General features: G+C 48.6%; 37 protein-coding genes and 1 non-coding gene across 58 annotated transcripts; 17 read left to right on the top strand and 21 right to left on the bottom strand.

The window, feature by feature from the left end:
• The first annotated feature begins 1,974 nt into the window (after positions 1–1,974).
• On the top strand, positions 1,975–3,283 carry LOC9643646 (phenylpropanoylacetyl-CoA synthase). The gene is made up of 3 exons (XM_024668520.1): positions 1,975–2,089; positions 2,489–2,733; positions 2,819–3,283. Exons 1-3 carry the CDS (start codon positions 1,975–1,977, stop codon positions 3,272–3,274), a joined length of 816 nt encoding a protein of 271 aa, XP_024524288.1. The 3' UTR covers positions 3,275–3,283.
• LOC9643645 (ubiquinol oxidase 2, mitochondrial) lies at positions 3,220–4,816 on the bottom strand. Of its 2 annotated transcripts, XM_024668252.1 has the most exons (5): positions 4,491–4,816; positions 4,250–4,378; positions 3,625–4,113; positions 3,471–3,566; positions 3,220–3,356 (listed from the first exon to the last, which is right to left on the bottom strand). In XM_024668252.1, the coding sequence occupies exons 1-4, from the start codon at positions 4,779–4,781 to the stop codon at positions 3,507–3,509; spliced, it is 969 nt and encodes a 322-aa protein (XP_024524020.1). In that variant the 5' UTR covers positions 4,782–4,816; the 3' UTR covers positions 3,220–3,356; positions 3,471–3,506. The 2 variants fall into 2 exon arrangements, with proteins under 2 accessions (XP_024524020.1, XP_024524019.1); XM_024668251.1 differs by having other exon boundaries at positions 3,274–3,566.
• Positions 4,817–4,838: 22 nt separating this feature from the next.
• LOC9655428 (pentatricopeptide repeat-containing protein At2g13600) lies at positions 4,839–7,010 on the bottom strand. Its single transcript, XM_024668248.1, has one exon. It carries the CDS (start codon positions 6,965–6,967, stop codon positions 5,162–5,164), a length of 1,806 nt encoding a protein of 601 aa, XP_024524016.1. The 5' UTR covers positions 6,968–7,010; the 3' UTR covers positions 4,839–5,161.
• Positions 7,011–9,512: 2,502 nt separating this feature from the next.
• Positions 9,513–12,389, bottom strand: LOC9655427 (squamosa promoter-binding-like protein 15). Of its 3 annotated transcripts, none has more exons than XM_024668249.1 (5): positions 11,445–12,389; positions 11,104–11,240; positions 10,831–10,971; positions 10,447–10,650; positions 9,513–10,391 (listed from the first exon to the last, which is right to left on the bottom strand). In XM_024668249.1, the coding sequence occupies exons 1-5, from the start codon at positions 12,110–12,112 to the stop codon at positions 9,919–9,921; spliced, it is 1,623 nt and encodes a 540-aa protein (XP_024524017.1). In that variant the 5' UTR covers positions 12,113–12,389; the 3' UTR covers positions 9,513–9,918. The 3 variants fall into 3 exon arrangements, with proteins under 3 accessions (XP_024524017.1, XP_024524018.1, XP_002963433.2); XM_024668250.1 differs by having other exon boundaries at positions 10,447–10,647; XM_002963387.2 differs by having other exon boundaries at positions 10,447–10,971.
• A 587-nt stretch (positions 12,390–12,976) lies between these two features.
• On the top strand, positions 12,977–15,249 carry LOC112344206 (pentatricopeptide repeat-containing protein At4g02750-like). Its single transcript, XM_024668519.1, has 2 exons — positions 12,977–15,069; positions 15,115–15,249. Exon 1 carries the CDS (start codon positions 12,977–12,979, stop codon positions 14,954–14,956), a length of 1,980 nt encoding a protein of 659 aa, XP_024524287.1. The 3' UTR covers positions 14,957–15,069; positions 15,115–15,249.
• Positions 15,250–15,260: 11 nt separating this feature from the next.
• Positions 15,261–16,457, top strand: LOC9655426 (lipid phosphate phosphatase 2). The gene is made up of 6 exons (XM_024667594.1): positions 15,261–15,511; positions 15,565–15,652; positions 15,706–15,815; positions 15,876–15,969; positions 16,036–16,224; positions 16,284–16,457. Exons 1-6 carry the CDS (start codon positions 15,311–15,313, stop codon positions 16,433–16,435), a joined length of 834 nt encoding a protein of 277 aa, XP_024523362.1. The 5' UTR covers positions 15,261–15,310; the 3' UTR covers positions 16,436–16,457.
• LOC9655425 (snRNA-activating protein complex subunit) lies at positions 16,444–18,482 on the top strand. Of its 2 annotated transcripts, none has more exons than XM_024667578.1 (11): positions 16,444–16,589; positions 16,641–16,693; positions 16,743–16,809; positions 16,858–16,971; positions 17,032–17,120; positions 17,181–17,277; positions 17,328–17,423; positions 17,476–17,601; positions 17,657–17,869; positions 17,923–18,299; positions 18,366–18,482. In XM_024667578.1, the coding sequence occupies exons 1-10, from the start codon at positions 16,494–16,496 to the stop codon at positions 18,205–18,207; spliced, it is 1,236 nt and encodes a 411-aa protein (XP_024523346.1). In that variant the 5' UTR covers positions 16,444–16,493; the 3' UTR covers positions 18,208–18,299; positions 18,366–18,482. The 2 variants fall into 2 exon arrangements, with proteins under 2 accessions (XP_024523346.1, XP_024523354.1); XM_024667586.1 differs by having other exon boundaries at positions 16,536–16,589; positions 16,654–16,693.
• A 79-nt stretch (positions 18,483–18,561) lies between these two features.
• LOC9643643 (zinc transporter 10) lies at positions 18,562–20,451 on the top strand. Of its 2 annotated transcripts, XM_024667566.1 has the most exons (7): positions 18,562–18,638; positions 18,706–18,779; positions 18,866–18,905; positions 18,964–19,076; positions 19,216–19,862; positions 19,919–20,068; positions 20,122–20,451. In XM_024667566.1, the coding sequence occupies exons 2-7, from the start codon at positions 18,770–18,772 to the stop codon at positions 20,425–20,427; spliced, it is 1,266 nt and encodes a 421-aa protein (XP_024523334.1). In that variant the 5' UTR covers positions 18,562–18,638; positions 18,706–18,769; the 3' UTR covers positions 20,428–20,451. The 2 variants fall into 2 exon arrangements, with proteins under 2 accessions (XP_024523334.1, XP_002963834.2); XM_002963788.2 differs by lacking the exons at positions 18,562–18,638; positions 18,964–19,076 and having other exon boundaries at positions 18,652–18,779.
• A 53-nt stretch (positions 20,452–20,504) lies between these two features.
• Positions 20,505–22,505, top strand: LOC112344205 (pentatricopeptide repeat-containing protein At4g02750-like). Its single transcript, XM_024668517.1, has one exon. It carries the CDS (start codon positions 20,505–20,507, stop codon positions 22,503–22,505), a length of 2,001 nt encoding a protein of 666 aa, XP_024524285.1.
• A 716-nt stretch (positions 22,506–23,221) lies between these two features.
• On the bottom strand, positions 23,222–24,893 carry LOC112344204. Its single transcript, XM_024668516.1, has 3 exons — positions 24,762–24,893; positions 24,371–24,619; positions 23,222–24,318 (listed from the first exon to the last, which is right to left on the bottom strand). Exons 1-3 carry the CDS (start codon positions 24,891–24,893, stop codon positions 23,926–23,928), a joined length of 774 nt encoding a protein of 257 aa, XP_024524284.1. The 3' UTR covers positions 23,222–23,925.
• An 80-nt stretch (positions 24,894–24,973) lies between these two features.
• LOC9655424 (protein FORGETTER 1) lies at positions 24,974–30,757 on the bottom strand. Of its 2 annotated transcripts, XM_024668361.1 has the most exons (32): positions 30,227–30,757; positions 30,100–30,165; positions 29,872–30,045; positions 29,696–29,826; positions 29,563–29,639; positions 29,332–29,513; positions 29,204–29,281; positions 29,017–29,149; positions 28,911–28,971; positions 28,774–28,855; positions 28,596–28,721; positions 28,400–28,543; positions 28,257–28,347; positions 28,085–28,183; positions 27,964–28,034; positions 27,735–27,907; positions 27,597–27,690; positions 27,446–27,543; positions 27,264–27,399; positions 27,109–27,215; positions 26,965–27,060; positions 26,821–26,908; positions 26,654–26,774; positions 26,494–26,602; positions 26,325–26,448; positions 26,193–26,270; positions 26,034–26,148; positions 25,926–25,980; positions 25,775–25,877; positions 25,596–25,724; positions 25,432–25,546; positions 24,974–25,376 (listed from the first exon to the last, which is right to left on the bottom strand). In XM_024668361.1, exons 1-32 carry the CDS (start codon positions 30,737–30,739, stop codon positions 25,354–25,356), a joined length of 3,792 nt encoding a protein of 1,263 aa, XP_024524129.1. In that variant the 5' UTR covers positions 30,740–30,757; the 3' UTR covers positions 24,974–25,353. The 2 variants fall into 2 exon arrangements, 1 of the variants encoding a protein (XP_024524129.1); XR_002991610.1 differs by lacking the exons at positions 24,974–25,376; positions 25,432–25,546 and having other exon boundaries at positions 25,711–25,724; positions 25,926–25,984; positions 26,033–26,148.
• A 175-nt stretch (positions 30,758–30,932) lies between these two features.
• Positions 30,933–31,860, top strand: LOC9643642 (outer envelope pore protein 16, chloroplastic). The gene is made up of 6 exons (XM_002963787.2): positions 30,933–31,140; positions 31,199–31,250; positions 31,310–31,341; positions 31,408–31,441; positions 31,509–31,576; positions 31,642–31,860. The coding sequence occupies exons 1-6, from the start codon at positions 31,027–31,029 to the stop codon at positions 31,783–31,785; spliced, it is 444 nt and encodes a 147-aa protein (XP_002963833.1). The 5' UTR covers positions 30,933–31,026; the 3' UTR covers positions 31,786–31,860.
• Positions 31,829–33,800, bottom strand: LOC9643641 (transcription factor bHLH95). The gene is made up of 4 exons (XM_002963385.2): positions 33,243–33,800; positions 32,421–32,595; positions 32,054–32,365; positions 31,829–32,002 (listed from the first exon to the last, which is right to left on the bottom strand). The coding sequence occupies exons 1-4, from the start codon at positions 33,386–33,388 to the stop codon at positions 31,937–31,939; spliced, it is 699 nt and encodes a 232-aa protein (XP_002963431.2). The 5' UTR covers positions 33,389–33,800; the 3' UTR covers positions 31,829–31,936.
• A 98-nt stretch (positions 33,801–33,898) lies between these two features.
• Positions 33,899–34,755, bottom strand: LOC112342981 (RPM1-interacting protein 4-like). Its single transcript, XM_024665710.1, has 3 exons — positions 34,490–34,755; positions 34,079–34,282; positions 33,899–34,017 (listed from the first exon to the last, which is right to left on the bottom strand). Exons 1-3 carry the CDS (start codon positions 34,703–34,705, stop codon positions 33,979–33,981), a joined length of 459 nt encoding a protein of 152 aa, XP_024521478.1. The 5' UTR covers positions 34,706–34,755; the 3' UTR covers positions 33,899–33,978.
• A 209-nt stretch (positions 34,756–34,964) lies between these two features.
• LOC9643640 (F-box/kelch-repeat protein At5g60570) lies at positions 34,965–37,182 on the bottom strand. The gene has a single exon (XM_002963384.2). The coding sequence runs from the start codon at positions 36,691–36,693 to the stop codon at positions 35,218–35,220; it is 1,476 nt and encodes a 491-aa protein (XP_002963430.2). The 5' UTR covers positions 36,694–37,182; the 3' UTR covers positions 34,965–35,217.
• A 535-nt stretch (positions 37,183–37,717) lies between these two features.
• On the bottom strand, positions 37,718–40,814 carry LOC9655423 (protein LOW PSII ACCUMULATION 3, chloroplastic). The gene is made up of 18 exons (XM_002963383.2): positions 40,553–40,814; positions 40,437–40,500; positions 40,352–40,382; positions 40,162–40,254; positions 40,045–40,107; positions 39,797–39,988; positions 39,678–39,736; positions 39,523–39,625; positions 39,408–39,468; positions 39,265–39,347; positions 39,131–39,211; positions 38,978–39,071; positions 38,854–38,908; positions 38,695–38,805; positions 38,536–38,639; positions 38,396–38,481; positions 38,121–38,302; positions 37,718–38,039 (listed from the first exon to the last, which is right to left on the bottom strand). Exons 1-12 carry the CDS (start codon positions 40,812–40,814, stop codon positions 39,012–39,014), a joined length of 1,152 nt encoding a protein of 383 aa, XP_002963429.1. The 3' UTR covers positions 37,718–38,039; positions 38,121–38,302; positions 38,396–38,481; positions 38,536–38,639; positions 38,695–38,805; positions 38,854–38,908; positions 38,978–39,011.
• Positions 40,815–40,948: 134 nt separating this feature from the next.
• LOC9655422 (ribulose bisphosphate carboxylase/oxygenase activase 1, chloroplastic) lies at positions 40,949–45,639 on the top strand. 5 transcript variants are annotated; one of them, XM_024665622.1, is made up of 15 exons: positions 40,949–41,035; positions 41,098–41,408; positions 41,473–41,578; positions 41,637–41,722; positions 41,784–42,259; positions 42,314–42,595; positions 42,654–42,815; positions 42,874–43,023; positions 43,072–43,239; positions 43,295–43,415; positions 43,565–43,621; positions 43,673–43,735; positions 44,008–44,742; positions 44,799–44,896; positions 44,967–45,639. In XM_024665622.1, exons 1-15 carry the CDS (start codon positions 41,006–41,008, stop codon positions 44,972–44,974), a joined length of 2,853 nt encoding a protein of 950 aa, XP_024521390.1. In that variant the 5' UTR covers positions 40,949–41,005; the 3' UTR covers positions 44,975–45,639. The 5 variants fall into 5 exon arrangements, 4 of the variants coding, with proteins under 4 accessions (XP_024521390.1, XP_024521386.1, XP_024521393.1 ...); XR_002991125.1 differs by lacking the exons at positions 44,799–44,896; positions 44,967–45,639 and adding an exon at positions 43,824–43,919 and having other exon boundaries at positions 44,008–44,065; XM_024665618.1 differs by having other exon boundaries at positions 44,799–45,639.
• Positions 44,915–46,391, bottom strand: LOC9643638 (GDSL esterase/lipase At4g01130). 2 transcript variants are annotated; one of them, XM_024665679.1, is made up of 5 exons: positions 46,109–46,391; positions 45,849–46,064; positions 45,633–45,799; positions 45,269–45,545; positions 44,915–45,225 (listed from the first exon to the last, which is right to left on the bottom strand). In XM_024665679.1, exons 1-5 carry the CDS (start codon positions 46,368–46,370, stop codon positions 45,026–45,028), a joined length of 1,122 nt encoding a protein of 373 aa, XP_024521447.1. In that variant the 5' UTR covers positions 46,371–46,391; the 3' UTR covers positions 44,915–45,025. The 2 variants fall into 2 exon arrangements, with proteins under 2 accessions (XP_024521447.1, XP_002963428.2); XM_002963382.2 differs by having other exon boundaries at positions 45,849–46,037.
• A 1,605-nt stretch (positions 46,392–47,996) lies between these two features.
• Positions 47,997–50,379, top strand: LOC112342952 (pentatricopeptide repeat-containing protein At4g02750-like). Its single transcript, XM_024665644.1, has one exon. It carries the CDS (start codon positions 48,064–48,066, stop codon positions 50,374–50,376), a length of 2,313 nt encoding a protein of 770 aa, XP_024521412.1. The 5' UTR covers positions 47,997–48,063; the 3' UTR covers positions 50,377–50,379.
• On the bottom strand, positions 50,294–51,738 carry LOC9643637 (peptidyl-prolyl cis-trans isomerase CYP23). The gene is made up of 8 exons (XM_024665703.1): positions 51,625–51,738; positions 51,447–51,560; positions 51,215–51,363; positions 51,064–51,136; positions 50,731–50,820; positions 50,635–50,674; positions 50,491–50,579; positions 50,294–50,435 (listed from the first exon to the last, which is right to left on the bottom strand). The coding sequence occupies exons 1-8, from the start codon at positions 51,721–51,723 to the stop codon at positions 50,415–50,417; spliced, it is 675 nt and encodes a 224-aa protein (XP_024521471.1). The 5' UTR covers positions 51,724–51,738; the 3' UTR covers positions 50,294–50,414.
• A 67-nt stretch (positions 51,739–51,805) lies between these two features.
• On the bottom strand, positions 51,806–51,877 carry TRNAH-GUG. Its single transcript has one exon. It is a non-coding gene; the product is annotated as a tRNA-His (tRNA).
• A 118-nt stretch (positions 51,878–51,995) lies between these two features.
• LOC9643636 (ubiquitin-conjugating enzyme E2 28) lies at positions 51,996–52,938 on the bottom strand. The gene is made up of 4 exons (XM_002963380.2): positions 52,787–52,938; positions 52,542–52,669; positions 52,345–52,449; positions 51,996–52,245 (listed from the first exon to the last, which is right to left on the bottom strand). The coding sequence occupies exons 1-4, from the start codon at positions 52,854–52,856 to the stop codon at positions 52,102–52,104; spliced, it is 447 nt and encodes a 148-aa protein (XP_002963426.1). The 5' UTR covers positions 52,857–52,938; the 3' UTR covers positions 51,996–52,101.
• A 104-nt stretch (positions 52,939–53,042) lies between these two features.
• Positions 53,043–54,332, bottom strand: LOC9655421 (RING-H2 finger protein ATL58). The gene is made up of 3 exons (XM_002963379.2): positions 53,909–54,332; positions 53,749–53,843; positions 53,043–53,620 (listed from the first exon to the last, which is right to left on the bottom strand). The coding sequence occupies exons 1-3, from the start codon at positions 54,116–54,118 to the stop codon at positions 53,215–53,217; spliced, it is 711 nt and encodes a 236-aa protein (XP_002963425.2). The 5' UTR covers positions 54,119–54,332; the 3' UTR covers positions 53,043–53,214.
• Positions 54,333–54,434: 102 nt separating this feature from the next.
• Positions 54,435–55,538, top strand: LOC9643635. 2 transcript variants are annotated; one of them, XM_024665743.1, is made up of 3 exons: positions 54,435–54,546; positions 54,919–55,139; positions 55,272–55,538. In XM_024665743.1, exons 2-3 carry the CDS (start codon positions 54,960–54,962, stop codon positions 55,443–55,445), a joined length of 354 nt encoding a protein of 117 aa, XP_024521511.1. In that variant the 5' UTR covers positions 54,435–54,546; positions 54,919–54,959; the 3' UTR covers positions 55,446–55,538. The 2 variants fall into 2 exon arrangements, with proteins under 2 accessions (XP_024521511.1, XP_002963830.1); XM_002963784.2 differs by having other exon boundaries at positions 54,461–54,572.
• Positions 55,501–58,465, bottom strand: LOC112342955 (uncharacterized protein DDB_G0271670-like). 2 transcript variants are annotated; one of them, XR_002991127.1, is made up of 3 exons: positions 57,883–58,465; positions 55,729–57,787; positions 55,501–55,673 (listed from the first exon to the last, which is right to left on the bottom strand). XR_002991127.1 is itself a non-coding variant. In XM_024665656.1 (2 exons), the coding sequence occupies exon 2, from the start codon at positions 57,704–57,706 to the stop codon at positions 55,859–55,861; it is 1,848 nt and encodes a 615-aa protein (XP_024521424.1). In that variant the 5' UTR covers positions 57,707–57,787; positions 57,883–58,465; the 3' UTR covers positions 55,501–55,858. The 2 variants fall into 2 exon arrangements, 1 of the variants encoding a protein (XP_024521424.1); XM_024665656.1 differs by having other exon boundaries at positions 55,501–57,787.
• Positions 58,466–60,288: 1,823 nt separating this feature from the next.
• Positions 60,289–61,267, top strand: LOC9655419 (chorion class B protein M3A5). The gene is made up of 3 exons (XM_024665732.1): positions 60,289–60,444; positions 60,830–61,001; positions 61,070–61,267. The coding sequence occupies exons 1-3, from the start codon at positions 60,306–60,308 to the stop codon at positions 61,161–61,163; spliced, it is 405 nt and encodes a 134-aa protein (XP_024521500.1). The 5' UTR covers positions 60,289–60,305; the 3' UTR covers positions 61,164–61,267.
• A 6,211-nt stretch (positions 61,268–67,478) lies between these two features.
• Positions 67,479–68,576, top strand: LOC9643634. 4 transcript variants are annotated; one of them, XM_024665605.1, is made up of 4 exons: positions 67,479–67,549; positions 67,610–67,968; positions 68,022–68,088; positions 68,154–68,576. In XM_024665605.1, the coding sequence occupies exons 2-4, from the start codon at positions 67,882–67,884 to the stop codon at positions 68,336–68,338; spliced, it is 339 nt and encodes a 112-aa protein (XP_024521373.1). In that variant the 5' UTR covers positions 67,479–67,549; positions 67,610–67,881; the 3' UTR covers positions 68,339–68,576. The 4 variants fall into 4 exon arrangements, 2 of the variants coding, with proteins under 2 accessions (XP_024521373.1, XP_024521368.1); XR_002991121.1 differs by having other exon boundaries at positions 67,499–67,858; positions 67,901–67,968; positions 68,191–68,576; XR_002991120.1 differs by having other exon boundaries at positions 67,499–67,968; positions 68,191–68,576.
• A 586-nt stretch (positions 68,577–69,162) lies between these two features.
• Positions 69,163–72,499, bottom strand: LOC9643633. Its single transcript, XM_024665563.1, has 4 exons — positions 72,342–72,499; positions 71,947–72,042; positions 71,474–71,846; positions 69,163–71,372 (listed from the first exon to the last, which is right to left on the bottom strand). The coding sequence occupies exons 3-4, from the start codon at positions 71,687–71,689 to the stop codon at positions 69,291–69,293; spliced, it is 2,298 nt and encodes a 765-aa protein (XP_024521331.1). The 5' UTR covers positions 71,690–71,846; positions 71,947–72,042; positions 72,342–72,499; the 3' UTR covers positions 69,163–69,290.
• A 126-nt stretch (positions 72,500–72,625) lies between these two features.
• On the bottom strand, positions 72,626–74,236 carry LOC9655418 (uncharacterized protein YacP). The gene is made up of 10 exons (XM_002963376.2): positions 74,098–74,236; positions 73,967–74,029; positions 73,754–73,878; positions 73,514–73,674; positions 73,388–73,457; positions 73,252–73,306; positions 73,103–73,186; positions 72,980–73,018; positions 72,862–72,908; positions 72,626–72,800 (listed from the first exon to the last, which is right to left on the bottom strand). The coding sequence occupies exons 1-10, from the start codon at positions 74,161–74,163 to the stop codon at positions 72,686–72,688; spliced, it is 825 nt and encodes a 274-aa protein (XP_002963422.1). The 5' UTR covers positions 74,164–74,236; the 3' UTR covers positions 72,626–72,685.
• Positions 74,237–74,330: 94 nt separating this feature from the next.
• On the top strand, positions 74,331–76,811 carry LOC9655417 (pentatricopeptide repeat-containing protein At1g09900). The gene has a single exon (XM_002963781.2). It carries the CDS (start codon positions 74,369–74,371, stop codon positions 76,565–76,567), a length of 2,199 nt encoding a protein of 732 aa, XP_002963827.2. The 5' UTR covers positions 74,331–74,368; the 3' UTR covers positions 76,568–76,811.
• A 6-nt stretch (positions 76,812–76,817) lies between these two features.
• On the bottom strand, positions 76,818–77,450 carry LOC112342935 (18.1 kDa class I heat shock protein-like). The gene has a single exon (XM_024665590.1). The coding sequence runs from the start codon at positions 77,279–77,281 to the stop codon at positions 76,835–76,837; it is 447 nt and encodes a 148-aa protein (XP_024521358.1). The 5' UTR covers positions 77,282–77,450; the 3' UTR covers positions 76,818–76,834.
• A 254-nt stretch (positions 77,451–77,704) lies between these two features.
• LOC112344203 (pentatricopeptide repeat-containing protein At2g35030, mitochondrial-like) lies at positions 77,705–78,810 on the top strand. Its single transcript, XM_024668515.1, has 2 exons — positions 77,705–78,170; positions 78,308–78,810. Exons 1-2 carry the CDS (start codon positions 77,705–77,707, stop codon positions 78,808–78,810), a joined length of 969 nt encoding a protein of 322 aa, XP_024524283.1.
• Positions 78,811–84,733: 5,923 nt separating this feature from the next.
• On the bottom strand, positions 84,734–87,596 carry LOC112344142 (pentatricopeptide repeat-containing protein At3g09040, mitochondrial-like). 4 transcript variants are annotated; one of them, XM_024668320.1, is made up of 4 exons: positions 87,483–87,596; positions 85,050–87,430; positions 84,911–84,991; positions 84,734–84,821 (listed from the first exon to the last, which is right to left on the bottom strand). In XM_024668320.1, the coding sequence occupies exons 1-2, from the start codon at positions 87,504–87,506 to the stop codon at positions 85,106–85,108; spliced, it is 2,349 nt and encodes a 782-aa protein (XP_024524088.1). In that variant the 5' UTR covers positions 87,507–87,596; the 3' UTR covers positions 84,734–84,821; positions 84,911–84,991; positions 85,050–85,105. The 4 variants fall into 4 exon arrangements, with proteins under 4 accessions (XP_024524088.1, XP_024524087.1, XP_024524089.1 ...); XM_024668319.1 differs by having other exon boundaries at positions 84,798–84,991; XM_024668321.1 differs by lacking the exons at positions 84,734–84,821; positions 84,911–84,991 and having other exon boundaries at positions 85,396–85,545; positions 85,622–87,430.
• Positions 87,597–88,270: 674 nt separating this feature from the next.
• On the top strand, positions 88,271–90,463 carry LOC112344202 (pentatricopeptide repeat-containing protein At2g35030, mitochondrial-like). The gene has a single exon (XM_024668514.1). It carries the CDS (start codon positions 88,271–88,273, stop codon positions 90,461–90,463), a length of 2,193 nt encoding a protein of 730 aa, XP_024524282.1.
• On the bottom strand, positions 90,440–91,212 carry LOC112344143 (30S ribosomal protein S13-like). 2 transcript variants are annotated; one of them, XM_024668324.1, is made up of 3 exons: positions 91,017–91,212; positions 90,711–90,941; positions 90,440–90,650 (listed from the first exon to the last, which is right to left on the bottom strand). In XM_024668324.1, the coding sequence occupies exons 1-3, from the start codon at positions 91,116–91,118 to the stop codon at positions 90,483–90,485; spliced, it is 501 nt and encodes a 166-aa protein (XP_024524092.1). In that variant the 5' UTR covers positions 91,119–91,212; the 3' UTR covers positions 90,440–90,482. The 2 variants fall into 2 exon arrangements, with proteins under 2 accessions (XP_024524092.1, XP_024524091.1); XM_024668323.1 differs by having other exon boundaries at positions 90,440–90,941.
• A 287-nt stretch (positions 91,213–91,499) lies between these two features.
• On the top strand, positions 91,500–93,314 carry LOC9655416 (pentatricopeptide repeat-containing protein At4g02750). The gene has a single exon (XM_024668513.1). It carries the CDS (start codon positions 91,500–91,502, stop codon positions 93,312–93,314), a length of 1,815 nt encoding a protein of 604 aa, XP_024524281.1.
• An 865-nt stretch (positions 93,315–94,179) lies between these two features.
• LOC112344201 lies at positions 94,180–98,701 on the top strand. The gene is made up of 3 exons (XM_024668512.1): positions 94,180–97,137; positions 97,818–97,869; positions 98,172–98,701. The coding sequence occupies exons 1-3, from the start codon at positions 95,276–95,278 to the stop codon at positions 98,637–98,639; spliced, it is 2,382 nt and encodes a 793-aa protein (XP_024524280.1). The 5' UTR covers positions 94,180–95,275; the 3' UTR covers positions 98,640–98,701.
• Positions 98,321–99,401, bottom strand: LOC9655415 (protein MOTHER of FT and TFL1). The gene is made up of 3 exons (XM_024668238.1): positions 99,159–99,401; positions 98,845–99,054; positions 98,321–98,704 (listed from the first exon to the last, which is right to left on the bottom strand). The coding sequence occupies exons 1-2, from the start codon at positions 99,387–99,389 to the stop codon at positions 98,989–98,991; spliced, it is 297 nt and encodes a 98-aa protein (XP_024524006.1). The 5' UTR covers positions 99,390–99,401; the 3' UTR covers positions 98,321–98,704; positions 98,845–98,988.
• Between the last annotated feature and the right edge of the window lie 23,400 nt (positions 99,402–122,801).

Raw genomic sequence — 122,801 nt, 5'->3', positions numbered from 1 at the left:
CGTGGAGGAGATGGAGAGGGTGGCGATGGGAACCAGCGGGATTCTAAAGGAGATGCAAGTCAAGCTCGAGGACATGGAGATGGAGACGTCGCGGCAGCGGCACCGTGCCAACGAGAACGAGCAGGAGCTCTCCAAAGTCCGGCGTGACTTTGGGATTCTAAGATCGAGCGTGGATAGCCTGGTAAAAGCTCGCGAGACCATAAGATCGATGGAGAGACGCATCGAAGAAGTGGAGAGAATCTCCGAGCGGTAAAGCTCATCTCCTTTTGTTCCTCTTTTCATATCGATTTTCACAGGAAGCTTTGCGTGAAGGATATCTAGAAAAAAATCCTCTCTTTTTGTAATAGTGTTTTCTATCTTTCTTTTCAGGCTAACAGCTCGTGTTGGCGGCCTGGAAGCTGGAAAACGAAACAAAGAGGCCGAGGTCCAAAAGCTCATGCTCGAGAATGACAAGCTCCAAGCTCGACTTGACAACAAAGAAGCGGAACTAGCAGCTGTGAGCGAGCAAGTTAAGATGCTCGCCAGGCTCTCGTGAAACCAAAGTTTTCCCTTGTTCTTCTTCTTCACGGTAAGAAAACTTTCGCTTCCTTGCTTATTCTACTCATTGATCTTTGCCCAGTGCATTCAAACTTTTACAGCGATGGATAGAAAGCGCGCAAAAAACTCCTTTTTAACGCTGTGAGTGATGAGATGCGTTTCGTTGATGAGAAGCTAAAGCTTGTCTCGTGTTTTTCTTTTCTTTTTTTCTTCCAAAAGGTGGCACTATTGTAATAATTCCGGGCCTTGAATCTAGCGTCTGTGTGGCTGCTGCTGCTGCCACCATTGACTCGCAGGTTTTTTCGATCCACTCTCGCTTGAAACGCTGCCTTCTTCCTTCCCACGATGGATTGTGGAGGCCTCCCCATTGGCCCCGTGCTCGAAAGTCTTCGCAAAACAGTGGTAAACCAACTGTTGTCCTCGCATTTTCTCACGGAGTCAGCATTGCCGCGGTAACTTACTCTTTCTCGCATTTCTTTTTCCTTTCTTCTTGACGTGTTGTTGGAGCCTTGCTTCGGTTTGTTTCCATGCTGGACTGGAGGGAAACACGGAGGAGTTAATGCTCTCTCACTATCTCTTGGAAGAACAGCGTGCTCCTCAATCCATGCGCGATGCTGGGCAGCCACTATCTAGTCTCACGATTCGCGCACTTCGTCATCGAATCTATTCCTGTGGTCCGGCTCCAGAGATGACGACAAGGCTCTCGAGACAAGCAGCAGCGGCAACTCCCTCCACTTCCATGCTCGCTTGTCAGCTCAAATCATCGTCGGCGTCGGCGAGCATGGCTTTTGGATTTAGCAGCAGGAGGACAAGAGGAAGCTTTCGGCCGGTGTTGGTGGTCTTGAGCTTGTGGATACTGATGGGATTCCAGTGGAAGACTTCACAGTGTGCTGCGAGGAGATTTGGCTTGCAGTGGAGGCACTTAGGCAGCAGTGACACAGATTCGAGAAGTCTAGCGAGTTCTTTCACTCCTGGTGCTCCAAAATCAAGCGACACAGCAACAGTTCCTTCTGCAAGCTACTCTCATCGATCGCGCCGAGAAGAAGCTGCTGCTGCTGCTTCTCCAAGCTCGGAGCTGGATTTTCACAGCGGTGGCGAACGCTTCTCTTTCGACTCTCCCAGGGACGATCGCGGTGGCTCATTCTTCTCGCAGATGCTGCCCAAGAACACTCCAGTCCCGCCGTCGGGCCCGAGCCATACAGGGAACGCGTACGTCTTTGCAACAGAAGACGAGCTTGTCCCATGAACTGATCAGTTGGTCCTCGAGCTTCTCTCGAGCTCCGAGTGGCAGTGAAAAAGGAGTTCGATTGGAGAGTGTAAAGTCCGTCCATCCGCGTCACAGGGAAATTGGAAGCTCCCTTGCTGCCACTTTTGACTTCCATGCTCAAGTTTGGTGTTTAAAGTAGGAGAAAGATGGTGGCCGGTGCCTGAGAATCCATGCGACAAGATATAGCTCCAGAAGAATGGATTCGTCTCGACCGTGATCAAAGATTCTCACAATGTGATGATCAAGTGAAGAGTGACGAGCAGACATGGCGATCTGGTATCAAAAGTGAGTGGAGAGTTTTCAATTGGGTTTTAGCAAAGCTTTCCTAGCTTATCTCGTGATAACCTTGAAACGTTGTACTCGCATTTGATCATCACAATCGCAACTTGGGCGAGGATCAAGTTTCCGTTATAACTACGTTGGAAGTGTTTGTATCAGTGACATCACAGTGAGATCAACACGGCTATAGCAAGTCAGCCCAAGCACACTGGACAAAGTTCTCTCACAGAATATAATGCGAAGTTCTCGTAAAGAATGTTGACACCCTTCCGAGCATGGCAACCATCCTCGCCATCGGCACCGCTCTCCCACCAGATGCTTGCTCGCAGAGAGACTTCGTCGACTCCTACTTCAGCGAGGCGGAGGAGCACTCTCATCAAGCCGAAAATGCGAAAACTTTGTAAGTTGCCACTCACTCTTCTGCTCGTTTCGCTCATCCCAGCTCACTGTCTCTTCCCGAAGGTGAGAAGTCGGGCATCAAAAGGCGGCACTTCTCCGTGCTCCCGCGCTTCGACCCAGACGAAACATCTTCCCGGTCCCTGGAGAAGAGCTTTGCGGTGGCGAACGAGCGAGTCCCAGAGCTAGCGGCCAGAGCTGCACGAAACGCTCTGGATGAGTGGGGACGACCAGCCTCGAGCATCACTCACCTCGTCTAGGAACGGCACTCCGGATCGCCAAAACCATCGCGGACAGCTCTCCCGGAGCGCGTGTCCTCGTCGCATGCTGTGATATCACATCGCCGCAGACCTCCGCGACGTGTCGATGATGATCAGCACGGTTCTTTTCGGCGATGGAGCCAGCTCCGTCATCGTCGGCTCCAGCTCCTCTCTCGAGCTCCAGGAAAAACCACTCTTTGAAATCTCCTCCGCGGCTCAAGTTCTAGTCCCTGACACCAGCGAGCACATCACGATCAAACTCCGGCCCAGCGGCTTGCACGTAGATCTCTCGCGGGAGGTGCCTCGAGCCATATCCACCAACATCGCCCAAGTTATGTCTCGAGTTCTTCCGGGCTTCCCGAGCTACCACGATTTGTTTTGGGCTGTTCATCCGGGCGGACCAGCGATCCTGGATGCTGTTGAGCAAGCTTTGGAGCTCTATCGCCACAAGCTTGCTGCGAGCAGACACGTTCTTGCCGATTGTGGAAACATGTCCTGCGCGGCGTGCCTCTTTGTGATTGACGACGAGCAGTGAAAGGTGGCGAAGATCCATGCCGGTGGGGAGCTCTTGTGGCATTTGGACCGGGCATGACAGTGGAAGCCTTTCTGCTCAAACGCTGTCAAGAAGAAAACGTTTGAGCAAATGGTTTCCAGAGAAAGCAACACTCTTGAAAGCAAATCGAAACTTCTAGTAAATGAAACGAGCTTGCAGAAGATAGCAAAGTCCTGACCTTGTTTTACTTGGCTATGGCGATCTCCAGTGATCCTCAGTGGTATCCTAGTGGAGCGGGGGCCTCTCGCAGCTGCTTGCCTTTGAGATGAATATCCTGCGCGTGAGCAAACTCGTTAGAACTCCCATCCCTTCTTTTTGCATCCGAGGCTTACCGCTGCGAAGTGGTTCACGTCCCGGTGGTGAGCCTCGTCGGCGCGGACAACTTGGACAACGTCGCGGATCTTGGCGTCCTTTGGCAGCCTCCAGTAGTCGATGGCGATGGCGGGCGCCGGCGTGTTTGGGATGTTTCCCTTGTCGATCTCTTTGATGTACTCGGTGTACGAGTGGATTGCCTCCTCCTCGAGGTAGCCGACGATGCGGTGCGCGAGGCGGGGGAAGGCGATGTAGCACACCATGTAGGCGTTGAAGAAGACGCCCTGGACCGCAAACACCAGCGCTCGCTCGTACCACTTTGGTTGCACCACCTCCATGAAAGTCATGAGGTGCATGCGCTCGTTCTCGGCCTCCTCCAGCAGCGCTTTGATCCATCCCCCGCTGTGCTCGAACCGGCGAAGCGAGCGGCAGTGCAGCAGCATCCCCCCGACCATCCCCGGGACCGCAGCGACAGTCTCGAGCATCATCGCTCGGCAGCCGTATCGTCGCTGCAAAAATAAAACCAGTCCAAGTTTATAAGACTAGCAAACTAAAAACTCGTTTGATCCCCAGGAGCTTCGCAAGGATTCAACATAAACATGCTCATTCATATTCAAAGGATAGAAAGAGAGAAAGATATCTTGCCTGGAAGAAAATGTCTGTGGGCAAACGCATCGCTTTCACGGTCCAGTAGGCGAACTTGTCCACGAACGACAGTGGAGTGTGGTGCTTTTTGAGATCAATGCTCACATCTGGAGTGTAAGCATCGGTAGGCTGCAAGAAAAAAAAAAACAAAACAAAAAATCCATCCATTCATCAATGAAGATGGTGACGAGCTAGCACAAAGCAAAGAAAACCAAAACCCAAAAAGAAGAGCTTAGTTTACCCTGAACGAATTCCAAGGCCAAGCCTTGCCATCCTCGCGAACCGGCCTCTTGGTGACGATCCCCCAGTAATGTGAGAGCACAGGCTTGGCAGTGCCATCGCCGCCAGCGCTGCCGCTGTTACTGGGTTTCACCGATGGCGGCGGCGTGTGCGTCTCGCCGGTGGAGGAGGCCGATCCCTTAGAGCTGAAGTAGCGAAGGAGCGCAGGCGCGACGGAGTAGTGGCGGAGGAGGATCGATCGCTCCTGCTGCTCGCTGATCGCGTAGAAGATCCCTGTCACGCCTTTTTTCATTCGCTTGCTGGGAGAAAGAAAAAGGACCCAAATATTTAGGCTTAAAGGGGTATGCTCAGCAAATTTAATTGTGTCCACTTTCAAACTCTTAAGCTCGTTCTATCCATGCTAGCGATCTTAGCTAAGTGCTGGAATCAAGCGAAACAAGAGGGAAATTTTCCAGACAACGATCCTGGTTAGAAATCTAGTCTCCTTCTTTCTTGAATCATTGTCTGGGAAATTCTTCCGGCACCCTTTCTCTTGGATCGCGAAAAATTGACTCGACAGCAAAGTTGGCAACGCGCTAAGAACTGGTCTTGCTTGGTTTTATTCCCTCGAGCATTGCTGTTAATACAGTCAGAAGAAATCTAGTGATCGATCGCTTGTCTCACCGAGGATGATCACCTTTCGGACAAGATCACCTCTTCGTCCTCGTCTTCGCTCTCGCCGGCTTGCTGGCGCCGCATGTGATAGACGCTGGACAGCATCACGTAAGGCGCCGATACATTAGGATTGAGCTTGCGAGCTTTCTCTCCAGCACGGGCAGCTCGCGGCATATCGTTCTGGACCTTGGCAGCGGCGAGCAAAGTCATCCACGGGATGGCGTCGGTCACAAACGGCATGGTATCGGCAAGCTCCTCGGCCTCCTCCAGCATCCCGGCCTGGCACAGGATGTTCACAGCGCACACGAAGTGGTCGTAGACTCGGGTCACTCCATAGTCGGACGTGATGGAAACGAAGATCCGGAGCCCGTCCTTGAAGATCCCGGCGTAGGCACAGCCGGAGAGAACACTGATGAAGCTAATCTCGTCCGGTAGCAGGCCTTCCAGCGCCAGATGCTCGAAGACTTCGATGGCTTCTTTGCCGTGGCCGGTTTGAGCGAAGGCCCCGATCATGGTGTTCCAGGCCGCAAGGATCTTCATCGGCATCGTTGCGAACAGCGCCACCGCGTCCCGGAGGTGGCCACACTTGGCATAGAGATTGAGCAGCGCGTTGCCAACTTTGGGATCGCCGGAGCTGCGACTCTCGCGGATCTCGGCGTGGATGAGTCTCCCGTAGGCCAGGTCTGGGATCGTGGAGCAGGCATCCAGCGATCCCAAGTAAGTGAATCCATCAGCCTGGGTGCCTTCCAGGTCCATGAGCCGGAAGATCTCGAGCGCCTTCTTCCCGCGGCCATTCTCGGCGTAGGCCGTCACCATGGCGTTCCAGGACACAAGGTTGCGGCGAGGCATCTCATTGAAGATGGCTCGGGCCTCGTCCGGGTAGCCGTTCTGGGCATAGGCGGCGACCATGGTGGTCCACGAGACAACGTTGCGCTCGTCCAGCTTGTCGAAGAGGGATCGAGCTTCACGAAGAGCGCCGCAGCGTCCATAAAGGTGGATGAGCATGTTGACAACTCGGGCATCCAGGCTCACTGCGGCATCCGCCACTGTCCTGTGGACCAATCTCCCGGCGTCGAGTGCGAAGACGGTCGCACAGGCATCCAAGACGCTGATGAAAGCGATGGAGTCGGGCTGGGAGCCGTCCAGGTCCATGAGTTGGAAGGTCCGGAACGCCTTTGAAGCTTGCCCGTTCTGGGCATACGCTGTGACGAGGGCGGTCCAGGCGACGAAGTGGCGGCGGGGGAGTTTCCGGAAGATCGCCTCGGCCTCCTCCAGGAAGCCGTTCTTGGCGTAGCCGGAGATGAGTGCGGTCCACGAGATATCGGCCTGGAGCGGCATCTTGTCAAAGACTTCCCGCGCCAGCCGCATTTGCCCGCAGTCGGCAAATGCCTGGAGCATGATGCTGTACGAGTAGTCGTTCCGCCTGGGCATCCGCTCGAACACCTGGGTGGCGAGGTCGACGCTCTTGCACTTGCCGTACATGAGGATGAGGAAGTTGGCGACGAGCTTGTCGGCCTCGAGGCCGAGGTGGAGGATCCGGGCGTGGACGCGCTTGCCTTCTGCCAGAGCGCCCGCGTTGCCGCACTGCTGGAGCAGCGACGCGTACGTGTTGATGTCCGCCCGGCAGCCATCGGTGCAGAGCTCCTCCACCGCCTGCCTGATCCGGCTCCTACACTGCTCCTCGTCGATGGTGAACTTGTTGGTCTTTCCCTTCCGCCATGGCTCGACTTTCACGAGTCCCCGGCGGCTGAGGCTACTGTAAGATCGTCGGTGGTGGCGGTGGAAGCAGCGAACTCTAGTGGACGCAAGTAATCTATAGCGCATTCTACATCCTCCTCTGCAACGTTTGCCTATATCCCAGGCTTTGTTTTTGGAGGATCAATCACTTCAACTATAGATCCCAAGCTGTAGAAGAAGGAGAAATTTTTTTACCAGTTAGCTGTCGACTTTGATCGTTCCACCATCTTTTGTAAGTATAACAATCGTTGTCCGTCGTGTGTACAAAGTGTTATAAAGAGCGAAGCAGGCGAGTCCTTTCTCGTCCGGATTGCTGCTAACGCTGTAAGCTCCTGCTTCTCTGCTCATACTGTTCTTGGAGTGAGCGTCCCTGTCAATTGTCGTCGGGACCCTGTCAAACCATGCTGTACTCGGGCCGTCAAACTGGTTCACCAGCCACTTGGAGTCGAACTTGCCGTGCAGTCTTCCATCTTGCTGGTCTCCTTCTTCTTGTAAACTTTCAGCCAGTTCTGCATCTCGTACATCATCAGGTCCGCCCACGCCGCCCGGATCACCTTGTTTGAAGTCCATTGGATCCCGGACAAGGTCTTTCCCCGCCAACCATATCTGCCCGAGGGCGCAAGAGCTTCCACACCGAAACATTCTCCTGAGAGGCCCAGCTATCCAGCTTCCCACCGAAGACCGCCTGCCGGAGCTCTAGCTGACAAGGGAAATACTCCAAACACTCCATCGCCTTTGAGCATCTCGTCCTGCTACCGGACGAGGTCAGCGTTCGGCATCTTCTTTCCATCACCTCCGAGTCACCCGAGCCGGGATGCTAGGCCGAGGACCTTGCAGATACCATGCCGCGCCATCTTGAATGCCCTGGCTCGCCGCTGCCAAGGTCCAGAAGGATATGCCGCGAGCTGCCTGTGCTGGAGTGAAAGCTCGCAAGCTCAATCCCAATGTAGCGTCTATCACTTGCGATGGACGAGGACGAAGTGATTTTCCTGTGATGAGAGGGACCAAATCAGTTCTTTGATAAATTCACGAGAGTAGACTAGACTTATAACAGCAATGATTGTACATTCTAGGGCTGGGGATGGGGTTCGTGAGTCTCAAGGATCTGGTAACTCCGGATAATGTGCTGGGCGATAAGAGCTGGAAGATCAAGGAACTGGGTCTTCCTGATTACTGGAAAGATCCCGTGGGCTTCCTGACTGGCTATGTATCAAGAGTGATTGTCTACAGGTAAGAAGAACTTCCATAGTCCTCCTGATCACTGCGCAGTGGCGAGCTCGAGGGCAAGCGGGATGGCGATGTCATCTTTCTCTGTGGCCGCACCCCTTATGACATGTACGAGTGCCTGGACAGGGAGATGGACAAGAACGACGGGCCTTACCTCCTCTTTGGCGTGCTCCTGTCCAGGGGGTTCCGCGTCACCTTTTACAGGTGGGAGCGGCCTGACTACGGCGAGGAGGTGCGCAAGGACGTGTGCGATACCGCCTTCAATTTCAACATTTCGTACGAGGTTCGCGACGTGATCGGGCCGACCATCCGCGGAATGCTGATGGAAGTTCGCACCGACGCTGAGAACAATCTCAAGGTGCTCAAGGCTGGAGTCGACACCAGGATGATCCCGCCGGACGAGTACGATTTGTTCGTGAACTATCCAGATCGTGATGTTATTCAGGTGTGATGACCAAGGGTTTGTAGTGCTTGAGAAGTGTTTAGTTCCAATAGCCAAGAGTTATTCTAGAGTGGAAAACAAAAGAAGGTTCAGTACAGTAAACCATTACCAAGCTACTCGAGCCATGATGCTCGAGACTGTCGCAGCATGCTGCTTCACTGCCGCTCGCTTCGCCGGTTCGAGCAGAGCGGGGGAGCGGAGGAGGCCGAGAGCGAGCGCGTGTACGTCATGACTGTGGTGCAGCCTAGCGTAGGACACGAAGATGGGCCGTTCTCGACCATGGTGGTCCAGGAGACAACGTTGCGCTCGTCGAAGAGCGAGCGAGCTTCGCGAAGAGGCCGTAGAATGGGCAAGCTTCCGGACCTTCCAACTCGGACCTCATCAGCCTGACCGTCTTCGGGTGACTGGTGCGCAAGAGCATTTTCCTGCATTGGAGCATGATGCTGTACGAGTAGTCGTTCCATCCGCTCGAACACCTGGGTGGTCGATGCTCTCGCACTTGCCGTACATGAGGATGAGGAAGTTGGCGACGAGCTTGTTGGCCTCGAGGCCGAGGTAGAAGATCCGGGCGTCGGCCAGAGCGCCCGCTTTGCCGCACTGCTGGAGCGTGGTGTCCTGGAACGTGATGTTCTCGGCCTACAGCAGCTACAAGAGCTGCCAAGAGGCGCTGGCGCTCTTCGGTTTATCGGAGACTCAGTGTGTGAAGGTTTAAGAGCTCGCTTTCAAACTTAACAGCAGCTGGAGAGTGGAGCAGCAGGCCCGGGGGAGAGTCGACTACGACGCGTACGTGTTGATATCCGCCCGGCACCCATCCTTGCAGAGCTTCGCTTGATCCGGCTCCGTCGATGGTGTTGGTTGTTCCCTTCCGCCATGGCTCGACTTTCAAGAGTCCCCGGCGACTGTAAAAGCAGCGAACTCCAGTGGACGAAGCTAAAGTTTCCTATCGTTCTTGGGAGGGTCAATCATGTTTGCTATATCCCAAGCCGTATTTTTAGGATCAATCACTTCAACTATGGTTACAGCCCTCGTACAAGGGATTAAACGTTCTTTCCAGACCAGACCAGACCAGACCAAATGAAAAGAAGAAAGGAAGAAGAAGAAAAGGAGATTATTTTCTACCAGCTAGCTGTCGACTTTGATCGTTCCATCACCACCACCACCATCTTAAAAGCCTTTTGTAAGTATAACAATCGTTGTCCGTCGTGTGTACAAAGTGTTATAAAGAGCGAAGCAGACGAGGAGCTGCTTCAGTCCTTTCTCGTCCAGATTAATAGGCCAAAGCTGCTGACGCTGTAAGTTCCTGGTGAGATTTTAATCGGTTCTTGCTTCTCTATTACTGTTCTTGCAGTGACACCAGCGAGCGTCCCTGTCAATCAAGCAAAACGTCGTCGGGATCCTTCCAAACCATGCTCCACTCGGCCCGTTTCCCAGCAAACTGGTTCACCAGCCACTTGGAATCGAACTTCCCGCGCAGCTCGTGAGCGTCTTCCATCTTGCCGGTCTCCTTCTTCTTGTAAACTTCCAGCCAATCCTGCATGGCGTACATCATCAGGTCCACCCACGCCGCCCGGATCACCTTGTTCGAAGTCCACTGGATCCCGGACAAGGCCTTCCCCTTCCTTGCCAACCATATCTGCCAGAGGATGATCCCCCGCAACAGCTTCCACACCGAAACGTTCTCCTGCGAGGCCCAGCTATCCAGCTTCCCGCCGAACACCGCCTGCCGGAGCTCCAGCTTCACCTTACTGCCCCGGAGCTTGCTCAGCTGCCTCGCGGCCCATCTCCACACCGGCTGGACTTTGGAGCACTCCCAGAAGCAGTGGAGCAGCGTCTCTTTGTCATCTGTGCAACGAACGAGTTGGCGGTTTAGAACAACATCGAAGGAAAAAGAGCGTACCTCTCTGCCATGCTCGCTTGTTCTCAAGCTCGTCTTTTGGTGTCAGGCTCGTCTCGATTTGCATCTCGTCCGGGTTGAGCACTGCGCCTTCCTGGGGTGGCCAGCCTTTGAGCACCGACAGCTTCCCGTCCCTTTTGAGCGGCAGCGGAGGTATGACGACGCCTTCACCCAGGTCGAGCCCCTCCTTGACTTGCTCCATGTCTGCTATATCAATATCAAGCTCGTCAATCTCCTTATACTCTCCGGCAACTCTCTTCTCCATCATGTCTGCTACTCGAAGGCTCATTTTACCCTTGACACTGTCACGCTCTGGGAATGCATCATTGAAAATGATGGAGAATGACTCTTCACCTGACTTCACCGCTCTTCGCTTAGAGGACATACTCTGGATTTCGTCTCGCAAGACGAGGGGGCTGCTCGGGTCGTCTCCGGGTCCCCGTGCGGAGAAGGATAGCCCACTTCGTCCTCTCCTCCCTCCCCTTCCACGCCCTTTCCACTCTCGCGGCTTTTTATTGCTCTCCCGGCCTGAAAACCAAAAATAGATGAGGAAAAGGGACCAAAGACGATCACAAAAAAAAAAGGAACTTCCGTACACGCAGAAAAAAAGAGAGAAGAGACTTGAACTCATGAATATGCAAGAGAGCGGAGAAAGCCTACCCTGAGTTAATGGAGGACTTTCACTGGAAGTTGTGGCGAGCGAATCCGGTTGGTGCCTCCGCCTCCGCTCGTTGTGCCCCGCCAGGCGCTTCCGGCAGCTCCGCTTGCCTTCGTCAAACTCCGACAAGGAATGAAATCTGAAAGTAGCCACCAGAAAAAAAATCAGCCAACTCAACCGAGAGAAAAATCTTTCTGTCAGTGATCACTGGATCAAGCAAGCACAAGCATGCAAAGAAACACACGCCAAAAAAAATCATTCCACTCTCGCTATCAAAGATTGGAAAGAAGAACAAAGAAGAAATGAAACGCAAGAGAGAAAAAATATGGAGGAGAGATCCAACCTGCTGCATTGTTGGCAGAATCTTTGCTCCTGGCCGTGATTCATGACCTTGGGCAACGTAGCATGCAGCTTGCAAACCTTGTGCCGCCGGTGGTAATCCCCGGCAGTGGACAGATCCTCGCCACAACCATCCACTCGGCAGCAAGGAACTGGAAGAACAGGCATCTGGAGCCCCGCCGCGGCGGCGGCGGCGGCCACCACCACCGCTGTAGCAGCTCCGCCAGACCCCGACGAAGAACTCGAGATTCCTCCTCCTCCACCACCACCACCACCACCGCTACCTCCTCCTCCTCTTGGTCGCTGGTGCTGCCTCCGCGAGGAATCCACTCCCAGAACCGGGACAAGATTGGCGGCGTCAGCATTGCCGGGAGCCATCCCCTCGCCGATGGCGCCCGAGGATGGCACTGCCGCGGCGAGCTCGGCGGGATCGTCGTCCTCGGGATCCTCCTCCACGTCTTCCTCGTCTTCCGGGAGGCCCTCTCCTCCTCCTCCTGCCTGGCCGGATTCCTCCTCCATGAGCTGCTGGTGGTGGTGGTGGTGTTGGTGGTGATGGTGGTGCTGCTGCTTGTGCTGCTGGTCCACGACAATCGGCTGCTGCTCGGATTCGTGGTGGTGGAGGTGGTGATGGTGGTGAATCCCCACCATTTGCTGCGGCTGCTGACCCATCATCCTGCTGTGGAGCGCGCGCGCGCCGCGGGATCAATCAATCTGCCAATCAATCAAGCCATGAGGAAGCCGAGGCGCTCGCGACCTAAAAAGAGAAAAGGAGAGGGAGAAGAAATTGGCGTGGTTTTCTTGGCGAGACGGACAAAGAGGAAGAAGCGAAGAACCCTAATCTCAGCGATCGAAGGAATTGGCGAGAGGAAGAGGAAGAAGAATGGATTCTCCTGGTAGCCCTAGCCTGGGAAGAACAGAGAGAGAGAGGAAGGGCACAACCAGCGCGAGAGAGAGAGAGGGAGAATAAAATACCAATATACCAAAACAAACAAACAGGCTCTATGTGGTGAGCGCTCGTCCGTACGCTCCCGCTCAACCCTAACGTGGCCACTTCCGTATTCTGTACGGCCACACCCTTTTAAATGCTGTACGAACACCGCAGGGAGGGGCGGTGGGTCTTGTACGGCCGGTGCAAGCCCTCATGTCCGCGTGCGCCGTACAATTGGGGGGCCGGTACGGACTGGTTCCCGTGGGGCTGGGTTTTGGGCCAGGCCCGAGAGGTGCCGTTTCGTACGGCTGTCACATGCGACACGGCCATGGCATAAATGCGACACTTGGCCATTTCCACTTTGCTTTTGCGTTGTTCCGAGATTAGGGTTCCATCCATCCAGCGCCCTGTGTACGGATAGCACTGGGAAACTATAAATTCTTGTTAAGAAATCTCGCAATGGGGCACATGGCCGGACTACGTACGTCACTGAGAGGGCAAAGCGAGCAATTTGCGATGCGCATGGCACTACAAGGCTTCCATAGTTTTTTGCTTCTTCTTTTCCGTATCGTCCGTATGCACACCAACATAGAGTCGAAGGGATTGACATGGAATTTGGGGCGATCACAAATTGCGTGGTGCGCTCTTTCTCTTTTCCGGACACTCACGACAATGTGTTGGCCAATCCATTGCATTCAATCCCAGCACTGACGTACGCGCACTTAGCTCATTGGAATCCCTTTTTATACCCGCGAAATTTCCACTGTAAGTTGCTGTACGGACTGCGAGAACTTTGCCCCCAAATGCTTTCAAATAAATTCGAAGATTCGTGGAATATGCGGCTCTGCCCTAGGGCTCCTCCTCGCGAGGAGAGCAGCGTCGATGCGCTCGCGCGGATCGTCCGCGAGTGCGGCGGCGCCAGGGATCTGCTGCGCGGGCGATCGATCCACGCCCGGATCCTGGGCAGCGCCTGGCACGGCAATCGCTTCCTGGCGAATCTCCTGGTGGAGATGTATGGCAAATGCGGCAGCGTGGAGGAGGCACGGATGGTCTACGACGACATCGATCGCCCCAACATCTTCTCCGCGACGATCATGATCGCGGCGTATGGGCACAGCGGGCGCGTCGCGGAGGCGCGAATGATCTTCGATGGGATCAGCGCTCCCGAGCGGGACGTGGCGTGCTGGAACGCCATGGCCAAGGCCTACACGCGCAGTGGCTGCTCCGCCGAGGCCAGCCGGTTCTTCTTCCAGGGGATGCTCCAGAGGAATGTGGTGTCGTGGACGGCGATGCTGGGCGCTTGCGCGGAGAATGGGCATACGATCGAGGCTGCCCGGATCTTCCAGAAAATGCCCCAGTGGGATCTTGTGTCCTGGAACGCCATGATTCACGCATATGCCGAGAACGGGCATTACTCCCAGTCGAAGCTCTTGTTTGATTTGATGCCGCAAAGAGATGTTATCTCGTGGACGGATGTACTCGCGAGCTATACACAAGCTGGACTTGTGAGAGAAGCGAAGGAAGTGTTCGATCGAACGCCGGAGTGGAGTGTGATCTGCTGGAACTGCTTGATATCAGCATATGCCGAGAGTGGGCACTTGGAGGAGGCAAGGGATTTGTTTGCCAGGATTCCTGAGCGGAACACCATATCGTGGAACGCGATCTCGCAGGCATTCGCAGGAGCTGGAGACCTGGATTCCACAAAGCAAATCTTTGATGATACGCCTCACAAGGATGTTGTGTCGTGGAACTCGATGATCCAGGCGTATGCATCACAAGGCAACGATCTGGAGCAAGCTGGAACAACCTCCCAGAGAATGCCGCAGTGGAGCATGGTGTCATGGAACACCATCGTCTCGGCCTACGCTCAAAAGGATCTTTTGGTGGAAGCCCGGGGATTGTTCGATGGTATGCCTCACAGGGACGTGGTCTCGTGGGCGGTGATGATCGCCGGCCACGCTCAGAATGGTAGCATCCAGGGAGCGAAAGAGTTCTTCGACAGGATGCCGCAGTGGAGCCTTCTCTCGTGCAGCTGCGTGCTGATGCTCTACGCTCAAAACGCGAGGCTGGAGGTGGCGAGGGAGATGTTTGAGTCCATCCCGCACCGCGACGTTGTCTTCTGGAACTCGATGATCCAGCGCTACGCCGAGAACGGCCACGCTCGCGAGGCTCTCGGACTTGTGGAGCTCATGTTCTTGGAGGGGGTGACGCCGACTGGTAGCAGCTTTGTCGGTGCTCTGACGGCGTGCATCCATATCGGCCTCGTCGATCGCGGGACCCAATACTTCGTGTCCATGTCCGGCGACTTTGGATTGGATCCTTCGCTGGATCACTACTGCTGCGTCATCGATGCTCTTGGGAGAGCTGGCATGCTCGAGGAGGCCGCGGAACTGATCGAGACAATGCCGTTCAAAGCTGACGCCGTGGTGTGGACGACGCTCTTAAACTCGTGCCGGGTTCATGGAAATCTGGAGATCGGCTCGCGAGCCGGGAAGAAAATGTCCGAGTTGCAACCAGAGAGCGGTGTTCCATACGTCCTCGTCTCAAACATATACGCTGGGGAGTCCAAGGAGCCAGAAGAACTATGAGGTACATATAGCAAAAGCTCCATTTTTTTTTAACTTGGCGTGTGGAACTTTCGACAGTGATTCGCAGACTGTCGAATATACCTTGATTGCCATTCGGACAAAGGAATCTCGAGGTATTTTTCTATTTCTACAGGTGTCATGCTTAGTTTGATGGACAGATGGCGTTACTCTCTTGCAAGCGGTGATCACGGAGCTTCAACGGGAAAGATCTACACACGGTGGTGAGCTTGGGCCTCGATCGTGGCAACAAGAGTTTCGTGAGAGAGGAAGGGATTGCATAGCAAAAACGCGATAACAGGTGAGGAGCCCTTGCTCAAAAGTGGTGCTTTTTGCTAACTGTGACCAGGAAGCGCAATGAGCGATCGCACCCTGAGATGGAGACATTGCTTGTTGAGACACCATGCTCACGACTGGGCGATTCTCATTGCTCTGGCCATCTTCGAGTTGCTTTTGCTCAAAGTGATCCATCCCTTCAGGAGGTACATGAACGAGTACATGATCAATGATCTCAGGTTCCCGGTGAAGAGCTTCACGGTCCCAATCGCGGCGCTTGTGGTAAGAAAAGAGGGATCTTTACTTGCTTTCTCGCTAAGTTCCATTCTGATCAGGTGATATCGTTCGCGATTCCTCTTCTATTCATTCTTGGCTACTATGTCTTCAAGAGGAACACCCGTGATTTGCATCATGCGATTCTTGGTAAGAGCTTTTTCTAGCTTTTAAGTTCTCATATCTCTCTCCTATCGATCCAGGCTTGTTCTTCACGGTTATCATCACCTCCGTGATCACCGATTCCTTGAAGAACTTGACGGGCCGACCCCGGCCAGACTTCTTTTGGAGATGCTTTCCAGACGGCGTTCCGGTATTGTTTCCTGGAATTTCTAGAGTCTCGAGGTAAATCCTTGTTGGTTCTTGCTTCTAGCATTTCAAGCCAATCTCTGGAGACGTCGCTTGCACTGGCTCGGCAGGCGAAGTTCGTCAAGGCTACAAGAGCTTCCCAAGTGGTCACGCTTCCTGTAAGTTTTCCTTTTTCTTTTCCCTACGTCGCAAGGGAGCTCAAAACGATCATTTGTTCTTCACAGGGTCTTTCGCGGGGTTGGGATACTTGTCATGGTACCTCGCAGGTAGAATCAAGTTTGCTGGTCACAGGGGTCGCATTATCAAGTTTGTGATCGCCGCGCTTCCTCTCGTTGGAGCCACCTTGGTTGCCATTTCGATTATGAATGACTACTGGCACCACTGGAGTGATGTCGTCGCTGGAGCAGTCATTGGTACCAATCTATGTTCTTCCATTTTGCCAAAGTTTCTCACGGCCGTGGCTCTTTCACAGGTTTGGTCGTTGGGGCGTTGTGCTACAGGCAGCAATTCCCGATAGATCAGGAACGCGGCTTGATCACTGAGGAAGAGCTTGGCGTCCCGAATCAGGCCCAAACCGACATAGAAAATGGAAACCAAAACCAAAGGCAGCCAATAAATAAATGAAAAAGAGAATTCTCTGTTTTTAGGGTTCTTGAGTCAGTCATTAGGGTTTTGGCGAGCAATGGGTGCCCGCGGAGGCCCTCTCGACGTCTTAGGCTACGAATCGCCGCTGGTCTCAGTGGCCGAGTACCATAGCTCGTGCAAAGCGCTGCTCGAGGTGCGATCGCTTTGTGTTAATTTTTTTTTTCTTATGACTGGCGCTTACCAGGCTTTGGAAGCAGAGATTGGCGACGAATGTATGGAAATGGATGAACAAATAAGGTAGGATGAAAGAAATCTCGTGTGCTCAGAGTGTTTTGTTTTCCTGAAGGGTGGACGATCTCAAGTTTCTTAGCCCCGACGATCTCATCAACATAGCTGTTGAGAACACGTCTACGGTAAGTCACTTGTTTTGATTTCTTCCCCCTTTACACCTCTTTTCGTAGCGAGAAATCTGTCTCACGAACCACGCCAGTATACTTGCACAATCGGAGAGGAGACGAAGAGGTGCAAGAACTGGGAGACCTTGCGATGGACTCTCTAGAGCGACCTTGCAAACGGTAACCGTTTTCGTTTTCTTCTCTTTTGTATTCTCATGCTTTGGTATGAATTGTATTCAGGATCCTCAAGTCGAAAGCATGCTTCACAGGCTGATCGAAGAGCGAAACACAGCGAAGGCAAATGCGGCTGCCACCCTGCATTCGCTCCGGTAATATTTCTCTGGGTGTTCCAGCGCAAGTACTGATTGCTCTTTCTTCTTTCTCTCCAGTGTGACTGAAACTCAAGCGCAAGGTGATACCAGACGCTTCGGCAGAAGGCTTCGAACTGCTGGTCCATTGAGGTTTGTGACTTCACTGATAGAAGAGGTAAATCAGAGTTCTAAAACGTAAACGAAGTACTTAAGCTTTTCCTGCAGCCAACCTCGCCGTTATCTTTGACTGAGGGCAACGAAATAGCCCCTGGTGGTGAAGTTTTAATCTCGATAGATTTCCACAATGGGACAAATTTGAAGGTATGTCGCCATCTCTCTTTTCTGGTCCTTCTAACATCGGAGAAAAATACAGATTCAAGAGCTGGTTGTTCTTGGTAGACAGTCGCTTTGTGAATTCAGGGATCAACTCCACTGTCTGACGGACGAGCTGGCGAGAAAAAAGAGGGTGGCATCTCCGTCGGGATACTTACTTATAGAGGTTCGATGGTTTAAAACTCTTTTTTGGTGTCTGTCGAGCTGACATTGCTGCACAGGATGTATTCTACAATGACATGCGACACCCAGACGCCGTCGATTACAGTGAAAACATAATCAGCTGGATAGCGAAACAAGACGATGCTCGACAGACGAGGCGCTCGAGGAGCAAGCTTTCAAAGCTTCCCTCATTTAAAAAGGCGAACATGGCAGAAACGCACTTTCGCGATCTCAACTTTAAGCTGGGGTCCAAGTACCTCTACTGCCATCAGGCAAGTACTTTCTTTCTTCTTTCACCTGACTTAATGGATGTCTGTCTTCACAGGGCGATTGCAAGCATGTGTTCGTGATTCGAGACATGAGATTGATCCATGAAGACGATGCTCGGAGTCCGTCAACTTATCCGGTGCTCAGATTCCTCCCTCGCCTCCGCTACCGCAAGTGCAGCATTTGCTCCGTGTACCGGGCCAGGAAGATCGTCCGCGACGACAAGCTCGCCCCGTCAAATCCCTGCTTCTTCTGCGACAGCTGCTACTATTCCCTCCACTACTCGTCAGAGGGAGTGCTCCTGTACGAGGACTTCAGCGTCGAGGACTGCCATCACGAGTGAGTGATCTCCTTTCTCCTGCGATCACGGGCCGGCACTGAAAGAACAGGCTTGTAGTACCATCCATCCTCCAAAAACTTTGGCCTTCTTTCGAGGTACGATCGATTCCAAACGCATGGCTGAGCTAAGTTGTTTGTTTTGCTCCTCCTTTTTCCATACAGGATGATGCGAACAATCCAATCCAAGCGATAGGCTGCTACTGTGTATAGTGAGGGTTCGATTAGTGGATAAGTGTGATTCCGTACAAGCCAAAAATAAAAGAGAGAGTGTCGACATTCTGCCGGCGCGTGGACGTGCGGCCTTCCGAGCTCTAAAAGTTTAAAGCCGCGCTACAATGAGGGCACGCAACCAAGTGTGCTACAATGCGCTCGTCGCCAGAGAGAGCGGAGCGATTCGCTGCGCAGCTGGAGCGCGCCAGCGCTTGATCAAACGAGGTAAATCTTTGGAGAATCGGCGCCTTCCTTCTTGAAATTTTCACGCCGCCGGGGGCTGCGAGTCCAGGAATGCTGTGCAGCGCGCGGATTATTGAAGTGGGAAAGAAGGAAGGGATCGTGGCGACGATGGGATGATCGCTGGTAGGAAGAATGACTCCATTGCGGAAGCTCTTTCTCACACCTCCCTTATCCCTTATCCTTTTTCCTTTGTCTCTCCCCTTCCTCAGGTAGGAATTGGCCGATCGCTTTGGTGCGTGATGACATCAGGTGAGACTTTCACGTCTTTTTGGTAGCGACTGCTTAGAGGTGTGCGTCGCTCTCCAAGGAACAAATTTAACTTAGGGGAGGAGAAAATGATAAGTCTTCCGTCAAATATCTTGCTGCGAGTGCTCGGGCCTTGCCTGCTAAACCTCCCGGAGAGAATTCTCGACGCTGCAGGTACTGAAATTGCTTAACGCTATGCTATGCCGCTCTCGCGAAGCTTTAGGATTCCCGCTGAGCGTTCCTTAGACTAGCCTTTGAAAACCCGTGCGTGGACTCACTTCTTTTTCTTTCTTTTTTCTTCGATTCCAACCAGGTACAGTGAGAACAGCAGCCGCGGCTATGTGCGAGAGTGACGGCGATGGTGGTTGTCGGAACGAAGGGGAGGCACTGTTCCTTAAGATCTTGGCGATGGTGACGATCCTGGTAACCGGCGTTATGGGCGTAGCTCTGCCACTTCTCGGCAAGAGGTTGACGTGCTTGAGGACGGACCGTGGGTTCTTCCTCATTGCCAAGGCTCTGGCGGCGGGAGTGATTCTAGCGACGGCCTTCGTGCACATCCTCCCCGACGCGATGCTGGTCCTCCAGAGCGAGTGCCTGCCCGAGATACCGTGGAAGAGGTTCCCGTTTGGAGGCTTCATAGCGATGTTCTCAGCCATGGCAACTTTGGTGGTGGATCTTCTCAGCACGGGGTTTTTCGAGAGAAGGCACCATAAGCACGCAAGTTCAAGCTCGCTGGAGGACCAAGACTTGGACGTGGAAGCAGGGGCCGAGAGTAATGGCTCCCAACCCAAGCTTCACATTGTTGGGATGCACGCTCACGCTGCCTCTCACAGTCACAGCCATCCTCAGGGACTACACGGCAAGGAACTCGGTTTCGAGCACCTCGGGCACGCGCATTCTGCCAGTTTCAGTGACGAGGACGACGAGTTTGCTCGCATCCGGCATATCATCATCTCGCAAGTAAGTTTGCGTTCGCTTCCTTCCGTTTCCTTGAGATTGATTCGAAGAGTTTCTAGGTGCTGGAGCTCGGTATCATAACACACTCGATCATCATCGGCTTGTCCCTGGGTGTTTCGCAAAGCCCATGCACGATCAGGCCACTCCTAGGGGCACTCTCGTTTCACCAGTTCTTCGAGGGATTTGCGCTTGGAGGATGTATCTCTCAGGTAAAATCTCCCTTTCTTCCCTCAATTCTTTCTCAAATTCCAGAACTCCACAGGCCGGTTTCAAGCCGCTGTCCGTGGTAATCATGGCAGTGTTCTTCGCGATCACGACTCCGGGTGGAATAGCCATTGGAATTGGGATCTCGGAAGTGTACAATCCAAAAAGCGTAAAAGCTTTGGTGGTGGAGGGGGTGTTCTACTCGGTGTCAGCGGGGATTCTAGTGTACATGGCGCTTGTAAATCTCATCGCAGCGGATTTTCTCAGCAAAAGAATGAGGTGTGACCACAGGCTGCAAACGCTGTCGTTGCTCTCGCTCTTCACTGGAGCTACCTTAATGTCATTACTCGCCTTCTGGGTGTAGATCCACGGCTGAGATTCAAAGGGATCGGATATTCTTTTCCAATGGCTGAGATTTAGGATCATCCTTGTTCTCGATGGATGGATCGCGAGCAATGCCTTGCGCTCATCCGGTCTTGCCGGACAGCCCCCGCCGCCAGGAGCATCGAAGATCGCATCCCCTTCTCGCTCCGGCTCGATCCCTTCGTCTCCAACAAGCTGATCGAGATGCACGGCAAGTGTGGGAGCGCCAAGAACGCGAGGGCGGTGTTCGAGAGGATCGTCGCCAAGAACTCGATGAGCTGGGACCTGATGCTGTGCGCTTACGCGAGGAACGGGAGCCTAGCCGAGGCGGAGGCGATCTTCCATGCCATGCCGAGGAAGAGCTTGATCTCCTGGACGACGATGCTGGCGGCAAACTCCAGGCACGGGCGATGGATCCATGCCAGGGAGCTCTTTGACGGAATGCCACAGAGGGATCTCGTCGCCTGGAACGCGATGCTGTCGGCGTATGCCGCCATGGGGCATCTGGAAGAGGCCAAGAGAGTCTTCGAATCAATGCCGCAGAAAACGCTAGTGTCCTGGAGCGCGATGCTCACAGCGTACTCATGCAAGGATTTGCTGCTAGAATCTGGAATTTTCTTCGATTCAATGCCCCAGAGAGATCTGGTTGCGTGGAACGAGATGCTCGCAGTGTATGTTCGTCATGGGCATCTGGATCAAGCCGAGCTTATCTTTGACCAGATGCCGGAACACGAGAGGGTCTCCTCCACGGCGATCTTGGACGTTTTCACGCAGCGTGGAGATCTCGAATCGGCCAAGAGAATGTTTGACGAAATGTCGGAGAGAGACATTGTAACCTGGACTTCGATGCTATCAGCATATGCCACTACTGGGCATTTGGAGGCAGCAAAGAGAACCTTCGATTCGATGCCACAGCATAATCTCGTTGCCATGACGGCAATGCTTCACGCTTACGGACAATGCGGCGCTGTCGTACAGGCCAGGCGGATATTCGAATCCATGCCAAACGGGAATCTCTTCTCTTGGAACTCTATGCTGTCGGCATATGCCTCGAGCGGGCATGTACTGCAGGCCAAGAGGCTTTTCGACGTCATGCCCGAGCACAACCTCGTCTCGTGGAGTACAATGCTGACTGCCTACGCCCATGAAGAGAATGTGAAATTTGCTAAACGCATCTTTTCCGAAATGCCCGAGAAAGACGTAGTTTCGTGGAACGCTATGCTCGCAGTGTATGCCAAAAACGGGCATCTGCGGGAAGCCGAGGATCTCTTCGACCGCATGCCGCGTGTCGATCTCGTCTCGCTGACTGCGTTGACCGTCGCGTATGCCCGCAGAGGAAGGCTCGAGGAATCCAAGCACGCTTTTGACCAGATGCCACAACACAGCTTGGTATCCTGGACGGCAATGCTCGCGGCATATGCCGAGAATGGGCATCTTGAGGAGGCCGTGAGAACGTTCAACGAGATGCCACTGAGGAGCTCAGTGTCGTGGAACGTGATGCTCTCGGCATATGCCCATGCCGGATTAGTGGAATCCACGAAGAAAGTGTTTGATGAGATGCCGGAACGGAGCCTTGTCTCGTGGACGATTCTGCTAGTGGTCTACGTCCAAAAGGGGCACTACGCCGCAGCTCTGGAGCTCTTCGACTCGATCGACTTCTCGGACGACGTTTGCTTCCTGGCGGCGTTCGTGGCTTGCAGCCACGGGGGGAAAGTTTATCTTGGTCGCTGCTGGTTCATCTCCATGAGGCTCGACTATGGATTGGCGGCGTCCAAGCAGCACTACTGTTGCATGGTCGATCTCCTGAGCAGGGCAGGATATCTTTCGGAAGCTAGAGATCTTCTCCACAGCATGCCCTTCGTTCCCGACGCCTTGGAGTGGACGTGCTTGCTGGGAGCTTGCAGAAGCTACAATGATCTCCGGCTTGGACAAGGCGCCGCGAGAAGCCTGCTAGATTTGGATCCCAAGAATGCAGCTGCCTACGTCTTGCTCGCAAATGCCTATTCTGTGCTCGGCAAACGAAGAATTCGGCATTCCAAACAGGATCAATCGAACTTGCAGCTAGCAAACTTACCATAATCTACAAGGGAAGCCAAAGTATGGCCTCAAGCTTGAGTATTACGTTAAGATTCAAGTCCTTGTTGAAGTCATCCTTCCACTACCTGGATGCTTTGTCAATCTCCAAAGTAGCAAAGGACAATGCAGGCGCTCTCCATTCTTTTTTCTGTGCAAAAGAAACGAATTAACTGTACGACATATATTCTATTTTCTGCCACGTGTTAGCTAAGTGTCAACAGGTAAAAGCTGCCACGTGTTAATTCCTGAATTGCTCCATGGAAGCAGAAGCTAGCCAAGGTGTTTGTGGGAAGGTTTTGATGAGAAGTAAAAAGCAAGTGGATGATGTGAGTAACATTAGCACTATTAACAAGGCCAATCTTGAGAACAAAAATTATAATCAAGAGTTCTTTCAATTATATAAAACAAGTTAGTATCTAATGAAATTGTATAATTTATCTTTATTATACTTTTGGTGGAGCTTTCACCTTATGATCTCTATTAATATTTAGACTTTGGGAACATTAGGAAGGCATAAAAGAGGAGCTACCTTGTCTTCGGCTGCCAGGCAAGTGGCAACGAGCAGCTTATGGCCGCCATAGCCAACAAGCTCAGCTACAATGTTTACACTGGCTTGGTGGCGAGCTCATGGCAATCTAGGAGGGCAGTGATCTGTGTTCATGGGATCAATTGCCAGCAAATCCAAGCCGGACACCGTCTTCCCGGGCTGCCAGGCCGGATCGATTTCTACGCGGCCATGGACGCGAGCGGCTTCCAGATGCTCAAGAGGACTCTGAAGCTCCACTTGGGCGTGGAGGATCACAGGCTCTTGGGCGAGATTAAGGGGCTGATGATGGATCGGGAGAAGGAGAGCAACGTCGGCGAGCTCCTGACACTGGTGCTGGGGACGAACAGTGGCTCCAATCCGGTGCTCGAAAAGGTGGCGGCGCATCTCAAGAGCAAGAAAACGTCGTCAGCCTTCCCGCCCTTGCTCTTCACACCGAATACTTCCGGAGCTCCAGCGGTGCAAGCAAGCACCCCATGCGGACAATTTTTGGCAGAGGAGGAGCGCCGTCGTCCATTTTTGGCGGAGGAGCCACGGCGGCGCCGATTTTGGGCGGAGGAGCAAGCACTTCCTTTACGGCGCCGCCGATTAGCACACCCTTTGGGACGGCGACGTCGGGAGGTGGAGCTCCAGCAAGCACGCCCACGATTGCGACAAATTCCCCGAAATCCACTGAAGAAAAGAAGAAAACTCTCGCAGTCTGAAGCGATGTTTCCTTTATTGTTAAGTTTTGGATGATCATATTCGGGCGTGCTTATATAGGAATCTTACATAACTGAGTTCCTTGCGCAATGTCTTGCAGGCCCTTCGTTGTCAATTGAACTTTGATGATCAACCTTGTACCAGAAACTACAGCAAAGCGACCAAGCTTTATGTGCTTTAGGACATAACCAGAAGACATGTTGTACAACATTCAGGATCCTCCTCGTTCTGTAGTTCATCGGCTCGATCCAGAACTTGATTGAAAACGTGTGGGACCTCCTCTTGAAGAACATCCAGAATGTAGCGTATTCTCCAGTATCCGTGCACACGTTGGCTCAACACGTACAGCCAGGCACTGTCCTCTTCCTGGCAATTCAGTACGATTTCTTCTCTTCCATACGAGTAATCTTCCTGGGTCTTGCACAGGCCCTGGCGTGCAAGCGAATCTGCGTGTCGATTACTTTCACGAGGAACATGTTCAATTTCCCATCTTGTTCCTTCCAAAAGCTGGTGAACGTAGTTTAAGCACGTCTGGAGTAATGGGTTTCTGGTCCTCCAACGTTGCAACACCTACAACGAAAACCAACGGGTCCAAAGAACAGGGAAAACGAAAACAAAGAACCTGATTCACAACGAGCTCTGAATCCCCTCGAATGTGGATGTTGCGAATACCCAGGTCCTGTGCCTTTTGCAAACCCGCAATCAGGCCTCTGTACTCGGCTTGGTTGCTTGTGGTGCCGAATGCAAAGAAGTCGGAGCCCTCGAAGATCACGTTACCTTTTTTACTCACCAGCACGAAACCATAGCCAGCCACCGTGTTTCCGGTACCGTTGCCCGAGCATGCGCCATCAAAGTACAAGATCGCCATGGCCTGCTAAACCCTAGTTACGCTTTCACTTATCCAAAGAACATTCTTATTCGGTTATTTGGAAAAAAGATTAGGGTTTAGGCATGGTTCAGCGATCATAACCAATCACAGAGCTCCTCGCAGCCATCTCACCAAAAGAACATACACCTTGATCTGTTAACGAAAAGGCTAAACTGCGGTCTTGGCGAGTTTCTCCACAACCAGTGATGTCTGGAAGCATTATGCTCATGTCCACACACTTCTCAAGCATGTCAACCCTGTAATGCCCAATCCCCATGAGTGTCACGCATCCCGCAAGAACTGAATGTGAAAGGTGGAAGCCAATTACATCACAGTTTGTGGAGGCAAGCAAAGGGAGGAAAAGGATCTGCAACTATTATTCGTTTAGTGACCACAGTACCAAAAGTTGAACTGATGCTGTGATTGAGTGCTCCTGGATGATGAACCAAGGCACTGATGAGAAGCTGAAGATGTCCTGAGTTTTAAAGGAGAAAAAGATGAGGATTATCTGTAAGTTAATTTCACCAGGTTATGTTACTGTTCACTTGGCGCTCAAAGGGAATGGTGGTGTGGAGAAAGACGTTGTTAGGTTTGCAGGGCATATGGGATATGAGACGAGGAATTTGACTCTAGCACTTCACTGTACGATGTCTCCACCAAATAAGGCGCTCTATGGCAAATGAGTCCAAAAACTATGTTCCTGTCAGAGTAAAAACTTTGACCTGTATACCTTAAGATTAGTTTTGCAGCCATCCCAGGCCTGCAAAATACAAGCACAAAATCAATACGTTAAACATTGAAACAATGTTAGACACCTTCTAAGACGGCGTTAATTGCAATAGTTGGAATATGGAGGCCCACGACCCTCGTCCTGTCAGAGGATGTTGTTTCTAACCGGGCGACTCTCAATCTCCGGTGAGCAGCCCGGTCCTGCAGCTCAAGTGAGTCTCAAGGTCTTCTGAATATTGTGTCAACATACCTGCTTTGCAAGGGAGTTTTCCACGCTGCCCCAAACGGGAAGTATCAAACCCCCGAGAATATGGACTTCCTGTACGCGTTTCCCGACAGTGCATGCAGCTCCAAGCTTGCATTGTGGTCCGTGGGTACACTAACCAAATAACAGCATTGAGAATTATGAGTATCGTTCTTAATAGTTACCTGTTGAGCAGACAATGTGTAATCCTGTATCCATCCTTCTTTTACTTGATCGTTGAGGTTCACTTTCTCATACTTAGCAAAGAGTTCTGTAGATGGCATTTCTCTGCATTACAATAAACTCTTCAGCAGCTTTAACAAAACCAGCAATTACCTTAAGGCTTCCCCGGTAGAAGGACGAAGAATTTTAAAAGCACGGGGCAGTAGACCGTCCTAGACATGTGTTTCAGAAACAATGCAAGCTCCCCAAAGTCAAATTACCTTTCAATTGCTAGCAGAAAGTGTATCCGACCAAGCCATTCTCGCTTGGATTTGTAAAATCCATTATCTACAAATTTATCTTTGCCGCTCGCACGTTCCAACTCTAGACATGCGGCCTATCAGAAAGGGTTAAGTATATGCAGCAATTAAAGAAGCTTACCTCAAATGTTAAACCCCGATCAATCAAAAGCACAGAATGTGTAGTAGGAGCTCCTGACATCCGGTCAACATGAACTGTCTGCATAAATACCACCAAAGATACTAAGTGCGATGACCACGGCGAACAGTTTACCTTTGGTAGGCCCTGTAGTTCGATAACTCTTGCTTTGATATCGACAATTCCGGAATCAAATTGTCCCTCCTTGCGAGCATCGTGAATGAGCTCGTCAAAAATAGTAACGAAGTACTCAAATAGCCTGCATATCCAACCTCAAAACTGTGATTATACGAAACAGTCGTACCAATTTTGCACATCCGGTGGAACACCTAGAAGTCGGTTCAGAAAGCGCGCTACATCGTGCATATCACCCTCGGCGATTCTTCCAGATGGCCGCCTATCCTCGGAGTCCACTGCCATAGATGCAATTATAGAAAACAAGATCTAAAATAACAAAGTCTCACTTGGAAATGCGTCACGAATTATCCCCACAGCTAGCAACACAGCCCTTGCTTCCATGAGAAAATTTCTCACCACCTCCTTGTTACCAGAAGTGCAACCAGGTGGAAGCACGGGTAAATCAACCTGAAAGAAAGTAGTAAAATACTGAATAGTTGAAAGAAACTCATACCTGTTCCATGACAGATTTGTACATCATAGATAACGCTTTCTTCCCATAAGCACTGTCATAATTAAACGCACTCAGTGACGGACCAGCTCTGATGTGAAAAGCACTGTTAATAGAGAACTGTTTCAATTTCAAAAATGTACACACCGACGATCCCCCTGAGTGAGTGCGCCAAGTGTTTCCAAGCGCTTGGCCACTACGGACGCAAATCGACGTTCTCCACCAAGGTTTGTAAAGAGCAGCCTGTGAAAAACGCAATGTGAGAATCGTGTTAGCTATTATTTCAAACACCTGTATTGTGGAGCAGAAGCTTGATTCGACCGATGTGTCCTGCCAAACTGCTGAATCGCCCGATCGGCACTCCATGGCAGTTCTAGCGTAACGTGTACTCTTCGACGCTACAGGAACAGATGATTATACGAAATGACACGGTCCAAAAATCCAACCTGATTGATTGCTCGACGGTCAGCTTGCAGAGATATACCAGCAGAAGCAGCTTCAGAAATAACGGCAATATGTTTCTTCCCATCCATAAACTGCTGCTTCTCGTGCATGTTTATCATCTCAATCGGAACATCCTTCCTAAAACAAACTATGTTCAAAATACAAAAGTGCTAAGCAGACTTACGTATTTCGAGCTTGATAGACGACACCTTTGCCATTTGAGGCACGGACTAACATTCCCCTACGTCCAGTCATCTCGGCTACGCAATCGGGACCTCCGAGCTGAGACAATAAACAAAGAGTGACTTCCGTTAAGACGCTTCGGACGGGAGCACCTGATCAATAATATCATCTAAAGGATTGTTTGGAAAATCCAGGGAACGGATGACCTCCAAAGCTGCCATTTTTCTTGACTTCGCTTCTGCGTGTCTGTAATGTAGTTAGTTCGTTTCGAGATCATCACCGAGATGTACCTGCGCCGAAGTTCAGAGAAGTAGAGTTTCCGCGCCTGCCGTATTTCACGCAACTCGTCAGCGCAAGGAGGGCATAACCATTTTGGTTCAGCAGTTTCCGCAATTGAAGTTGGAAGACACTGATAATGAACCGTCATACCACAGAGTGCACAATCCAGGAGTTTGAGCGTTCTCTAAAACGCATGCGCACAAAATTAGATATACATCGTAAGTTCATAAAGATTCTTACGTTCTCCACGGCGCAAACATTGCAAGTTTTGGTCTCTTCTTCACTTCCGCTAGAATCGGTCTCACATTCCGCTGACATAGGAACTTACAAATCAATAAAAGAAGAAGAAGAAAAGGTTTACTTTCAAATTCTTCTTCCTCATCGCCACTTAAACCATCTTTGGGCTTAGCTTTTCTCGCTTCCATATCGTTTTCGTCCAAAGCGTCATTGTCGCTGCCATCTTCCAAGCGAAAAAAGAGAGAGAGAGAAAAAAAAAATACAACCTCGGGAGGCTTACGAATATAAAATATTACCTTTACATTGCTGTGGAAGTGGATAATAGTCTTCAACCAGCTTCAGAAGAAGCTCTTTGGGACCCGAAACAAAATCGTCGAGTTCAGCACCCTGAGATTTGTTCACAGTCAGTGTTTTATATGGCAAGAGGACTAATGCCTACGTATTTGCTTATTGCTTCTTCTGTGCGGGCTTCTCCCGTGCTCTGCAATCCAATGACAACACAGTTTCCTTCAGACAAGGCTTGCTTTGCCAATCGTACAACAGCTGGGACCTTCGCGGACATACACATATGTCGAAAAAACCGCTGGAAACAATGAACAATGATTCAGTTAAGGTAGAGAGTATTGATGGAGTACCTGATGGTTTGCCCAGAACACTCTCCATAATTGATTTAAAGGCTTCTTATCTTGAAGGAGCTCAGAAGCTTGCATAAATTCAACACGTAAATCACCCCAAATGCGCGTGGCTTTTGCGTACATGTCCTGTTAAATCAAAACGTTTCACCAGTTATGATGAAACACAATGTTGTTTTACCTTCATTGCAGCTTCTAGCGGAACCTCAACAACTTCAAATTCTGCGCCTTGAAAGCTCAAGGTCCGACACACATACATTCCCCTGCGGAACGCAGAAAAACCATTTTCTCATTGTAGCTAAGTAGCTTAACACTGACCTGGCTTTCATGTCCATTGCTACCAACTCCAGTGCGCCGACTCCTCTTTTTTCTAAAGCCGCTGCAAAACCCGGGTTCTAAGGAGAAAAACATAGCGAAAGCATACCAAGAAAAGCGTGAAAATGAGGGAAGTCTGTTCCTTTTCCCCATAACCCCAGGCGACACATGTAGCCCAGGTTTCGAGGTTCTGATGCTCCCGTCGCCGAGCAATATACTATTCGTGCTTCAGGAAGCCTTTTCTGCGAGATACATAGATTAATCAATTATAAACCACAAAGAAGATCAATTCCCACTTGAATCTCGACAACTGCTTCACCCGTTCGAGTAGCGTGAGTTCCACTGTCGGGGATCAAGTTCTTGGCTTTATGACACTAGAATATAAAAATATGAAAACAGAATGCAACTAACACAAGGGACGAACCTCGTCAAAAGTAATCAGTCCATCGAAGTCTGGTCCACACCACTGTATAAGCTGCTGTAGCCTGGAACGGCCTTTCTCAGACGAAGCGATTAAGCTGTTGTATGTCAGGAATATGACGCCTTCTTTCACCCCTATCGCCTTGGAATCAAGTTTTCCGTATGGAAGCTTATTCAAAGCGTGCACTGCATACACGAGACACATCAGCTGTAATGATATTCGTATACAAGAAACCTTCTACGCTAGTAGCGCCGATATCGTCCAGATCCCTCCGAGCATCAAATTTAAGATCTGATCCGACAGAGATCCACCTGCGAACAACATGAAGACCAGGTTTCCAAGTGAGGCATGTCGAAGCAAACCTTACAAGGCTTTGTGCCTGTCATGCTTCCAGTTCTCCCAGATAAGTCCAGCTACTGTTCTACCCTTCCCAACCCCAGCACCATCTCCTACAAAAAATCCTGCTCGAGTTCCATCGGCCAGATGTTGAAGATGCCTCTATAAAACATTTTGATAAGATAGTTCGAAGGCAACAAAGCCTACCTGGCATGCATATACTAATGTCTCCAACTGCAGGCATGATAGTGCTCCCAAATCCTCCATTTCTTTGGCAATTCTGAGGCCATATGTAGGCTCTGGAGGCTGGATTGACGAAAGTGATGAAGTTTCCACGATCGGATCGGGATGTGGTGGACCGATCGACAACTTCGATGGCCTCTACACAAAGTAGTACTAGTCAGAACCACTAGAGAAGAAACAGGCATTACTCACGTAGTCCATGAAAGTATTTCCAACCGTTCCATTCTCATCCTCTTCTTTCTCCACTTCTAGAGCTACCTGGAAAGCTCATCAAAAGAACAAAGATATAAGCATTTCCTTCCCATGCAAACGATCTTACCTCGTTAATTTCTTCCAAAGAAGCATCGCCAAACTTGTTCCACAAAAGAGGCTCATCCACGTCCTTGTTGCCCGCGCTCAAGTAGGAAAGGTGAGCCAGCGAGTTCATGTACCCCGCGAGCTTCGCGGGATCCACTGCGAGCTCCACCCTACACTGCGGGCACACAAACCTGGACAGATCGGGCGGGACGCTCAGCACGGCCCGGCAATTCGCACAGGGAAGCTGTATCTTGGAAGAATCCGCGGGAGCACGCGGAGGAGCCGACGATGGCCGCGGCGGCGGCGGAAGATGAGGCAGCGGCGGCGGCGGAGGCAGCATCACCTGGGGATGGAGCTGCGGGGGCAGCATTTGCGCGAGCTTGCATTTGGGGCAGCGGAACTCGATCACTCCGGGAGGCACATTGAGCACGCATCGGCATCCGGCACATTGTACCTGGCACGCCGCGGGCGCTGGGGCCGATGCCGGAGGAGGAGGAGGAGGCGGAGGAGGCGATCGCTTCGAAGCTCCCGCCATAGCTAGGGCTTTAGAGAATGACACTTTTGCCCTTGCGCTTAAACCCTAAAGGTAAATCCCTAAAGTATACGAATATCCTACGCCACGCTGGCTAGCAATGTCATAGGGCACGCGTCACACTTGCATGCTCCAGCACCGCTAAGGAGCGAACACGTGTTGCACCGAAGAAGATATCTCGTAGATCAAAACCCAGCGTTGCCCTTCTAGCCCCTGTCCTTCACTGTTCTAGAGAAATTTTTAAGATTGCGCAGTAACTGCTAGAATCGATCAATCCAGGAGAGGGAAAAATGCCGCAAGCACGCGTCAACACTAGCTTCGATGGACCCAATGTGGATGTTTTGATCGACATGGGGCATCCTCTTCTCAACCGGATTGTGGATGGATTCATCAAAGTCGGAGGGGTGAGCCATGGAATAGCTTGATAGTTCCAATCTTCTCTCTCTAATCTTCCATCCACAGACCGGCGCCCTCCATGCGGCAGCCCAAGAGTCCATGCGCTACGTTTCTCAAGGTATGTGGATTGGATATACTCCTCAGCATTGTGCTAACAGGGCTTTGTGCTTGCGGCAGAGAGTGCTGACAAGAGGTCTCTCGAGAAATCGGTAAGGATTCTTTATTCACTATTGAAAACTTTACCAAAATCTCAATTTTCTTTTGCTGGTCTCCAGGTGAATCAAATGGGGAAGGAGTGCTTGCAGTGGGGTAAACAACTCGTCTCCTCTAAAGCGTTTCTTACACGCTTTTGATCAAATGCTTGCTCGCTCTCCAGGAATGGTGGCTGGGATTTACTCGGGAATGACCTACACGATGCAGGAAGCTCGCGGAGTCCATGACTGGGTTCTCGATTTTTCTAGTTTTTTTATGACGATTTTTTCTAAAAACAATTGTTCTTGGGTGCGCAGAAGAACGCATTGCTGGGTGGAGCATTGACGGGAGCGGCACTGTCGCTGACCGATTCAAACGTGACCCACGAGCGCGTCATTTCAAGCGCGATTACTGGCGGAGCGATTGCGACCGCGGCCGAGTTCCTCCGAAATCTCACTTGAAAATCACACATTACTCTGTTCAAGCTTTGTTTCATGGTGGTACTAATATATATACCTTGTGAGATTGCAAACTTATTCTATGTGATGACAAACTGCCTGTAATTTAATTGTGTGATTCTTCCGGAAGGGACACTCAATAGGTAGTGATGTATCATCTACTAACCAGCTGCCGGAGAGCCTCTTCAAGAGCCTCGGAAGAGAAATCCTGCTTACAAGCCTGCCAGACGCAATGTGAGGAGAAAACCGAGGAACAAAGGGGGATGTTTACCTTGATATGAATGTGATGAAACATGGATGAACTAGCAGTAGAGACGCTCGCGCCGACCAGTTCCACTTGAAACCTGGTTACCAAATGAAGAATCTTGCTGAAGAGGTCTTGCTGCCGTTTGCTGATCACAGTCACGAGTGCACTGCTTCCGCACATAGTCACAGCCACATTTGGCGCTGGTGTTGGATGGAGAGCACGTCGCATCTGCGCTGCCTTCTGTGCGGCCTTTCGTTTCTCGGAAAGATCTTCGAGCTCGACTTGTAGTTCTTGAATGTACTTTAGAACCTCGTCCACCAAAGCTGGCTTGGTCATCTGTGAGAGACAAGAAGTTTGGCCCTCATTAGTGGCACTGAGTGGATGCGTTTACCTTTGGAGGTGGCTCAGGCAACACAGCTTCCATCCGTGCAAACAGCTGATTCATTTCCTTCCTCCTCTCTCGCTCGCCCAAGACGTGGCTTTCTCGTTTGGACCCCACGACGCGGAGCTTCTTACGATAATCCGGAGTTTGTGGAGCCTGAGCAGCAGCTGCATCCTTACAAAAACTGGGGGCATCGAAATAATGATCAATCAGAGCACTAGAGGACTCAAAATCCCACAGTCGTTCAGCCCAAGCAGCCATGGCAAAATGAGAAACAAGAAGCCTAGTAGCTGTATTGACTACGGAATTCACCCACGTGACGCTCGAGAGCGATTTTGCCACAGTTCACTGTGGCCGCGTTATCGTAAAGGACAGAAATCCTGCAAACAAGTTGATGTCAGTAGTCCATGCTTCTTGATGGGCACCTCAAAACTCAAAACAGCATACGATAGATAAAAAATGGTACGTACCGATTGCCTATGCCATAGTTCTCCAGGAATCACGCCTGCCTGTAACTTGCAGAAAACTATGACTCAATTCCATCCAGAGGACCAACTTGGAGAACTAGAAATTAGTTAAAAGATGCCAAAACAGTCAGTGACGTTCCACACCGTTGCAAATAAATTAAGAGCACAACTTGCATTGCATCTTAGAAAGAACACTGGAATGCCTCACTCAACTGTGGACGCTGGCTCCAACTGAGCGAGACAAACAATTCTAGCTAGCTATGAATGAGTCATGACCTTTGCAAGCAGCAAAGCATGAGAGAAAACAGAGGAAAGGAAGCTAAAAAACTAGATAAACAATCCAAGAAGAAATGCAATACAGCACCTTGAGCTAGTAGTGCGCATATCTCCTCTTCTTGGCTCCTCCTCCCTTGCCGCCAACACCAGCCTCGTCGTAGAGCTCATCGTCCTCCTCGTCGTCCACGAAAGACCCATTGTCAGACACCGCCGACTGGAGATCCTGGACGCCATCGAAGAGCTTGGACTCGTTCACCTTCTCAAACGGCACCAGCGGGCACTCCTTGATCTGGAAGCTCACGGCGTCGGCGACCCTGTACCAATCGCAGTCGCGAACCCACTCGAGCATCTTCTTGTAGCGCTCCTTGAACGACAGCCCCTTGACCGACACCACTTTGCGCAGATCCGTGAGCATGCTCCCGGCGATCTGCTCCATCCCGGCGACCTGGCGCTGGATCACGGCGGCGTAGGCCTGTTCTTCCGAGACATAGACCCCGACGAGGCCGCTCTGGTGCCCAGGGATCCCGATTTGCTCGCCATAGCTGCCCTCCAGCACCGGTGAGCTCCCTAGACTCCTCTGCAGCACGAATACCTTGTTGTGGCGGCCGCTGGAGGACGAGGAGGACGCCTTGTTCGGCATGGATGCGGTCGAGCTCCCCCGCGATTAGGGTTCTAGCGGCTGGATGGAGCAATTACACAGGAGGAGCATTCAAAATGGGAATGGGGGGAATCCCACGTGGCAGATGACGTGTCACTTGACCGTTGCTACATTTTTTTTTGTAATTATCCTAAAAACCGAGAAAACTCCACAAACTTTCTCCAACCTAGCCAATTCTCGGCGTGAAGCAGCAGCACAATCGTTCCTGCGAGGATCAATCCAATCGATTTTGAGGGCAAAAGAGAGATTTTTAGCAGCATCGTTACCGTGATCGATTTGGGCTTCTTCCTGTCAAACGAAGACGACGAGCGATCGCGGTCGGAGTAGCCATACGCAATCCCTCCCCCTCTGGAATCGCCCCTCTTCTCCACCACAGCGTCCTCGAAGATCGCCGAGAACTCGTCGGCCGAGGAGGGATTGTTCACGTCCCATTGCCCGAACTTGGGCAGCGGCGCCGCCACGCGCTCCGGCTGGAAGTCGCCAAAAACAAAGAACAAGTTTGCGGATTAGATCGCGGAAGAAACTAGCCCAAGAAGACAAAGAGAGAAAAAGTCAAAAAAAGTCACGCTCGGTCTTTAAGAATTGACCAGTCCACCAATGCACGCACGCACCAAGAGAAACAAAAATCGAAGATCACACTCTACCTAGCTAGGCCTAACTCTACAGAAAAACTCAACTGGATCCACGAATCGACTGTGGGATTTCCTGGTGGGAGTGGCCTCGCCCGGAGGCTTTCTAGCTCCACTGCCCGCTGCTCCTGCTCTGGGATGCAAGGGAGATCTCGCTCCGTGGGCACTGTTACTAGATTCCATGGATCTTCGAGCAGGATTAGGGCTCCCGGATCCGCCATGGCCGCTGCTACTACTCCTCGATTCCTCGAGCTCGTCCTTCATCGTCTCCTGCGTGTGAGCGAGACCCTCCTAAAAACTTACCCATTTTGCCCGAGAGTGGAGGCGATGTTAAAAGGTCTTTGGGTCTTTAAAAGTGGATTTTACCGCGCTAAGTTTTTTCTTTTGGTTTTGGTGTTTTGGTCAGCCAGCCGTACGGTTGGTGGCCAGCATACGGACGGGAACCCTCGCAGTGGTGGCTGGCTCGATTCGCGAATTTAGTCTACAGTCGCGCGATCGATCGAGCTCAAGCAGGAAAGAAGAGAAAACTAAAAAAAAGTGGATTCCACTTTGATGGAGGTTTTATATAGATGAGCAGCGCAGCCAATGGTGCTGTCATTGATCCTATAAGCTATCCCCTGGAAAACTTTGAGCGAAGAATAAAAAAGAGAAAAAGAGAAAAAAGAAAAGCGGAAGAACTTAACTCTGCTCCACCACCGCCACTCCGCCACCAAAAAAGATGGAACCTCGCGATCGATCGACCGAAGAACTCCTTTTTCTAATGGTCGGAGCCTAGCTCACGCGGACATGACCGCGCAGTTGAAGACGAACGTCCCCGGTGGTACCAATCCGGCAATGAACTTCCAATTTACAGCGGCGCCGCCCTCCTCCTCGCACGGCTTCCACGCATAGATCGCGTCTCCGTCCCTCCGATCGCCGCCTATCAAGAGCAGCTGCCCATCCACGGCCTTGAACGCCATCCCCCACCCACTGCTCGAGTCCGCCTTGACAGGAACATCGCCGATCACCCTCCACGAGTTCGATCGCTTGCAGTACCGCTTGAGCTTCCTGGACGACGCATCCAAGCTGAAGAGCTGGTTGTCCACCACCGCCACCAGCGGCGGCGAGTTGCTCGTCGTATCGCTCCTGGCAGGACACATCCCGGGGATCTCCCTCCACGTCCCGGCGTCGGGATCAAACTCCTCGCCGCAAGTGAGCTCCGCGCTGGCGGCGTTGGCGCCACCGATCACGTAGAACTTGCCATCCATGTAAAACCCCGAGCACATCTTCCGCGGCTTGATCATGTCCGGCAGCGCCTCCCACCGCCCGGACGACGAGTCGTAGCGCTCGGCGGCGCGGAGCTCGAGCTGGGTGGCGGAGTCGATCCCCCCCGCGACAAACGCGTGGGTGCCGCAGCTGGCCGAGGCGTAGAGGCAGCGCCGGGTGTTCATCTGTGGAGCTCGGAACCAGCGATCGGTGAGGAGATCGTAGCCCCAGATGCAGTGGCCATTGATCTCGCGCCCGACCACGAGCAGCTGCGTCCCTGCGGTGAGCGACTCCTTGTCGCACATATTGAAGCATGGATCCGAGGGCGTGGGCGGGAGCGGCCGCCATCGCCCGCCATCGACCAGGCAGAAGGCCCGCCACACGGATTGGCCGCTGTTGAGAAGATAGACCCATTGCTCTGAGATGCCCAGGCCGCGGCGCGTGCTATACAGCTCCCCGCTCCTAAGTAGCGAGCAAAATCTCTTGCTTACCGTGTAGAACTGGCCGTAGCAGGATCTGGGCAGCCGGGCGAGGCAGAGGCGCGCCACGTCGTCCCCGAGCCCCGGGATGAGCGAGCTGTCCGCCAATTCTCCTCCGCCACCAGCGCCGTCGTCGCTCTCGAGCCAATTCCCGCCGCTGTCAACTTCCATGGCAACAACCGTTGACGTAAGCTCCGAATTGGTGCCGCCGCCGCCGTGCTGGATCTTCGCGTCGCTGGGCACGAATCGGCCATTGGCGCCGCGCCGGATCTTCTTGGATCTGCTGAAGGGGTCGAGGGCGATGAGCTCCGCGTCATACGTGAGCGTGTGCGTTGGGGTGTGCCGGCCTAGCTTGCAGCAGCAATGCTTGTTGTGGCTATTGCACAGAGGAGGAGGCACGGCGTCGCCGCCGCCACCAGAGCCACCAAGGATCATGCTCCTGGCCTGCAGCTCCAGCTCCTCCGAGACGTGGCATCTCCCGCACAGCGCCGCGCCAGGCGGCCCCGATTTGGATTTCTCCTCGTCCATGGCCAGGGGAGGGGGCGGAATTCGCGAGGACTGCGCGATCGATGCCTAGGAGCTCCTCATCAAGGATCTAGCGGAAGGGAGAGCAAAGAGCAAAAATCTCTTTCTCTTTCCCTCTCGCTCTCTCTTTCGCTCTCTCTTTCGACCTCTCTCTCTCTCTCGCTTTCACTCTCGCTCGCGCGCCTCACATATCAAAACTCTCGCCAAGGGGCTGGAACAGGAGAATGCGACATCTCCACAAATCGCTGCCACAAATGTAGTAAAGGACTGATTGCCCATGGAGGAATCGGTGGCGCAAAAAGGACCAGATTCTACAAATCTAGGCTCGGCTCGCGAATGTATCCACCAAATCATCAGTACGCCGGGACGACGCTGCGCTGATCGATCGCTTACTCGCTAACCCTAACCCTAACTCCCCCAATTCCCTCTCGCTCCCGGGGGGAGCCAAGGCAAGCCAAGCTCTGTGGCTATGGCGGACCGTGTAAGAGCCACACTGCGCGCGGTAGTGGTGGCAGTTCACATGCGGTCGTGGTGCTATCGGGGCCCGTGCGCTCCCAACGGCGGGGATGGTGCCAGGTGGACGGCGCCGGGCGCGCCACGGCGGCGCCGACGGACAGGATCTCGCAAAGGACTAACCAATGTAGCTACTTGTTTGGAAGCATGATGATTGTTGTTGGCTTTGTCCAAATGGTGGCTGTGGGAACGATGATCGACAGCGACTGGATGCGCTTTTATAAATCCCTTTATACCAAAATGCGATCGATTTTTACCATGGATGATTTTTCCATGGTTTGATTAATTTAGTCTCTCGCCCTTACGTTACATCCTTTTGTTGGCATTAGTTGACTTTAACCAGTTAAGAAACTTGAATGAGTGCACACTTGGGTTTTGGATTTGGAATATGCCGCCCCCAAACGAAACGCTACCGCTTACCACCACCACAATTACTAGCAGTGACCTCAGTTGCTTGTGGGCTATGAGATTCATTCAAAGGAAACCAAGAAGTCAACATCCAGGTAACACAGGATTAGCAACAAAGGTGGTACCAGCACCGCAAATTTTTTTTCTAGTGCGTCCCTGTCATACTCTCCCCTTGATCGATTAAAACAAGTAAACAATCCGCCCAGCATTGACGAATAGAATATGGGAGCAATCCTCGCCACCACATGCCAAGCCCGCTTTGAAAATTGCAAGAAAATGTATGTTTGTGGTGCCTGCCTCTCGCGAGGATTTAGATCCAAGGTACATTAGCACGAGAGAGACACCGATCGATCGAGTCACTCGCGCACTGGCATTGTCATCGAGATCCAAGGCTCCCCGAGTTTGTGACGTCCCGCAAGAGCAAGTACCTGCATTTATAGCGCCAAAAGCAAAGAGTTTTAGTCTCCCGACGAGAAAAGCATAGAAAAGAAGAGCTTGTTTACACTTACCCATGGTAAGTACATCCATCCATTGGAGCAAGCTTTTTCTGGGCCTCTCGATCGAGCTTCATTGATCCAGACTTGATTGCCGGAGAGCGCAACAGGGTACGAACGATCAATCAATCAAAGATCTTGGGCAGGCAACAGCACACAGCTCCCATCCATTCATCCAGATCCCACCACGTTCGTGCCTACAAAACCAAGCACAGAAAATTAGTCTCTTTCGCGTTTTCTATATTTCCCGGGACCGATGACAAGACAAGTTACTAGCGATCGTGGCCTACCTTGTAAGCCATTACCATCTGCGGAGATTTTCAAAATGCTTCCTTCCTTGTCTCGCAGCAGTCCACGCGCGCAGTGCCTCTTTTGTCTGCTCGTTTAGCACGGATTAGACAGGATGTGGGTAATTTTTATAGCGAGATACCTGTTCTAGTGTAAAACGCTGTCTGTCCTCACCATTCGTTTCCTTTGATCATGACTTGCCACTCAACGGCGGCAAATAGAATCGCAGCGAGAGCTCTGTCCATCCTTTTGCAAAACAAACACTGGAGATTAGCCAGCGTGCGAGAGGAAGAAAAGCTACGTTTTTGAAGCGTAAATGGTGGTCCAGTCGCCTAGAATCTAATCTAGCGGCGAAAGAAACATTGGAATTCCTTGGTAGGCCGCTACAGTTACAAATAATCCCAAGGCTGACCTGTCATAGTCTTTCTCTGGTGATTGACTATTGGAAGAAAGTACATACCTCAACTTCTTAAAAGCTGGAACGTCCTAATTCCAACGCACCAAGTCTGACGAAGCTATGTAGCACCGAAGAAACTCAGGATAAAAGAGGCAAGAGATGAGATCAAAATGAGTCAACATGTTACCTTAATTTACATGCTTCCGTCCACAAGAAGGAAACTAGCTTCTCCATGCCGATGATTTCTCGAGAGCTGCATCATCCTCCCACCATGTCGACGTCTAATTGACACGAAAGGAAAGCTTTTCAAGTGTTTCGTTAAAGCAACTACTAGGCTTACCTTGTAACCTCTACGCAAGAACTCTAGGTTGCTGCCTTCTTTTTCTTGCAGTCCAAGAGATCGCAAAAGTTCTTCTTTGGCCTGCACGATTTATCCAGATCAGACGAATGCTATGTACGTTATAGAGACAATACTTGTCCTAGCGTAAACCGCTGTCTGTTCTCAGCTACGCAAGCATATACACCATTCGCTTGTTTAATCATGACTTGCCATGGTCCTGAGTCAAACAAAACCAAGCCTTAATGTGGCAAACACAAGATTAAGAGCGATGGCATACCAGGATAACGTCTCAGTAGTGCTCCACTGTAATTAACGATGAAAGGTGCAAAAGGCACGTTCTGTGAGCGTTATCTTCTTACCATCATTAGATTTTCGAGAGAACATTACTTTACCTTGGAGTAATCCCTGGTGCGAATGTAGAAGGCAGGGAGGAACTGCGACAGAAACTCGTACTGCAAGTCCTTGCCTGGAAATCCAAACAGGCCAAGATCTGACCTGTCGCGGTCCTTAGCACGGAAGTTCTCAACGTTTTAAACATTTCTCGTACCTTAACTTATCTAGCTGTAAGTTGAACAAAACTATAGAAGCACTTCCCACGACGGCATCCTGCATTGCATAGAAAACCGTGAAGGAAGTTGCGCATAAAACCAGAAGCACAGCCCTCACCATATACTTCTGAAGATCCGGGAGCTCATTGCCGCTACAATTCACCACGACATACATAGACGGAGGAGAAGAAGTTTGCCATTTTCCCGACACATCTTCTTGAAAGTCCAGCTCGAACGCGCCTCTTAATGCTTTTAGAAAGCCATTGCCTCCTGGAACATCATCCAGGCAGCCGAGGCTTATCCCTTTACTCTGAGTAGCACACAAAACTATGAGCTCTAATCTGGCAACATATAAAAGTTGCTTACGAGGTCAAAAGCTGATCGAAAAACCCTGGAAGCTCTTCTCTTCTCCACGTTATCTGGAAACACCTAGATAAATAGACTCCACTTTAGAAAACGCACGAGCACAGAACGCGACCTTACTATCTTGGTAACGATGCCTCTCGCTGCGTTTAGCTTGTTCGCAAAAGCCAAAGCTAGCTGTATATTTGCGTCGATAAAGTCATCTGATGATCCCTGCGAAACATTGTTGTTAGCCAGAAATCTTTTTCTTCTTCTCTTTGTCTGCCTCTTTTTTTCTTCTTTGGAAACCCCTTTAAATGATCCAACATACCTTGTAGCTGGAAATTTCGTTTGGCAGCGGCCTGGATGGAAAAATCTATCTCTCAATCGTATGATTGGAAGAACAAAACACTTACGGAAATTCAATCTCCAGTCTATTGTTTCCCTCATCGAGAGCGAAAAATGTCGCATCCACGACATCTGTAAATTCAGAGCTTGGTAAAACAATTTCTTCTTCATCGAAACAACTCACCATTCACAAGAACGTCATAGGACGCCGGCTTGTACACCGCGACCCCGTCCCGTGGATCATATCCGCTCGCTGCGTCCACAGCTGCGCGATTCCTCCACCGCTCACAGTTCCTGTTCAAGCGCAAAATTCTGGAAATGGAATCGCTGCCAATGGAAGGATGCAGCGAAAGCGAAAAAGAGGAGAATCCAGATCGATTCCATGGCGAGCAAGAGCGCGGAGCTACGAGCCAAGAAGGAAAGCGGCAGGCCAAAGCCATCGCCATTAAAACATTAGAACCCTAAGCCTTGAAATTTTGGAGGGAAAATATGGGATAAAAATCCGTCCACGTGGCGCATTCTAGTGCTTTCCCTTGGGATAAGCCCCTCAAACGTGGCACGACTGTAGCCGTTGAGAACGAATAATCCCTAGGGCAACACTCTGTTTGTAAGCCGAGCTGGGCTCCTCGATCAAGCAATGGCAGCGTCAATGCAGCTCCTAGTGCAGGTAACTCGCGCTATCATTCTCTAGAGATATCTACGCACTGATGAAATTTCCATGGAATTCAGGCATCCGCGCATCCAATTGGCGCAAGATCGCCACTCTCATCGGCATTTCACGGCAGCGTCGTGCATCAGCATGATTTCAGTGCTCGCGCGGGGAATTTCCGGGCCAAAGGTCGTGTAGTCTGCCAAGTGGATGAATCCTCCCAGAGCAAAACCGATCGATGGCAAGGCCTGGGGACCGATACGTCGGATGATCAGCAGGATATTACGAGAGGAAAGGGGATGGTGGATTCGCTGTATCAAGGCCCTCAAGGAGGAGGAACGCAGACTGCCGTTATGTCGAGTCTCGAGTACCTCAACACCGCTCAGCGCGTGTAAGTTTCTTTCTTTGTTCTTCTCTTTCGCTCGGATTTTTCCATCTTAGACTGGAATTTTCAGCTACTCTATGGATAACACCATCGATGGGTTATACATCGCTCCAGCGTTCATGGACAAGCTCGTCATTCACATTTCCAAGAATTTCATGGCTCTTCCGAATATTAAGGTGGGAGTGGCTTCCAATGGTCTGCTGGCTTGCTTGCTAATTGGAAAACCATTTCCAGGTTCCTCTTATTCTCGGTGTTTGGGGAGGCAAAGGACAAGGAAAATCATTTCAGTGCGAATTGGTGTTTTCCAAACTAGGAATCAAGTAAGGTGGTAAAAGCGAGATGACTCTGTAACTGATTGGGTTTTCTGTGACTATACCCCAGTCCCATTGCAATGAGCGCTGGAGAGCTCGAGAGCGGCAATGCTGGAGAACCTGCAAAGCTAATCCGACAGAGATATCGGGAAGCAGCTGATATTATCAAGAAGAAAGGCCAAATGTGCGTCTTGTTTATCAACGACCTGGATGCCGGTGCTGGAAGAATGGGAGGGACTACGCAGTACACCGTCAACAACCAGATGGTAAATGCAACACTGATGAACATCGCGGACAATCCAACCAACGTCCAACTGCCTGGAATTTACACCAAGGAGGAGTTACCCCGAGTTCCGATCATTGTGACTGGAAACGATTTCTCGACTTTGTATGCACCTTTGATCCGTGACGGTCGCATGGAGAAGTTCTACTGGGCGCCTACAAGGGAGGACAGGATTGGCGTTTGTAAAGGCATTTTCAGAAGTGACGAGGTACCTGATGAGGACATCGTTAAACTTGTGGACACCTTTCCAGGACAATCTATAGGTAAGAAGAGTATTGTTATAGGCATTCTTTTGTGACTAACGTGAAGTGAAACAGACTTCTTTGGTGCTCTGAGGGCCCGAGTCTACGATGACGAGGTTAGAAAGTGGATTACCCAGGTTGGGGTGGAAAATATAGGCCCGAAGCTGGTCAACTCTAAGGATGGTCCCCCGACTTTTCCAAAGCCTCCCATGACGATTGACAAGCTACTCGAATATGGAAATATGCTTGTTAAAGAGCAGGAGAATGTGAAGCGATATCATCTGGCTGATAAGTATATGAAGGGGAGTTCCTTGGGTGATGCAAATGAGGATGAAAGGGAGAAGGATACCTTCTACGGTAAAAAAGAAAAACTCGCCGTTCTTTCTCTTTTCTTAGAGGAACATTTTAACTGCAGGCAAAGCTGCCCAAGCGGTCAAGCTTCCAGTTCCAGAAGGCTGCGCTGATCCCTTCGCAAGAAACTTCGATCCTACGGCCAGAAGTGATGACGGAACTTGTGAATATGATTTTGCTGAGAAAACTCCCGCAACGAGTTCTTTGAAACAAGACAATTTGTATGGTAAGCATTTAAGCTCGTGCGTTTTTCTTTTATTTGCTTGCTTGAACATTTCTACCAGGCAAGGCTGCACAACAGATTAATCTTCCAGTGCCGGAGGGATGTACCGATTCCAATGCTATAAACTTCGATCCAACGGCAAGAAGCGATGATGGAACTTGTGTTTATGATTTTTCCAAAGGTCAAAAAGCTGAAAAAAATAATTTATATGGTACGTTCTCTAAAACACCTGAGAGATTGTTAACCATTGTTTTTTCAGGAAAAGCTGCACAGCAAATCAATCTTCCAGTTCCTGAGGGTTGTACCGATCCCAATGCTGCTAATTTCGATCCGACTGCAAGAAGCGATGATGGAACTTGCGAATATGACTTTTCTGCTGAAGCTTCTAAACCCAAAATTTCCGTCGCCGATAAATCCAACATTTACGGTAACTACTTGTTTTTTCTTATCCTCTGCTGGACCTCTGTATATTATTGATTCAGGAAAGGCCGCACAACAGGTTAACATTCCAGTGCCTGAAGGGTGCGCAGACCCCAATGCAGCGAACTATGACCCAACCGCAAGGAGTGACAATGGATCTTGCATTTATGATTTTGACGAGAAGTAATGCGCGAAACTTAAACTCCATGTTGTGGTTGCTTGTTCGTATATTTGTAGCAAAAGCAAAGTCCGGTAAGTTTGTTTTGCGCGTATGGGCAGTGGTCAAAATGTAAACGCATATTTCAACAGCTACTAAATAGCCTCTTCCTCAGGGTTGAATCGGACGCCACGAAGAAATCCGAAGTGAAAGCGCTAGATGAGAAAAAAAGGTATTGAGCTAAATTGCTTGTTGCTTCCCTTATTGACATGTTTAATTTCAGTGGAATTCCTGAAAAGGTTATCAAGGTTGTTCTAGCGATTCTCTCGCTTCCATTTTCTCGAGGGTAAGAATTATTCCATCTCTAGGTGCTGAAGTTACCATGCATATGCATACATTTCAACAGGTACTAAGTACCTTTTCGGTTTTGGCAGATGAATTCTGCTTTCGATAGAGCATGATTCAGCAACCCGTTCATAGTTATGTGGTCGGTATAAACACATTAGAAAGGGTTATTAGTGTCGCAGAAGGTATGCTATTTACATTGCATGCTAGAGAAAAACGAAAGAACGCGGGTGTGTAGTTTCTTGATATATATAATACTGACATTGTATATAGGAAATCCGCTGGAGCAAAAGAGAATGAAAACCCTTTCTTAAGTTTCTCAACTGGAAAACGCAGCTTTGTTGCTCAAGCAGTGTATACACTAGGGGCATTGCACGGTACTTATGACAATTTTGCTTTCGCTGACGAAGAGCCGTGTCCAACTGTGACACGCAAAGTTTTTCTGGACATCAGCATCGATGGAGAACCGGCAGGCCGCGTCGTCGTTGGACTCTACGAAGACGACGTACCAGTGGGCGCCAGACGCTTTGGAGAGATTGCGGCTGGTCAGAAGGGAGTGAGTTATAGGAAGCGAGATTTTTACAAGATAACAGGGAACTACATACAGAATGGAGGCCTCAGGACCTTCAGCCTGAGCGGTAGAGCCAAGGATACAGCTCAATTCGCAGGTGGTCTAGACGCTAAAGCTCTAGCCAGCGAGATGAAAACGCTAGACGAGACGGGGAAACGGCCGAAGAACGTGAAAGGTGCGGTTTCGATCATGGCCATAGATGCCACAAAGCCTCCAGCAAAGCCGAAACTTATAGCTCGCGACGGGAAGTTTGAAGTCGTATACGAAGAGTCACGGCCGGATCCAAACGGGACTGAGTTTTGCATTGCCTTTGAGGATGCTCCGGAGCTTGATCCAACGAATTCGGTGGTAGGCCGGGTGGTAGAAGGCCTGGACGTTGTCCGGAAGATCGCGAGTACCAGGGTGGTCAAAGATAACACGAGCAATCTTTACTTCCGGTACGTATTTTCTTCTCTTCGTTCCTTGGGAAAAATCTCATCGCGGATCCCCACAGTACTGCCAAGCTTATAGGCGATACCCGAGCAGTGGTCGCTGAGAGGGGATTCAATCGACCATATGCAAAGATTGTCATTTCGCAGTGTGGCATTCTTGGTACTTACTCTTGCAAAGTTCTTTCTTTCCTTTCAACCTAGCTCTGATCCATGCGTGTTTCTGTCGCCAGACAACTGATACAAACAGCTTTACGCAAACGCTCATGTTCTTCCAACAAGAATGCTCTATCTAAATTGATGGAATCGATCCAAGGATACTGGCAGCGGCAACGCGATTGAACGCGTCAGTGAAATGGATCCCGTCCCAGCTGATGTAGGAGGACGGGGACTCGCAAACCGGCGTGGCAATCACCCCGCACTGCTTCACGGCTTCATGGAGTTTGCCGCCGCCACCGCAGCAAGCACTCAACTTCGAGCTTGGCGCAAATCCTGCCGCGAGAAAGATCAACAAAGCTCGATCAGCACAACGTACCGTGAAGCTCGGGATTGGCAATCACATCCTTGTGAACCGCGAAGATATCTCCAAAGAAGACTCGAGCTTGAGCAAACTTCCCCGCGAAACCGAGAGCCAGAGCGCGCAGCCGTGCGTTGTACGACCCCACGACATCGTCGAAAGCTCGCAAGCAGCCACTGGCATCGTAATCTTCCGAACTGGAGGATCCAAACTCACTCAAGACGACTGGAAGGCATCCCACGGCAGGAACAGTGACAATAAGAAACTTTCTCGCGCCAACGTCGTGGTAGAGCCTCTGCTTGTGCCTTAAGAGAAAGACGTGAGAAAGATCATCTCATTGTTACATGTAAAGAAGAAGAAGAAGAAGAAGAAGAATTGCTACCTCCAAAGCTTTGGGTACTGTTTGTATCAACTGAGGAACCACGGTCGAGTTTATCTGCTGGATGGTCATGCGATTGTTGTTTAGATTTTGCCAGAAATCGTTGATCCCAATGTAGATCACGTAGAGCGCCGTGGAGAACACAGTCGAGTTTGGGAGGAGTGGAGTGGCTGCGAGCAAAAGCTTAGCAAGAGCCAAACAAAAGCTTACCACTGGAACCTTGTGGAGCAGCAAGAACAGCTTCGCGAAAGTGGATCATCTGGCTGACTTGAACACTAAGAAAAAACGGTGTCACGATCGAGGTGCTGCGAGCAGTGGCTCCTCTAGCCGCGAAGTTGACTCCATGCCGATAGTCCGCATTGAAACCTTGCAAGTAGGGGCTAAGGAATGGAAGACCAAATGCTTGCGCTAAAAGTTTCGGAGAAAGAACAAGAACTTGAAAAGAAATTCACTCGGAAAGGAAGATCGAAAGAACTGACCCAAGAAATCAATGAGAAGCCTCCCATCCGAGGCCCGGCCAGCAAACTTGCGGAAGAAAGTCTGGCCGTAATGGAGCGAGGGCTTTGATCCAGGGAACGCCGAGGCATCGTTTCCGGTGTCGCTCAAAGAATCCCCAAATGCAAACATGGAATCGGGGCTGACAATGCTGCCGCTGCTGGACTGGCCCGATCGAACCGCAAGAATCCTATACACCGCCATCACAAGAGCTATTACCAATTTCCTGATCACCATGGCTTCCATAGCTCGCCCATCTACCTACCTTTATTAATTTAAGTTTCTTTTGTTCTTTCTTTTGGACTTGTGAAGAGTATCTTCTAGTCAATTAACGGTCAAAATAGCTCGAACCAGTGGTTTGGGAAAAATTTCATGTTAAGTTCTACTATTCGTTTTGGGACACCATTTATAGTAAAATTTGAAGTCTTGATATGGATTGATTACTTTTGATGATTTTAGTATATATTGGGGATCATGTAAATACCCTAATGGATAAACTTCCCAATAGAGATGAATTAGGCAGACAAATTTTCCCCATAAGAAAATCTCTCAAAGGTAAAAATGTCTTCCGAATGGGATAATGAATTTAGGGTTTTTTGCAATTTTAGAATCCATTTTATTCCAATGTATACACTGAGTTATCTACTTTTCATTGTCACAGCATTTAGCATTAGGTTTTTGACAGGGCAAAGTGAGCTATTTATGATTATTGTTAGAATTTTTTTTTGGCAATATAGATGGCCCCATTTACTTTCATAATTGTTGTTAATGCTTTCCTGTATGCTTGGGTTTCACTTGGGTGAATCTTAAATAAAGAAGATGAGAAATGTTATTTTCTTTGTTTCTAGAGAAGAGAGCTTTCATTTCTTTTTTTTTCTTCCAAAGAAGGTAAGGTGTCTTAGAATGATCATTATCACACATTAATCCATAAAAAGATCAATTGAAAGGGAAGAAAGGGAGTTCTTGAATTTTCGAGGATTGATTTTTATTTTTAATTTTCTTTTATGGCAGAAAACCGAGTAAAGGTTTTAGTTAATTGGAAAAATAATAATATTAATTTTAGAGATTATGTTTTCATAATTTAGGAGAATTTTTATATCTTTCAAACTATATTGCTATATAACACCTAAATCTTCTTTTTAAAAATATATAATCTGTGTTTTGCCCTATATTAATATGTTTGCGACTTTGCGCACACAATAAACGAAAATTAGATTTAGGGAAGTTAAATAAGTGAATTCTACATATCTTAAATTAGCTTATATAGTAACATAAATATATCAACACCTAAAATGCCATCCCTTTTGCCCACATTATCATCCTCTAGAGATTTAGGCTGTAGGCTATTTCGAGCTCAACATAAATCTCCTCCATGATCACAAGTGGTGATCATGAATTCACTACTCTTCACCATGATCAGCTTTTTCCAAGTTCTTTCTTCAATTTCTTATTTATTGGATGCTTAGCACCTTATCTTAGTTCTTTGCAACATGGGCAGCCAATGGATCGTAATGGGACCATGGCTCTATCTTCTCCAAGTCCATTGTGTTCCTAGCCTTTGAAGAAGCTGAGGCAAGTGCCCAGCAGCATTATACACACAAGAGGATGTTGCCCGAGTTCTTAGGGAAGATATCCTATTTCCATTTCCAGTGATACCAGTGAATCAATTATGCAAGAGTAGTTTAGATTAAACTTGCATAGATACTTAGAGAGAGTGAGGCGTGAGGTGCAGTGTAACTCTAAGCATTCCTCATAACTTCACCACGTAAGTCAGGCGTGAAAAATGGACTCATATATGTACGTCTGTACTTATATATTGTTTCTCTATACATGAGAGAGCTACAAAACCAAGTGAGGGAAACCAAGACAATAGCAATCTTACATATCACTGTAACACGAAGATGACGAGGAGCCATCTCCCAGCCTTCTCCGAGGATGCATGCTGGCTCATGTTAAGTATGGTTTATGTAATGCAAAAGTAGGAGCACTTTATAGTTTATACGGCAATAACTATTTTCTTAACACAAATGGAAGGATGGGCATTTTGCCTTGCCTCACCTTGGTGGCCCAGCCCAAAGCCATGCTCCACGGGGAAGAGGAGAGGATTGAGAAGCTTGCGCTACTTTTGAGGGAGTGTGGGAATTCTGGGGACTTGAAGAAAGGGAGACAGATCCACGCCCTGATCAGCAGCACAAGCAGCAACAAGTTCCTCTCTAATTTGCTTATACAGATGTATGGAAGATGCGGGAGCCTGGTCGAGGCACGGGCGGTGTTTGATTCGATTCCCCGGCCCAACCTTTTCTCGTGGAACATCATCTTTACAGCATATGCCCAAAACGGGCATCTGCAAGAGGCCCAAGCCATGTTTGATCGAATGCCAGATCGCAACGTCGTTGCCTGGACGACAATGATCTGTGCGTTGTCACAATTTGGGAGCCTTGCATATGCAGAGCGTCTGTTTAATTGCATGCCAGAAAAGAACCTAGTAACTTGGAACGCTATGATTAATGCGTATGCCCAACATGGGCATATGTTCAAAGCGGAAAGGACTTTCTACTCCATGCCTATCAAGGACACGGTCTCTTATAATCTAATGATCCAAGGCTACGCGCATGAAGGAAACCTCAACAATGCGGCCAGGATTTTCCAAACCATGCCTCTTCCAGACGAAATCTCATGGAACACGATGATCACAGGTTTTGCGCAGAACGGGGAACTGGATCTCGCCAGGGAGTTCTTTGATAGAATGCCGAATCCAACCGTGGTTTCGTGGACTGCGCTTTTGGCGGCATATGCACAGAGCGGCCATCCTGGCATAGCAAAGCAAATACTTGACCAGATGCCGCTGAGAAACATCGTGTCTTGGAACGCAATGATCCAGGGCTACGCTCAAAACGATCGTTTAGAGGATGCGAAGAAGATGTTTGATTCCATGCCAGTACACAACATTGTGACTTGGAACGCACTGATCGCAGGATACGCGGAGGATGGTCATCACAATCAAGCCAGCAAGATCTTCCAAACAATGCCCAAGAGGGACATTGTCACTTGGACCACACTTCTATCAGCCTTTGCGCAAGCTTCTCAGGTGGATGACGCGAAGAACTCTTTTGATGCAATGCCGGAGCACAACATGGTTTCTTGGAACACAATGCTCCAAGCTTATGCCTTAAACGGGCATATCGATCTAGCTGCCAACTTGTTTAGCTCTATGCCCTTCCGGGACGTAGTTGCTTGTACGGGCATGATCCAAGCATTTGCTCAAGCCGAGAACCTTGACGATGCCAAACTAGCCTTTGATCAAATGGAGAGTCACAACGTCGTTTCATTTAACGTACTTCTCCAAGCGTATACCCAGCTTGGGCATCTGTGTGAAGCATTAGCATTGTTTAAGACAATGCCAGAGTGGAGTGTGGTGACTTGGAACACGGTAATACAAGGTTACATTCAAGAGGGAGACCTGGAGAGTGGAAGACAATTGCTTGATGCCCTGCCTGTAAAGGACGTGGTTTCGTGGACAGCCATGGTTGCAGCATACGCCCAAAGAGGGTACATTGAGGAAGCTAGAGTGCTGTTCGAGAGGATGCCTGTGTGGAGCGTTGTCACTTGCAATGCAATGATCTCTGCATATCCAGCCCTGCTTAGCGAGTCACTCGCCATCTTTGTCACAATGCTCGATCGAAACCTCATCACCTGGAACTCGATGCTGGAGATTTACGCACAGACCGTTCCAGCAGTGAGGAGAGTGGCGGCTGTTTTCAGAGCGATGCCAGAGCAAGACGTAGCTTCGTGGAACACACTGATGGCGGCACAAGCTCGAGCTGGGTATGGCGGAGTCACTGTAGAGCTCTTTCGAGAGATGACCCTCCAAGGCCTCGAGCCAAACTCGGTCTCCTTGGTGCTGCTGCTCAACGCTTGCAGCCACAAAGGCCTGCTCCACGCTGGCAGCTCCCACTTTCTCAGGATGAGGGACGACTTCGGCATTGCTCCTTCGTCGGAGCACTACTGTTCGTTGATCGATGTTCTCGGGCGGGCTGGAGAGCTCCAAAAGGCAGAAGAACTTATGAATGCAATGCCATACCTGCCTAGCTTTTCTGCATGGGGAGCCTTACTCAGTGGGTGTAAGATCCACAATGATGTTCGACGCGCTACGGCTACTGCGAAGCATATAATCTGTAAGGTTGATTCCACTTTTACTGTTCCTTATGTGCTGCTCTCTAACATTACCAAGTTAGCAGCAAGCAGTCTGTAAAAATCAAATACCACTCTTGAAACAAAATCCAATCCGGCTCAAGGAAGACATCTCATTCTCTGCAGAAGCACAAAATCCATGAGTAAGACATTGTTGTGTTGAAGAAGACCAAACCTGTTCCTCCAGCTCATTTGATGCTTGAATCAATCTTCTCCTCAAAATGGACACTTCGTCCTCGCACTTTAAAGGAACAGGATCTACATCTGAAATTACAATTACTTTAGGTGAGTAAAGGACTACATACAGCGAAGGAATTACCATAGTAGTACGTCGAAAGAATGGTTACTCGTTCCTGGGGCTGAAATTTAAAACAGAGATATAAACAAGAAAAAAAAAAAAAAAACAGCCTCGTACCATCACAAAAATCCCTTCGCGCTTTGTAGGCAGCTCTTGGAGGAGTTCTAATGTTTCAAATCCTTTGGTCACCTTCCCAAACACAGCGTACTGGAAAACAAAACAGGAAAACAAGGAAAGGTCAACCTTGTACAAGCGAGTAAGATGAAACTTGTTTTGCAGTGTCTGAAGTCAGCACCATTATTCTGATGCGAACAAATTCTCTGCAAGTTTACTCTAGCATTCTTCTTTTCTAGCGCAGCTGTTTACATGCGTACAACAGTAGCAGCTGCTTTGTGTTACAGAAGAATGCAACGGGAAAACTGCATAAAAAGAAAAAAGAATGAGACTTACCTCCCGATCAAGGTGTGGTGCAGAACCAAGTAAGATTGAAAACGACGATTGAGCGCTGTTTGGATCACTATACCTGAAAAGAAAAGCCACAAATCACTTGAAATTCTCCATAAAACGAAAAGACCATAAACACAGAGAGAGCTCACCTCACCTGCCCATGGATAAAATCCCACGAACATGTTTCACGTCCGAAAACTCCCCCTTGATCGTTTTCTTCCCCTCCTCCATCTGAGCTTCATTTAGAGGAGCCTTTCTTCCTCCAACAACATCAGCGACTTGTGCAACAAATCCTTTGTCGACCTTCTCGCCAAAGAAAAAAGAAAGAAAAAAGCGAAGAAATCGGTGACATTCTCCAAAATCCATATTCTCGAAAATCTATATACCCTGAAGAAATGGTTCGTGTTGTACGCTCCGAGCCTGACAAGCTTGAAAATGTGCTCCACGGTGATGGGAGCAACATCGGGATAGAATCCAAATTCAATGTCGCCATACTTTGTCTGCCAAATCCGAGAGAAAAAAGGCCTTGAGATCTGAGGGATGAGAAGAAGATCTACACATTACCTGGAAGACGACTCGAGTGGACCCCAACTGCGGCTCCGCCCCAGCCGCCGCTGCCGCGCACCAGGCCAAGCACAAAAACCCTATTCTCCAGAGCGCCATTTCCAACGCTTCTCTTTCCTCACATAAAAATGAAAGTAAACCTTAATGATACGTGTTTTAGGTTAAATAAAAGTAACAAGACTGTGGCTGCTGGGATTCGAGCCCAGGTCTCCACGGCCACAACGTGGAATTCTTACCACTAAACTACAGCCACCTCAATTGATCTTCACTATGAGAAACCACTTCACATTGGAAAACTACTCTGCGCACACTTTGTTTGATACTTTGGGGTAATTATAGACGTGATAGAACTTCTTTGTACAGCAATGAAAGAATTGCAAAGCATAAAACAAATACTTCAACTTATATAAGCAACCAAAAGGTATCACAAACATCATAGCGAGCCAATGCGTCCACAAATCGCCGCTCCTCCCGAGCTCATCCCATGGCATACTTCTGCGTCCAGTTCCTGGCGGTGGATTCATACTTGGGCCTGTCGGTCTTGTACATGTGGGCGATCTCGGGGACGAGGGGATCGTCGGGGTTTGGGTCGGTTAGCAACGAGCAGATTGATAGCAGCACCTGGTAAATCGATCGATCGAGCGAGCGAGCGAAAGAAAAGGAACGAAAAACCATTTAGAACACGAGAGCTCTCTCTTGGTTGTCGAGGAAAGAACAAACCTTGGAGATTGTCAAGGCGGGGCTCCACTGCTCCTTGAGAATGTCGAGACAGATGCTACCATTGCTATTGATGTTGGGATGAAACACCTTTGTTCTGAATGCCACCTTGGAGAACCAAAAGGAAAAAATCGAAGACGAAGAGACCAAACAAAGAGCAAATTAGGAACTGCAAAAGATCGCTCCCAGAAAAGCCATACCTTGGGCGGCTTGAACGGATAATCGGGGGGGAAATGAATAGTGACCAGGAACACACCGCCCGCGTAGGGGCTATCGGGCGGACCCATTATCGTCGCTTGCCAATGAAACATATCTTCCGCCACGGGACCTGCGAATCGCGCAAAGCAGTGAGATCGATAGATCGACGAGATCGTCAGCTAGAAATCAAGGCAAAGAAGGAAAATCCCGACACCAAAATCCCATGGATTTTGTGGCGCGCGCTCACCTGCGCTGCACGACGTGGGCGGATCCTTCTGCAAGTCCTTCAATTCCTTGAGGATTCTCTTGGACGCCATGGCCGCGGCAGCAAGCAAATCGCAATACCCTAGTCGCTCCCCCACAAAACCCTAACAAGGGCACGCAAGAACTTTCTAGATAGGCTAGGGTAGGGTCCTTTCTTTATGCTGGTTGAGCGCAGGGTCGGCGATGGCGATCCTTTGTGAACCAAACCAAGATCACAGCGATCAAACTTATATTCCAGCTTGGAGAATGGAGAACTTCCACTCCTCTAGATCCGAAGAGATCTACCTTTGATCTGGAGTAAAATGTTACATGCAAATCTAACGGTCCAGAAACCTTCACTCAAGAAAAACTCGTGATGGTCCATGGATTTCGATCCTCCACTCTTTGATCCACTCTAAGAGAAATCGCATTCTACCGCTCAATCTGGATTACATGCTGCTGCTCGATCGCTTCGCCGATCGATGACGACCGGGAGGACCTGCTGGATCCTCGCTTGTGTCGGCGATCGCGATTGGTTTCTTCGTCTTTGATGGAGCCGTCGCCACCGCCGCGCGGATCTTCCTCGATGCTGGGCTGCTGCGATGGCTGAGATTCGGCTGGAGGAGAGGCGGATTGGGTGGGATCGTCGGCGTCGTCATCGTCGGCGAATGCTACAGGGACGATTCGCCCGCTCTGGAGCAGCGATGTTCTACAGATTGGACACGTCGAATTGCCCGCCAGCCACTCGTCGATGCACTCGACGTGGAATGTGTGCCGACACGTTGGGAGCTGCTGGAGCTTCTCGCCGATTTGGTACTCGCCGAGACAGACCGCGCATCTGGGTCAAAGGAAAGAGTTCTTAACACAAAAGTTCTTCCGTGAACTCCGGGAACCTTACTTTATAAGTTCCAGATAAAAGAGAGAGAGAGAGAGAGAGAGAGCGTGAGAAAAGAAAAAGAGCTTAACTGTGTATCTCCGCCACGGGTCTCCGCGAACTTGGCATCGAACACGATGGTGGGAATGTTGTCCCGGAAGGATTTGTTCAATCCATGGTCTAGCGGCTGCGTGAGATGATCGCATTTTCAATCCGGAAAACAAAAGAAAAGGAAGAAATCGAGATTTTTACCGCGGCGAAGAGACCCCTGGCGAAGAACTGCGCACGAATCTGGGACACGGCCCTGGCGTTCCTCCGGCGCTTGTAGTAGAGCAGGCAAAAGAGCAGCAGCAACACGAGCGTGAAGAGAATGGGCGTCGCGAAGATGAAAGTCTGGTAGAGCTTGAGCTGCGAGCTCGTCCCCGCGTTGCAGCTAATGCCACACGCGGACTGGCTCGACATGGAAGCTCTCACTTCTCTGCGAAATCTCCCCCTGTTCTTAGCTCTCCTAGAAACTACTCGCTACTCCCTACTTCGATTTCTCTCCAAGCCCATTTTGCCGAATCAATCTCCCAGGGTCTCTCCTTACCTCGATCCAAAAGCCGAATCGCAAAAGCATCGCAAAACAACGAAGCGCACACAGCCACTGGAAGTCAACCCACGCAGCGAGATCGGAATCGAACCCCTATCAACGAATATGCCGAAGAACATTTCATGGCATACGCTTCCGGAATATGCCGTGCTTCTGCCTTGTGTCACTGACTGTGTTGCCACGAGTTGCGAATTTAGGGTTGGAGGGCGAGGCCGACGAGCGGCGGTCCAGGGGCGATGCTTGCTGAGCTCTGCTAGGTAGGGATTTTGCTGCTGCGCGTCATCGTCACAGCTTCGAGGTGCGAAATCTTCTGCTACCCCACTCGTGAGTCGTCATTTCTCGCCACTCTGTCTATTTCGTGATTGTTTGCCCGTCCTTTGCTGATCGTTTTGCCTCCTCGCGTTTGAGACAATCATTTAGAAGCAAAAGCCCGATTGCGCGTGATGATCTTTCCTTGTTTCTCTCCTTCCATTGCTAGTGTACCGCATTTTTACTTGTTCTTCCAACAAAACTCGTTTTGTTTATGCTCAGCGACGATCTTCTCTCTTGTTTTCTTTTCCGTACATTTCTTCTCATCGTAAATCTGGAGTCGGGATTTCTTCCTGCTACGCTTTTACTCTTTGCAAAGGTGTCCGTCCACCACCTAGAAACGCTGTGCTCTGTTTGGCAGGATGCACTCAAGCACACGCGGGCCAGCACCAGCAGCGGCAGATGTCCCTTCGAATCAAGGCCGTGGTCGAAAACTTTGTGAGACAGCTCAAGGAGGCACTCGAGGCTGACATGCGAGACCGGATCATGAAGGAGAGAGAGATGCAGAGCTACTTGGAGGAGAGAGAGCGCGAGGTGGCGGAGCGAGAGGCCGCGTGGAAAGCTGAACTGTCCCGACGAGAGGTAGGCCTCGCACCTCACCTTTCTATCTCTCTCGCTTCTTCTCTCTAATCGTTGGTCAGCTCCGGCCCCTCTCCTTGGTTTGTTGCAGCGAATTTTCTGTTCGCTGACACCTGTGTCTTGTGGATTTGGCAGGCCGAGATCGCCAAACAGGAGGCCAGGCTCCGGATGGAAAGAGACAATCTCGAGAAGGAGAAGAGCGTCCTCATGGGGACTGCCTCGTCATCGGATAATCAGGATGGCGCTCTCGAGATCACTGTCAGCGGCGAGAAGTATAGGTGCCTCCGCTTCTCTAAAGCTAAGAAGTAAGCTCAGCTAACTTCTCGATTCGATTCTTCTTCGTTGTCTTTCTCACACTTGTCAATATGTAAACTTCGATCGAAGACCGATCTCATTTAAATACTCAGGCAAACATCTACATTCACAAAACTTTTCTGGATCACACCCTCTCGCAGGGCCCCTCGCTACAAACCTGGGCCCAAAACTCTCTCAACAGCTCGCTACAAAACTTTCTCAGTAGCGTCACTCTCTCATCATCTGATATGTATAGCTTAAGACCAAAAAAAAAAACGAAGGAAGAAAACTTATGTACCTGACTGAAACTGAAAAGCCGAGTTCCTCCGAGAGTTCTCAAGACCTCCAAACAAAACTGGCTCCCAAAATTCTTGCTTCTCTAGTCACACGCACCGATCCCTTTTGATCGCTCGCTTCGCTCACACCCATCACACTTGTATCGTCGACAAATCGGCGAAGTACTCCAAGTCCATCTCGTCCTCACCGAAACCATCCCCGAGCATATCCAAGTCGAGATCCATACCACCAACGCAGCCACCCCGGCCACCATCATCGTCCCCATTGAAAGCCACCCCCAGCATTTGCAGGAAATCGTCGTCAAACATAGAGTCCTTGCTGCTGTTCTTGGACACCTCCACCTCGAGCTTGAAAGTGGAGCCCGAGTCCTCAGTCATGTACGACTCACTGTCCGTGGTACTACTCGTGGTCGTGGTCGTGGTCGTGGTAGTGGTCGTGGTAGCAGCCGCTCTCCGCGAGAGCGAGCGGACCAAAACGGAGCTCGGCGAGTTCGCCACCATGCTACTGCTGCTCCGGCTCAAGCACCTCTTCCGAGTAGCCGCAGCCGGCGACCTCTCGCGCCCACCGCCCGTTTTGTCCGAGCTCTCGGCCACCACCATCCTCGACGACACCACCGCCCGACTTTTCTTCTTGGCTCCAGATCTCGCCACCGTCGTCGGCAACTGTTGCCGGCTCGCCTCGTCCTCATCCGCAACAGTGAGATGCGAGGAAGTACTGCAAGATCCCACCGTCGTACCGCACGGAGACGCAGCACGAGCCTTGAACGGCGATTGCGCTTTTGACGAGCTTGGGGGCCCGGGCTTGAGCAACAAATCTTGCTCGTCATCCCCATCCTCTTCTTCTTCTTCCACCTCCTCCTCGATCTCCTGTTGCTGCTGTTCATCCTCGTCGTTATCTCCGCCATCCTCGTCATCTTCCTCGCCTACTTCCTCGCAAGTCCCGCCAGCATACGGCGTCGAGAAGTTCATCACGCAAACGTCCTTTCTGGGAGGAGGAGGCGCAGTAGCAGCAGCGCTAGCAGCAGTGGCAGTCGTAGTAGTGGTAGCAGCACCACCACCACCAACTTTTCGCGGCGTGCCGCTAACTCTCTCCGATCGATACGTCGTGATCTCGTTGTCGCTGTTCTTGAACACCACCAACTCGCCGGGGGCGAAGTTGGTCTGCGCGTTATCGCCCCTCAAGTCCCGGGCCTTCTTGTCGTAGGCTATGGCGGCCTCCTCGGCGGTGTCATACGTGCCCAGCCACAGCCGGGTGCCTTTGAAAGGATCTCTAATCTCCGCGGCCCACTTCCCCCACGGCCTCTGGCGGACGCCGCGGTACTTGGACTGCTGGCTGCGTCCCTTGCCGGGCTTGGCGCTGGGGACGAGCTTCCGGGGCTTTCTATTCGCCACCTCGGACACCACCTCGGACTCGTTGGTCTTGCACGGCGGTATGCCGCCCGCGTCATCCTCCTCGTCCTCGTCCTCTTCCCGGCTGCTCGCCATTGGAGCCATCAACGCCTTGACGTAGCTGCTACTGCGGTACGCGCCGCCAATCTCCTCGCTCTCGCTCTCGTCCGACGAGCAGCCGCCGCCGCCGCCGCGAGCTTTCATGCCGGGTCTCTTGAGCTCGTCATCGTCGCTCGACGACTCGGTGGCTTCCGGATCCAAGCACACGACGCGCAGCTTTCTGGGTCGATACATCCGGCTGTTCCTCCACAGGCTCTCGTGCTCATCCTCGCTCTCCACTGTTTCCTCCACTCCAACTTGGATGAGATTCTCCTCCACCACTATCAGTTCGTCATCGCCGCCGCCGCCGCCGCCCCTGGGCTTCTTCTTCGCGATCGCGCACTGAGCTGCGGCTACCTCTACCTCTACCTCCTCCCACGCGTTCTTGGCGGCTCTCTTCCCCTTCTTGCTGGCTATGGCTGCGGGCGCGACCACGCCCGCCTTGAGCATGACGCTCAGTGGCCTCGATGAGCGCATCTGCGGCCCCGGCATTGTGCTCCGCGCGATGCCCCGTGCTAGATTGCCGCTGGCACGCCGCCGCCGCTGGTGGGTCGATCGGGGGGCGTGCCTTCACTGTTTGACAAAAAAATAGAGCATGAGAAACCAAGAACAGCGAAAAGACCGAAAAAGATCCATGCACCGCTGCGAGAGATTCGAGCGATTCATACCTCGTGAATGGCCGGCTGTTGAATATGGGCGTCGATCTAAAGTCCCGGAAGGAGAGGCGCTTGGTCTTGAGGAGCTGCGGCGACAGGAGCACCAGATCCCTTTGGCGATTCGTGTTCGTGCTCGAGAAAGAGGCCCCAAATCCTTGCTGCGAGGAGGGCGGGCACGAAGAACACAAGAAGGAAGAACGGGAGGAGGAGGAAGAACCAGAGCAGCGGCCTGTGAGCACTACTGCGGACGAAGATGCGAAGGAAAGAAGAGGCATGGAGAGCCGAGAGGTGGGATTCTCTGTGCGATTCGATGTCCAGGCCCCGCGCTCCTCGCGCGACAGAGCTCGCTACTTCAGCTATGGAGGACGCACAGAAATGCCCCGCTGTGCGATTCGCGATCTTTTCACTCTCGAGCGCCCGCTGGGTAGAAGAAACTCGCGCGAGCTCCGGCTATGGCGGCCAGCGTCCTCCTCCTCTCTCTCTCCTTCCTCCTCCTCTCTCCTCCTCTCTCACCCGCTCCTCTCGCCTCTTTCTTTGCTCAAAGGCTTTTGGTGTGCGCCGTAAAGAAACATGGAGAGGCGCCTATCCGACGTGTATGATCCTTATTAGCCAGCCACCGTACTCGAATATTCATTTCCGTACCGGCGGGGCGGCGCCACGTTTTCACCAGGCTGGACCGCGATTCTTACTTGCTTGGGTCTCAAGCCATCTGCCACGTGGCGGGCATCCAGTTGTCCGCTGCTATTTTAGGGCGCGCCTTGGAGGGGCTTTTAATTTACCACGCCCGTTTCGTTGTCGCCAACTTTGTCCATTCTTAAGTATCCTAAAGTGGCGCGCGATTGAGCGATACCCCTGGACAAGCCGGATTAATTACCGGTTAGAAAATGAACAAATGATTCGGCCGTCGAAAAAATAAGATTCAAGACCCGGTCAACGCTTAAGACACCAAATCGGTTTAGCTTTGAACCCCATTCTCTTGTCTCCAACTCGCCGAGACAAACGAATCAAATGTAGGCCCACAACCAAGATAGAGTGGGGAGACGTGTTCTCAACGCCTCAAACTCTCCTGCGGATTAAAACCCTAACCCTAGCAGCATCGGGTCAAAAGGATTGCGATTTTCCCGCCATGCCGCAGATCCCACGTGTCCATGCTTTATTTGCTGTTGCCAGCTGTGAAGACCGGCTTTTTCCCGCCAAGACAAGGCCGGAAATAAATATCTAGCGGACCGGAGCATACAGAGCACATGGTAAATCCATTTTTTACACCGTCCCAAAGTATCTATCTCGGGGCGGCGCTACCGCAGGACGCGGGATATTCTCTTACCCCCCACCGGGTAAGTAAAAGTAGGTGAGTTTTTCTTTGTATTTTTGTATACTGGCGGACAGTGCCAGGTGCTGCGGCGAGTATGGCGTCCCTGACCGTCTATACAAAAAGCTTCCCGTCTATACAACATAAAAATACGGCATCCCCCTCCTGGGAGCCATCATTCTTGTTTACAATGCAATGCAGCGTAGAATTCCTTGTATACGCCTGTGCCGTATGCCGGGCAGGCCAACAAATAATACAAACTTGTCGTATAAAAATCGGGATTCAAAGGTGCCAAGGTTGACGAGACCTCGCGATTACGATCGCCACACATGAGTATTCAACGTCGTAGCAGACAGTAGCAGCTGGTGCCTGTCGGATTCGTGGTATATTCACCGCGTGGGATATTCTTGTCCAGGCCTTTGACGGGCGGTCGCGGTTTCGTGATGGATGGATAGATGGATTAGAAGTAGAGCGGTGGTTCTCGTTCGTTGAATCCCCTGGACAATAGGGCCAAACGAAATTAGGGCTGACCTCCTGGCTGGAATAAGAATGTCTGGATTTCTGCCAGGGGCAGGCATTCACTGCTCAAGTTGCCCTTCCCTTAAAAACTTCCCAAAACACGACTCGATCGAGCTTCCTCCCTGGCCACCTCGCCCGTACGCCAATACGTATGCCCCCCGTAGACGTCACCGTCGGTGATTAACGGCCTGCGCAAGACAACAAGAGAGGGGTGGGCATCGTACCGGATAGCAATGGTGGCTCTTGTTTTGTTCGTTTCGTCGACGAGCCCTAGGGGTAGAAATCTTGGTGTTTTTACCGCTGGGCGCGGTAAAGTTTCTCTCGTTTTATGACACGAGCCCCGTGATCCAATTCACAATGGACAGGAGAAAATTTTCGCCTTGCTCGTCAAGGAATTCACGGGCAAGGATTTTTGTCACGACACACACAGGAACAAACAACATGATTCTTTCTTCCAATGTTTCCGAGGATTCCGTGCTCGTGTAGTCACACTCCGGCCACACATTCCATCCCGGAATGCGGCGAACAGATAGACGGCTCGGATTTTCCCCAGTGCAACGGGAGCTCGGCACAAAAATTTAGGGCTCGTGGGTGGCTTCCTAGGGCGATGAAGCGCCGGGAGGAGATGGAGCGCGGGCTGCTGTGGAAGCTACCGCTGGTGAAATCGTCCGAGTGGGGTAAGCTCGGCCCAGCTTTCGGCGCTGGTGTGGGCTGCGGTGTCGGTGTCGGCGCTGGCATTATCGGAGGTAAGCTCGCGATTGTTTCATCGTGGTATTTTTTTGCTCGCATTCATGTAGCATAGCGTGTTTCATGTTTTTTATTCTCCGGATCCAGCTTGCAGTGTTGGCTGGATGACTCCTTTAGTTTTCTATGGTTTGAGTCGAAGGCCAATCGATTATGCTGCATATCTGAGCTTAATTTTTCTGGATTTGTCGACTGCTTGGAGAGAAATCTTTTGTTTTCTTGTTTCGTATGGGCTCGGTGAATTGAATGAGCTTCTTCAAAGTCAGCCTATCTTTTTCTTTTTTTTCTTTTGGAGATTGTCTCGCTCTGGGTCGTGTCATTCTCTATTATATCTCCTTTGTTTACTCCATTCAATACTCATTTGTGCGATCCGTGTCTGATTCTCAGGTGCCGGCTTGGGATTTGGTTTCCCGGGATTTCAATTCGGAGTGGGCTTAGGTGCCGGATGCGGCATTGGTGTCGGTTTTGGATACGGGCTTGGCAAGGGACGTGCGTACGATGAGAATGGAAGCTACAGCAACATGGGTAGATATTCAGCAAAAAAAGCTGCTTCTAGCGGGTAAGTTTATCAAACTTCTCTTTTCTCTTTGTTTGAGAGCTCAATCTATGTCGCCTTCACTGTGACAGTGCCGAGATCCGTGCTATAGTTGACGACTTTGTGTCTGGGATGCGGCGAGCTTTGGCGAGCTGGGAGAGTGAGCTGCAAAAGAGGCGGAGGTAGTGATCGTGCGCCGCTCGTTCGTTCCTCGTTATTCTTTCGTGGGCCTTCACTCACTCACGCAGCGGTTCGTAAATATAAAGCACGCGCAGTTTTTCCTCTTTTTTTTTTTTGGTTTCTTTTTTAAGCTTTGCTCTCAGCGTGCTCGCTCCCTCCCTCTCAGCGTGCTCGCTCGCTCCCTCAGGAAAGTTCCGTGTAGAAGCCCTTCCAAAATGAAGACCATTCCTGCAAGGAAAACTCATACGGCTTCCGGACAATTTTTTCTCTTGCTCAGCAATTCAGATTGTCTTCACTGTAGTTTCGACAGAAATCACAGGTAGCAAAAGCTATTGACGTGACGCATACGTTCGGGAGTGTGTCATCTTCAGACAAAACTCTCACGGCTCTCTGTATGGTATTGACAATGGCAGAGTGAGATAAAAGTAAAAGTTGACTGGAGCAGGGAATGATGTGCTGCCACCAGAACTGAAATCACTACCATAAAATCTCTCTCTATCTATCTTTGATAATCTTGTGGTGGTCATCTTGAAACATGAGTCTGATGGATGCAAGAATGCAATTTGGATTATCTTACAGTGTTCCACTTCTTGCCATCTTTGTGCTCCTCCTCACTTGCCCTGGGTAGCTCCTTCTACCTAGAGTGTGCAATTTGTAAATTGCATAACTATGATTGGCTGCTTGATGTATAAGTTTTTATATATATATATGGATGTTGATGGAGGAAACCATAAGTTAAATTTGTAAATTGTGCAATTTTTTATATACATAGATAACTCTTTGATAAAAAAAAAACCTATAAAATATAAAGTTGTTGTAGGGTATTTTTGGATGATCAATACAATTTTTTATTTTTGTAATTCAAAGCATATCAAAATAAGTATATTATATTTTAATCTATAAGCAATCAAAAACAATAATTTTAGAGAAGGGTTCATTAATAAAAGTATAATTTTTTGGTCTTAGAATACTTGGGTTTGAATAATATTATATATAACATTTTAAGAAGTTCAAATTCAGAAACTTATCTTTAATATTAAAGAAGTTGGTAAGCTCCTCCTTCTAAGTGTAATGACTCTAGTACTACTCAAAACCAATGACACTTAACCTTAAATATCTTAAAACCTTGCTAAGTAATTATACTTATCAGATTAATTGTAGTGACCACACTATTACTTAAACTCAAGGACACTTAACCCTAGATATCATAATACAACAATAGTAAATTAATAGTAATATATCAATCTCAACAAGTGACATGATTCCTTCAGTTAACTAACAGAGTTAAACCCAAAACCACTCTAATACTAAATATATCCTAAGACCACTCACCCAGCCCAGTACTATTCAAACCCACCAATAAGCATTAATTAATTAGAAAAAAATGTACATCTTTATTCATGAGTAATTTCCCTCTATATTTAAACCCATATAAATTAATTCTCAAGTTGTTTTCTTTGGTTACTTACAAAGGTTTAATATCTAGTAGTTATATTAAAAAAGTTTTAGATTCAACTTTATTGGTTAAAAGAATCACATTATATATTGAAATTGATATCTAGTGGTTCTATTAGAAAAATTGGTATAGTGGTATAAGCTAATGAATTTGGACTTCCTAGGAAGTCTAAACTCAGAAGATTACATTTGTTATCAAAGGGGGTCTTAGATCTAACTCTATTGGTTGGTTGGGGGAATTGCATTACATATTAAGTGATATTTGGCAAGTTTAATTTGCTTTGGTTGGGCTCAACTCAAAGGGTAGGGTGTCAAGAGAGCAGGGCTCTCAGAAGAGTTATAACTTCAGCTTTTTTTCACAATGGCGTGAACTTGTAAGAAAGTATAATGGATTGTAAATAATCAAAGAAGACAACTTCAAAGATATTCCATATAATTCAAACATAGAAAGAAAGGGCCCATAAATAAAAGTGCACCCTTTTTTTTCCAATTGGTTAATAGTCTTGGGATATTAAAGGTTAAGCATCCTTAGTGTGAGATACAAATTCTTAAGCCTCAAAGTGGAGCAAAAAAGGTGCCACATGGTAGTGGTTGAAGTGAAAGTCTAACAAGTGTATTATATTTAGACTAAAAACTCTAACTTGAAAAGTCAAAAGTGGGAGTGGAATTCTGAATAAAGTGCTTGAGGAATGAGCATGAAGCAATCAGTGAATGAGTCTTTAAAAAATGACATAAGAAAGATTGACATATGGCAAGTGTCGTAACATATAGAAGTGTCAAGAACGAGTTCGAAAAAGAGTATGAAAAAGAATCCAAGATAGAGTTTAAGATGCAATCCGAGATGAAGATTGATATGAACCTAAGATAGATCCGAAATGGAGTCCAAAATGGAGTTTAATATAGACCCAAGATGGACCTGAGATGGAGTCCAAGATGGAGTCCGATATAGATCCAAGATGGACGTGAGATGGACCCAAGATGGAGTTCAAGATGGACCGAGATAGAGTTTAAGTTGGACCCAAGATGGAGTCCAAGATGGACCCGAGATGGAGTTTGAGATCGAGTTCGAGATGGACCTGAGATGGAGTCCGAGGTCAAGGTTGAGAAAGAGACCAAAACCGAGATTAAGATCAAAATCAAAATTGAGCCCAAGACTAAATTTGAGACCGAATCCGAGTTCGAGTTCGAGTCTGAGTCCAATTTCAAGTTCAAGGGTGAAAGCCTAAAGCGATCATCTCCCAAACCCTACAAGGTTTGGTGAACTCCAAAGTATAGTAGGGGGAGGACTCTAGTGGAGCCAATTTGGCCAGAGAAGGCTAGTGTGATCAAGGAAAGCTATACTTATGTGATATGTGATAATATAACTATTAAGTAGTCTAAGACTAAAGTGAATAAGGATGGACAAATGGGGTAACTTAATGAAGTTATTTAAGACCTAACTCTAGCTCCCCTGGGAGATTAAATGGTCAATGCTCCCAATCTAAGTGTGGGTGGTACTACTTACTTGGATATGTGGCATAAATCATCGAAACCTCGCTCTAGCCATATAGCTAGGGCACCCAAAGGTAGAAGGTGGGCCTTTTGAGCCCTAACCCAATAGCAATGTTGGCAAACATGGCCGAGGACATAAAAGGACTTGGTGGGGACCAAAAAAGAGATGTTGGGAAAGGTTATTCCTTATGTTGCTAGACATCTTAAGAATGTTAAGGAGTGGTTTTGGAATGACCACTCATGAACAGATAGCTTAGTTTTTGAGAGATAGGACTATAGTATATGTGGTCTAGAACTACCAATAAGACAATGGTAAATTGGATATGGCCTTAATATAATAAATTAATATGTCAGTAGTATCTTTGGGTGTTGATTATGGGATTAGATATATGGAGCACTTAGACCAAATGCAAAGGCTGAGTGGCATAGATGCTATTCATGGGGTTAGTAAGTTCTTAGATCTGGAATAAATTTTATAAAAGTTATGAGTGAGACTTTTCCAATTGGCCAAATGTGTGGTTAAATGATTAAAGTAGAATGGAAAATTTAATCACTTACAATTTGGTAATGGAACTATTCCTTAATTTGACTCTTAATTGGTGGTTAAGTATATCACCACTGTATTGGTATCGGAAGGCTCTAGAAGTGGGCTTATCTTTGAGGAGTAGCATGTCAAGATAGCATAACTCTCCATTTTAGTTAATACATGAATATATAAATAATATGGTGGATAAAAAGGGGTCAATAAAGGAATAACTTTGGGATTTAGGAATAGTATAAAGATGAGCACTATAAGAATAATTTTATGACTCCTTTATTGTTATGGAGTTTTCATCCTTCTTATAATCCCAACTATAGTTGTTTACCACAAACACATTAGCCAGTTTGCTAAGTGAAATATTCATTTGGATCACATCCTCAACTTTTTGAGGAAAACTAAATTTGAGATAAAAATTAATTATTATGGGAGGTCAAATATAGAAGAGGATATAGGTCCTTGAAATAGTAGCTGGGGCTACCTTTAATAAATGCTAGAACAACCCAAGAAGTTAGGAGTGTACTTAGAGGATGAGTCAATATTTTCATCACATGGACAAATAATCTTAAAAGGCAAAAATAACTCATATGGAACAAAGAATCAAGTGTCAGAATAACATTTGCAAAGATAATCCTTGTAAGTAGGATATGAATACAAGAAACAATGTTCTAGTGAGCTGGCACCTCAAAAGTATCCATGAGGCTAGAACATTATAGGTTATTAGATTAACAAAGTCCAAAAGTTGGATGACTCAAATAAAATCAAAGAATAGTTCTAAAGGATTGGTGGAAGTATTTGGACTGAAGTGTGTTATACCTTATAAAGGATAGGGAGGATCATGAAATCCAAGTATGAGAATAATAAGTATCTCACTAAAGAGTCCAAAGTTAAAATGAATATAAATGGATTAATGGGGTAACTTGGTAAAGTGTTCTAAAGTTGACTCTAACTCCTTCGAAAGATTGGATGGTTAATATTTCCAATTCAAATATGGGTGGCATTATCTATTTGGATATTTTGTGTGGCTCATCAAAACCTTGCTTTAGCCATATGGTTGGGGCACCTTAATAGTGGAAGGTGGGGGGAGTACTTATAAAGCTTATAATGGGCCATAGTGTTTTGAAATGTTATCCTAATGTCCTAGACTATGGAAAGAAAAAGGATTAATTTGGTAATTAAAGGTATAGTTATATGGTGAGGAAATCTTAAAAGTTAGGAAAGGTTAGTGGATGGGCTTTCAAACCCTAGATCAATGGTGGTGTTGGCAACCACTACCATGAATAGAGAAAAATTTAATAGGGACTAAAGGAGAGGATGGTGTTAATCTAATGGTGAGTAAGACTACTCTAAGTGGTTAAGAACATGGTTAAGTGATTGAAAAATTTAATCACTTACATATATCTCTTTTAGATATTGATGATTGCCTAATTTATAAGCTTGCTTTCTAAAAGAAAGTTGCTTTTACAAAAGTATTGGATTGTATGTCCTCATGCCATTATCTTGAATGAGAAGACAATTGCTTCCATAAACATAATTAAAAGGATTGTTTTTGTCAAGATGCCAATTTGTTGGAAATGAAGGTTGTTGTTATGATTTTCATATGCTCCCATTGTTTTATTGAGAGTTTAGCTATGGAGTTGATCTTCATTGGCCCCTATCAAATTGTCAACAATTTAAGGATTGCATTGCAAGGGCATAATATAGAGGACCATTTATACATATACTTATCTTTTTTAGCTCTTTCCTTGACTTTCCTCTTGATCACTAGGAAGACCACAAATTTTTTCTTAACCTAAAAAAATTGATATAGAGCTGAACAAAATGAACTTGTTTATCTGAACTTACACTATGTATCTTTATTATGGCCAATTAAGAACATGGGAATAGGCTAGACTTTTAAGTAATTTTACTAGTTTTAAATCTGAATGATTTAGATTTAATTTTACCTTTTTGCTTGATTTTGACTTCTAGTTTTCCTTGATTTTATTACAAATAGAAATTTTATTTATCTTATATAGATATAAATTATTGAAGCATATTTAGAGGTAAAAAGAAACCTCTAAAACTTCTTTTAATTTAAAAAGCCTAAATGCTCAGAGTTAAGTGGAAGTGGTTTTATTGATCATAGAGGATTTTTAGATATTGTAAGTTTGAATTTAAGTTATGATGAGATGATGATGCTAAGGTAAAGGGAATCTTGACTTAAAAAGAGTTACTGATAAAAATCAAATGTTGCTAACCATAAAAGAGAGGTCAATGAAAATTGTGGCAAATGAATGTTTTGAGCACAATTGAGAGAAAATAATAGGTGAACATTTATACATTTAAGCAACTATATTTTACACAACTTACTTAATTGCCTCTTGTACATTTTCGGGACACCAAAATAGCTTAATATATTGTGGTAATTTGCCCATTATGGTAAAATTCAAAGCCTTGTTAAAGATTGATTGATTTTTGCTAGAAAGTGTATCTACCAATTTCAAACATTGTAGTTTCTTAAAGTGGGTAAAAGTAATTGAATTGATTGAACCATAAATCTTGTGGGATTTGTGGTCATCCCTCCACGGAACAAAATTTGTGAGCTACCATTCCTTTGTCTGCTTGCTTGCCTTTTAGATTGCCTCCAACATGGGAGATAATTGGTGGTTTCGTGACTGAGTTCATCTGTGCTGTTGTATCCGACCACTCTCTGCAAAAACGAATCTTGCTCGAGGAAGAACGATTTCGATGCTTACGCATCACTTTGGGCACGCGGGGAGGAAGAACCCTAAATGCATCCAACTAGGCGCTGACGTGTTCAAACTTGACATGAGCCACGTCATTATAATGGTAGGGTTTTAGAAAGCGTGTCCGCTCTTGCTGCATTCTCGGTCTGTGCGTTCTCGGCCGAAATCTACTGCACTTGGTCAGCGCTTCACTTTCTTGACAAATCTCTGCACGATTGATCAGTTCTTTGCACGATTAGGGAATATTTCCAGGTTTTCATGGTCGATCAGCAGCGCCAAATGCAGGAGAGCAATGCCGCCAGGAAGATCCGCAAGCAATGCACCATCACAAAGTGGCGCGAGAGCTGGATTGAGCGCTACAAATTCCTTGAGGCCCGCTCATGGATGGATGGCCTAGTCTTTGAGGGACGGGTTATGGCACAGGTGGTCTTGGACTAGAGTTTTCCTTGGCACAATCATGGCCAAGAAGCAAGGGCAAAGATTATAGGGTAGAGTACGTTCTTTCATCACCATGCTGATCTTTTTTGTAGGCTTCGAGAGCAGGGGATGGGTTTTGCCACTTTGCTGCTGCAACTACGTCCTGTCCAAGGTGGACGAGGTGAGTGTTCTGGTATCCTTCTAGACTTGTTTGATTCTGATTTTTCTTTCCAGTTGATGGCCGCAAATGCTGCGACGACTGAGTGGGAGGATCAAGAGGAAACACTGGCACGTCTAACACGTAAGTTTTGGAGAGTTGGATCTCTCTGTTTTTTTTTGGAGAGTAGGAACCCAACCGTTATCCAGGATCTACGAGCGTGATGGCTTGTTTCTCTCGTGACAGAACACCCCAAGTTAACTTACTGGATCTCTTGGACGTGACCAAGATCTTGCTGGAGCTAGTCTACTCCTGGCTGCTGCTTCAGCTCGGGCGCAACGAGCAATCCTTGTTTCTCCTGGACAACTTCGATTACGAGGATCGGCCAGCTTAGCGAGGCTGAGACAAATCCACGATACTCTTTTTTCTTTGTCCTTCTAGGAGCTCATGGCTGCGCATGATACGATTGGTGATGATCATGTATACGGCAGCCATGGTGCGACCACTCGCGGTCCTACAATCGCTCCCGCCGGTGGAAGCGAGCCTTCTACCCCGTCGACGCGAGCGAGTAAAAAAATGTAATAGCAATCTGAAAAATGACCAACTCAATTCCAACAAAAAAATTCCAGAAAGATTACTCCGACAATAAAAGTGGGGTGGTACAATTTTGGCCACCAGATAGGGATATCACTAATTTGTAATTTATTTGAAGTGTTGAAATCATGGTTAATGAAAATTTTCCATAATTTTTTACAAAATCACGGTCAAAAACCAGCAGTGATATGCATTTATAGACAAGACTTGCTTCTCAAAGCACTACAAATAGTAGAAAATATGCGAGCATTAAAAGAGATTTGAAGTTTTATTACCTGGAAACTTGGATCTTCAAAGCGAGGCCAAAAGCAACTGACAAATAACGTTTGGCTACATGAGCCATCTTTGTTTAGACGTTAGCTCAGAGAAAAGCCAAGGTGTAACTTATCAGCTATCGTGGCATTTGCTATTCTAAGCTTTTATATCGTCCAATCACATTTGCTATTCCAGCTTGTATATCGTCCAATCACACTTAGATGATGAAAAACTTAGCAAAAAAAAACAAACATGAATAACATGTCCTTTTCTTTTTAGATAGACTACCACTTCTTTGAGTTGACTGAGATAAAAAGCCTCCCCCTTATGAGCGCTGATAAGTAGCATTAAATCTTGATTAAAGAAAAGTTTAAAGAGCAAGAAATCACAACCGTTGGATTGCAGTACTAAAATACATTTGGATATGATAGGTGTATTCCTTTCCCCTTTCTAAAAAATCCTAAATGCCCGAAAACCACCTCGTTTTTCTTTCATATTTACAAGGAAGTTCCGATGTCGTGAACGCGTCCAGAGGCCCGCCTCGAGCTTGAATACGAATGCCTGCTGCCGATCGAGGACGATCTCTCGGGAGGAAGAGCAGTAGCACCCGCCGGCGGAGTCGACGGTGGCAAAGGAAAAGTTAGCGTCTGGGACCTCAAGATCATGTCCACCATGGACGGAGTTTGATAGTCCCGGCTGTGGGACTCGACGTAGTCGCCCCGAGCAGTGGCACGCTGCCGGAAGTGAGAGCTCTGAGCCGAGAGAATGTAAGCCCGGCCGGAGCGCTCGTACATTTGCCTGTTTGCCATCCTCACCTGGATCTCCGTCAGCTCCGACTCGAGCGCGCTCGAGAGCTGGTCGCCGGCAAGCGACGCGGCCGAGTTTCTGAGAGCCACCTTGGCGCTCTGGAGCGTTTGCTGGGCTCCGACAAGATCGCCCCTGTCCGCCAGGCATCCGGCCTCGAGGATGGTCTCCGCGGTGCGAATCCTGTTCCTTTGCCTATCCACCTGCACGCTCACCACTTGGTTCTCCCTGTTGACGCTGCCTGGCCGGTCTATGGACAGTGTCTTGGTTCTCGTGCGAACCGGCTTCTGGAGAACAGGATCCTTGAACGAGCAATCGACACTGACGATCCCGGCTGAGAGCAGCGGACTTTCGAGCATGGGGATGCGGAACTCCAGAAGTACGTCCCTTTCTTCTTCGGCGTACAAATCTCCCAGTTTGACAAAGCCGCGGGTCCCCTGGTCAGTGATGGACCTCTCGTAGCTTCCTGCCTGGACGCTCTTCACCTGGAGGTTCTCCCCCGCCGTGGAGAAGCAGAGCCGTGCATCTTGGACGACGACACTGAGGAGGCCGCCAATGCACTGAGCGAAGGCATCCTGAACGGCCGTTTCAGCTTGGATGAAGGAGAAAGTACCACCCGAGCTCTCGGCTATGGAATGCATCGTCGCCGAGTCGTGGTCGGCCCCGAAACCAAAAGTGTGGACTGGAAACGAGACGCTTCCATAAGGCATCATCAAGTGCCTCCCAGAGCCTAGCCCCCGACGAAAGCTGCCACCTCTGGATAGCTGGGCATTAGCGCGAGCACCCAAGCTGTGAGTGTCTTGGCCGTCCGAGAGCAACATGATACTTGCGATTGGATTGCGTTCCCTCCTGTCGTCCAAGATCTTGGCACCTTTCTTCAAGCCTTCCGCAATGTTTGTTCCTCCAGTCGAGACTAGCGCGTCAATGGCCCGGAGCGCAAGTTGCTTGCCATCTTCGACCATTCGACGCAGAGGAAACAAGCGCTTTGCGGTTGACGAAAACGCTATCACCGAAAGCCTGTCCGAGGGGCTCAAGTTCCGAATGACGAAGCCCATCGCCTGCTTGAGCAGCAAAAGTTTGGTCCCAGCCATGCTCCCACTCACGTCCAGGACTGTAACAAGATCGATTGGAGCTCGAGAAGTTGTGTTTGATGAGAAAGCCTGAGTGCTTACAGTCTCAGCTGCTGGCCGCTTGTTTCCAGATAATGCCTTGACGTGAACCAGTACCGTAAAATCATCTCGTGACTCGGAGTAGCAAATGCTCTCGACTTCGGGGTGACAGGTTACTTCAAGGTTGCCATCGTCCGAATTTACGAGGTCTGACTCGCTGCTTTCTGCTCCTCCAGCACTCAATTCCCCACCTCCGTCCACTCTCAGAGGCTCGTCGTCATCGAAACTTTGTGGCTCTGGGGTGCTGTTCCTTCTGATTCCTCGAGCACTTGCAATGGACTCATCTAGAATTCTCAGCACGGGATCCAGCCTTCTCAATTCTTCGTCACCGACCTCAGCACCCTCTCCGTTGTTATTCCCTTCCTGCTCAGAGTTCCTGGAAAGACTTGGTCTGGGTCTCGGCGAAAGCTTTTGATCCTTGCCTGCTTCTGGAGGAGCCTGCCAAGGAACCTCCTTCCATCTAGCTCGACAAACAGGACATACCAGATTTCCATGCCGTACATTGGACGCAATACACGAGAAGTGGAACGTATGAGAGCACTCGGCTGTGAAAAGAGCATGGCCAAGTCCGGGCTTCATGGGCTCCAGGCAGATGGAGCACGTACTCTGGGAAAAGAAAACAACAAAAAAAAATCGGCTTTGAGAATTGAATCTGAAGAGAAACAAAAGGAAACAAAAATTGCGACTCCACAAAATAAAGATCATACCCGAGAGAGACGAATGCTACTCCGGAGCAGCTGGAGACGAGAGGGAGACCTTGCAGAAGTATTCGGAGCTCCAGATCTGGGAGAAGGAGAAGGGGACATGGCTGGAGACGCAGCCTGATCCACATCGACACCGCCTTCATCATCAGGATCATGCGGAGCCGAGACGCAAACATGCAGCCCGAGAGCAATTCTAGCCTTTCTCCAGCCGCTAGCCATGCTTGTAGAGCAGGAGAGAAAGAGAGGAAGAACGCCCCTCACTCCTTTCTGCTAGCCATCTCCGTCTTCTTCACTCCAAACGGGAGCATCTTCTTCGCCGCCTCAAGGGGTCAGGCAAAACTGCCCTGTTGGTGCAGCTCACCCATCTTACACCGTCCTGTTAAGTCGAGCGGAAGGAAAACGTGAGCTCAAGAACTTGTCGCTACTTCCTAGAAGAAACCATGGAGAGAAAAGAAGAGGGCCAACGGGGAACTTACCGAAAATGATGAGGCTACCCTCATGTTTGACTGTGTGCTGTACGAGCACTAGCGCCACACACACAAAGTAGCTCCTCCTTATAGGCGAGAGATTCCCTGACCCAAGCAAAAAAAAAAAAAAACAAGGAGAAAAAGAACGAGCCAATCCATCAGCAAGGAGATTAAAACAAATCATTCACTGGAACACAGCTTTCTGAATCCACCAGCAAGGATATTAAAATAAAATCAGTCGCTGGACTGGAGTACAGCGAATGTTAGAGAAAGAACTATAGTTGATAAGCAAGAACACCAAGAACGAAAGGTAAGAAATATCAAGCCCCAAACAAGAAAGACCCAAGAATTTGATTAAAGCAATGGTAGGAAATGCGAAGATCCAGGCCCAGAGAGGAGCTGACCTGTAGCGATGTAGCCAGCAGTGAAGCATGTGGCCGTGCTCCACTAGAATGGAACCAATCGAGCTGCCGCCACTGACGATTTGTTGCTTGCTTGGCTTGGCCCACTCAGCATTCACCCTCTTTCCTCACCTCCTCATTGCGCGATTGATGATCGCTGCTGTGCTACTGCCACGGATGTCGCAAGTTGCGCATTCGCGCGCGGATAATGCTGGGGGATCGATGTGGATCCGCCAGCGCCGGCTCAGCTAAAAATTCTAGGGCTTTGGGGGCAAGCTGACGGAATATGCTCCAATAACTAACGGGCGTGGAATATACCGTTAGCCGGGGGGATCTTTTTGTTTTTGTTATGTTTTTTGTAGCTCTTCTTCCATCTTGAGCCTTTGCTTGAGCGCCTGGAGCGAGGTGAAAACGTCGGGAGATAAGTTGTGTTCTAGCAATTTGCCTTTCATCGAGTATGGCCTAAAGGTCACAATGTTAGATTGGGTGATTGACTCAAGGCGCTTGCTGATATAAACATCACCTGTCGGAATGTAACAGCTGCTCCAATTCTTTCCTCACGTCCTTGATCTAAACAAGCAAACCGAAACGCTCAGGAACTTAAAAAGCCATTGGCTTTAAAGCTGAGCTGAGCGTCTCACCTCTCCAATCAAACCTTTGCAGCTCCATACATACGCACCCTGTCAAAGACCCGAGAAAAAAACCAGTAAGAATCTTTGCAGAAAATAAGCCATTGTTTTGTTCTCTGACTTTCACGAATTTACCGCGCCGTTTGCAACCTGCTGATGAAGGGAATCGGACGTTACGACTCTGATCTTGGGGCAGCCGTCGTCTCTCAACAAGTAGACCTGCCGAAAGATATCAGTCAAAGCGGAAATTTATGTAGCGATGATGTAGGAATCATCAAAAGTACCTCACGCTCGATCCATGAATCGGCGCAAGCGTCGGCCGCAAACACGATGTCAACACTGCAGAAACAAAGCGTAATCAAATCCCAGAGGACAAAAAAAGAAACCAAAAGGAATAGAAAGAAGTCGAGTGGAGTCTACCTTGCTCTGGATTCTCTGTGTGATGGCAGACCCGATTCCTTTGCATCGAAAACAACCACCACTTTCATTCCTGCGAGCTAGAACGAGGCTGCTGTTATAAAGAAGAGAAAACAAAACAAGAGAGACCTCTTGCTGCGCTGAAGGTGACGAGCTCGTCAATAAGCTTCTCTCGCGCACTGAGAAGATCACCTCTTGCGAAGTGTTTCTTTAGCTTGGGCCAGACGCCACACATGTTGTATCCATCCACGAGAAGTACCGGTTGAATTATGGTAATTTCTTTCCCGCAGCTGGATTGGATCACAGCGAAAGTATCGTGAGAAAGAATTCCCCAGCTCACCAGAAAAACTTCTAGCTCAAACATCTTACTCGATCACTTGTGTTGCCGGATCCTCGTAGCTCTCAAAATCCTCAGGCAAACTCTTCTTGTCCACCTTTTTCTTCCTGTAGCTTGTGGCTGGCTTGGCTTGTTTGTTTGCGTTGTTTCCAAGCTCCTGAAAAGAGAACGATACCGTAGAGAAAGAATCACACGGTAGAAACTCTCTCTCACGAGAGCAGGAAACTCTCTCTTGCTTATAGTACCTTGAGCATTGTGAGAAGCTTCAAGCTCGTCTTGACGTTGGAAGTGATTCTCGGCGGCGAGCACTGAGCAAGAGAAGCGCAAGAGATTCTCTCTCTCCGGAGAATGTCGGTGTCAGAAGAATCGACATTACCTTCTGTGGATCGGCGTGAGCACGAATCTGTTGCAATGGCGCCAGATGCGATCGCAAATGCGTCATCGCTCTGCCTCAATCGGCAGCATTGCCGCCTTGAAAATCGCCCTCCCTCTCTTTCGCTCTCGCGAGGGCGAGGGCAAAAAATCTCTCGCCACTGGTTTATATCCAAAATACTTCTTACGTGGTTAAAGCATGGCCATGGAGTTCTTCTTGCGGTTTAGGGTTTTGGTTTTCCCTCGCTCGTCCAGGTATGTTCCTTCCACCCTAGATGGATTGCCTCGGCAGGAAGCATCCATCTCCAAATGCCGCGAGAAATCCAAAGAACAATCACAAACGCAGCTTCCAGTGCTCCGCCAAGGGCCATTTCGCGGCATTCCGATTCAAGGGCGCGGCTTCTCGAATCCAGGCTCGAGCCAACAGCGGCAGCCAGAGGAGTTCTTCCAGCGAAGCGCTCCAGGCGTACGTCAGGACTTACAGCTCGGAAGAGTTTGAGATCCACAAGAGCTCCGTGGAACTTATCTCGTCGCTGCTGAGAAGGAAGAGGCCGGGCGATGATCTTCGGAAGCTCCTGGATGGATGCTCCCGGCTTTTGGACCCGGATGTGGTCGTGGCTGTCATGAGAAGATCTTCCAGGCCGGATCTGGCTATCCAGTTCTTCGACTGGGCCGGAGAACAGGACGGATACAAACACGACGTCCACTCTTACAACCATCTTTTGGATATCCTCGTCAAGAGTGGACACCATTTTCGAACAGGGAAAGTCTACAAGGATTTGCTTCACAGTGGCTGCTCGCCAAACCTGGTGACTTTCAAGATTTTGATCCGCGGGAACTGCAAGGCAGGACAAGCGATGAGAGCACTGGAGTTTCTCCGCGCGCTCGATGAGTTTTCAGTTGCTCCAGACGTTTACATCTTCAACGTTCTCATTCATGGCCTATTCAAGGACGGGAATCCGGATCAAGCAGTGAAGTTATTTGAGAATATGGAGAGCTCGAGAGTGAAGCCGGAAATCGTCACGTACAACACGGTTATAAGTGGCTTGTGCAAAAGTGGAAACCTGGAAAAAGCGAGAGAGCTGCTGGAGGAGATGATCCGGAAAGGAGGGAAGAGTGCTCCCGACATTGTGACTTACAATACGCTGATCAACGCGTTCTACCGAGCTAGCAGGATCCGAGAGGCGTGCGCGTTCCGAGAGAAGATGAAAGCCGCGGGGATCAACCCCGACGTGCTGACTTGCAACATACTCGTGAGCGGGATCTGCAAAGATGGCGACGTTGAAGAAGCTCTCGAGATCTTGGACGGCATGAAGCTCGCAGGCCCGGTTCCCGACGTGATCACGTACAACAGCATCATCCACGCGCTGTGTGTGGCCGGCAAGGTCGTCGAGGCAGCCGAGATTCTCAAAACCATGAGCTGCAGCCCGGACTTGGTCACTTTCAATACCCTGCTCGATGGCTTCTGCAAGGCCGGCATGCTCCCGCGGGCTCTGGAAGTTTTGGAAGAGATGTGCCGGGAGAACATCCTCCCGGACGTGATCACGTACACCATCCTCGTCAACGGGCTATGCCGGGTGGGACAAGTCCAAGTCGCGTTCTATCTCTTGGAAGAGATCGTACGCCAAGGCTACATTCCCGACGTGATCGCCTACACGAGCCTGGTCGACGGCCTGTGCAAGTCGGGAGAGATTGAAGAGGCTCACAAGCTCGTCAAAGAGATGAGCGTCCGGGGATGTAGAACAGGAGTGGTGATGTACAGCAGCCTGGTGAGCGGCTACTGCAGGGCCGGGAACGTCCACAAGGCCAGGGAAATCCTCGCAGAGATGGTCTCCATCAACATGGTTCCGCCGCTCTTCACGTACAACATCGTTCTCGGTGGGCTGATCAAGGACGGGAGCATCTCCAAGGCCGTGAGCTTGATCTCGGACTTGGTCGCTCGGGGCTACGTCCCCGACGTGGTGACTTACAACACTTTGATCGATGGGCTGTGCAAGGCGAACCGAGTGAGAGAAGCTTGCGACTTGGCGGACGAGATGGCGAGCCGGGGGTGTTTTCCAAACGACGTGACGCTGGGGAGCGTGGTTTTTGGGCTGTGCCGGGTGGGAAGAGTGGACGACGCGTGGAGCCTGGTCGTGGAGATGAGCAGGAAGAGGCACGCTCCAAACGTGGTGGTGTATACTTCGCTCATCGATGGCCTGTGCAAGAGCGACCGGATGGACGATGCTTGCATGGTGCTGGATGCGATGCGAGGCCAGGGCGTTGCGCTGGACGATTTCGCGTACAGGAAGCTGATCGTGAGCATGAGCCATGGGGGCCGGGTCGCCGAGGCGATGGCGATGTATGACGAGATGGTGGCGAGAGGCTTTCTCCCCGATGGCTCCACATCCAAGACTTTGGAAGAGGCTGCTATGTCAAACTCTGTTTTTGAGTGGACGAACCTGGAAGAAAACGCTTGGAGCGATCGAGTATGAACGATGGCTCCGCCTCCAAAGAGTTACGTTGTCAAATGCGTTTGGAACGATCGAGTATGAAAGATGCGGAAGAGGCTGCCTCGTTAAATCTTGGGAGGAAGATGTTTGGAACGATCGAGCATTCCAGTCCCAGTTCCGGTGCTGAAGATCTTCTGAGAACCAAGGATGGAGACATCTTAAAAACTCGAAAAGCGAGCTCTATACGGTTTCCAACACTGCTCTATACAAGGCAGAGCTCAGATTCCTTTTTCTTCTCGTCCGCGAGCTCTACTCCACCTGGATTTGTTTCGGCTCCGGCTTGGCGGTCTTTGGAACGACGATAGTGAGAACCCCGTTCTCCACCTGGGCCTTGATCGCCTCCGTGTTGGCGTTCTTGGGCAGCCGGAACTTCCGCATGAAGCTGCCAAACAGGCGCTCCACCCGGTGCCACTTGTCGGTCTTCTGGGCCTCGTGCATCTTCCTCTCGCCACTGATCTGGAGCGTGCGCCCGTGCTCCACCGTGATCTTCACGTCCTCCTTGCTCAGCCCTGGGAGATCGGCCTTGAAGACGTGGGCGTCGGGCGTCTCCAGCCAATCCACGCGGGTGTTGGCGACGGCGCTCGCGTCCCTGGCTACCTGCTTGGAGGGCTCGTTGCCGCCGCCGGACAAGATGGACGAGAGCTCCAGGAAGGGATCGAAGACACCATTGTCATTGCCGTAGAAGAAGAGCGCCATCACCTCAATCTACTTACTTGAAAGCTAGGAGAGACTGTAAAATCGATAGCTTAAAACGAAGCTAATGGAGGCTTGGAAGAGCTCCACGCCCATTTATACCTCGCAGAGTGGCAGATATCTGGTCGATTCTAGTAAGTTCTATTGACAAATCTGGAAGATTCGTGCCAATACTCTTATTATTTTTTCTGTTCTTCTATTCTGATACAGCCACGTCATCAAAGTAACGGAAGGCTAGAAGCAAAAAATTCCCTTGTATGACCACTATATGCTTTGAAGCAAGACACTGACTAGAAACTCTCTTGCAACTCTTCTCCAGACTTGTGCCAGATCCAAAGATTGCACCAGGGCCAGCAGCTGCACCGCTTGATCGCATCCTCCAATGAATTCCGGAGAGATACGTACCTGGGAAACTTGCCGGTGGACATGTATGGCAAATGTGGCTACGTTGACGACGCTTGCAGCGCATTCCAGGCCATCCATGTCAAGAACATCTACTCCTGGAGCTTTCTCCTCATTGCTCACTCCTCCAGCACCACCCAAGCTAAAGAGATTCTTGATATCATGCCACAGTGGAATCCTGTCTCTTGGAACGTTGTTCTTGGAGAAACTGCCCATTACGGGCATCCGCACCCAACAAAGATCTTGTTTGATTTGTCTCCGGAACGAGACGTGGTATCTTGGAAGGCGCTGGCATTTGCGTTTTCAAACTTCGGTCGCCTTTGTGAAAGCTTGTCTCTCTTTGAGAAGATGCCAATGACCAGCTTGGTGTCCTGGAACTCTATCGTTTCGGCGTATACCCGGGATGGGCAGATTGTCTCTGCTCGTGAAGCCTTTGACAGAATGCCCGAGCACCATGTCGTGTCCTGGAACTCAGCCTATGCTCAAGAAGGTGACTTAGATCAAGCAGTGATGAAGAACAGCCCTGAAAAGGATGAAGTGTCATGGACTGTGATGATTTAGGCTCACGCTAAAACTCCACAGCACAATGTGGTGTCCTGCAACGCCATGCTCCATGCGTTTGCTCAGGACGAAGCCGTGCTCGACGCCGAGAGGAGCTGGTCGAGAGGAACCACATAAGCTGGAATAGCCTCCTCCATGCATACGTGGTCGCAAAGAAGCTGGACATTCCTTGCCGAGTGTTCTTCAGAATCCCTCAGTGGTGCATAAACTCCTGGACGTCGATGCTGGTTGGATTCTATCAGGCTGGTGATCTTGAGATGGCCAGCATCTGGTTCGAGCGGATGCTGGATCGAAACGTTGTCTCTTGGAACGTGATGATCTGTGCCAATGCTCGCAGCGGCGATGCTCACCAAGCTCTCCGGTTGCTCAAGCTGATTCTCCTGATGCCGCCACCTGTCCTGTCACTGAATCCCTGTGCTGCCATCCCTGATCTTGCGCAGGGCAAGTTGATCCACTCCACGATTCCAGGAAAGATTTTCTTGTCGGACATCAGAACTCCAAATGCTTTCATCAGCATGTATGGCAATTTGGTCGTGTGGATCAAGCAATGGAGGTTTTTGCAAGGATGAGAGAGCATGATTTGATCACCTGGAACAGCATGGTGCTGTCGAATGCTCAGACTGGGCATACACTCCAAGTGCTCAAGTTCCACAAAACCATGGAACTCCGTGGGATTTGCTCCAACGTGGTTACCTTTGTCAGTGTTCTCACAGCCTACTTCAGATCCATGGTTGCTAACTATGCAATCGCTCCACTCAGAGACCACTATGCAGCATTGTCGATCTCTTGGGACAAACACTTTACCATTGGGCTGGGGAGCTGATGAAGGAGATGCTGTTTGAATTGGAAAGGACCACACTAATAGCACTCTTGGGATCTTGCTAAAGCCATGATGATGTATTCTTGGGAAGGAATGGGTTTATGACAGGAAATGAGGGATTGATTGGGAGTGTAATATTCTGCATATTGAAGGTGGTGGTTTGATACTCTATTGATCAATGCTTTGGATTAATGAAGTGCATGCATAGATAGTTAATTCTTTCATGGTATACTCGTTTCTTTCTAATATAATTTTGTTTGAGTTGGAGTATGTTTGTTGGTATAGGGCTTGTGTGAATTGCATTTATGAGGAGTTTTATGACATTTTTCTGGAGTTGCCAGATGGTTTAGCATAAGATTAACTTAGTTCTTGGAGTTACTCTTTATCATTGATAGTTACTCATACTAGTCCTCCTAAAGATGAGGAAATTAATAAATAGCTTGTTAAATACCTTTAGAAGAGCAAATAAACAAGTCTTTTTGGGCTGTTTCAATAATGATGGTCAAAAAGAAAGATGGTACATTGTGTTTTTATATAAACTACAAGGGATTAAATAATAAGACAGTGAAGAATATCTTCCCAATCCCTCGTATTGATGATTTTCTTGATCATTTATGTCCACATGGCCATCTTTGTGTCACCACAATTCTTGTAGAGGGGAATTAATTGAAGCTTCACACATCATATAAGATAGACTTGATGTAGACAACAAAGAGAAGTCTCTTTCTCTTAAAATTGATAGTAGTAAGTGCTTTTGTGGTATTCAGTATTTTACAAAGATTAATTTGAGGCAAGGGTATTATCAAATTTATATCAAACTAGAGGATGTCTCAAAGATGGCATTCTAGACAAGGACAAGTCATTATAAGTATTTGGTAAAGTTTAACAAATGCTTCTGCGTTGATGAATCAAGTTTTACACTTCACTTGAGGAAGTTTGCAATCAATTACTTTGATGATATTCTAATATTCAACTGTATAATGAAAGAATATAAAATGTATGTGTGAAGCATTTTACAACTTTTGAAAGACAACAAGCTCTACTCAAAATTATCCAAATCCAAGTTTTTTTTAGAGGAGATTGGATATCTTAGGCATTTGATTTTAGTGCATGGTATGAGAATTAATTCTACAAAAATCCAAGTTATGGTTGATTGACATATACCTTTAACAATACATAATCACCATAATTTCTTTGGTATGGTTAGAGTTTTATCCTAAGTAGCCTCTTGTAGTCGAGATAAATGTAAGTGATATTGCTATTGGGGCTATATTAGTTCAAGTTGGCTATACATGAAGCTATAAATTTGATGCCACACAACAAGATTAGCCTACTTGAGATAAGAAATTGTATGTCATGATTGCTACTATGAAGGAATAATGATGTTATCTATATGAATCAAACTTCTATATGGATTCAGACTATCAATCTGTTCAATATTTCAATTGTCAAAATGATTTTTGAGGCCACCTTACTCATTAGCAAGAGTTTCTATAGAAGATGTCTATTATATCCAATACAAGCATGGAGCATAAAGAATAGACTTATGGTGGTTTATAAACTCATCAAATAAATATTAATTGATTGTTATGATGTGTTAAGTGTTAGGCATCTAAGGGTATAAAGGATATGTATATAAAGGCATTTCTTTTGGCCTAGAATGAAGTTAAATGTTGAAAAGTATGTACATGGTTATTTGACTTGCCAAAACATCAAAATTAATTATCAGAAGTTTGTTAGCCTCTATCATCTTCTATGTGTACCTAAAAACAAGTGGGATAACATTTTGATAAATATATAATTTTCTTTCAATCTCACACAAAAGGACATAGAGAGCTTGTTTTCAAGGAAATTAGCTATTTATGTTCCTGAGATTGAGAAGGATATGAAAGTGGCTTTCTTGCTAAAAAGAAGAACACATTTTAAATTGTTAATGCATTTTATGATCATTATTTAATTGCTTCATTGTTGATAAATGAAATGTTTCCAATGCAAATGATAAGATAAAAGAAGATTGTTGTTGAATGGTTTGTTCAACAATAATAATAAAGATGGTGCCATTTCATTTCATATCACTATTTGAAAACAAAAAAAGGAAAAACAATATCTAAAAGCTTGTTTTTGGGACAAATTTATTGCTTTTGACTCAATACTTTCAAAATTTCTCAAGTGAAGAGATCAAGTTTTGATAAATAAATTCTCTCTCATAATTTTATATTATAGCAAGCATATCATCAACATTTATCATGTATTGCCACTATCTGTCAAGAGTGCCAATCCATACCAATAGGTAACATTAGTTTTTTATTTTCTCACTTGTAACTTATGATTTGTTCTCACAAAGCTGGAGTGAAATTAATTAATGCCACAACACACTTTATATGTGACATAATAAACTAAAAAATATGATATTTGGATTTTATATAGCTTTTTGTATGAAGTGTAAATTGGTATATAGTTATCTAAGTGGTAAGTTTTTAGTATAATTTTTTAATATATTTTTTAGCATTATTTATAGATTTTTATATGGTATTTTTTAATTTTGGTGCACAAATTCTTTCATACGGGCTTTTCATATAACTTTTTATAGCCCACATAATGTATAGTTTAGATTATTATTCACTTGTTGCAAATGTGATTTCAGGTATCAAAAATTACCTGTCGGTCAGTCCTTATGGACATTCTTTCTTTATTGCTACGACAGCAGGAGGTCAGTATTGTTAGACCTTTATCAGTCCCTCTTGTGCTAGTGGAGTTAACTAGGCATTTCAAGTGTACTTAGACTGGACGAGCATAAAGATGGAATTCCTACGTGTTATTAGCTAAGCATACTTAGTCAGTAAGGAGTTCCCATCTCATTATGTCTTGCACTGGCTAATGACAAGAACCCTCGCGTATTGAGATTAATCCCTCAATATCATTATATAATAGCTTACCATGTTTGCTAAACACTCTTGCTATCGTGCCTTTTGTGTTAGTCTCATTCCGGTCCCAAATATTATTTATGGAAAGTGTTTAAATTCGCTTATTTGGCATATATACGGAATGTAGAGATTGTCTTGAACACAATAGTGTTCATCCCGTGTTCAAATTCACAATCTAGGGACATTCTATATTTGGTAAATTTCGAGCTTGTCCCAGAGACTAACTCTTGGTACTAAGGGAGGCTTAGGATATGTTAGTGGTACCTTAGGGTGTCGGTCATGAGATCGAACACATGTAACACTTGGACCAAGTGCAAAGATTGAATGGCATTGATGCCATTTTCTAAGTTAACAAGTTCTAAGTCTTGAATTGGACTTATGGAGATTGTGAATGAGTTGAATAAAACTAACACAAAAGGCATGATAGTGAAGATGTTTAGCAGACACGATAAGCCATCATATAGCAATATTGAAGGATTAGTCTTAATATGCGAGGGTTCTTGTCACTAGCTAGTGCAAGACACAACGAGACGGGAACTCTTTACCAGGTTAAGTATGCTTAGTTAATAGTACATAGGAATTTCGTCTTTATGCTTGTCCAGTTTAAGTACACTCGAAATGCCCAGTTAACTCCACTAGCACAAGAGGGACTGATAAAAGGTTTAGCAATACTGACCTCCTGTTGTCATAGCAGTAAGGAAAGAGTGTCTGTAAGGACTGGCCGACAGGTAATTTCGATACCCAAAGTCATATTTACGACAACTTCATGCATATTTACATGGTTCTCAAGCTAATTACTTCATTATTGAAGTAGAAAAACTTGGTTAGTTGTATTGTTTGGTAGACTCTAAAGCATTAAATATATAATTTCAAAATTATTCATCACTTAGGGAATTTTATATTTAATGTTGATACCTTTTTTTAAGCTCCTCTCTCTTTTTTCTTTTATTTTTGATAAAGTTATTGTTCCAATCTTAGTAAATTTTTATTGTTATACTTGATATTTAGTGTCCACAAAGTATGGAATAAAATTTACCTTCTCTTTATAAAAGGTTAAGTTGTCGATCCGAAGGCTTTGTGATGAGTTTAAGAATTCTACATCACTTGCTAATGACTTGTCATTTTAACATTTACATTCTCAATATTGCTTTAAGAATGACCTTCTTTATTTTGTGGGGACTGATCCTGATAATCATTCATAGTTAGCGATGCTTCGATCTTTATTCCATACTTTCTATATGCCTATTATAACTTTATTATTCTAGGTGGGCACATGGGACATTGTCGTGTGATTGAGAAGCTACATAAGTCTTTCTTTTAGCTAAAGATGCAATATAATATTATCCAGTATATAGTGTTTGGTGCCAAGCTTATAATACTCCCTCTCATACTACAAAAGGACAGATAAAGTCAATTGTAGTTTTGCATTTTTTTTAGTTATTAGCATTTGATTTAATGGGGGTTTTTCCACGGTTTATTGCTTACAACAAGTATGTCATTATTGTCTTTGAATACTTGATTCATTAAGTGGAAGGTGGCGTTTTTGCTAATGTATCTGCAAGTATTATTGGATACTTTCTCCTCAATAAAGTGGTATTTTAACAATTTTGTACGGAACAAATTCTCTTATATAATAGCTTTCATTTATAGCTAAAGCATTTCACATCTTAATATCTTAATTAATAATACATCACACTTTCATGAGTGTTTGTCATTAACAGATGGATGGGTTGGTAAAATAGCTTGTTCAGACTTTCAAATAGATGATTGCAAAATATATGAACTTTCAACATTTATCTTGAAATGGTTATTCATTGTCTCTTTAGTATATGTATGTTATAAGGGTACAAAGTTTTATTAGTGCTTTACCATATAAATTTTTATATGGTCATAATCTAATGTTGCTAACAAAGTTGACTTTATCTTTGAAATTGCTACGAGCTGCCCAATGTTAGGTTTTGAGAATATTAGAGTTTACTAAATATTTGGGCTATGTATAAGTGGGACAACAATAACACTATAATTCCTATCATCATCCACCTACAAAGTACAAAATGGATAATTTGGTATTGATTTGCTTTCCCAATTTTATAATATATGGTTTGTTTAAAAGGCACCTTATTTAGTGAAAGGGATTGTATTAAGTACTTCACCAAGTTGGATTACAAGTTTATGAGTTTTTATATGACATTCAATAGGCTAATCTTCTAGAAATTGTATATACATAGTAGTTAAAGCACTTAATATAAAAAGATCAAAAACAAGTTGCACCACCTAATGCCTCTTTTTGATGTTCCTCCAGATTTTGGCTCATTAATTAGAAAGCCTTAATTGCCTTTCATCCTTCCAAAAGGAGGTGATGTTGTAAAGTCTTGCAATCTGCAGAAAATCCATTTTCCAGCTCCAACAACATTGTCTAATGAGGCATTGGTTTCCAATAATACAGTCTTGTTATACAAATAGATTGCAATTTTGTATTATATAATCAAAATAATTATCTCTGCAACTGGTAGATGTACATTATGCATTTCCATTGCACCTTTCACTAGACAAATATTAAATAGATTCACTAGTTAAGGGGATTCTTGTATTTTTCAAGTTACCAATCAAGGAAGTTTACTTATTCAATGTAGTAATGTGCTTACCTCTAAAACCATTTCATCTGGAACCATAAATGAAACCAGCTTTAATTCATTGGGTATTACAGATTGGCCTGGTGAATACATAGTCAAATAACAGAGAGCATACATTGCAATTGGAATCGAAAAACTTCCATTATGTACTTCGGAGCATCCTCAACTCTTTGGACATATACTGGGAAGGGAATGGTTTGGTTCTGGAGAACAAGACATTAAAGTGTGATGATGGAGACTCACGTTAAACTACTTATCATCATCTAATTATAATATAACACTCCCGCATTACCTTCACTCTCTTTGCAATGTTTCTGGAGCTCCAACCATCAGGGAGGCTCTAACAAATCAATTCGTTGCTCAAATGCACGCTCTGCAAAAAAAAGCTTTTAGTCAAAGAGGTCGATATAAGGAAACAAACTGAGATTTACCTCTGTCGCTGTTGAACATGCGTTTAGAGGATTACAAGGTCTTCTCCTGCTTCGCTTCAATCCGGCACGAACTTATGAACCATTCCAGCTTGATCCGTCCAACTACGCCCCGTCTTGGCCCAGGCCTGTGCTGCCATTCTCATCTCTTCCACCACAGACTGCTCTTTCCACATTCCTGTGCTGCGGTAAAGGGCCGCCATAAGCATGTAGCTCGCAGCATCCTTCTCGTCGATTTCCAGCAGAGCCTCGAATGCGATCCTCCCGACCGCCACATTTTTCCACTTCACGCAGGCACCTAGGACCGTCATCCATGTCACGGCACTCGGCTTAAAAGGCATCTCGTCCACCAATGCTAGAGCGGCATCCAATTCGTTGGCTCGTCCCAGGATATCCACCATGCAGTGGTAGTGCTCGATGAAAGGTTTAATCCTGTATGTCGATATCATTGCGCGGAAAAGCTTCTTTCCCGTCTCCACGAGGCCGCCATGGCTGCAAACTGTAAGAAGACAGACGAAAGTTATTCCGTCTGGCTGCAAGCCTTCGTCTCGCATCATATAAAAGAGATCGAATACCTGTTCCGTGTCTCCTAGCTGACTGTATCCTGCCATAAGCGCTGTCCAAGTTTCCAACACTCTCCCAGAAACCGAGTCAAAAACCAGATGAGCGTCGACCAAACTCCCACACTTTCCGTAGGCGTGAAGCAAGCATGTAACTAGAACCGCATCCGTCTCAAGGCTGGAGCTGCAGACACGAGCGTGGACGTATTTTCCAGCTTGCAGCGATGCCTCACTCCCGCAAGACTTAAGAGCAGCAGCGAAAGTCCGGCCATCTGGTTCTTCCAAGAGTGATCTGTCTGAATCCATTTCTGCCAGCAGATCTAACCCGAGCTTCCCTTCCTGATTTTCTGCGTATCCCAGCATCAGAGCGTTGTAGGAAACCAGAGTCCGGAGCGGCATCCTGTCGAACACCTTGCGCGCGTCAGCTGTGACCCTGCATTTCCCATACATGTCGATGGTAGTGTTGGCTACGAAGATGTCCGTATGGAAGCCTTTTCGTCTTGCTAGCGAGTAGACTGCCATGCCCCTCTCCAGGCTTTTCACCTTCACCATCTTGCCATCCAGTTCTCTGCTCTCTTCTCTATCAGCCAAGTTTGTGCAAGCTTTCAAGGCAGCAACGCAGCTGAGCGAGTCTGCTCGACCGCTCATCCGAGCGAACGACTCCAAAGCCTGCTCTCCGTCACCACTGTCTACGTATCGCAATATGAGAACGTTCCAAGACACCACGTCTCGATTTGGCATCCTCTCAAACGCCTCTCGAGCATCGAGCAAGCTCCCACATCTGGCATACATGTCCACCAGAGTGCTGGCCAGGTACATGTTCTCCACGAAACCGAGCTTTGCAGCTCGAGAGTGCAATGCCAGACCCTTTTCCAGGCTCCTCATCTTTACAATCCTTCCATCAACCTGCTGTCCCTCTTCGGCCTCGGCTAGATTCGTGCAAGCTTTCAGAGCAGCGACGTAAGTTCGAGCATTCGGTGCGCAGGGCCCTCGTTCTTCTTGAATCGAAGAGAAGAGCGCTAGAACCAGCTCCCCTTCCCCATTCTCGGCGTATCCCATGAGCAGCGACGTCCAAGACACCACATTGTGGAACTTAATCCTGTCAAAGATCCTGCGAGCTTCCACCATGCTCCCACACTTGGCATATAAGTTGACGAGCGTGTTCCCGACGAAGATATCCGTGTCCATCCCACCCAACTTCGCAGCTTCATAGTGAATCGCCATTCCGTTCTCCAGTGCTTGGAGCTTCAAGCTCTTACCTCCAACTCTCTTGCCATCTTCAGCCTCGGCCATTTTGATGCACGCCTGGACAGCAGCAACCAAACTCCTGGCATCTGGAGCGTAGTCGAGCTGTATCATCCGCTGGAAAAGCTCCAGAGCTAGCTCCGGATGCCCGTTCTCGGCATAGCCAAACATCAAGGCGGTCCACGAAGCTGCGGTGCGAGCTTTCATGGCGTCAAAGACCTGGCGAGCGTCGGCCATGCTTCCACACTTCGCATACATGTTGATGAGGCTGTTTGCAACGTAGAAGTCGGAGATATCGCCACTGCTAGTGGCATCGGCGTGAATGATCCTGCCCTGCTTGAGATCCTTGGAGTTGCTGCAAACCTTCAATGCAGCTAGAATCTTTTCTACCCTCACGAGCTGCCCGTCGTCGCAGTACCTGAAACCTTGGCTGGATTCCGGGCAAGGAGCTCTCGAATTGGAGCTCCATGAAATCGAGGAGCTCCTCCTCCTCCTCGCCAAGCACACCCGATGAGAACTGGCAGGATACTGGGTATCTCCCGAGAAGAAATGCTCTAGATCAAGAGTGCTGCTGCTCCACTGAGCAAGAAAAGCGTGAAATGCGATCCAAAGCGTTCAAGAGAGCGCTTACATTCGTCGCCCCGGCCTTCCGCATGGAAATCTTTCACATCGCCATCGATAGCGGCACGATCATCCTCGCAAGCGCGACGCGCGATGGCCAAGAACCCTAAATATTGAATGCTCGTATGCGGCATTCGTTTGAATTCGCCAAAACCCAGTCGCCTGAGAGTCGCGCGCTACTCCTCCACGAATTCTCTGAGATATCAAGCTCCGCCATGGCTCGAATCGCCAGAATCGCCAGCAAACAACGCTACATTCGCCTCTATTCTCCGCCAATGCAGCAGCTCGAGGGATCTCCTCCGCGGAAGGCAAATCCACGCCGAGCTCCAGGTGATGGGCTCCGAACGCGACACATTCCTGGGAAATCTCCTCGTCCGAATGTATGGTACCTGTGGCTGCCTCCGCGATTGCTTCTCGGCATTCGCGAGGATCCAGCGCCGCAACGCCTTCTCCTGGAACATCATCATTACTGCGTGCATCCAAAACAATGCTGTGGGTGAATCGAAAGGGCTTTTTGATAGAATGCCGGAGCGCGACACTGTCACCTGGAATTCTCTCCTTTCAGCATATGCCCAAAGAGGGCATTTGGAAGAAGCAAATGATTTGTTCTACATGATGCCCGAGAGGGATTACATGTCCTGGAATACTTTGATTCAAGCCTCTGCTAGCAATAACTTAGATCTCGCTCAAGAGATATTCCATTATATGCCAGAGCACAGCCATGTTTCTTGGTCTGTTATGCTTACAGCATATGCCCATTTTGGGCATCTTGACAAAACGAGGTCTTTGTTTGACTCTATGCCAGAAAGAAATCTTATTTCGTGGACGGCTATTGCTGCTGGCTATGCCCAAAATGGCTATCTTCAAGAATCTTACAGCGTGTTCCTGAGAATGCCCCATAGAAATCTTGTCTCGTGGAACGCAATGCTCCAAGCAAATGCCGGTGTAGGTCAATGCGAGGAGATCTTCTCCACGATGCCGGAGCGCGACGTTTTCTCGTGGACGGCGATGATCACAGTCTATGGCGAGTTTGATGATCCTCACAAAGCAAGGAGGTGCTTTGATTTGATGCCGCATAAGAACGTTGTCTCGTGGAGTGCGATGTTCCAGGCGTATGCCCAGCACGGGCATGCAGAACCCGCTAAGCAATTGTTTGAAAGGATGCCTTCTCACAGCTCGATGACACTAAACTCCGCTCTTCAGCTCCAAAATCTTTGCGGAAATGTTCAAGAAGCCAGAAAGTTTTTTGATTCCATGCCACTCCAGGATTCCGTATCGTGGACTATAATGGTTTCGGCGTATGCCCAAGGCGGGCATATCGAACAGGCCAAGAACCTGTTTGAGTCTCTTCCTTGGAAGAGCCTAGCTTGCGAAAATGCGATGCTTCAGGCGTACTCCCTCAATGGCGACCTTGAAAATGCGAAGCTTGTGTTTGATCGCATGACTAAGAGGGACGTTGTCTCGTGGACGACTATGATCGGAGCGTATGCCCAAAACGGGTATGCCTTTGATGCGAAATCACTGTTTGATCGCTTTGAGCGGAAGAACATCATCTCCTGGACAGCCATGGTCCACGCTTACTCGCAGAACAAGAGCTTTGATCTCGCGAGAGAGATGTTTGAGAGAATGCCGCAGCACGACGTTGTTGTGTGGACAATCATGGTGGCGGCCATCTCCGACAGCGAGATGATAGAAAATGCTCAAGAATTCTTTCTCGGAGCTCCCCAGAGGAACGTTTTCTTGTGGAACGCGATGATCCAAGCGTATGCCCAGAACGGCCGCCTCCACGAAGCGGAGAATCTCTTCCAGAAACTCCCCAAGCGCGAAGTCTCCTCGGTCATCACCATCATCACAGCGTATGCTCAAAACGGGAGAATCGATGCTGCGATCCGAGCTTTCAAGTGTCTCGAATACCACAGCGCTGTGTGCTGTACGGTGATGATCTTAGCCTACGCGCAGAGCGATCGGTTCCTCGACGCCAAGCGACTCTTCGAATCGATGCCCGACTCGGAGAAGACCACCGTGTGTTGCAACGCGATGCTCCAGGCCTGCGCCATTGCTGGAGCGGCGAGAGAAGCAGGCGAGCTCTTCGAATCCATGTCTCACAGAACTTCCATCACCTGGACGACGATGATCTCGGCCTACGCTCAAGCCGGGGACACGACTAAAGCCACCGAGATCTTCCAGCGAATGGACCACCGCACGAACGTCGCGGCCTGGAACGCGCTCATCGCCGGGTTCGTCCACAACTTAGACTGGCGAGCAGCGATCAACGTCTTCCTGAAGATGGACCTCGAGGCCGTCAAGCCAAACTCCAAGACGCTGCTCAGCGTCCTCGAGGCCGGGTCCATGGTGGCCAGCCTCAAAACTTGCGAGATCATCCACTCCTGCGTCGCGGAATCGGGGATGGAGCTCCAGACGATCGTTGCCAACAGCGTGATGAACATGTACGCCAAGTGTGGATCGCCGGGCCGAGCGTGGAAGCTCTTCCAGAGCATGCCTCACCGGACGGAAGTGTCGTGGAGCATCGCGATCGCGGCTTTCGCTCAAAATGGTGGCTGGAGGAGAGCTCTGGAGATCGTCCAAGCCATGGAGCTCGAGGGGGTCAAGCCCAGCAGCGTCACCTTCGTGAGCATCCTCTCGGCTTGCAGCCATGCCGGATTGCTTGGACGAGCACAGGAATACTTTGCTTCCATGCGAGCCGACTATAACGTCTGTCCCAGGGAGGATCACTATGTCTGCATGGTGGATCTCATGGGACGAACTGGCCAGCTCCAGGAGGCCGAGGATCTGATCGGAGTTATGCCGGTGGATATCAAAGCATTGTCGAGTGATCCCGCAACTTGGACGACTTATCTGGCCGCTTGCAAGAGCCATGGCGATGGACCTCGAGCATCGCGAGCTGGCGATAGAATTCGTCGCTTGGATCCGGAGAATGCACTGCCGTATGTTCTGATATCGAATCTACACGCGGAAGCAAGCTGCGGTTGATTGCATCTTGAACACAAACTTATCTCGTGGGTTTCTTCTTGCCAGCTATGGTTCTCCTCTTGCCTTTGCGAGTCCGGCAGTTGTTTCGTGTTCTTTGGCCTCGGACTGGCAATCCGGCAAGGTGTCGCAACCCCCGATAGCACTTGATATCGATCAAACGCTGGATGTTGAGCTGGTTGAATCGCCGCTGCAAGAGTTTTGATCGATCAACCTCCAGAGAAGGCAAAAAGAAAGAAAGAAAGCTCACAAGGTCTCCTTCGATCATATACTTGCCAACTTCGTCGCGGATCTTGGAGAGCTCCTCCTCGGACAGCTCTTGCGTTTTCTTGTTTAGAATCCCAGCGTCAAGAAGAACTTGCCTGGCGGTTGTCTGGCCGATGCCGTGGATGTACTGGAGCGATGTCTCGATGCGCTTGTTGTTTGGGATCTCCACATTCGCGACGCGCGCGTTCCGGATCGTCAGTCGCCCTCGAGCAAACTAAGAGAAGCGGCAAAGCTTGATCACTCGCTGATAGATCGATCGTGTTGTGCTTACTCTTAAGATAAGTAGTACCTGGGGAGAGGATGGATCGAAAGCAAAGCGCCCATCACGGTGGAAAGCTGGGAGTCGTGCTCTCCCGATACCGCCACCACCGATCATCGCCGCCACAGCCATCAAGCATCAGAAAAAACCCTCTTTGCGGTTTTTCCATGAGAAGGCGATGAAGAACTCCATGAATCGTGGGTTTGGGTTATGTTTGCGCGATCCATCAGCCACATTTCCGACGAGAAATCGATCGCCTCTCTCCTCCGGCAGTGCAAATCGTTGCCACAGGCACATCGTCTCCACGACCAGGTCCTCAGCGATGTCTCTCTCCAAGGCAATCTCTACTTGGGCAATCTCGTCGTGCAAATGTATGGCAGCTGTGGAAGTGCGATCCACGCCCATTCAGCGTTCGATCGCCTCGCTCGACGCAATAAGTTTTCGTGGAACATTCTGCTTAGTGCATATGCCCACAACGGGCATCTGGAGTCGGCAAAGATAGCGTTTGAGAGAATGCCGAGTCGAGATGTCGTTGCCTGGAATTCGATCATTGCATTTTTCTCACAGAAGGGAAAACTGGAAGAAGCAAAAGAGTTGTTTCACTTGATGCCTGAGCCAAACACTGCTGCATGGAATGTTATGATTCAGGCAAATGCCCAAGCCTGGCATCTTGACGTTGCTAAAGGTCTTTTTGATCAAATGCCTTCCCGCGACGTTATCTCCTGGACAACGTTGATGAATTCGTACGCCGATATGTCTAACCTTGACGGTTGCCAGGAAGTGTTTGACAATCTTCCAGAAATCAGTCTCATGGCCGGAACGATTATGATGCAAGCATTTGCTGCCAAAGGCCATGTTTCTCACGTAAAGTCACTCTTCGACTCCATGCTCGAGAGAGATTCTGTTCTCTGGAACGTTTTCATCGCTGCGTTCTCCAGCAGTACAGGCTTCCAAGTCGCCAAGACGGCCTTCGATATCATGCCGCACAGAAGCGTCGCGTCTTGGAACTCGATGATCCAAGCGTACGCCTCGGGTGGTCATTTTGATCACGCGAAAGCTCTCTTCCAGACCATGCCTCACCGCGATCTCTTCACCTGGAACGCCATGATCCAGCTCTTTTCATCCAAGGGGCTTCTCGAGGAAGCTAAAGTGCTTTTCACCGTCAGCCCCCAGAGAGACATAGTCTCCTGGAACACACTTCTCCAAGCGCTTACGCACAACGCCAGTCTCGCAAGCGTCAAGCTCGCCTTTCAACGAATGCCCAGCCACAACCAAATCTCTCTCAACGTCATTATCCAAGCCCACGCCGTCAATGGTTCCCTGGAAGACGCAAGGCAAGCTTTTGACAAAATCCACCACCGCGACCCAGTCTCCTCCAGCTCCATGATTGCGGCATATTCACAGAGTGGTCGAGTGGACGACGCCAGAGCCGTGCTCGAAGATACCATCTCTCACGCCTTCGCCCAAGGTGCCGTTGTCTCGTGGAACGCCATGATCTCGGGCTATGCCCGAAACGGGCATACCAAGTCGGCCATGGACGTCTTCCGGCTCATGGACTTACACGGCGTGAGCCCCGACTCGGTGACATACATCGCCATCTTCGATGCGTGCTCCAGGATCGCGAACGCCGAGGAAGGCAGCGCGTTCATCGCCAGCATCGTCCACCCGGGGATCCTCCAGGACAGCGTCGTGGTGGGAAACGCGGCGCTCACCATGTATGGTCGATCCGGCCTCGCCGCCGGCGCCTGGTCCGTGTTTCAGCAGATGCCCGTCCGGGACTCGGTCTCCTGGAACGCAATGCTCACGGCATTCGCTCGCAACGGCCACGGCGAGGCCGCGCTCGACGTCTTCCTCGCCATGGAGCTCGAGGGACTCGTCCCGGACATCATAACTTTCGTGAACGTCCTCTCGGCCTGCAGCCACGCCGGGCTCCTCCACCGAGCTCGGGGCTACTTCCACTCGATCTCCCGCGACTATGGCCTCACTCCCATCTACGATCACTATGTCTGCCTCACGGATCTCCTCGCGCGGAGTGGGAGACTCGTGGAGGCCGAGGAGCTCGTCAACTCGATGCCATTCGAGCCAAACTACGAGGCTTGGATGGCGCTGCTGGGCGCTTGCCGGAGCCACGGCGATGTACGGCGAGGTAACCGAGCCGCCGGCTTCTTCGTCCAGGCCGACGTGGATGCCGAGTCTCCTTACATACTCCTCTCCCATCTCTATGCCGAGGCTGGCAGCAAAGACGACGTTTTAGTTATCCGGAAGGCGATGAGACGCAAGACCAAGCTCGATCAATCTCCAGTGATCTTGGGCGGACTTGATCGATAGTTCCTTGTATGATAATATCACCATTTTTTATCTGGAGAGAGTGATCCATCCACAGTAAGTTAGTACCAGCACGATGTCGATCACATCAATCTCCAGTGCTCGCTGATTAGCAAAAGTTTCCGGGCGGATCACGATCGCACATACCTCCAACGCATGTGATTTGTCCCACTCTTCGTCTAGTCTTTTAATCGATCATTGTTAAAACAAAATACTCCCTCTCACGGCATTGATATAAAAACACACACTTTAGCTTGTTTATGCCCAGAATTCTCCTGTTTGTCCCGATTAGTGTGTGTGTGTTGTGACTCTATCATTCATCCATCGTGCAATGAGCCTTCTTCCATTCCCCCTGACCCTCTCGGGTCGCCATCGCTAGAGCTCGGCCTTTTGTCCCCATTTGGCTGTCATCTCCTGGGGTGTGTGGCAGAGAAACAAGGACACGCCTCAAACTTCTTACCTTCTAATGGCCTCATATTTTGTCAACTACATGATATAAAACACCATAGCAAATGGAAACGCGTGATCGACACTAAATGGAACCATAGCATGGACGTTGAGATAAACTTCCCACCATAGCCACACAAAGTGATCGCCACGCGTCAGTTCCCAACCACATTGCGTGTGCTTTCTAGTCGCCCTAACTGTACCTGTGGAAGTCCTCCCGCAAATGGGAGCGCGCCATCTGTCCCACCATCTCCCCCGTCCCGTCCCAGACATGGATCTTATCTTGCGGAACAGGTGCTCAAGCCGCGCTAATCCCGCGGACACGCGTCATGTCGCGATTGAGTCAACTTCTAGAAAGGACACGCGGCGGATTGCTATACGTGAGCAAGCAGACAATACGCAAGAATCCAAACTGTCACATCGGTAAACATATCGGCGCCCGCAATGTATGTCCACCGGTATACACCGGTTGGTGGTGGCGGCCACACCGGCACGTCACTCTTCCCGCCTGACAGGTGTCCTGATACGCACTGACCTAAATCGTGGCTTAGTCACTAACTTGGTGACGTGGCAATTAAACCCTCCGAGGTTAAGGGGTGCTTTTATACAATCTCCTCCATAGCCAGAAATTCGTGGAAGCGGAAGAAGAAGAGGAAGAGAAGGCGGCGAGAGAGCGATTTTGTGGCGGCGCTCGAGGAATGATCTGTGGCGGCGACTGACAATACACTCCCAATTCCTTCCCTGGCATCTCCAGATCCCTTTCATGCTTCCTATCTGAGATCTTGGCAGGCATTCTACCGCCCGCGGCGTCGACGACGAGTTTTAGGTCTGTATGCTTGCCATGGCATTCTTCCATCCTTGCATTTGGTGTGAGAATCTGTGACCCAGCCAAGAGAGAGATTTCTCTCTTTTTCCTCCTCCCTTCCTAATTCGCAGCCTCCGTATTGAAAATCCTTGTAGCTCTGTTGACCTCTAGGCTCTCTTTCCTGTCCCTGGATGCATCAAAGCTCCTCCATCCCTTTTTTTTCCCTTGCTCGTCTTTGATTAGTCTAGTAGCCCCTGCGTAGCCTCCCATCAGAGGAGCTTCTTTTCTCCGCTTTCCTCTGGACTCCATCCCTTGTGCTTAGCTCCGTTTCTTAGATCCTGCAAAGAAAAAAGGAAAGCACCCGACTTCTCACTGATCTCTCGCACATATATACCTCATCTTCATTTGCTTGCGCTTCTTGCTGCATTGCCTTGTACAAGTCACAAGCTTACAAGTTGGTAGAGTGCCTGCTTATATCCCAGGCCAGGATCTCCTCGTTTCTTCTACTAAAATCCATAGTTCTTCAAGGCTCGTCTTCTTTTCTCTCCATACTTCTCAAGCAGCTCTTCTTTGCTTCCATTTCTCGCAAGCCTTCCTTCTTTCCCCTTCCCTTAGAAGATCTTCTTCTTTGCTTCGCAAGTAAGCCAGTCGCCACAGAAGAACCAAACTTAGATCATCAGCCAACGTACAAATCCAGTTGGCAGCGTAGTGTATGGCAAGAAATTCCGCGAGCATGGCAACAGCTACCGCCGAGTTACCCATCGCAGCTAGATTCGACCGAGAGTTTGCGTTCGACGGGGACCTCGCGAGAACGTTGGAGCACTTTGACAATGTGGAAGCTCTAGCACGATTGGAGCTTCCGGACAGCTCCGACTCGTCGTCAAGTTCCTCGTCCTACGAAGAAGAAGGAGCCGGCTATGTTGCTGAGGGGTTCCACGGTTACCAACAACAACAGCCGTCGCCGCCACTCTATCACCACCATCATCATCAGCTTAATGTTGGAGCTAGCTCCTCGAGCAGTGGCGACGTGTTCGACACCTCCACTGGGGGATCCACGACACCGTCTCCCTCGAGAGCTCAAGCCGGAAACGTTGGAATCGCGGGTGGGGCTGGCGTCTGGCCCGTCCCACACCAGCAGGTTCCTCTTCCGGCGGCCGCTTGCGATCATTTCGTTGGAGCGAGCGGGCCAACAATGGTCTTGTCACCGACGTCCACGTCTGGAGCACCGGAGGTTCCGCCTTGGTATCCCGAGAGCATCGCTCGAGCTCCACTTTTCATGACGCAAGCGATCCATGAGGAAGCAGCGTCACAGCTCGAGCAGATTCGAGCTTGGGAACAACAACAGATGCTACTCATGCATCAAAGACAGAATCACGTCTTATTTCATCAACAGCAGACACATCAACAGCAGCAGCAGCAACAACAACAGCACCACCACCAAGCAGCTGATCGGAAAAACTCCCAGCTACTAAACCATCAGCAACAGCAGCAGCAGCAGCTTAGATACTGGAGTGAGACTTTGAACCTGAGCCCGAGGGGCCAGTCCATGAAGCACGTAAGCAAGGATCGCAGGCTTGGAGTCGGGCCCTCGAAGCTGTATAGAGGAGTGAGGCAGCGGCACTGGGGCAAGTGGGTGGCGGAGATCCGCCTGCCGAGGAACCGAACCAGGCTCTGGCTAGGAACGTTTGACACGGCCGAAGACGCAGCCTACGCGTATGACCAGGCAGCTTACAAGTTGAGAGGCGAGTATGCACGCCTCAACTTTCCACAGATTCAACATATATATCGTGCACAGCAGCAAGAAGCAAGTAAGTCCGGGTGGAGTGGACAAGATCAAGGAGGAGGAGGAGGAGGAGGAGGAAGTAGTACGACGTTTCAATCGACTCTAGAAGCGAAACTACAGGCGATTTCTCAGCAGACTGCATCGAAGCTGGATGCATCCAAACCAACGACAGCAGCGGCTAAAGTTAAGGCTCAGAAGGACGTAGCGGAGGAGGACCTCGTGGAAGCGATTCCAGTCAACAAGGAGGTGCTAGCTACAGCAACATCACCAAGAACAGCGACGGCAAGAACAGGAGCCGGCTACGCAAGCGCTCCTTGCGTCTCCCCAACGAGTACTACTACTGGCGATGGCGACAGCTGCTATCACCGTGCGATGGCTACCCCCGATAATTTTTCAACAACCACCACTACCACCGACGCAGGCTCTCTCCTCGAGCTCGCGGGCTCTAGAGGAGAAAAAGCTCTCGCGTCTGTGGTGTGTAGCGAAGAATTATTATCGCCGGGGGCCGGATCACTGGTGAATAGCTCCGTCGCCGCCACCGCCAGTGGTGGCAACGTGTGGGCGGACATTGATAATCTGCTCACGAACGCTCCAAACATCGAGCTTGAGGATCTCTCCTGGGATGTTCATCGTCCTCCGCCGTCCCTTCTGAGCAACGAACAGCTGCTGCTGCTCTTGGCTGCCGAGAAGAGCCACTCTAGCAAAGTCACTACTACTACTACTACTACTACTACTACCAGTACGACGACGCACAGTACTACTAGACCGGGGCTGTGGAAAGCCAGCAACTAGTATCGAGGAGGATACAACTAACAAAACAACGTCAACAACAGGACACGAGGATACGAGTGATCCTCTGGAGCAACAACTAGAGAGAGCGCTGCTGCTGCTGCTGCTGGCTGGTTACCACCACTCTCAAAAGTTCCAAAGTTCCAACAATGGTGAGTCTGAGATCCCGATCGCAACCAGCGGGGATCTCCTCCGAGGTGAGCATTACGTTTACGCTACTATGTAAATACTACATAGGTAGCTAGAGGAGCAGGAGTCATCCCTACGTCGAGTCTTCTCTTTTTTCCTCCGTTTTTTTCCTTTCCGGTACCTTTCCTTCCGTATAGAGTAGTAAGTAAGCAGGAGAGTGGAAAAGCTCTCCGAGCAAAGCAATCCTTTGCTTTGCTTGCAGTGCACTAGGAAGTAGTGTTTGTTCTCTAGACAGGCATGGTTAGAGTGGAGCGTAGCTATGGAGAGTCCCTCCCACCAGGAAGAAGGCTTTGTTTTGTTAAAGGCCAACTTGGTGATGGATCTCCCGTCCTTCCTGTTAGAGCGAGTAGTGTTTTGCCAGGCAAAAGTAGCGGTAGTAGCAGTAGCCGCCATAGTCCTTTTCTTCCTTCTTTTTTTTTTTTTTTTAAGGGGTGAGTGCTTTTTGTCAATCTCTATCCCCTTCTCTTTAGCTGGCGTGTTCTTTTCTGGCCAGCGACCATAAATGTATGTACATACAGTTCTATCCAGACGCTTATAAAAAGTGTGTAAGCTTTACCAACTGGTCTAAGATCTGCGAGACAAAAGAGTGGAAGCTCTATCCAAACTTAATAATCGCACAAACAACAGGAAAATTGCATTTTTCCCCTCTCTGAATAGTGATCCAAACAGTGATCCGTCGTGCTCTTGTAGTAGCAAATACGACGAAGTAGCAGAAGAATAGCTAGCTCGTCCCGCGCGATTTGATGTCGAAAAAGCAAAATCCTGTCAGTGTACAATGTAAGTCGCATTCTGCGTGCTGGATCAAATCTCTGCGCAGCAGCTTCCGCGCAGAAACAAGTTGGAGTAGCAAGACATGATCAGGAACAAGTTCCTCTCCGAGGCTGAGAGCTGCGAAAAGAGACCCCCGGCTTTACTGCTACCACCCAAAGCCAAACTTCTTTCACTTTTTCGTCCTCGTTACTTATTGGTAAGAGAGCTCCCTGAATCCTCTCCTGGAACAAAACTGCGGATAAGCTCGAGCTTTCCTGCGTGCGCTGTAAATCGTCAAGCACCAGCTGGATCGACACACACAGTAGCTCGTCGGGCAAAAGAGCACGAAAAACTTAGTAAAAAAAAGAAAACTTTGGGAGACAAGCTTGCAACTTACACTGTTCATGTAGACACTTACAAGTTGTTATGGCTCCATGCCTTGTGCTTTGAAATACAGCGCTGCGACTGCGAGGCCCAGGCCGTGCTCTTGAGCGAAGCATTTGGTGCTAAAGTTGCTCCGGATGACGGGCGCGAGTGCCATCATGGGCCTGCTTTGCTTGAATAAACAAAACGTGTACCTGTGCGTGCCTGCTGGTGGCTTTGGTCTCTCATATGGCAGCACCCCTTTCCCTGTCAACGAGGAACACAGACCAAAGCAACGAATGCATTAGTGCGCTCAAATAGTAGTTGCCCGTCGAGAAAAACTATCACTCTCTTTTGTGTAGATTTTATTTTCTCGCTCGCGCATGGAGGAAAGAAATGCGGCTTACCTTTGCTTGGATCTGTTCCTCCGGGAATATCAGTCACCAGCCTACCAAGGAAAGCGTGAGATTTTTCTTTCTAGTGTTTTCTACGGCTCTTCGTTTTAGTGGAAGTGATGATTCTGGCATAAAGCCGCGCTGCTTTGCTGCTGCTTACCAGTGAAGATATTCCCCCAGTGATGGCTCAGCCGGACTTGGAGCATCAGGATCCGTCATCACCTGAATAGAGAAGCACGATCTCTTTTAGAAAAATTTCCAGCAAAGAATGCGACTATACCCAGGCCTAGAAGAATCGCGAGAAAGAGCGAGGAAGGGAGCTTTACCAGCGTGAAGAGAGAGCCATCATCGAAGTTCCCGGCGATCTGCACGTTTGGGGGCGAACTTGTGGCAAATGGTGCGAGCTCGCACCCGTTTGTGACCTGATCCTTACCGTAGTATACCGCCATCTCGCAGCACGGCACGAAATCGTCCACCACGTCCGGGATGATCCCGCCCAGGATGAGCGGATCCAGCGCATTCACGTCCTCGCGGTGTCTGCTCTCTGGCTGCTCCATATATTGAGGAAACTCCTTTTAGGGCTCTTCCCTTCTACGCGGCCGCGCCATATATTGCCACGTGTTGATTTCAAATTTTTTCACTTTTAAAGGCAGAGATTCATCAACGGCCCATCATCCATTGAGCATTGCGAATTTTGGGCCGAGGACCGCAAACTCAGATGGCTCCTGGTGATCTGAGCAATGTAAAGGAATTATATATTTCTCTCTCCTTTTCTTAGATGGAATAACTCTTTTTTCCAGGTTGGAACTTTTTGCTAGCAATTGCAAACCTGGATCTAGTAAAGCCTAAGAAACTCTTATAGACAGCATTCTGGTATCAATATGGGCAGTGGTGAGCTTCTAAGATGGACATCTAGAACTTGTCAAGAAGAATAGTTACTTTTATTTATATTAGTTTAATTTTATGCCAAAAAGTTATATGAGTGTATGGAATATGGAAAGAGAATACAAGAAATGTGTATATCCATTAGCCTAAAAAACTTTAGTTTATATACAAGAGTGAATGGTCTAGAGTGAAACTAATTCGATAGTTACCAAAATCTCACTACATTAATATTAGTATATAGCATTATAGTTATACATTTGGACTCATATCATCCCTTCCTTTCGGAATGATAGAAAATTATTAAAGTTCTTTCGTGGATGGGTCAAGATTTGAAGGAATATCAAGAGGAGGCATCGGTGGATCTGTAGGTGGTATTAAATGTTCTTGATCCCTTTGTATAAAGTGTTTCAGCCATTGTATATACACAATTTTTGGAGGATCGACTTGCTAGATGTCATGTCGAACTTCATAAACTTGCAGTTCAACTTGTTACAACACCTGATATAGACCTTTCTACTAAGCAAAAAGCCCTTTAGATAAACCATGTACTATAAGATGGAGAAAACGGATTAACACCAAGAAATTCATTTTGTACTTTGTAGGTGGACAATGATGGGAGTTGTAGCATTGTTGTTGTCCCACTTGTACATGGCTTAGATGTGTGGTAGATTTTACTCAGACAAGTGGAAGAATACTCATTAGTATTGGCAACCTACGGCAATTGCGAAAGTAAACCTAATTCCATTGATAATATTGGATCATAATTATATAGGAGTTTATATGGTGAAACATTAATAGAACTTTACACCCTTATGACATACGCATATTGAAAAGATAGCAAATAACCATCTTAATCCAAATGTTAAAAGTTCATATACTTCACGATCATCCCTTTGAAGGTCCAAATGATTCATTCCACTAAACTGTCTGACTGTGGATGATAAGCACTCGTGAAAATGTGGTGTATCCTCAATCTAGATGTCAAAATATGAAATGCCTTATTTATAAATACAAGACCATTATCTGAAAAAATCCACTCCAGATAGGAATGCCGGAACACCACTCAATTGAGGAAGTTGCAAATGCACTAGCAAGAGCACCAACTTTCACCCAGTGAGTTAAGTAATCAGAAGCAATAATGACATACTCATTGCCAATAATTGATCGTAGAAAATGTCTTATAAAATCAAATGCCACCAACTCAAATAGATAGGAAACTACAATTAACTCTAACTATCCTTCCACAGTATGAGGGGGAGTATTATGAGCTTTGCACTAAACACAGCTATGCACAGATCAGATAGATGACAGTATATTCAAATCTCATCCCATGATCACATGCATTACAAATAAAAAGACTTACATAACTTCTTGGTCATGTGACAATGTCCTATATACCCACATAGAATAAGAGAATTATGGTAGGTATGGAAAAAGCGTGGAATAAAGATTGTAAGCACCACTAACCCTAAATGATCATCAAAATCCATACCTAGAAAATAAAAAAAACTATTCTCAAAATAATATTGAGAATGTAAATGCCGAAATAGCAAATCATCAATAAGTGATGCAAGATTCATAAACCTATCGCGAAGTCTTCAAATCCACACCTCAATCTTTTGAGCCTCACAAATTTCATCAAGGGAAAGTAAATCTTGCTTTACATCTTGTGGATACTAGACATCAAGTACAACAATCGGTGATAGCATAGAATTCTCATTTAAAAAATCCACAAATGTTAAAATAATAGGATCATTAAAAATATGAAAAGAGAGCGAAGAAGGAAGAGGAGCTTGAGAAAGGGCATTAACATTAGCCATAGAACTCCCCAAACAATGAACAACATCAAAATCATATATCTAAAGCTTCAAAGCCCACCAAGCAGTACGATTAACCAAGTTCTTCCATTTCAATAATGAATTGATTGCAGTATGATCATCTTTTAATAACGTTTAAAAACTATATAGATATGGATGAAGTTTCTCAAAACCCCAAACTACTGCTAAACACTCCTCTATTGTGGAATAGTTTAACTCTACTAGTTGTAATGTACGGCTGATATATATAATAGGATGGTGCTGACCAAGCACCCTCAGGCTCTCTTGCATCAACACATCTCCAAAACCAATATTAAAAACATCCATATGCAAAATGAAAGGTTGAGTGTAGTCAAGATATGTTAAAATTATAAGAGTCGTCAACAACGCTTTGAGATCTGTAAACACCTGCTTATAGTCTATAGACCAAATGAAAGATGATATTGACAACTTTAGCAACATTCGCAATAATGCAATGAAATAAAAAAGATGATCAACAGAACGACTAAAATACTGCATATTGCCTAAGAAGCATTGCACATCATTCACACACTTTGAAGTAGGGAGCTTTAGAATAGCCACAAATTTGTCAAGATCAACTTACAAACCCTCATGAGAAATATAAGATAAGTTGTGTCTTTAAACCTAAACACACACTTTAACTATTTCAACTTTAAACCAACTTCCCATAGTTGATCCAACACTTTATGAACATCACAAATTTGTTCCTCCCACATCTCCTTTGAGTGGATCAAGACATCATCAATGAAGTTAGCAGTCATTTCTGAAATATCGCAAAGAACTTTATTTATCATCTGCTAGAAAGTTGCTAAAGCATTGTTTAAACTAAATAGCATCACTAAGAATTCATACAAACCAAATGGTGTACCAAAAATAGTTTTAGGAATATTTTCTTCGGCCATCAATACTTGCCAATACCCAGAAGCAAGATCTAACTTGGTGAACCAACGGCTTCTCCCCAAATGATCCAAAATATTAGTAGTGTGAGGAAGAGTGTACATATCCAAGATTGTTACTTTATTTAATAAATAATAATCGATGTAGAAATGATTACCCTCATCAAGCTTTGTCACAAAATGAGGTTCACTTGCCCAAGGACTTTATTATTGCAAATGTGACTTCGGGTATTGAAAGTTACCTATCGGCCAGTCTTTACGGACACTCTTTTTTTACTGTTACGACGGCAGAAGGTCGGTATTGCTAGTTTTCTTTATCAGCCCCTCTTGTTCAAGTGTTAGTAAACTGGGCTTCACATCTGTACTTAGCTAGATGGACATAAGGTAAGAACTCCTATGTGTTTCTAGCTAAGCATATTCAGCCTAGCTCTTAGTTCTTTTTTGCTCTGTCTTGCACTGGTCTGACAATGTCGCGAATGTGACTTCAGGTATCGAAAGTTACCTGTCGGCTAGTCCTTACGGACACTCTTACCTTACTGCCACGATGGTAGGAGGTCGGTATTGCTGGACCCGTTATTAGTCTCCACCTAAGCTAGTTGAGAAACTGGCCATCACATGTGCACTTAGACCGGAAGGGCACTAAGGAAGGAAATCCTAAGTTGTCATTTAGTCAAGCAGACTTGACATGGTGATGAGAAACTCATGATGTTGACTTGCACTTACTAGTGTTGGGAACCCCCGCGATATTGAGATTGGTCCCTCAATATCGCTAAATGATAGCTTACCGTGTTTGCCAAACACCCTCGCTATCATGCCCTTTGTGTTGGTCTCATTTCGGTCCCAAATGCTATTTATGGAAAGCGTCCAGATTTGCTCATTTGGCATATCTACGGAATGTAGAGATCGTCCTGAACACAATGGTGTTCGTCCCATGTCCAAATTCGCAATCTAAGGACATTCTATATTTAGTAAGTTTCAAGCTTGTTCCAGAGACTAACTCCTGATACTAAGGGAGGCTTGGGGTGAAAGCCCAAAGCATGTGTTCCTCAAGGGGGGGGGGGGGGCTATGGGGGATTCCAAATGTATAGTAGGGATAGTGGGTAAGTCGGGCATGGCCGACCAACCTGAGGCATAGTCTAGCTCCCGCTTGCGTGCCTGTCCTTGTTCTGCATCCGGCTTGGGTCTAAGCCCAAGTTCCATTCCATGCTAGTTGGTGGAGTACCCATGTCCTTGCGTTAGGCCACCGGTATGCCGAAATAGTGCCAAACTCCGTTTGGCTCCGTTTTGCATGCTAGTCCTGGCATTGGGATGCTGGTTACTCTAGGACTGTTCCAAGTCGCTCCGGGCTCCTGTCCCTTCGCTTCTTGGGCTTTATGCTCGGGAGTTGCTCCGTGGTTCGGTTCCGTCACTCCTTGGCTCCATGCTTGGGAGTTTGGCACCGTTCCTTCGTTCAGTGGCCCAAGGCCCTGAACCTCGGGTTCCTATGGACACGTGGCATGGACACGTGGCATCTGTCACGTGGCACAAAGAGGGTTTAGGTTCCGCTTCGTGGTGTTATCCTATGGTAAATCACCATAGGATAAAGGGTCAAAACCATGTGCGCTACATTTGGTATCAGAGAATGAGTCTCAGCAAGTACTATTCAATGAGATTGGGCAACTAGTCTTGTTGCATACGCAGAGATGAAAACGATGATCCGAGTGGGTACACGTTTGGTGCAAAGGGTTCGCAATTGTTCCTTGGGTATGGATTTGGTTACCTTGTTATACCTAATAATGTGAGCTTGCTCTTGGGCTCATAGGATGGATTTGAGATGCTCCGTTAGCACGAGTTTACGCTTGGACTCGTGAGTGAGGCACATTAGCAACTCAAAGTTACATTTTGAGTTGGCAGGGTTAATGTTAGCCTATCGTTGGTTCCATGAGTTGTTCCATGTACCATAGGTAAAAGTAAACCTTCCCTGAGTTTGCTATGAGTGGCAAATAGGCTGGTCCGTAGCTGTTTAGCACGGCACTAGTAGATCCTTCCTAGGCATGATTATAAGTGGATCAATCAAGACTATAGGGATTAGTCTATTGGTTCAAGTAATCATTGTCGTGCTCTCTTATAAACTTTTCTTGGATTGGACTAAAGGCAGTGCGAATGCAAGCTTGAGGTTTAGTCAAAGATGAGACCAAAAAGAGAGTCATCGGGGACGAAGGATCAAATACGTAAATCATTTTCTCTTCTTGGAAAGATGATTTGCAATGAGGTGTTAACTCACTGCTCGTGTTCACATTATGCAATCAAGAGTCCCTACCTTGATGCATGTTGGAAATAATGGTCTTACAAATGGTGAGTTGTGGGATGGATAGCGGTGAAGTGCTATACCATTTTGTCTAGGCTTGCTATAGGAAGACTTGGGTTGCAATGCTCAATTCTTTTCTGGGGAACCTTGCTATTGCTCCTTGAGTAGCTTGGTGTTGGATTAGTTTTGAGTTTGGTCGGAAAGAGAGTGGCATGAGTTTGTCCATGTTGTGAACAAAAGTTAGTGATGTTGGGTGCTGTAAATCTCTATCGGTGGAGTGTGGCATTTATGTTGCATTTTGTCGAATCGAGTTGACACTTGATACTCACATAGACCTTTGAAGTAATGACATTGGCATTGCTCATATTGTTGCTTGATTGATGATCAAGTCATTGTGATACCTATATCATATCCATGTGATAATGAGCAATATGTTTACAAAGTTGCTTGGTTAAATGATGATCAACCCCAAAGTGGTTGATGGTGAAGCTAGTCTACTTGCACGAAGTAGCATTGTAGTAGCTTTGACTGAATTCTCGATAGTGGTCCATTATGCTAAGCTTAAGTTGGTATGTTGTTCCTTTGAGAGTTTGCCCACTGTGGTGTTGGAAAGGGTTATAGCATTCACTTGCTATGACTTGTCAGTTGATCCGTTAATACTTAGAGTAGATTGTTGGATGGAGAAGATGTGTAGTTGAGGCATTGACATCGCTAGCACTTGTGTTAGTGGAAGTGGCATTGTTGATTCGAGTGATGAGGAATTTTCCTTAGAGCTTGATTTTCCATGTCATTTTTCTTGTTAGTGTTTTTAGCTTCACATTGGATCTTGAAGATGGTTGAAGAAGAGTGTTAGTGCAATGTGGATATTCGAAGATGTGGTCTTCGTGATCAAGCCTTGGATATTCCATTTTGCTTTTTTACGGATATCGATGTTGGATATCGGATATATGGGCAAAAAGATGTTCAAGGCTTAAGCATACTATGGGGCATGGGAATTGGTGTTGAGGTGAACCTATGTGAAGTTGTTAGTAGGAGGAAGTTGGTTGAGTCTTGGAAGTTTGTATTCCTAGACCGGGAGTCATTCTTTCTTTAGGATTGGAAAATTTTCCACAAATTTTCTTAGACTTTTCCAATGGCTAATCTGTTATCACTTTGTCCGAAAACCATTCTGTTTTCGTAAGCCAATACAAACTAGTGAAGGGGTTGGAGTTGACTTTAGTTGGCTTAGATCTTAGTAGGTAGTTTGTATGATGCAGCCCGAAAGGGATGCTAGCTTTTGGGGCTAAGGCAATTGAGTTGGATAGAGTCTGGAGTTGGTGTCGAAAAGTGGCCGTTGCGCTTTTCTAAGAAGGGTGACCGTTGTGCCTTTCTTCTGTAGCGTTATGCTTGGTGGCAGGTTGCACTTTGCATTTCGTTAGACTATATGAGAGTAGTGAGCTCTCACTGATCTTGACTTGGTTTTGGTGGCCCTGCGCCTTGGCTAAGGATGGTGATGTTCAATTTAGTTGTTTGAGTTTGAGATGTTGGTACCCGTACTATAGCTTTGTCTATAAGGAGATTGTGTACCGACATGAGTCCATCTCATGGTCTTCACTTGAGTTTTGACTTAGTGTTGATCATGTGTAGCTAGCCTCTTCAAGGCATGCTCAGAGCTAGTGACTAAATGCATTGGTGAGCTTATCACGGTTGAGTTGGATTCGAGTAGTCATTTAGTTCGTGCTTGTCCATGAACCTTTATCTCGTGTCTGGGGTATTACGTTCATGTTGGCCAAGTATATAACTCGATGACGCAAGTTTAGTGTTCGGGTCTTGTGAAGGCAAGTTGACAAGTGATTGTTAGTTGCTTGGCGACTAGTGATTGCTTGTAGACTTCATCAAAGACTGTGACACTTGCTTCGCTCGATGAAGATTTAGTAGTGATGGGCTTGCTTTACCGGATGGTATTGCGGAGGATCGTGTCGTTAGACTTACATGGGTTTTCCATGTTGGCATATCGACTCTACCTCTGTTGATATCATTTGGTTGAGTTTAGTTCGTGGTGTTGAATTTCATTGAGTCTTGGATGTGGTGATTCACTCCTTGAGGAAGTGTTATCTGTGACTGAGTATTGTTGAGAGATTGGTCTCGGATACTGAGTAAAGTATCTCCGACTTTGGTTAGCTTGGTTGCTAGAGAGCTTTGAGTGGTGATACACTCGTGCTTTCTTCTAGCTTTGTTCTAGTGTTGGTGGCACTGAGGTGATGCCTTGTCGTTGACATTGTTGATGTTGAGATTTCAGTGAAATGAGATGTCTCTCCGCAAGATTGATGTCGAGTTTCATTAGTCTTAATGAAGATAGTGTTGATGATTTGGCTATGGCTTTGTGTTATTGGCATTCGTACATTTGCTAGTTCGCAACTATGTTGACGTTCAAATGAACTGAGTGGCAAGTTTGAGTTAGTTGTGTTCTAAACGAGGTTATTTAGTAGGGGTTGAGCTTCAGCTTTTCCTTGAAAAGTGATTTAGTCGTGGATAACACTAACTTTACAAGATGAAGAGTTAGTGATTGATATTGGAATATTTGAATCCTTATTGGATTTGAGTTGGAATATATCGATCATTGATGATTCTTCTTATGCTTGTTATGATGTGAGTTACGTCTTGCTATAGATGGATTCATGGAGGATCATTTGGTGATCACTTGTTGAGCATAGCTTCGTTATGTTTAGCTTTTGGATTGATGCAGATATGCTCTTCATTAGTTTTGGCATTATGAAGTTTAGCTTATGGATGTGTTGAGGAGGATATTGTGGGTTGTATCATGATTTCTTCTTTAGCATTGACGTTAGTCCATGCGAGACTCGTGATCATTATTAGGCAAGACTTGGCTATAAACTTCTTCAAACTTTTGGTTATTTGAGTTTTCATGCTCATTGTTCCATTTGTTAGGAGTTGTTAGGGAAAGGCATTTTGGCTCTTTAGCTTCGATGTTGACGTTAGTCTTTGCATCTAGCAATCATTGGTGATGATTGACTATCATCTAAGATAGTTGATTATCCTTGTCAAGGGTTTTGCTTGATTATTGTTGGTATAGAATGATTTGCTGTTCTTCGGGATAGTAGATTCTTTCTTCGATGATGATTATGCATTTCTCTATTGATAGGATGATTGATGATCTTTTATAGTGGTTAGTTGTTCTCTTTGATGGCTTGTGACTTTTCGTAATATCACATGTTCTTTGTGATTTTCTCTGGATTGGTCTTTTGGGTTTGAGACATCAGTAGGATGTTGCTGACACTTGCTTAGGCAACTTGAGTTCCTTGGTATTGTTGGCTGGGAGATCTATTTGGATTAGCTTTTGTGATAGTTGGCAGGAATGAGTGTTTGTTGGTCTTACCGCATTCATTCTCTTCTGTTGATTGTTGCTCGAGTTAGTTTTGATAGATTTGAATGTTATTTCCTTTGGGTAATACATTCGCAAGCATTTTGCTTGTTACTCCAAGATACTTTGTGTTCTTTGAGTTATCTTTCGTAAGTCGTTTGGCATTCTATCTGCAATCTTTAATAGTTACACTTTATCGTTGAGTTTACTTGATGATATACTTGCTATTGAATTTTGTTTGATGGTGAATCTTATGTTTACCAATTATGATGATCTTGGTGGTTTCTGTACTATACTACTAGTTTATCGGATAATAACTTACTTGGAATACTATTGTGTTCTAATATAAGATTTAATCACTGATAATACTGTCTCTAAGATATCATTGTCTCTGACTTTGATATTGTCCATCTATTGATCTTTGAGTTTGGGCCAGTATAGGCAGACTGGCTTCGGCACTTCGTGTGCATGTTGAAATCTCTAGTCATGGGGTAGCTACTGTCGACTGGTCACATCACCCGCCTGTAAGGAACCAACTCGCCGAGGTGTCGTAGGCTAAGGGAACCCCGAAAGCATGACCAAAATGACAAAGAGTTCATCGGATGGGACCAAGTCAAAGATCGAGTCCAAGACCGACTCTAGGACCGAGTTCGAGATAGAGTCCAGAATCGAGTCCAAGACCGACTCGGGGACCGAGTTCGAGTCCGAGTTCGAGACCGAGTTCGAGACGGAGTCCGAGATCCGAAATCAGGTCCGATACCGAGTCCGAAGTCGAGTCCGAGGTCGGGCCCGAGATCGGGTCCGAGATTGAGTCCGCGATCGAGTCCGAGACCGAATCCGAAGTCGGATCCGAAATCGGATCCGAGATCGAGCCAGAGACTAAGTCCAAATACTAATACGGGTCAAGGGGTGAAAGCCCAAAGCGTGCGTCCCCCAGGGGGGGGGGGCTGCAGGGGGTTCCAAAAGTATAGTAGGGATAGTGAGGTCCAGGAACCAGTTTTGAAGGGACTCTCCAGTTGGGCTTCCAAACCGACTTGAGGTTGGGACTGGGACTAAGGGGCCTTGGGTGGGAATGAGCATGGACTTGGCTGGTGCCGGAGGGGCCATCCAAAGAAGTGCTCAAGAGCAGCTCCCACTCCCGAAAGAGAAACCGATTGCGGTGCTCCCGGCTCAGGTGGAGTGGTGCCCCACTTGAGTACCATGCGGCTCATTGGTCCTTGCCCTTCCTAGGGGCTTGGGCCTTCCTTCGGGATGGAAGTGGGGGGCGAGAGGTACCCATACCGGGCCGTTAGGCCACGGTGTTTCGCCCCGGCGTCCCGAAGCAAGTGTTGCACTCAAGACTTGGGATTTAGAGGGTCCCATGATCAAGTCTTGTGGTACCAAGGGATGTTAGGAACCTGGAAGCTTGGTGTGCTTGGCTGCTTGTGCTTGCGGGGAGTGTAGCCGAACCTTAAGTCCAGTCTAACCCGGGGAGGGGGATTGGGAGTGATTTGGGAATCCGTGGAAGGATGGCTAACACTCCGTTGCTCGTGCAGTGAGTAGCTGAAACCAAGTAGGAGCTGGTACCATAGGCGAGAACCTTGGCAAGGGAACTTAGCAAAAGCCAAGGTAGTGTTGGACGGATAGACGAGGTAAGCTGGCAAATTGGAAAGGAAAAATTTGTGGCTTACAATTTGGTATCGGAGCCTTTTCCTCAGTTCTAGCGAAGGATAGAGGCGGATTGCTGGGAGATGGCAAGGGCAGGGCGTAAGCGAACCCAGGCGGAGACGGAACCTCCGCCAGAGCTGGAGCCTCCGGTCGAACAAGAGGCTATGGATGAGGAATCCTTGCATGAGGAGGACTCCAGTGAGGAAACCTCCAAACAGGAGTCCGGTGGCGAGGTTCGGTCGTCCAAGGCTCGATTGGACGTGCTAGAAGGACAGTTGGCACAGACCAATGCCCTGCTGGAAACTCTCGTACGCAAGCTAAAGCGTGATGAGAGGCGGAAGAAAAAGAAAAAGACTGCGGATGCTGGCAGCGCAGAAGGTGCAGATCTTTCGGCCGGGACTGAGGCAAAACCAGACAAGGTCGAACAGACCGAAGTGGAATCAGTCCCTCAGGCAGTTCCCAAGTACAAACCAAAGCCCCCACCGGTCTTCAAGGGAGTGAATGACTATAAGGTGGTGGAGGATTGGTTTTACGATATGGAGGACTACTTCCGAGCGTTGCGGTTACCAAGCTCGGAGAAGGTCCCATGTGCAAAACCATACTTGGCAGATAATGCCAAGTCTTGGTGGAGAACAACGGAGGCCAACGAAGGACTGGTGGTCACTTGGGACATGATGAAGGCGAGGATCCGCGCAACATATGTTCCTCCGAATGCCACTCTGCATCTGAGGGATGAACTGAGTAGGCTGAAACAGACAGGAACCATCCAGGAATATGTGAATGGGTTCATGGCAAAGAGGATACTTGTCACGGACATGGGGGATATGGATGCGTTCCATGCCTTCATATCAGGTTTGCAAACCTGGGCTCGCGGCGAGGTGATGAGGTGGAACCCGACCAACTACAAGGAAGCGTTAGATGCGGCCATCAAGGTGCATTTCAACGATAACCTGCGAAAGGGGAACACGACGGGGTCGGGATCCACATTTAGCAAAGGGGCCAAACCAAGGGGAACGTATAGCAAGGGGAAATTCAAAAGGAGTTTCTCTAAGAATGAGTCCTCGGGGTTCCGGAAAGGCAAATCCGGTGGCCAGCGAGCGAGTACGTGGGGGAGTCAAGCGAAAAAGGACAAACCCACGGATAAGAAGGTCAAGTCGTATAGTAGCGTGGGAAACAACGTATGCTACAACTGCGGCGAAGCGGGACACTTCTCGAGGGAATGTCCCTACCCGAAGAAGGCCAGAGCCAATATGGCCATCAAGTCGGGTGAAGTCCAAACTGAAGTATGTGATCCAGTCCCTAACTCAAAGTTACTCATTACACGAGCAACTTTGGTAGAGAGTCGTTCGCGACATCTACTAGCCCTCCGAGGGAAGCTCGGAGGTAGCTTTGTTAAGATCCTTATTGACACGGGTGCTTCGGATAATTTTGTGGCTGCAGACATAGTCCGGCAAGCCGGACTAACGGTGCAGCGGCTAGGCGAACCAAGGACTATAGAGTTTGTTCAGGGTAGCCAAAGCACCGATGAGGTACTTCGACAAGCGAGAGTCGAAGTGGGGACATGGAAAGTGGACATGGATTTCACCGTCTTGGATATGGCGGGATTTGACGTGATCTTCGGAATGGATTGGTTTAATCGGTTCGTGGTAGCCCTGCATGGACAAGGTAGGAACCTTGTGGTATTGGCGAATGCCCAAGGAAGAAGATCTAGGGTGGAGGCCCAGGATCTAAAGGTAGGGCAAAGCAAGGCCAAAGAGTCATGCTTGAACCTGGTGTCCACGAGAGGACAACTCACTAAAGGAACTAAGGCAGCCTTTTTGTGCTTACTCTCAGTGAAGAGTGACAAAAAAACAAGAACGGAAGAAGTGCCTTTAGTGATCCAGCGAGTGTTGGACCAATTCCAGGATACCATGCCGGAGGAGCTACCGGCGGGGTTGCCCCCCGCACGACCGATAGAACATAAGATTGAGCTTGTCGAGGGCGCTGAGGCGGTGGTTTGTCCCCCCTATCGTTTGAACGAAAAAGAACTCAAGGAGCTCAAGTGCCAACTAGAGGAGTTGGTGGGCAAAGGGTATGTTAGGTTGAGCAAGTCGCCGTATGGGGCGCCGGTATTATTTGTGAAAAAGAAAGATGGATCTATGCGCATGTGCATAGATTACCGGTTGCTCAACAAGTATACCAAGAAGAACAAGTACCCGTTGCCAAGGATTGAGGACCTGTTTGATAGGTTGGGAAAGGCAAAATACTTCTCGAGGATTGACCTAAGGTCAGGATACTACCAGATCAGGGTAGCCGAGGAAGATGTCGAGAAGACAACCTGTCGAACGAGGTATGGGAGTTTTGAGTTTTTGGTGATGCCCTTTGGGCTGTGCAATGCGCCGGCAACGTTTTCGGCGTTGATGAACCACGTCTTTGTACCCTATCTGGATCACTTTGTGGTCGTCTATATTGACGACATCCTGATCTATAGCGAGACGCTAGAGGAGCATGCCGAACACTTGGCGAAGGTGTTTGAGAAACTAAGGGAACATAAACTGTATGCTAAAGAGAGCAAATGTGACTTTGCTCAGCAAGAGGTAAAGTTTCTCGGGCATGTGGTGGGCCAGGACAGGCTCAAGGTGGACCCGGAGAAGGTCCAAGCGATCCAGGAATGGGAGCGACCATCGAATGTACATGAGTTGAGGGCGTTCTTGGGGCTATGCAACTACTATCGAAAGTTTATCAGACACTATTCGAGAGTAGCCCTGCCCTTAACGGATCAAACGGGAAAAGGGAAGATGGTATGGACAGCGGAATGCGAGGCGGCATTCGTCCACCTCAAAGGGAAGTTGAGGAAGGCTCCGGTGTTGGCATTACCGGACTTTGGTAAGGACTTTGAGGTAGACACGGATGCTTCGGACTTTGCGTTAGGCGCAGTTTTGAAGCAAGACAACCATCCAGTAGCGTTCTTCTCGAAGAAGCTGGACAAGGCTCAACGGAAGTGGCCTGCCCACGAGAAGGAATTGTTTGCGGTGGTCAAGGCGCTCAAGGAGTGGCGACACTACCTTGGGAGACACTTCAAGGTTTACACGGACAATGTGGCAACGAAACACTTCTTGTCACAACCCGACCTGAGAGGGAAACAAGGTCGGTGGGCCAATGCCTTGGCCGAGTTTGATTGCGAGATTCTGTACAAGCCTGGGAAGAGCAACATCGTGGCAGATGCGCTAAGTCGAAAAGCGAGCTTGAGGTTGGCGATCTCCAGCGCAACAGCAACCTTCTGGGACGATGTGCGGACAGCATATGAGAACGATGGTCTAGCACAAGAAGTGTTGTTGAGGAATCTGGAGGCACGGGAAGCTCACCAGAGAGGTGAGCCGCCAACGGAAGAGAAAACGGGCTATGCGGAACGCAATGGACTCATTTATTACAAGCAAACGAGGGTGTATGTTCCAGAAGGTGGACTAAGGAAGGTAGCCTTAGAAGAGTGTCATGACGAACCTCTTGCGGGACACGGCGGAGTGCCCAAGACGATGGGCTTACTCAAGAGGAAGTACCATTGGCCAGATATGGCTAAGGACGTCCAAGACTATGTAAAGACATGTCCAACATGTCAGCAGGTCAAAGCCGTGACTAAGGCTAGTGGGGGCTTGTTGCAAAGCATCCCAATTCCAGATCGTCCGTGGAAATGTCTCACGATGGACTTCATCACGGGACTACCCCCAAGCGAGGGGTTCGATGCGATATTCGTGGTGGTGGACCGATTTTCGAAGATGGCACATTTCATACCCACCACAACGGAGGTGGATGCGGAAGGTGTGGCGAAACTGTTCTTCGAACAAGTGGTTCGAGTGCGGGGAAGGCCAGAGGAGATTATCTCAGATCGAGATAAGATCTTCACTAGTAGGTTCTGGAGGACCCTCCTGGAACAGTATCGCACCAAGTTGAAATTCAGCACAGCCTATCACCCACAGACAGGTATGGGGTATTAAGTCAAGTTTGGTGGTCCTAACACTTCTTGACAGACGGACAAACGGAAAGGGTGAATAGGCAGCTGGAGGATTATTTGCGATGCTATGTCTCGGGAGACCAGACCGATTGGGTAAGTCATTTGGGACTTGCGGAAATGTGTTATAACAACTCACCACATTCGAGTATCGGGGTGAGTCCATGGGAAGTCATCAATGGGCGAGCTATTGAAGGTCCTGTGGAACTCGGTGTGGCCGAGTATCATGGAGAGTTACCCGCAGTGGAGGCATTCACGGCGGAAAGACTCAACATTTGGAATCTAGTGAGGGATTCCTTGGAACGGGCTCAACAAAGGCAAACCAAGTACGCGAACCTAAAGCGCCGGGACGTAGAGTTCCAAGCTGGGGAGAAGGTGTGGCTGAACACCAAGAACCTTAGGCTACCAAGTGGGATCAGCCGAAAGTTGACCCAAAGGTAAAAATGCATGTATTCCTGTAAATGAATTGATCTTGAGTTCCTTAAGCAGGTTCGCGGGGCCTTACGAGATTGAGGCACGAATCGGTAAAGTGGCTTACCGACTCCGACTTCCTCGAGAGATGGGGAAGATGCACCCAGTATTCCATGTGAACTTACTCAAGCCGTACTTTGAGGATCCGCTTCGCAAAGACCAAGTAAGACCTTTACCTGAGGTTATCCAAGGGGAAGAGGAATACGAAGTCGAGGCCATCCTCAATGCGTGCAAGAGCAAGCGACAAGGACGCGAGGTGAGAGAGTTCCATGTGAAGTGGAAAGGATTTCCACACTGCGAAGCAACATGGGAACCGGAGGAGAACCTAGCGAACGCGCAAGATCTAGTGGAGGAATTTCTGCAAGGCAGAACTCTATGTACTTATGCAAAGTTCAATTAAAAATATCAATTTGCAAAGTTGAGCAAGTGGCATATGTTGGGACCCGAAGGCGCGCCAAAGGTGAGCTAATTAGCATGGGTTAGCTAGGTCGACCAGGCGTAGGGAGCTACGCCCGACTCCCTGCGGGGATGTCGAAACCGTAGACGTATTCTACGGAGGTTGGGTTCGAGTCCCAACCCCCTAGTAAAGCAAGGCTGGGTTCAAGTCCCGACCCCATACTAGGGCGTGGTGAGGGGAGGAGTATAGGGACATCTATATTCCGTTGTCATGAGCTCTTGGCCGGGGAGGCTAACTTAGGCACACCGCTAAGTGGGGGGATGCCCCCGGAGACATGGTCAACAAGTCGTAGGATAAAAAAGAGACGTTCGATGTGGGCATCGAACTTCTTTTATGGGTGGTGGAGTTGTAAGGAACCAACTCGCCGAGGTGTCGTAGGCTAAGGGAACCCCGAAAGCATGACCAAAATGACAAAGAGTTCATCGGATGGGACCAAGTCAAAGATCGAGTCCAAGACCGACTCTAGGACCGAGTTCGAGATAGAGTCCGGAATCGAGTCCAAGACCGACTCGGGGACCGAGTTCGAGTCCGAGTTCGAGACCGAGTTCGAGACGGAGTCCGAGATCCGAAATCGGGTCCGAGACCGAGTCCGAAGTCGAGTCCGAGGTCGGGCCCGAGATCGGGTCCGAGATCGAGTCCGCGATCGAGTCTGAGACCGAATCCGAAGTCGGATCCGAAATCGGATCCGAGATCGAGCCAGAGACTAAGTCCAAATACTAATACGGGTCAAGGGGTGAAAGCCCAAAGCGTGCGTCCCCCAGGGGGGGGGGGCTGCAGGGGGTTCCAAAAGTATAGTAGGGATAGTGAGGTCCAGGAACCAGTTTTGAAGGGACTCTCCAGTTGGGCTTCCAAACCGACTTGAGGTTGGGACTGGGACTAAGGGGCCTTGGGTGGGAGTGAGCATGGACTTGGCTGGTGCCGGAGGGGCCATCCAAGGAAGTGCTCAAGAGCAGCTCCCACTCCCGAAAGGGAAACCGATTGCGGTGCTCCCGGCTCAGGTGGAGTGGTGCCCCACTTGAGTACCATGCGGCTCATTGGTCCTCGCCCTTCCTAGGGGCTTGGGCCTTCCTTCGGGATGGAAGTGGGGGGCGAGAGGTACCTATACCGGGCCGTTAGGCCACGGTGTTTCGCCCCGGCGTCCCGAAGCAAGTGTTGCACTCAAGACTTGGGATTTAGAGGGTCCCATGATCAAGTCTTGTGGTACCAAGGGATGTTAGGAACCTGGAAGCTTGGTGTGCTTGGCTGCTTGTGCTTGCGGGGAGTGTAGCCGAACCTTAAGTCCAGTCTAACTCGGGGAGGGGGATTGGGAGTGATTTGGGAATCCGTGGAAGAATGGCTAACACTCCGTTGCTCGTGCAGTGAGTAGCTGAAACCAAGTAGGAGCTGGTACTATAGGCGAGAACCTTGGCAAGGGAACTTAGCAAAAGCCAAGGCAGTGTTGGACGGATAGACGAGGTAAGCTGGCAAATTGGAAAGGAAAAATTTGTGGCTTACAATTTGGTATCGGAGCCTTTTCCTCAGTTCTAGCGAAGGATAGAGGTGGATTGCTGGGAGATGGCAAGGGCAGGGCGTAAGCGAACCCAGGCGGAGACGGAACCTCCGCCAGAGCTGGAGCCTCCGGTCGAACAAGAGGCTATGGATGAGGAATCCTTGCATGAGGAGGACTCCAGTGAGGAAACCTCCAAACAGGAGTCCGGTGGCGAGGTTCGGTCGTCCAAGGCTCGATTGGACGTGCTAGAAGGACAGTTGGCACAGACCAATGCCCTGCTGGAAACTCTCGTACGCAAGCTAAAGCGTGACGAGAGGCGGAAGAAAAAGAAAAAGACTGCGGATGCTGGCAGCGCAGAAGGTGCGGATCTTTCGGCCGGGACTGAGGCAAAACCAGACAAGGTCGAACAGACCGAAGTGGAATCAGTCCCTCAGGCAGTTCCCAAGTACAAACCAAAGCCCCCACCGGTCTTCAAGGGAGTGAATGACTATAAGGTGGTGGAGGATTGGTTTTACGATATGGAGGACTACTTCCGAGCGTTGCGGTTACCAAGCTCGGAGAAGGTCCCATGTGCAAAACCATACTTGGCAGATAATGCCAAGTCTTGGTGGAGAACAACAGAGGCCAACGAAGGACTGGTGGTCACTTGGGACATGATGAAGGCGAGGATCCGCGCAACATATGTTCCTCCGAATGCCACTCTGCATCTGAGGGATGAACTGAGTAGGCTGAAACAGACAGGAACCATCCAGGAATATGTGAATGGGTTCATGGCAAAGAGGATACTTGTCACGGACATGGGGGATATGGATGCGTTCCATGCCTTCATATCAGGTTTGCAAACCTGGGCTCGCGGCGAGGTGATGAGGTGGAACCCGACCAACTACAAGGAAGCGTTGGATGCGGCCATCAAGGTGCATTTCAACGATAACCTGCGAAAGGGGAACACGACGGGGTCGGGATCCACATTTAGCAAAGGGGCCAAACCAAGGGGAATGTATAGCAAGGGGAAATTCAAAAGGAGTTTCTCTAAGAATGAGTCCTCGGGGTTCCGGAAAGGCAAATCCGGTGGCCAGCGAGCGAGTACGTGGGGGAGTCAAGCGAAAAAGGACAAACCCACGGATAAGAAGGTCAAGTCGTATAGTAGCGTGGGAAACAACGTATGCTACAACTGCGGCGAAGCGGGACACTTCTCGAGGGAATGTCCCTACCCGAAGAAGGCCAGAGCCAATATGGCCATCAAGTCGGGTGAAGTCCAAACTGAAGTATGTGATCCAGTCCCTAACTCAAAGTTACTCATTACACGAGCAACTTTGGTAGAGAGTCGTTCGCGACATCTACTAGCCCTCCGAGGGAAGCTCGGAGGTAGCTTTGTTAAGATCCTTATTGACACGGGTGCTTCGGATAATTTTGTGGCTGCAGACATAGTCCGGCAAGCCGGACTAACGGTGCAGCGGCTAGGCGAACCAAGGACTATAGAGTTTGTTCAGGGTAGCCAAAGCACCGATGAGGTACTTCGACAAGCGAGAGTCGAAGTGGGGACATGGAAAGTGGACATGGATTTCACCGTCTTGGATATGGCGGGATTTGACGTGATCTTCGGAATGGATTGGTTTAATCGGTTCGTGGTAGCCCTGCATGGACAAGGTAGGAACCTTGTGGTATTGGCGAATGCCCAAGGAAGAAGATCTAGGGTGGAGGCCCAGGATCTAAAGGTAGGGCAAAGCAAGGCCAAAGAGTCATGCTTGAACCTGGTGTCCACGAGAGGACAACTCACTAAAGGAACTAAGGCAGCCTTTTTGTGCTTACTCTCGGTGAAGAGTGACAAAAAGACAAGAACGGAAGAAGTGCCTTTAGTGATCCAGCGAGTGTTGGACCAATTCCAGGATACCATGCCGGAGGAGCTACCGGCGGGGTTGCCCCCCGCACAACCGATAGAACATAAGATTGAGCTTGTCGAGGGCGCTGAGGCGGTGGTTTGTCCCCCCTATCGTTTGAACGAAAAAGAACTCAAGGAGCTCAAGTGCCAACTAGAGGAGTTGGTGGGCAAAGGGTATGTTAGGTTGAGCAAGTCGCCGTATGGGGCGCCGGTATTATTTGTGAAAAAGAAAGATGGATCTATGCGCATGTGCATAGATTACCGGTTGCTCAACAAGTATACCAAGAAGAACAAGTACCCGTTGCCAAGGATTGAGGACCTGTTCGATAGGTTGGGAAAGGCAAAATACTTCTCGAGGATTGACCTAAGGTCAGGATACTACCAGATCAGGGTAGCCGAGGAAGATGTCGAGAAGACAACCTGTCGAACGAGGTATGGGAGCTTTGAGTTTTTGGTGATGCCCTTTGGGCTGTGCAATGTGCCGGCAACGTTTTCGGCGTTGATGAACCACGTCTTTGTACCCTATCTGGATCACTTTGTGGTCGTCTATATTGACGACATCCTGATCTATAGCGAGACGCTAGAGGAGCATGCCGAACACTTGGCGAAGGTGTTTGAGAAACTAAGGGAACATAAACTGTATGCTAAAGAGAGCAAATGTGACTTTGCTCAGCAAGAGGTAAAGTTTCTCGGGCATGTGGTGGGCCAGGACGGGCTCAAGGTGGACCCGGAGAAGGTCCAAGCGATCCAGGAATGGGAGCGACCATCGAATGTACATGAGTTGAGGGCGTTCTTGGGGCTATGCAACTACTATCGAAAGTTTATCAGACACTATTCGAGAGTAGCCCTGCCCTTAACGGATCAAACGGGAAAAGGGAAGATGGTATGGACAGCGGAATGCGAGGCGGCATTCGTCCACCTCAAAGGGAAGTTGAGGAAGGCTCCGGTGTTGGCATTACCGGACTTTGGTAAGGACTTTGAGGTAGACACGGATGCTTCGGACTTTGCGTTAGGCGCAGTTTTGAAGCAAGACAACCATCCAGTAGCGTTCTTCTCGAAGAAGCTGGACAAGGCTCAACGGAAGTGGCCTGCCCACGAGAAGGAATTGTTTGCGGTGGTCAAGGCGCTCAAGGAGTGGCGACACTACCTTGGGAGACACTTCAAGGTTTACACGGACAATGTGGCAACGAAACACTTCTTGTCACAACCCGACCTGAGAGGGAAACAAGGTCGGTGGGCCAATGCCTTGGCCGAGTTTGATTGCGAGATTCTGTACAAGCCTGGGAAGAGCAACATCGTGGCAGATGCGCTAAGTCGAAAAGCGAGCTTGAGGTTGGCGATCTCCAGCGCAACAGCAACCTTCTGGGACGATGTGCGGACAGCATATGAGAACGATGGTCTAGCACAAGAAGTGTTGTTGAGGAATCTGGAGGCACGGGAAGCTCACCAGAGAGGTGAGCCGCCAACGGAAGAGAAAACGGGCTATGCGGAACGCAATGGACTCATTTATTACAAGCAAACGAGGGTGTATGTTCCAGAAGGTGGACTAAGGAAGGTAGCCTTAGAAGAGTGTCATGACGAACCTCTTGCGGGACACGGCGGAGTGCCCAAGACGATGGGCTTACTCAAGAGGAAGTACCATTGGCCAGATATGGCTAAGGACGTCCAAGACTATGTAAAGACATGTCCAACATGTCAGCAGGTCAAAGCCGTGACTAAGGCTAGTGGGGGCTTGTTGCAAAGCATCCCAATTCCAGATCGTCCGTGGAAATGTCTCACGATGGACTTCATCACGGGACTACCCCCAAGCGAGGGGTTCGATGCGATATTCGTGGTGGTGGACCGATTTTCGAAGATGGCACATTTCATACCCACCACAACGGAGGTGGATGCGGAAGGTGTGGCGAAACTGTTCTTCGAACAAGTGGTTCGAGTGCGGGGAAGGCCAGAGGAGATTATCTCAGATCGAGATAAGATCTTCACTAGTAGGTTCTGGAGGACCCTCCTGGAACAGTATCGCACCAAGTTGAAATTCAGCACAGCCTATCACCCACAGACAGGTATGGGGTATTAAGTCAAGTTTGGTGGTCCTAACACTTCTTGACAGACGGACAAACGGAAAGGGTGAATAGGCAGCTGGAGGATTATTTGCGATGCTATGTCTCGGGAGACCAGACCGATTGGGTAAGTCATTTGGGACTTGCGGAAATGTGTTATAACAACTCACCACATTCGAGTATCGGGGTGAGTCCATGGGAAGTCATCAATGGGCGAGCTATTGAAGGTCCTGTGGAACTCGGTGTGGCCGAGTATCATGGAGAGTTACCCGCAGTGGAGGCATTCACGGCGGAAAGACTCAACATTTGGAATCTAGTGAGGGATTCCTTGGAACGGGCTCAACAAAGGCAAACCAAGTACGCGAACCTAAAGCGCCGGGACGTAGAGTTCCAAGCTGGGGAGAAGGTGTGGCTGAACACCAAGAACCTTAGGCTACCAAGTGGGATCAGCCGAAAGTTGACCCAAAGGTAAAAATGCATGTATTCCTGTAAATGAATTGATCTTGAGTTCCTTAAGCAGGTTCGCGGGGCCTTACGAGATTGAGGCACGAATCGGTAAAGTGGCTTACCGACTCCGACTTCCTCGAAAGATGGGGAAGATGCACCCAGTATTCCATGTGAACTTACTCAAGCCGTACTTTGAGGATCCGCTTCGCAAAGACCAAGTAAGACCTTTACCTGAGGTTATCCAAGGGGAAGAGGAATACGAAGTTGAGGCCATCCTCAATGCGCGCAAGAGCAAGCGACAAGGACGCGAGGTGAGAGAGTTCCATGTGAAGTGGAAAGGATTTCCACACTGCGAAGCAACATGGGAACCGGAGGAGAACCTAGCGAACGCGCGAGATCTAGTGGAGGAATTTCTGCAAGGCAGAACTCTATGTACTTATGCAAAGTTCAATTAAAAATATCAATTTGCAAAGTTGAGCAAGTGGCATATGTTGGGACCCGAAGGCGCGCCAAAGGTGAGCTAATTAGCATGGGTTAGCTAGGTCGACCAGGCGTAGGGAGCTACGCCCGACTCCCTGCGGGGATGTCGAAACCGTAGACGTATTCTACGGAGGTTGGGTTCGAGTCCCAACCCCCTAGTAAAGCAAGGCTGGGTTCAAGTCCCGACCCCATACTAGGGCGTGGTGAGGGGAGGAGTATAGGGACACCTATATTCCGTTGTCATGAGCTCTTGGCCGGGGAGGCTAACTTAGGCACACCGCTAAGTGGGGGGATGCCCCCGGAGACATGGTCAACAAGTCGTAGGATAAAAAAGAGACGTTCGATGTGGGCATCGAACTTCTTCTATGGGTGGTGGAGTTGTAAGGAACCAACTCGCCGAGGTGTCGTAGGCTAAGGGAACCCCGAAAGCATGACCAAAATGACAAAGAGTTCATCGGATGGGACCAAGTCAAAGATCGAGTCCAAGACCGACTCTAGGACCGAGTTCGAGATAGAGTCCGGAATCGAGTCCAAGACCGACTCGGGGACCGAGTTCGAGTCCGAGTTCGAGACCGAGTTCGAGACGGAGTCCGAGATCCGAAATCGGGTCCGAGACCGAGTCCGAAGTCGAGTCCGAGGTCGGGCCCGAGATCGGGTCCGAGATTGAGTCCGCGATCGAGTCCGAGACCGAATCCGAAGTCGGATCCGAAATCGGATCCGAGATCGAGCCAGAGACTAAGTCCAAATACTAATACGGGTCAAGGGGTGAAAGCCCAAAGCGTGCGTCCCCCAGGGGGGGGGGGCTGCAGGGGGTTCCAAAAGTATAGTAGGGATAGTGAGGTCCAGGAACCAGTTTTGAAGGGACTCTCCAGTTGGGCTTCCAAACCGACTTGAGGTTGGGACTGGGACTAAGGGGCCTTGGGTGGGAGTGAGCATGGACTTGGCTGGTGCCGGAGGGGCCATCCAAGGAAGTGCTCAAGAGCAGCTCCCACTCCCGAAAGGGAAACCGATTGCGGTGCTCCCGGCTCAGGTGGAGTGGTGCCCCACTTGAGTACCATGCGGCTCATTGGTCCTCGCCCTTCCTAGGGGCTTGGGCCTTCCTTCGGGATGGAAGTGGGGGGCGAGAGGTACCCATACCGGGCCGTTAGGCCACGGTGTTTCGCCCCGGCGTCCCGAAGCAAGTGTTGCACTCAAGACTTGGGATTTAGAGGGTCCCATGATCAAGTCTTGTGGTACCAAGGGATGTTAGGAACCTGGAAGCTTGGTGTGCTTGGCTGCTTGTGCTTGCGGGGAGTGTAGCCGAACCTTAAGTCCAGTCTAACCCGGGGAGGGGGATTGGGAGTGATTTGGGAATCCGTGGAAGGATGGCTAACACTCCGTTGCTCGTGCAGTGAGTAGCTGAAACCAAGTAGGAGCTGGTACCATAGGCGAGAACCTTGGCAAGGGAACTTAGCAAAAGCCAAGGCAGTGTTGGACGGATAGACGAGGTAAGCTGGCAAATTGGAAAGGAAAAATTTGTGGCTTACACCGCCTCTCTGTCGATGTTCCTTATTCTGTTAAAAGGGCGTGACCGTGTAAATAACTCTAACTGCCTGTTTACAGTAGTCTATCTAAACTTCACCGACGGGTTTGGTTTCTTTGCTTAGGAGGGTTGGGGCCTCTGGCTTCTCTCTCTATGTCCTTGCGGGCAGGGGCGTATCACACTTTTGTAAGCTGGGTGACTCCCAGAGCAGCAAGGGTGGCTGATTTCGTTAGTCATTTCCTTGTCGGCGACGGCCGGAAGGTGTCTA

Source organism: Selaginella moellendorffii, unplaced genomic scaffold, assembly GCF_000143415.4.
Source record: "Selaginella moellendorffii unplaced genomic scaffold, v1.0 SELMOscaffold_3, whole genome shotgun sequence".
Lineage (NCBI taxonomy): Eukaryota > Viridiplantae > Streptophyta > Lycopodiopsida > Selaginellales > Selaginellaceae > Selaginella > Selaginella moellendorffii.
Note: the sequence above shows the minus strand (reverse complement) of the source record. Positions and strands in the feature narration are given on the sequence as shown.

What these genes read in the sequence shown, in the direction of transcription:
- LOC9643646 (XM_024668520.1), top strand. Translation starts at nt 1,975, where the DNA reads ATGCGACAAGATATAGCTCCAGAAGAATGGATTCGTCTCGACCGTGAT. An exon ending in ATGGCGATCTGGTATCAAAA is followed by an intron (nt 2,090 to 2,488) that starts GTGAGTGGAGAG and finishes AAACTTTGTAAG; the next exon opens with TTGCCACTCACTCTTCTGCT. An exon ending in CCTCGAGCATCACTCACCTC is followed by an intron (nt 2,734 to 2,818) that starts GTCTAGGAACGG and finishes CTGTGATATCAC; the next exon opens with ATCGCCGCAGACCTCCGCGA.
- LOC9643645 (XM_024668252.1), bottom strand. Translation starts at nt 4,781, where the DNA reads ATGAAAAAAGGCGTGACAGGGATCTTCTACGCGATCAGCGAGCAGCAG. An exon ending in GGCCTTGGAATTCGTTCAGG is followed by an intron (nt 4,379 to 4,490) that starts GTAAACTAAGCT and finishes TTTTTCTTGCAG; the next exon opens with CCTACCGATGCTTACACTCC. An exon ending in ACGTGAACCACTTCGCAGCG is followed by an intron (nt 3,567 to 3,624) that starts GTAAGCCTCGGA and finishes GCTCACGCGCAG; the next exon opens with GATATTCATCTCAAAGGCAA.
- LOC9655428 (XM_024668248.1), bottom strand. Translation starts at nt 6,967, where the DNA reads ATGCGCTATAGATTACTTGCGTCCACTAGAGTTCGCTGCTTCCACCGC.
- LOC9655427 (XM_002963387.2), bottom strand. Translation starts at nt 12,112, where the DNA reads ATGATGGGTCAGCAGCCGCAGCAAATGGTGGGGATTCACCACCATCAC. An exon ending in AAGTCCTCCATTAACTCAGG is followed by an intron (nt 10,972 to 11,103) that starts GTAGGCTTTCTC and finishes TTTGGTTTTCAG; the next exon opens with GCCGGGAGAGCAATAAAAAG. An exon ending in CAAGCGAGCATGGCAGAGAG is followed by an intron (nt 10,392 to 10,446) that starts GTACGCTCTTTT and finishes TTCGTTGCACAG; the next exon opens with ATGACAAAGAGACGCTGCTC.
- LOC112344206 (XM_024668519.1), top strand. Translation starts at nt 12,977, where the DNA reads ATGGAATTTGGGGCGATCACAAATTGCGTGGTGCGCTCTTTCTCTTTT.
- LOC9655426 (XM_024667594.1), top strand. Translation starts at nt 15,311, where the DNA reads ATGAGCGATCGCACCCTGAGATGGAGACATTGCTTGTTGAGACACCAT. An exon ending in GCTTTCCAGACGGCGTTCCG is followed by an intron (nt 15,816 to 15,875) that starts GTATTGTTTCCT and finishes TCTTGCTTCTAG; the next exon opens with CATTTCAAGCCAATCTCTGG. An exon ending in CGTCGCTGGAGCAGTCATTG is followed by an intron (nt 16,225 to 16,283) that starts GTACCAATCTAT and finishes GCTCTTTCACAG; the next exon opens with GTTTGGTCGTTGGGGCGTTG.
- LOC9655425 (XM_024667578.1), top strand. Translation starts at nt 16,494, where the DNA reads ATGGGTGCCCGCGGAGGCCCTCTCGACGTCTTAGGCTACGAATCGCCG. An exon ending in GAAATGGATGAACAAATAAG is followed by an intron (nt 16,694 to 16,742) that starts GTAGGATGAAAG and finishes GTTTTCCTGAAG; the next exon opens with GGTGGACGATCTCAAGTTTC. An exon ending in ACAATGGGACAAATTTGAAG is followed by an intron (nt 17,424 to 17,475) that starts GTATGTCGCCAT and finishes AGAAAAATACAG; the next exon opens with ATTCAAGAGCTGGTTGTTCT.
- LOC9643643 (XM_024667566.1), top strand. An exon ending in TTGGTGCGTGATGACATCAG is followed by an intron (nt 18,906 to 18,963) that starts GTGAGACTTTCA and finishes TCGCTCTCCAAG; the next exon opens with GAACAAATTTAACTTAGGGG. An exon ending in TTGGAGGATGTATCTCTCAG is followed by an intron (nt 20,069 to 20,121) that starts GTAAAATCTCCC and finishes AGAACTCCACAG; the next exon opens with GCCGGTTTCAAGCCGCTGTC.
- LOC112344205 (XM_024668517.1), top strand. Translation starts at nt 20,505, where the DNA reads ATGGATCGCGAGCAATGCCTTGCGCTCATCCGGTCTTGCCGGACAGCC.
- LOC112344204 (XM_024668516.1), bottom strand. Translation starts at nt 24,893, where the DNA reads ATGGGGATTGGGCATTACAGGGTTGACATGCTTGAGAAGTGTGTGGAC. An exon ending in TTTCGTTAACAGATCAAGGT is followed by an intron (nt 24,620 to 24,761) that starts GTATGTTCTTTT and finishes AGGGTTTAGCAG; the next exon opens with GCCATGGCGATCTTGTACTT. An exon ending in CAGAGCTCGTTGTGAATCAG is followed by an intron (nt 24,319 to 24,370) that starts GTTCTTTGTTTT and finishes TTTTCGTTGTAG; the next exon opens with GTGTTGCAACGTTGGAGGAC.
- LOC9655424 (XM_024668361.1), bottom strand. Translation starts at nt 30,739, where the DNA reads ATGGCGGGAGCTTCGAAGCGATCGCCTCCTCCGCCTCCTCCTCCTCCT. An exon ending in AATTCGTGACGCATTTCCAA is followed by an intron (nt 26,603 to 26,653) that starts GTGAGACTTTGT and finishes CATCTATGGCAG; the next exon opens with TGGACTCCGAGGATAGGCGG. An exon ending in TCTACCGGGGAAGCCTTAAG is followed by an intron (nt 25,878 to 25,925) that starts GTAATTGCTGGT and finishes ATTGTAATGCAG; the next exon opens with AGAAATGCCATCTACAGAAC.
- LOC9643642 (XM_002963787.2), top strand. Translation starts at nt 31,027, where the DNA reads ATGCCGCAAGCACGCGTCAACACTAGCTTCGATGGACCCAATGTGGAT. An exon ending in AGAGGTCTCTCGAGAAATCG is followed by an intron (nt 31,342 to 31,407) that starts GTAAGGATTCTT and finishes GCTGGTCTCCAG; the next exon opens with GTGAATCAAATGGGGAAGGA. An exon ending in CTCGCGGAGTCCATGACTGG is followed by an intron (nt 31,577 to 31,641) that starts GTTCTCGATTTT and finishes TTGGGTGCGCAG; the next exon opens with AAGAACGCATTGCTGGGTGG.
- LOC9643641 (XM_002963385.2), bottom strand. Translation starts at nt 33,388, where the DNA reads ATGGCGTCCAGGATCTCCAGTCGGCGGTGTCTGACAATGGGTCTTTCG. An exon ending in ATGCGCACTACTAGCTCAAG is followed by an intron (nt 32,596 to 33,242) that starts GTGCTGTATTGC and finishes CGATGCCCCCAG; the next exon opens with TTTTTGTAAGGATGCAGCTG. An exon ending in TTCATCACATTCATATCAAG is followed by an intron (nt 32,003 to 32,053) that starts GTAAACATCCCC and finishes TGCGTCTGGCAG; the next exon opens with GCTTGTAAGCAGGATTTCTC.
- LOC112342981 (XM_024665710.1), bottom strand. Translation starts at nt 34,705, where the DNA reads ATGAAGGACGAGCTCGAGGAATCGAGGAGTAGTAGCAGCGGCCATGGC. An exon ending in ACAGTCGATTCGTGGATCCA is followed by an intron (nt 34,283 to 34,489) that starts GTTGAGTTTTTC and finishes GGCGACTTCCAG; the next exon opens with CCGGAGCGCGTGGCGGCGCC. An exon ending in AGAAGCCCAAATCGATCACG is followed by an intron (nt 34,018 to 34,078) that starts GTAACGATGCTG and finishes TGATCCTCGCAG; the next exon opens with GAACGATTGTGCTGCTGCTT.
- LOC9643640 (XM_002963384.2), bottom strand. Translation starts at nt 36,693, where the DNA reads ATGGACGAGGAGAAATCCAAATCGGGGCCGCCTGGCGCGGCGCTGTGC.
- LOC9655423 (XM_002963383.2), bottom strand. Translation starts at nt 40,814, where the DNA reads ATGGCGATGGCTTTGGCCTGCCGCTTTCCTTCTTGGCTCGTAGCTCCG. An exon ending in AGACTGGAGATTGAATTTCC is followed by an intron (nt 40,383 to 40,436) that starts GTAAGTGTTTTG and finishes TTTTCCATCCAG; the next exon opens with GCCGCTGCCAAACGAAATTT. An exon ending in ACTACTGAGACGTTATCCTG is followed by an intron (nt 39,348 to 39,407) that starts GTATGCCATCGC and finishes TGTTTGACTCAG; the next exon opens with GACCATGGCAAGTCATGATT.
- LOC9655422 (XM_024665618.1), top strand. Translation starts at nt 41,006, where the DNA reads ATGGCAGCGTCAATGCAGCTCCTAGTGCAG. An exon ending in TTTTCCAAACTAGGAATCAA is followed by an intron (nt 41,723 to 41,783) that starts GTAAGGTGGTAA and finishes ACTATACCCCAG; the next exon opens with TCCCATTGCAATGAGCGCTG. An exon ending in CGATAAATCCAACATTTACG is followed by an intron (nt 43,240 to 43,294) that starts GTAACTACTTGT and finishes TTATTGATTCAG; the next exon opens with GAAAGGCCGCACAACAGGTT.
- LOC9643638 (XM_024665679.1), bottom strand. Translation starts at nt 46,370, where the DNA reads ATGGAAGCCATGGTGATCAGGAAATTGGTAATAGCTCTTGTGATGGCG. An exon ending in TGTTCTTGCTGCTCCACAAG is followed by an intron (nt 45,800 to 45,848) that starts GTTCCAGTGGTA and finishes TTTTGCTCGCAG; the next exon opens with CCACTCCACTCCTCCCAAAC. An exon ending in TGCCAATCCCGAGCTTCACG is followed by an intron (nt 45,226 to 45,268) that starts GTACGTTGTGCT and finishes TTCTCGCGGCAG; the next exon opens with GATTTGCGCCAAGCTCGAAG.
- LOC112342952 (XM_024665644.1), top strand. Translation starts at nt 48,064, where the DNA reads ATGCTGGCTCATGTTAAGTATGGTTTATGTAATGCAAAAGTAGGAGCA.
- LOC9643637 (XM_024665703.1), bottom strand. Translation starts at nt 51,723, where the DNA reads ATGGCGCTCTGGAGAATAGGGTTTTTGTGCTTGGCCTGGTGCGCGGCA. An exon ending in CCACTCGAGTCGTCTTCCAG is followed by an intron (nt 51,561 to 51,624) that starts GTAATGTGTAGA and finishes CGGATTTGGCAG; the next exon opens with ACAAAGTATGGCGACATTGA. An exon ending in GCGAAGGGATTTTTGTGATG is followed by an intron (nt 50,675 to 50,730) that starts GTACGAGGCTGT and finishes TTTAAATTTCAG; the next exon opens with CCCCAGGAACGAGTAACCAT.
- LOC9643636 (XM_002963380.2), bottom strand. Translation starts at nt 52,856, where the DNA reads ATGGCGTCCAAGAGAATCCTCAAGGAATTGAAGGACTTGCAGAAGGAT. An exon ending in ATCCGTTCAAGCCGCCCAAG is followed by an intron (nt 52,450 to 52,541) that starts GTATGGCTTTTC and finishes TGGTTCTCCAAG; the next exon opens with GTGGCATTCAGAACAAAGGT. An exon ending in CCGCCTTGACAATCTCCAAG is followed by an intron (nt 52,246 to 52,344) that starts GTTTGTTCTTTC and finishes TCGATTTACCAG; the next exon opens with GTGCTGCTATCAATCTGCTC.
- LOC9655421 (XM_002963379.2), bottom strand. Translation starts at nt 54,118, where the DNA reads ATGTCGAGCCAGTCCGCGTGTGGCATTAGCTGCAACGCGGGGACGAGC. An exon ending in CCAGGGGTCTCTTCGCCGCG is followed by an intron (nt 53,844 to 53,908) that starts GTAAAAATCTCG and finishes CATCTCACGCAG; the next exon opens with CCGCTAGACCATGGATTGAA. An exon ending in ACCCGTGGCGGAGATACACA is followed by an intron (nt 53,621 to 53,748) that starts GTTAAGCTCTTT and finishes CCTTTGACCCAG; the next exon opens with ATGCGCGGTCTGTCTCGGCG.
- LOC9643635 (XM_024665743.1), top strand. Translation starts at nt 54,960, where the DNA reads ATGTCCCTTCGAATCAAGGCCGTGGTCGAAAACTTTGTGAGACAGCTC. An exon ending in CTGAACTGTCCCGACGAGAG is followed by an intron (nt 55,140 to 55,271) that starts GTAGGCCTCGCA and finishes TGGATTTGGCAG; the next exon opens with GCCGAGATCGCCAAACAGGA.
- LOC112342955 (XM_024665656.1), bottom strand. Translation starts at nt 57,706, where the DNA reads ATGCCGGGGCCGCAGATGCGCTCATCGAGGCCACTGAGCGTCATGCTC.
- LOC9655419 (XM_024665732.1), top strand. Translation starts at nt 60,306, where the DNA reads ATGAAGCGCCGGGAGGAGATGGAGCGCGGGCTGCTGTGGAAGCTACCG. An exon ending in CGGCGCTGGCATTATCGGAG is followed by an intron (nt 60,445 to 60,829) that starts GTAAGCTCGCGA and finishes TCTGATTCTCAG; the next exon opens with GTGCCGGCTTGGGATTTGGT. An exon ending in AAAAAAGCTGCTTCTAGCGG is followed by an intron (nt 61,002 to 61,069) that starts GTAAGTTTATCA and finishes TCACTGTGACAG; the next exon opens with TGCCGAGATCCGTGCTATAG.
- LOC9643634 (XM_024665605.1), top strand. Translation starts at nt 67,882, where the DNA reads ATGCTGATCTTTTTTGTAGGCTTCGAGAGCAGGGGATGGGTTTTGCCA. An exon ending in TCCTGTCCAAGGTGGACGAG is followed by an intron (nt 67,969 to 68,021) that starts GTGAGTGTTCTG and finishes TTTTCTTTCCAG; the next exon opens with TTGATGGCCGCAAATGCTGC. An exon ending in AACACTGGCACGTCTAACAC is followed by an intron (nt 68,089 to 68,153) that starts GTAAGTTTTGGA and finishes ACCGTTATCCAG; the next exon opens with GATCTACGAGCGTGATGGCT.
- LOC9643633 (XM_024665563.1), bottom strand. Translation starts at nt 71,689, where the DNA reads ATGGCTAGCGGCTGGAGAAAGGCTAGAATTGCTCTCGGGCTGCATGTT. An exon ending in GTAGCATTCGTCTCTCTCGG is followed by an intron (nt 71,373 to 71,473) that starts GTATGATCTTTA and finishes TTCTTTTCCCAG; the next exon opens with AGTACGTGCTCCATCTGCCT.
- LOC9655418 (XM_002963376.2), bottom strand. Translation starts at nt 74,163, where the DNA reads ATGACGCATTTGCGATCGCATCTGGCGCCATTGCAACAGATTCGTGCT. An exon ending in AGCTTCTCACAATGCTCAAG is followed by an intron (nt 73,879 to 73,966) that starts GTACTATAAGCA and finishes TTCTCTTTTCAG; the next exon opens with GAGCTTGGAAACAACGCAAA. An exon ending in CCGGCAACACAAGTGATCGA is followed by an intron (nt 73,675 to 73,753) that starts GTAAGATGTTTG and finishes GATCCAATCCAG; the next exon opens with CTGCGGGAAAGAAATTACCA.
- LOC9655417 (XM_002963781.2), top strand. Translation starts at nt 74,369, where the DNA reads ATGGATTGCCTCGGCAGGAAGCATCCATCTCCAAATGCCGCGAGAAAT.
- LOC112342935 (XM_024665590.1), bottom strand. Translation starts at nt 77,281, where the DNA reads ATGGCGCTCTTCTTCTACGGCAATGACAATGGTGTCTTCGATCCCTTC.
- LOC112344203 (XM_024668515.1), top strand. Translation starts at nt 77,705, where the DNA reads ATGTATGGCAAATGTGGCTACGTTGACGACGCTTGCAGCGCATTCCAG. An exon ending in CTCAGCCTATGCTCAAGAAG is followed by an intron (nt 78,171 to 78,307) that starts GTGACTTAGATC and finishes GCGTTTGCTCAG; the next exon opens with GACGAAGCCGTGCTCGACGC.
- LOC112344142 (XM_024668320.1), bottom strand. Translation starts at nt 87,506, where the DNA reads ATGCGGAAGGCCGGGGCGACGAAT. An exon ending in GGAAGGCCGGGGCGACGAAT is followed by an intron (nt 87,431 to 87,482) that starts GTAAGCGCTCTC and finishes TTTCTTGCTCAG; the next exon opens with TGGAGCAGCAGCACTCTTGA.
- LOC112344202 (XM_024668514.1), top strand. Translation starts at nt 88,271, where the DNA reads ATGCCAGAAAGAAATCTTATTTCGTGGACGGCTATTGCTGCTGGCTAT.
- LOC112344143 (XM_024668323.1), bottom strand. Translation starts at nt 91,118, where the DNA reads ATGGCTGTGGCGGCGATGATCGGTGGTGGCGGTATCGGGAGAGCACGA. An exon ending in TCGATCCATCCTCTCCCCAG is followed by an intron (nt 90,942 to 91,016) that starts GTACTACTTATC and finishes CGCTTCTCTTAG; the next exon opens with TTTGCTCGAGGGCGACTGAC.
- LOC9655416 (XM_024668513.1), top strand. Translation starts at nt 91,500, where the DNA reads ATGCCGAGTCGAGATGTCGTTGCCTGGAATTCGATCATTGCATTTTTC.
- LOC112344201 (XM_024668512.1), top strand. Translation starts at nt 95,276, where the DNA reads ATGGCAAGAAATTCCGCGAGCATGGCAACAGCTACCGCCGAGTTACCC. An exon ending in CTGTGGAAAGCCAGCAACTA is followed by an intron (nt 97,138 to 97,817) that starts GTATCGAGGAGG and finishes TTTTCTGGCCAG; the next exon opens with CGACCATAAATGTATGTACA. An exon ending in CAGACGCTTATAAAAAGTGT is followed by an intron (nt 97,870 to 98,171) that starts GTAAGCTTTACC and finishes AAGTTGGAGTAG; the next exon opens with CAAGACATGATCAGGAACAA.
- LOC9655415 (XM_024668238.1), bottom strand. Translation starts at nt 99,389, where the DNA reads ATGGAGCAGCCAGAGAGCAGACACCGCGAGGACGTGAATGCGCTGGAT. An exon ending in ATGGCTCTCTCTTCACGCTG is followed by an intron (nt 99,055 to 99,158) that starts GTAAAGCTCCCT and finishes TTCTCTATTCAG; the next exon opens with GTGATGACGGATCCTGATGC.